Source organism: Harpia harpyja, chromosome 2, assembly GCF_026419915.1.
Source record: "Harpia harpyja isolate bHarHar1 chromosome 2, bHarHar1 primary haplotype, whole genome shotgun sequence".
NCBI classification, from domain to species: Eukaryota; Metazoa; Chordata; class Aves; order Accipitriformes; family Accipitridae; genus Harpia; species Harpia harpyja.
In genome coordinates this window covers 78,484,780-78,628,958 of record NC_068941.1, presented here as the reverse complement: position 1 = coordinate 78,628,958, position 144,179 = coordinate 78,484,780, and the positions used below count along the sequence as shown (strand labels likewise).

Sequence of the window (144,179 nt, the reverse complement as noted above, 5' to 3'; positions counted from 1 at the left end):
TGTGGCTCTCCAGTGCAGCTGGCATTTTTGGAAGCACATAGGTACATTAGAAGCAATAGTTTAATTGAAAACACTTTCCCTGGTGGCTTCTCAAACCATACAAATACTATTGAAGAGTCCACCCTCCAGAAAGATAGACTCAGTTCTTCAATTCAAGGACGTCTGGAAAGCCATCTGCTCAGCACAGACTTGCGCTATGTATAATCAGGCACCAAGATGCAGAAGCCTTTATGAAATCGCAGTTTCCCCACAGGGTGACTTGTTAAGCCCGTGCCAGGGCACACACGCCTTGGTGACACCACCAGCTGTTCCTCAGAAGATTGCTATGCCATGGTACAGAAGATACCCATAGTAAGCGATTCGATATGTGCTGTCATTACTATCGCTGCCTGGGGATTTTCTAACAAAACAGTTTTGGCTTGAAAGAAGCCTGCTTGTCAAAAGCCAAGCTCCCTACTGAAACATAAATGCCAATTTAAACAAGAATGGTGTTACCAAGAGACATTTCCTTTGCTCTGGCATGGCTCATGAACAGTCCTATGACGTGAACACCCATCTCAGGTCTGAACAGACAAACATTTTCCCTGCTCTTCTGAGGTTCTGCATTGATTCGCAGCACAGCCCTCACTGACAGGTGGTAGAAATGAGTTTTCTCCTACCTCCAGCGTTGCTGGATGGAGGTTCGTGCCTCGGAGTGCTCGGTGCTGCCCTGCCACTTGAGGAAGCTGCCTGCTCACCTCTGCCAGCCAAGCCGCTTGTGTGATGGGGTCACTCAAAACTAACTGCCATTCAAACAATGTTCTTCTTTTTCATTAAGGTTAAAAGGCAGCAAATATCCACAAATATCTTGGGCAAGAGACCTCAGACACCAGCAGCATGCAGCTGAAGGTTACGGGCAACAACCAAGACCTCCAACCCAGCGTGAAGCAGAGCTGCCACCTCCTGTGCTCATGGATGCAACGCCAGCCACCCGGCCACTCTGCATGGGTTTCTTCCCAAGCTTTCTTACACGAACTGTTTTACTTTATAGGTGCAGTCAGTCAACCCTTGTTCCCTCTCCTTCACTCCAACTGCAAGTTTTTTTCTATATGACAAAATACTTTTTCCGGCTAAATGAGTATTTAGTTACATACTGTTAAGCGAAGCAGCTCAAAACGTGGAAACAAAGGACCAGCACACCTAGAATTTAGTAATTATTATCACAATTGCAAGTTTTTCTAGGCCTTAGAAATCAATTTTTTACCCTTCTCAGGTTAAGGTATGATCTGCAGCCTCAGTCAATTACCTTGAGTTTCTGTAACCCAAGCAGGTACTAATTATGTAGGCAAATACACCATTTTATGGCTACCATCCATTAATCCATTTGACTGCTCCATCACTATTCCTCCTTGATGCTCATCTCCCCCTTTCCTTCCCCAAAGTCATATTCAACAGAGCTGATCTATAAAAGCCTTTCAGTTCTTATCTGTAGCAGGCAAAATCCTTTAAAAAGCTAATCTTAGGTTTTGTTTCATTTGACACTAACACATTAAGCCTCTGAGAACTCTATGTATTGTGCTGTCAGCTTACATTTCTCAGTGCTACATGACTGAAAAGATGAAAATTAAATGGCAAGCCAGGGCTCCCTCCATCAGCACAGTAGATAACTGGTTCAATCTCACCTCTTCAGTGCATTTTTGATGGCAGCTGAACAGGTTTTCTCCCTATATGTGCAAAATTTTCATTTTCTCTATAGCTGTAATACATCCCAGCTCTGAGATCCTGCCAGCACTGCATGTAACTTGCAGGAACTCCTCAGATTCTTCAATTCAGGCTGCGAGTATCAGTTCACATCAATAGCAGCCACATCCTTCCCATGCTGAGGGAAACAACAATTCTTAATGCTTCTGTCGGGCAGTGGTGGTGTTCGCTACCAGCCAGACAAGGCAGCTAGGCGTATTTGCTTTTGTCACTCATGACAACAGCCTGCAGCTGATAAAAGATGGCATTTTCAACTGGTTTTCTTCTGTTCAGACTGCTTTAAGAGCATGGATATGGTGTTCCTAGTTTCTGTCTGTATAGAGTGCTCCCTACTATGTGAGGCAGTAGGTGGTTCACACTGCCCGAGTACATTTTTGACCCCGATGGTTCATGGCCCGACATCACACACCAGTGAAACAGAGCAAACACGTGCCAAACCCTTCCGCTGCAGAAGAAAGAATTTTACAGCAACTTTGTGCTTGTGTCAACTGACTGTAAGAGGTGCAGAGCACAATATGTTTGAACTTTTTGTGTTTCATGTTGTTGTCTTGCCAGGGTGGGTGGGAGGGAAGAGAGGACTACTCTTTAATTTCAATATCCATATTGGTTTCTCCACGCCTTAGCAAAACCCTAAGAGGGTGAGGGGTTCCGTGTTCAGTGTGAGCAGCCTACTCACAAACCTCACAGCACCTGCAGCAGAACAGCCCCGCTGCTGAAATGCAAGAGCTTTCCAAATAGCTTTACTTCTGGTGCAGCAGATAATGGGCTTCTGTTAATAACTTGACTTTGTTCCTAGACAGCTATCATAGTCTAACGCTGGTCAATCCTTAGCCTGCTTAAAAAGACACCTGACCAGGCAACACAGCAAATACCTTGGCCTCTGCTTAGCACAAATAAAAAGCTGAGATCAGGTTCGTTTCATTTGGCTGCTCAAGATTTCCCCTTGAAAAGCTGCTTATAGAAACCTGGACCAGTATGCAAAAATATCACAAGCAGAGAAAACAGATAAATGTATTTAAATAGTGCACATTTGTTTAACACATATCTCTGTATACATAATATGCATACATCTGTATATATAATGCATACAGCAAATGCATTCAAATGGCATAGATCCTATAATCAGAATATAAATCAAGAATTTTTATGATGGATTGTGCTGTGATTGCTTGAAAGTCAGCCAGGTCGATACAGGGAAGTTAAGAATAACTCAATTACAGTGCATTTCTAAGTAAACTACCTATACCTACAGATATATATATATATTCACACACATATATATAAAATGCCAAGAAAACTATGCATTAGAAACAGTCTGTGTAACAAACTAACTTGTTTTCAGATTTTAATAGAAAAAAATCACATGGTGATAATAATAATCGGTAAGGGCATAATGCCTGTATTATATTCCTTTGAGACTTTTCTTTGTAGGATTTTCAGACTTTAAACACTGACTCCTTGATCAGGGAACCAGGAACAAAACCTTCTGCAAATATTTATGGTAGTGAAAAGAAAAAAAGAAGCACTTCTCTCAACTTGATAGTTCCTTAATGTATTGTGTGTTGCTTTAAGGAAAATGGACATTCAAAAAGCCATGCTTCCTGCTGCATGGAAAAATACAGATATCTCCTGAAAATGGATCCCAGTATTACCTCCTAGTCCAGAATGAATTCTGGTCTAGCCACAGATCACATTACTGGGTAGCTTCCTTTAACTTGCAAAAACTAGCAATCCTTTTTCTACACTGTCTCACAATGAAATGCTTACTCTGTGTAGGAATAAATGATGCACCAGTGGGTTTGAAACTGTATTTTAATGAAAACAGTGTCTGGATTCTAAAGCTGCTGTAACTTTTATAGCATCGACACCAAGAAACAAAACAGTGCTATGACTAATTTTTTTGTTAGACTCAGTCTTTTTCTTTGCACAGCTTAACCTGAATTGATGTACTCTAGATATTAGTGAGTTTGCAGAGGACACTCTACGGCAAGGCTTTGCAAGCATTTTCATTGCACGAGAACTTCACTCACTTTTGTCGTAAGTGATTTTTAGCTTCCTTTCCTATTCCTGAAGAGTACCTATGGGGAAGAAATATATATTAGTTGTTTCTCCAAAGAGACTGTAGAGACGGGGGCTGGTATCCCCTGTGATATGGACAGCTACACCTGAGCCACGCACCGTATGCTGCATTTAGCGTTACTGGAGAAAAACAAGCACTTCTGGCATGCGTTTCCCTTCATCCCGTAGCAGACAGCTAAATCATATTGCAGAACCCCCACTGTAAAGTGTTTACTGCTCCCCATTCATTACAGAAGGAATTTAGGTGAGCGAGCTCATATGTTAATCATTATAAACAACAATTAAACTTGGTGAATCCCTAGCACCGCTGTCCAGTTTAATGAACCCGGTTACCCATTTTCATTAGGTTCTTGTGAAGCAATAGAAAACTACTCTTAGCAACATACTCTAAGCTGCTATTCAGCATCTCAGTAGTGAGTAGGACCGAGAAGGAGCCAGCACCATCTGGGCAGCCAGCTCGCCACGGAGCTCTGCCACGTGCTCCACAGGACGCGCTTTGCGAGCCACTGTTACACAACACAGCATTAACAATATTTTCATTGCATTAGCGTCTGGGGAGGAATCCAGCAGAAAAGATGCACAAAAAGCCTTTTACAAGCACAGAGACAAGGGCTACTCTGGCAGACCTCAGCAAAACAGTTTGGATTAGTGTCTGAGGGGGGAGGAAAAAGCAAAGCAGCACTGAAAGCCACTAATCTCCAACAGCGAACAGACCTAAGGCTAGCTCCGGTTCATAACTGACCAACAAATTCTTTGCATAAAGGCATGTTTACTTCTAGGATACATTCAGTCATTAAAATCTCTTGATGTTGTGCTAAATATTTTGTCTCTGGTACAGCCAGGCCTCAAACTGCACAGAGGCCATTTATTGGTGTTCTTTAATGTTCCTTAATAAACGCCACATGCTTAATAGTGCCAGCGATTTCAAATATTATGACTACCTATCTGTGACATTTTCAAAGTGCTCCCCTGCTAGGAAAGACTGTCTGGGAGTAGTTAGAGAGCTGTCAATAGGTCGCATCCAGTCAAGCCAGCATGAGTCCAGGAGAAGGGGAATCAACTTGAACCTTTGTATTAGGATTGTAACAATATTTGGAAAGTAGGTTTGTCCTGACTTGAACTTCCTTCAAAACGTAGAGCTCCTGGCCCCATGTGAATTGGCTTTGACATTTAAGCAAATTCAATTTGCAGAAGAGTTTATATGCGACTTGAGTAGACAAATAAAAATATTTTTTTCTCCATACATCCTTATTCATGCTTGCCAAAAATTTATTTTATTTGGCTATGGAGCTGTATTTAACTTCACTGAAGTGTATCATGCAAAGAACTAGGACAGGAAGAGCACCTTCCCTTATTTTAGATATATGGCATCAGCTTGGACTGCAGGACTGCAGTTTTGTCTATGAGGGCAGAGATTTATGTGGCTGCATGAACTCAAGCATGTTCACTTTGCTGACTCTCTGTGGTACATGATAGGTTCCAGAGTGGATAGGCACAAGCTGTACCCTAGAGTTTAAGACTCCAAGTGCCGTACCATAGATAATTTCATTTTTTGTGGCCTCGGAATTGCCAATTTACACAACCTGCAATACACATTCCCTCTCAAGTTTTCTTTCCATCACACCTCAGCACTTGGGATACAAGGGTGCTCTGCTGTGCATGAGGTCACACTGGAGCACCTCAAAGCACGTGGCCATGGATAAGCCCATGACAGAGCAGGTGCTCCCCTAGAGGGACTGCAGCCATGGTTAAGGACATGTTGGAGCAGGTTTACTTCTGAAGGGACTGTGGTTGTGGATAAGGCCACGCTGGAACACGTGCACCTCAAAGCGATTGTGGCTGTGGGTAAGTCTATGCTACAGCAAGTATACCCCTGGAGAGACATGGGTAAGGTTCCACTTGGAGCAGGTACACCCCTAAGGGACTGCAGACTGTGGATAAGTCCAAGCTGGAGCAGGGGCAAGGGGAGGAGTTCACTGCAATTAAACCCTATGGTCTGGTCCAAAGGGACCAGGAGTGGAGATTGCAATGGAAATACCTTTAAATTGTTGTAACCCGGGATTTGAGTTGCATGTTACAGGAATTTCTATAACAGGAACTGCTTGAACCAATGGAGGACAAGCCTTACCAGAAGCAGTGCAAGTGCAGCAGTGACCCAACCTGAGCTGGTTTTGGTGCCCAATAATCCCCTGCAACACACCACCTCTCCTGTCCTGAGTGACCACCGTAACAGATGGAGCCCAAAGTCATGGAGTAAATGAACTCAGTGGACATTTTGTGGACATCTGTGGACAGTTATGGACACTTTACAGACATTTTACAGGGGCGGTCCACAGATAAAGGGAATGATATCTGTGTATTATATCAAAGGATGGGAAGGGTGCTGGTGGGTAATGAGAATGTATTCGATAGTGTGAGACCTGAGCATGATGTAAATGGTATGGAATAAGGGGTGGAGAATGTGCTGGTTTTGGCTGGGATAGAGTTAGTTTTCTTCATAGTAGCTAGTATGGGGCTATGTTTTGGATTTGTGCTGGAAACAGTGTTGATTGATAATACAGGGATGTTTTCATTATTGCTGAGAAGTGCTTATACAGAGTCAAGGACTTTGCTGCTCCTCACACCTCCCCACCAGCGAGCAGGCTGGGGGTGCACAAGAAGTTGGAAGGGGACACAGCTGGGACAGCTGACCCCAACTGACCAAAGGGATATTCCATAATATTCCATACCATATGATGTCATGCTTGGTAAATAAAGCTGGGGGAAGAAGGAGGAAGGGGGGGACGTTCAGAGTGATGGTGTTTGTCTTCCCAAGTCACCATTATGTGTGATGGAGCCCTGCTTTCCTGGAGATGGCTGAACACCGGCCTGCCCATGGGAAGTGGGGAATGAATTCCTTGTTTTGCTTTACCTATTAAACTGTCTTTATCTCAGCCCACGAGTTTTCTCACTTTTGCTCTTCTGCTTCTCTACCACATCCCACCAGGGAGAAGTGAGTGAGCGGCTGTGTAGGGCTTAGTTGCCAGCTGGGGTTAAATCACAACACGCAGGCCCAGAATAATCACTGTCATCACCATCTCATCACCACCGCAGACAGAAGTACGTATTGTGATAATGCTTCGCGCATCTGTCTGTAATGGGCAATATCCTAATTCACCCTGATCTGGGACGTGATTCAGCGAACCTCTTCCTAGCAGAAGGAAGCAGGAACACCTAAGCCAAAGCCATTCCCATCACTTCATCTGCATATCTAGTGAGGAAGGTGGCGGGTGCTGAGAGTGAAGCAAGAAAAGAAAATACAGTATCTTTCCTTGAAGGAAGAGAAATGGAAATGAAAACTGATGTTTTTTGCTTTAAATCCACATAAAGGGGTCTGTAATCTCCATAAGCTCCATATCCACTACAGTTAGTGAATACATCTATTAACTGTTAGAAATCCATGGCTTTGGGACAGATTAGGGTGTGTGCAAGGTGCAAGACAGAACAGGGAAATACCTTCTTTGTTTATTGCTCTCCTTCCCCAAGCATCCATTAGGACCACAGTCTGAGCTAGACAGTTCTTTAGTCTGATACCCAGTTTGTCCCTCTTAAATTCAAATCAAAATATCTACTTATTAACACTGTTATGTTCTCAGATTTACATCTTGGAAAGATCCTGGAAATCACCAATAAGCAAAGCTGAGCATTTTTTTCCCAAGTGAATCCCATCCTAACTGCAGCTGTGAGTGAAATGTTTTAAATATTGAAATATTTAGAGACTAGACTTTACGGCCTAATTTTCCAGGTATAGGCCCCTTTAAGTCTCATTTTAATTAACAAGAGGTGCTTGAATACACTGGTAAAAATAATTACTGCTTCTTCTTTATTCCACTGAAGCAAATAGATTTTCTGTAGGCTTAGAACCTAGCCCCATGATTCTTCTAGAGCTGAACAGAAGAATCTACAACAGACATAGGTCATGCTGACTACAGCCCTAAGAACAACACTATTTCTTATTGATTTCTTTTATCCTCTAAAAAAAATAAATTTAAGTCCTAGTCCACTAGCCAAATGTTTGATCTGGCCAGAATACTACTACTGTAGTTGAATAAATGACCTATAAATTTTTAGTAATTTACACTCGTTTTATGTTTAAAAGCCCTCATATAAAAATTCATTACCCCATAACTTTTCTGCAGTATGTGCATTAATGTAAGGAGAGCTCTAGCCAAGTAAAATACAGTTATGTGGTTTTTATTATTCCCCTTCAAATAACCAGGCACAACTTTCAGCCCTGATGTAAGAGGGCATATCTTAATCGCAGTCATTAGGGTCTGTCTTTAGCTCTTGATGTTGAAAGCTAGAAAGATGAAACCTGTTAGATGAAAGAGAATGTCAGTGTTTGATGTATAACCCTCCTTCTCACTCCCATTCCTTGACCATAAAGCTTACATCCACGGAAAATCGGAACATTTTTCTAGCACTATAATCAAGTTTTGATTCCCCAAGCTTTCACTTAAGAAATTATGAGGTTAATTTGTATTTACTCTTAATCAATATGTTAATTACTCTACAGTCTTTATGTGTCTAACAGAATTAATGAGAAAAAAAGAAAGTACATCTCTCAACTTCTTTATTTTCTGTACACTAAACATCTACAAAAGCTGTTTAAATGAAATCGAAGACAGAATCTTCTTAGAAGTGTTGGTTAATGTGCAGAGGCCTGAAGTGAGGTCAGAAAATCTATTCTGTGATTATTTATATATAATAACATATATATTTCTCTGGATGAGATTTTAGACAAACGTGCACAGTGACCCAGCAAAATAAAGTCTAAATCACAAGTCATCAGTATAAATGAGGACACAGCTTCAGTAATGGTTCCATTTACCGCATCCATTTCTATTGAAGAAGAGAAAAACATTCATGTTGACAATCAGTTACACAATCACCTAATTGTACGCTGTCAAATTCACATCTTTTAGGAACATACTTCAGCAGAAGGAGGAGCATAAATCAGCTTTATAATTGATTTGCTATGTATTGCAAATGACAACAAACATACACAGGATCAGTCATCGTGCCTCAGCTGCAGATCCAACTAAGTAGGCTCACCACTCTGTTTCCAAATACATGATGAACATATCTGACTGTTTTCTTATTCTCTCACCTTCTGTGGCTCAGTGGGTAACTGTTTAATACAAAGTAGAATAGCTCTAAAACATGACCTTCAGACAAAGAACTCTTCATCTCCTTCCTCCAAAGTGGAAGCAGATGTGGGTTCAAATCCTTCTTTTGAATCAGTCAGTCCAGGAAGAAGCTCGACCCAGGCTTACTATACTTCTGGGAAGTTCTCCAAGTGGAGGGTTAATAGCTATTCTAAGAGACCTTTACTTTTTACAGAAGGAAAACCAAGACTTAATCAGGAGAACTTAACCAGAACTTTGGCCAAGCTAAAATGTGAATGAATCTATTGGTTTCTGCCCGGTTGTCTTAAGTGCTTTTAAACAGCACTCCATCTGCTCTAAGTTAATTCAGTTGGTTTTGAGGCTACACCTATTATAATAAAATATAATTTAAAGACAGACCAAGGTTGCCATGATTGCCCATACTGCTAAATTGTTGGCTCCTCTAGTACAGCTTTGTCTTATGCTAACTACTGATCTCCCAGACAATGTCCAGGCTGGGAAATAGATGAGGCCACTGTGGGGAGGGGAAAAAGCCAGATGCAAACTGCCATGTCATTTGCCATCAAAGCCACAACCCAGGCCCTGGCACACTTGTTTACTAGAATAGGCATAGCCAGCCTGTCTTTCTTTGGGAATTTTACACTGTGCCACACCCTCTTTACCAGGCAACAGGCAATCTAGAAGTTCAGCGCTGCAAAAGATAAGTATCTGTGGCAAAACAGTCTTTACTTTCTCTGTGTCTTCCTTCACTCTGTGTACAATGGGATAAACTTCAATTCTTTTTCCCTTTATTCATATAAACAAGCAGACCGTACACTGTGACGCATACCCATCATCCGGCAATAGCCCAGTTATGCACAAAAACAGCTGAAAAATTCATCTCTGGAATCTTGGAACACATATTATCTTGAAGCCTTAAAAAGACAAGAGATGTGAACTACACTTACCATTTGCCCTAGATGCAAGGAAAAGTCCTTGATGAGTGACTATGCACAAGAACAAAGTGGTCAAATAACATGATGCTTTTATGTTGGCCTTTTGAAGGACTGCACATAAAAATATTTTTGATACATAAAACAAGTACTATTGATCATGACAGAAAAAGAAATGAGCCCTTTGCATCCAGGGACATTTGCTAGTGGTGTTACCTTGGTTTAGAAAAAAGAATATACGCATATGGGGAAGACAGGTTCACTGAGAACACGCCAACAAGATGAAATTAAAGCAGCAAAAGAGTAGGAAGCTTTCAACAAATCACAAAGTGAGAAAAGGCAGCACCTCCTCATCTGTGAGGTTGCCATCTGGGGAAATTTTTTATCCTGTTCCTTTGCCTTTTTTTAAAGCAACAAAAGATTTTGAAATACTGACTGAAAAAGTAAACAGACAATCACCCTCCTTGCAAAATGCAAGCAGTGCTCGCAGAAGCATTGTCCAGGACTCTCCCTCCTGAGGGAGGCTTCTGAAGGTGAGGGACCAGTTTCTGAGGAAGGCAGATATGCTACGGGGCAGCTCTGGGCTATTTCTAGGATAGTGCAATTTGTGCTCCTGAGCAGCGCTTGAGGGCACAAAGCTGCTCTTGTTTCACAAGTTGTTCTGCATATCACTGTGAGGCATTCCTTCCGAGAGTCTAGTCCTAAACCATGAGCTGAAGTTCAGCTCAATGCCCTTGTTCATCTAATGTAAACACTGCAGGGAAAGGGGAGGGAGGAAGGGAGGGCATGGCAGGCAGGTCAGGTGTAGTAGTAGTTCCTGTCCTCTGCAGTGACAAAATGGTCCCAGCAAGAAGATGAAAGTTGGAATGAAAATTAATGAGCAGTGGGGCGCCTTTTTTTTTTTTTTTTTTAAGTTTTAAACACTCTTTTGTGAGCCTTCTTACAAGTAGATCTAAAATAGAGCAAATCAAATTTAGTTTTTGTGGGGGAAAAAAGAACTGCAGATGATTTCCTTTCTAACTCCTCGGAGGTAAAACACAATGAAAAGTAACTGTACATTTTTAATACAAAGTAGAAAAACTCCAAGAAGACAACTGAGAGAAAGAATACCTGCAGAGAGATGACTCAGTCACCCCACTTCCTGAACAAAGCAGATTTCGGTTCAAGTTTCTGCTCGAAACTGGGCATACCAGGTCAGGTCACCCATGTACCCAAAAAGTGCTCTAGCCAGAAAGCCGGTGCCTCCCCCTTGGGTAAATGCCTTTTCCTGCTAACTATGCAGTGAAATCTTGGCTACCTCGAAGTCCATGGCAATCCTTTTACTGAAACCGAATAACGATAGTGATGCAGTGTTATTAGACATATATAAACTACCATTACATTAGGCTTATGAACAGATGTTGGGTGTTTAGCAATTTTGAAAACTGTACCTTTAATTTAGGTGCTAGGTATCACAAAATCTTAGCACAATTATTTTTCATCTCTTCTGCTAATTCCTGACTTTTTCCTTCAGTTACTGAAAAACAGTCTGCCTATTTCTGGTATTGTGATGTCCAGAATTGAAAACAGAATTTTTCTGGTCCCCAAAAGTCTTCTTACTCCAAGGTTAAATATCCTCATGTCTTACTACTGGACACATATAAAAAGATCTTTCTTCCTATAATTCACTGTCCACTCCATTTTTTTAGAGAGGCTGAACAGTTTTATGGTTAAAATTCATATCAGGACTAAAGTAACATGAATTCTTCTCCTGATGTGCTGGAGAGGACCTTCATGTGCTTCAGTCTGGAAGAAGTACCATGGCTTCACTTGATGAATGCCTCTTGGAACAGCTTGTCTGGTTTAAGCCAGAAAATTGCTTCTCTTGAGAATGCTCTGCTCTCTGAAGAATACATCTACATGTATGCCAGCTTCTCAACTATAAAATCTGTAAAATAATGCAATGGTGTTATAACACAATGTATTATGAGGATAAGTTCTCTACTGTTTTGGAGCTGCATGAGTACTGATATGAAAATCATTATAGAAATCTAATCACAAAATAACTAAATTTGTTACTTTGCCAATCAGTGTTTAGTGTAAAATTTCTCCCTACCACTGAGTTTTGCGTTGTTTGGACTATTTATTTTTCCTCTTGCATTCAGCCATATGGAATCAACTTTTGGCTATCTTCTGCAGGTACTCTGAATTGCTCTCATTTTCCTGTTTGACTTATTCCTCCGTCTCTTGCAAAACTCTTTCAAATTTCATGATATCTGCAAATATCACTAATGTGGCTGTGACAGAAAAGGACTTAACTGCAAGGTTCAAGCAAACGACTTATTTGAACTTCACTTACAGACTTAACACGCCACTATTGCAGGTTTTACAGATACAATGGAGGAATGCACTATTGCATTTTTTAAGGCAAGAGTAGTACATTATTACAACCACAAGCAATTCACAGACAACCACAAATGCATTTACAAACTTAAAGCATAAACAATATTCACTTACCCCTCCAGGTGAGGGCTCTCAATCCCAGGGAAGTTACCTTGACCGGCATCCCGATCAAGGGGGGGAAGGGTTTCCTTCATAAGCCAACTGCATAGTTAGAGAAGTGACTCCCCCCATTTCCAACCTGAATCTTAGAGTTTTTATCCCCTGACTTGTGGAATGGTGTGTATGACTATGTCTGAGTGGATTATGATATATGCCTAAATGGATTATGTATATCTGAGTGGAGTTTCCCCTTATCTTTCCTTTGTTGGTCTGTGATTGTTTGAATACACAAGGTTGTCATCTGAAACCGACGCTGAAACCCTCTGGTTTTGGGGTTTTTTTTACCTTGCTTCCTCAGCAACTGGATAGTGGTTGGATTGAGACTCAGGGCATACTATTTGTTAAGAGATTTCAAGGCTCAGTTCGGGTTTTGGTTCTTTGAATGGTGCAGCCACTGCCCTGTTTACTTTAGGGTTTATCAGCCAACCCAGGGCTAAGCTGTCTACACAGCTCCCTGTGAGTCGTCTCTGCAGAGAGACAGGGTCTCAAGGCAGCCCAAGGCTGGGTCACTTTTGTAACCCCCCATGAGTCGCCTGTGTGCACTAGACATGGTGAAACTTGTTTGTGAACTATGAGCCGGACAATCCACACAGTGGCAGATTTCCTTTTTATTTGTAAAAAATGCAGAAGAACACGTCTTTGAAGAGGAACACATAAAGTAATAGCTTTCAGTGAAAACAATGAATCTATTTGCAATATATCACTGACCAAAATTATTTGTGGCACTGCATAGAAATACTGGACATAAATTGTTGATAAGAACACCACAATCAGGTAGATTACACAGGCCCATTTCTTACCTGGCAAGATCTGATTCAGTGGGTTTAAGCCAAGGATAAACCTTATCTAGCACATCTTTGCTGACGTACACTGAAATTCTGGGGTCATACATTAACCATCTGTTGAAATGATTTCATGACATAAGAATATCCAAAGCTTCTAACGAGTAAAACATTAATTTTATCAGCACATATGTTCAAAGAATTTAAGGCCAGAAACTTTGTAAATATTGAAAGCACATATGAATCTCAGATGCCAAACTAAGCAGTGCAAATCTTTATTTTGAAGTGGACTTTGAAGGGCCTCTGTCTTGTATCATAAAATGGTAAGGCAAAACTAAGAGCACAAAACAAAACTAGTTTCAAAAGTCTGTATGAAACTTTACATGTGACCCCAAAATATTATTTTAGATTTCTGATTCATGAAGTTTTTTATTCATGTATAATTTGTGTTGTCATCTGACTTCATAATGCAAGTTGAAGACATAAGGAAACAAAATCAATTTTGTTTCAAAGTAAATTAGAGACAAAGATTATTTTACTTCTTTTCCATAGGCCTACCCTAGTTGCAGAAGTATATTTGCATAGTGCTGATTTTTCTCTCCTGTTGTTAACTGGGTAAACATAATATAGTAACTGGGCTCATTTTGTGATGAAATAGCCCAAAAATGTAAACTAGAATCTGTTCACAAAGCTGTACTGATCTTCGTGGATCGTGCATGTATTTGACCTTTTTAGATATTTGTGACATCCTATCATCTCCCTCTACACAATTAGCACTGAAGCAATTCAAGATGCAATATCATATGATGGCAATTAAATAAGATCAAACATTCAAAAAGTAATAGTGCACATGGATACCATGATAGCCCTTACAACATATTCAGTGCTACAGAGCAAGATTCTGAGAAAAAATAGCTTGTTCTGACTCTGATACTGCTGCTCATGTCCTCTGCTTGATGTCTTCTCTTTTTTTAAGTACTGGATTATCAATGCTTCAGGTTAAAAAAATGTTACTTTTAATTATTTTCACAGCTATTTCAATTATGATCAAACAGGATAGAAGTGAGTTTAATTGCTTTAATGCTTCAAGTTTTAGAAGATTAGCTCTGGAAGCATCTAAATGCACATCCTTCCCTGCTTTCTCCTTGTTCCCTGTGAAGAGGGAGTTATCTGCCAGCCTAGCCCAGCAATAAATTAAGGTACCCCCCTACTGCCACAACAGTTCTGAAGATTGCTTCCCTGCCACGCTGCTCCAGAAAGAGAGTAAGCAGGTGCATATATAACCTTCCATTAATTGTATTACAGAGCACCACCATCCTTAGGGATGATGTTCAGCAATCAGATAGCATGATTCCTCAGCTCAGACAGGACTGCCTATAGTCTTAGAGGGGCAAGGTTGTCCGAGAAGTGAGTTTACCCACCCTTAGGATTTTTTCTTCTTTTCCGCATTGGGCAGAAAGTTCAGAATTTACACATTTTCTCCAACTAATCACCTGACACCTCTTTTGAGACATTCAGAATATTTCATATTTGGTCTATCCAAAACACTATCATAAATATGTCCAGGGTGAAATGAATCATGCTTTTGATAAAAAGTAAAATAAATCAAGGAGCTGATTTTGGAAATCAAGTAAGTGAAACAGGATATTTTGATAAATCATGAAAAGGTGTATATTTTTTTCAAGTGGGAAAAGGTTGTTCTTGAAGAATTTCCCACAGTTTTGATGAACCGAGACTTTACAATGGGAGAGTAAGAAGTTCAAAGAACATTTTCTAGTATCCCCGGTAGAAGGATCTTATCCTATATTTCCCTGCACAAGCATACAATTTAGGTAACTCTCTACTTTTGATTCTTGTGCTCTATTTAAAACCAAACTTTGGTTGCCAAAACTTCTCCTATCACTTCTAAAGCAAAAGTTACATTAATTCTTAAATTCAGAACTGATGGAAGAATCTCTTTATCTAAAGTATAACTGGTAGCACAGTGTGGCAAGGGTCTCCATTTCATTTTGATTATGCGCCCCCAACTTCACGCTGTTTCTAAATAAAATGGCAATTCTCCAGAGAAGTGTCATAGCTTAATTGTCACTTTTCTCCTGAACTGTGATAAATATAAAGTAATGTAATTAATGCAGCAGCAAGAAAAGTGCTTCTCCTCCAGGAGAAAAATTCGTAAGTTCCCTTGTGTTGTCCTAGCAACTTTGCAGAGTTGACATAGATTCTTCTCTTTGAAGGTGGAGTAGGTACATGTCAGTTCTGAAACAGTGGTGTTATCTGTCATCAAATTACCTTGAGCACTGAATAGAATAAAATACTGTTTTTGCAATTTGACTTAAAAAAAAAAAAAGTCCTTCATGCTAAAATAGATAATGAAGCAGATGAACTTGGGCCCAATTCAAAGTTTGCTGAAGTAAATAGAAACAGGCTTATCCATGTCAACAAATTTTAGCTGAAAGAACAGATTTTTAAAGATATCTAGACAGCCAAATCCCTTCATAAGCCCCTCAATTTACAAGATAATTGTCAACATACTTCAAAAACTTTGGTCCTGCATCACTAATGAGAAAACAAACATAATTATTGGCATACAGAAATATGTCTGCCTGTTTCTGGAGATCATATAGCAACACAGAAGATAAAGTAAAACGTACAGTGGTATTGCATAGCACTGACTTTGACCATTCCTCTTTCTCTACTATGGGTTTTTCTTAGGGTGAGGCTGTTAAGAGTTGTCTGTCTTGGACACCACCATTTCCTGATGCAAGCATGACAGCTTCATACACGTGCCCATACCCTGGCATTCAAAGTACATAGCCCGCCACCATCAGAGCTTTCTCCTTGTTCTGGTGGACGCAGGTGACCTGCTCGCAGTTGGTCCTCTTCCTGCTGGGAAGCCTCCACCAAGAGTTTTAGCCAGATTAATTTTGTGTTAATGCCAATTGAAGCCTGTGGCTTCATATTCTACCCATAGTTTCATTTTCCCTTCCCAGATTTGCAAGAGCTCTGGGTTCATCTTGCCAATGCATGCTTCTGCCATGCTGTTCCTTTGTCTTTTCTAGTGTTTTGTTTATTTTAAGGATTTCCCTTTGGTCCTCTTTTTTCCTTGATAAGGCAGCAAATCTCTTGGCTTAAATAACTCCTCCTCCACCTGAGAGACAGCTGCAGCTCGAATCCAGTCGTCTCTGGGGACTGTCCATTCCCCCGCAGTTCCAGGCTGCCTCTAACCTGCCTCTGACAATGCCTCAGAAGGGCTCTGATTTGAATTTCTCCCTGCTGTCTCTTTAGTTTTGAGTTGTAAGCTGTTGATTTTCACTGTCCTTTTCTGGTTAAAGTAGATACAGTTTTATTTTCTGCCAATACAAAGACTGAGGTTGCCACTCTTACCAGATGCTCAGTCTATCCTTGAATCAAGGACAAATGCTCTAAATTTCAGTTATATGCAGGTTGATTTGACTTGGAAGGGGCACGAAAATATGGACAAAACCAATAATTACATCATCCTCTTGCTCCATGTTTTATCATCTTGCTTCTACCAGTCATTTGCTGTAAACTATATGTAATGTTGTTTATTTACACAAGACAAAGGATTTCATTTAGAGGAGGAGATGCTTTGGTTAAGCTGGTATTAAGCAACATGTTAACTATTAACTAATAGTAGTTCAGTTAATTTTTTTTCTTCCATTGAAAACAGTATTAAAATAAAAAAAGGTCTCATATGACAAAAATTTCTCTAGAATAGCCTTTTTCAATGATAAAATATTTTGAGTACATGTTCAAAATTTTTCTTACACGTCAATGACATGCTACACCCACCTGAGAAGATATCTGCCTCTGCCGTATATTTTTAACAAATTCAGAAGATCGCTAATTGGTGCACATACCTTCAAGAAAGGCAAGTAGGACAGTCAGCATGACTACAAGCCAATTACTCTAACATGGGCAAATTCTCAATTAAATCCTGTATCAGTTTATCAATTAAAAAATAAGTGCTGGAATATAATTACAGCCAGTGATGATGATTTAACAGAAAGCAGATCTTACTGACCAAATCTTATTTAATTATTTGATGAGGTCACAATTTTCTGTAAAAAAAGGTAACTGTGAGGATATATTTAGACTTTTATAAGGCATTTGACTTATGCATAAGCATATGAAAATCTGATCTAAAAATTAACACTATACATTATTAATAAAGCACACATTAAGTGAAATAAAAAATGGCCCATGAATCTCTAGAAACAGTCACGGAAGGGAAAATACCATGGAACCTGAGTAATTTCAATACAATTCCTCAGGGTTGGCACTGGATTTCAGAATATATAACATTTTCATACATGATTTTGAAATAAGGCTAATGCAATCTTAAAAAGAATTACAGCTGACAAAAACAGGAGGAATGACAAAGAGAAAAGATGAACAGTTTTATAGAATGTTCTGAAGTAATTCAGCATCTGAAACAATTGAGCCCACAAAATACTTCCATAAAATCACATTCACATTATACATCTAGACAGAAATGTGCAAATCATACTTACAGAATGGAGGGTGTATTGGCAAAGCGGTAACTTAAAATTAATCTAGAGTTAAAATGGACAAACATGATAAATGGGATTATTTCATCATTAGTCTCTCAGTGCTATGAAGACACAAGAAATGCTAATATTTTCCTTCAGTATATGAACCTGGAAAAGTAAGATTTGACTTCAGTGCATTTATGGATAGCACTGAAATGGAAATGCTGCTTCCAGTTCTGGCGTCTGAATTTGGCAAACAACGGCACAAAACTGAAGAGACACAAACATGAAAGAATTAAAAGCTTGTATTGCCTACCTTCTCAAGAAGAGACCTACAAGGATGCTGAGTCAGAGCAGGATCTGTAATCAAGCAGAGGCAAACCAAGAAGCAGTGGTAGACAGGTCAAATTGAACAAATTCAAACTGGTAACAAGACTAAGTTTCAACTGCAAGAGTGATTAAGCACCGAGACCTTCAAATCAAGACAGAATACATCTTTGGAAGAAAGTCACAGACCTTTTACAGCCTTTAGTTCTATCAATCTGTTATAGCTTAATGAGCAAGCAATCAAAAGTAATAGGGATCCAGCTTGAAGCTCATTGCCATCTGAAGACTTTTCCCATTGAGCTAAGGACCGCAAAAAGAAAAACTGTGACATTTACGAAGTTTTTAAACCTTTAAAGTAACACTTGAAATTGAAACAGAAGGTTCACTTTCTTCAGCTCAGCTCATTCTTTTGTCTGATTTGGGGCATTTATTTGCAAAGAGCGTTAAGCAAAGACAATAGTTAGACCACAGCATAAGTGACATACAGCCTGTACTCTGTGTACGCCAGAAATAGACATATCAGGCCAGGTCCTTTTGGCTCAGTCTCACAGGAAAAGATGCAATTCCCAAAATCAGGGTTTTGTCAGACACGATTTTCACACAACCTAGAAGCATGAACATATTCCTCAAATTGTTGCAAGAATTTTCAAAAAGGGTTTGTGATGCTGTTCAAGTGGCTTGGAAAAGGCTTTCCAGGTAAGTAGTGTGATAGAAGCTGTAAGAAGTTTTTAAATGTGCATAGGGTCTATTAATTCAACCAATTAATCCAACTCAGTTAACTGCTTCTTGCTTCCATAAGGCCCAGATTACATCAGAAACACCCCACATCTGATGTTTAACTTGCATGTTAAAAAGTGCAGGAGTAAAATCTCTTCTCAGCATCCCATTTTGGGCTATTCAATTGCTGCAGTAATCTGTTAATTCCACGGAAGGATCTAAGGAGGACCACCGTAAGGAGCCAGTAGGGGTGAAAATCCAGTCTCTCCCTTCAAAAGATAACATTTCCTAGACCTACCCAGTGTTAGGAGAAATCAACCAAAGCTCACATATCTTGTCACTAGAATATAGCTCCAACAGCGTTAGGCTATTAGAAATGAGTCACTGACAAATCCAAAGAGCAATACGTAGGCTTGGGGGAAGAAAAGAGCCACGAAAAATTAATCATGGTATTAAATCAGCTCAGCTGAGGAACCACACAAGAAGACTAGTGCAAAACCTTGCTAAGAAAGCCATCCATCATGAATGCAGGGTGGTGGTACGCAGTCTTGCTTCCCTGACTGTCATGAGTTTTGATAAATGACAGACAGCAGCCTCATAGTCACTGCACCAGCACCCTCAGGTGAATCCCAACCACCCCCACAGATTTTAAGAAAAGTAGCCTTTCTGAGTAGTCTCTAACCTGTTGCCCCCCCCCCCCTCGTTGGTTGCCATCTCCTTCCCAAACTGCAGCAGTACATGCAGAAGTCTGGGCGCAAGCTTGCCTATGAACAGTGAGGAAAAAAAGGTCTTGAGAATTTCAGTTTTCTCCCCATTGTCTATCACTAGGCTCTCGTTCACCGACACATTTTTTCCTAAACTTCCTTTGGTAGCTAGCACATTTTTGGAATCCATTCTTATCTTCAACGTTCCCTGCTAATTTTAGCTGCAGCTGGGCTTTGTCATTTATAATTTTGTCCCTAAGTACCCAAGCAATGCTTTTACATTCTTCCTTCATTGCTTTTCTTTATTGCTGTCACCTTTTCCGAGATCAACCCTTGGAGAAACCCTTCTTCATCCGACTGATCCAGCCTCTGATAAAAAATAAAAACATAGGTACATAAGGGATGTTGAAACAACATGGTGGTGAGGATAAATATGATAGAAATATGCAGACAGACATGAATACACAGACAAAAAACGAATCTTGCCTTTGCTGTTTTTCTAAATAGCCCTTTCAAGTCACCTTTACACATCACTAAGAGGTTAGCTGCAGGAGCACAGATTTTGCACAGAATTCAAATTGGGAAAAAGTATGATTGCCAGGCTCATTGAGAAGCTGTGTCCATCTGCTTCAGTATCCTCCATCTGACAAGGGGTAACGAGATGTTTCAAAGACAAGTGCATTAAGGGCAACTATAGGACAACATGCTCTTTGAGAAACCAGCTTCCTCCCTTCAGATATATAAAGGCTGTCTTATGTCCTGAAGCATGTAGCTTTTTGTCCTTTTTTTTTTACTAAAGACTTTTTTATTTTAATCTCCTCTAATATGTCAGAAGATTTTCTCGTTATCTGTTACCCTTTTTTGATCCTGTTAAGCTTCTGGCGGCAATGGTATCAAGAGGCAGGAGGGTTCAGAGGTTAATTGTGCCTTGTATTTAAAAGGTACTTCCTTTTTTTCCATTTTAACTGTGTTCATTTTTAAATAATGCTAAAATAGAAACTGAAAAAAATCTATAGCTCAGTTTAAAATAAAAATGAAAGAAAAGAGAGAGAGTTAAATTATGACACTCAAATAATTCTTTCCTGTAAGCCTTGGGGAAAACTTGATGGCACTGAGAAGTTAATGTAAATTGCCACTGTTAAGGTTAGATTAGAAAGAAAATTTAAAAAATAACTCTTTTAATCAGCTCCTCAGCTGGTGTGAATCAGCTTAGCTCTCTGGGAGTTATTGAGCCTGAACTGATTTATATCACCTGAAGATCATGCCCTTTGATCTTTAAATATCTAATAATTTTTATGGATCTCCTGCAGCCTTCTTTTAATGTATGCACATCTTTCTTAAGTCATGGTGTACAGAACCAGACCTACTTCACTTGTGGTCTCACCTCCTGCTTCCTATGCATCATCTTCCCATTCATAAATCCCAGAATTAGATTTATCCCTCTTTTGCAGAAAACACCATTGATCCCTATTCAGTTTGTGATCCATTACAATATCATCACCCAGTCAGTAACTCCCCATGTTGTATTAATAACGCCCCCTCCCTGCCTACAAACAAATATCTCTCCCCATGTATTTAGCACTTGAACTTACTGGATTTCATCTCACTGATTTCAAATCACTTATGCAATTAATCAAGATAATTTTGAATTATAATTGTGTCTCCAATTCTTCTTCCAGGAACTGCCTCCTGCCAGCCAGGGACTGTCCTTTCTAGCTACAAACTGAGTTCCGCATCAGAATAATTTCATTCAAGGAACGTAACAAGTAGCACAACACTGGCATATTGCTGGCTATACAGCCACCTTGAGACTCACTATACCAAAGCTCACAATCAAAGATTTTAAGATTTAGTTTTCTCTTTCATAATATACATACCACTGCATTGTGTATTATAAACCTACCTACATAATACATTTTAGTACTAAAAATGTATTAATCCTGCTTCTGACCTGAAGAATTCACACACACAGTAATTCTAACCATCTCATGAAAAAGTGCACATTTAACTGATCATTCACCCATTTTTGCTCGTCCCTACCTTAGCATAGTCTGAAAGTGTAATAAGCATAACCTTTATCCTATAAAAAATTACAGATAAGGATTCTAAAACTAGCACCTTGAGCATAAGGACTTTCAATGCATCCTTCAGGCTTAATGTGTCTCTAGAGGTTGTATTTCAACCAGCTAGGAACAAACTTCATGCTATTTTCATCTACATGGTCTTAATTCATTAGTCTAAGCATAAGTATCTTCTGCCATTTGAGACATCCTAGGACAGGTGATACATTCACACAAGATATGATAAAGGACCTAATGGAGGCCCTATATTCCCCTGAGCCAGAAGCTGGAGACCTGGTGAGATACCAGGAGATGAGATGAGACCACAGTATCTCAAATGGAACTTCAAATTTAGGCAACCGGTTGTTCTGTATATATTTCCCTGTCTTATTATAAACATGTAATGTGTCAGTGCTTGCTTATATATAAGCCTGGATTCATGTGAAGGATGCTTCCATATGGAGGAAGACTATATTGCAGCTATACTCTTCTTTTCTGAAAGAAAGTTTTATGCCTCCCATCTACATTTGCTTTTGACAGTTAATGAGTCAAAGGAGAATTTTTCAGAGCTGCTTGACTTATGCTAAAAAAAGTCTTAAAAAGAACTGAGCACACACAGATCTCATCTCTGCCTGCAAACCTTCCACTTGTTAGGGGAAAATGCTGAAATGGTTGACATATTCAGTAACAAAAAGTGCAACCTATTTTCAGTGTCAGCCAGCCAGCAACCAGAACTACTCCTGCGGACATACACTGTGCAATGCAGGCAGTAATTATTTCTTTCAGGAAGATCCAAGGAATACAAGTGCAATTCTGCTTTTCATCCTCTTTAAAAGCCTTTGGTTGTGCTCACCTACACACAAGAGATCTATTTTATCTCCCTTTCTCTTCAACATCCACTTGGAGGAGGAAACACAACCTATAGGTTTCTCTGCCAAGAACGTACAGCTGATTCCCCATTTTACTGTCCACAGATGTAGTCATTGCTATCTGTAAAATGTCACAATGTTTGGCAGAAATTAGTTCCTGTGCAAAGAGCAGCAAACTTACCCTGACCCTACCTGAAGGTTTAACAATGATCCACAGAGGAAAGTACTTCAGAGAACTAGCTGAGGCATAACCTGTTCATCAGAAACACGTCTCCTATTCATCAAAATGGTGTGAAGCTGCCAGACTGCTCCATCGCTGATTAAACATTGACAATCATCATTTCTGGAGGAAACACACATAAAAAGCCATTTACCATTAAGTGCACACATTTAAGAATAGTATTTCCAGCCAAAGCTGATTGCCTGTTGACAAAATTACAAAATATCTCTGGATTTTACAAAATTAAGCCCATAATCTACTGAAGTGCAGAGGTGGAGTGCTGTGATAGATAAGTAATGGCAGCAAAGGTGTTCAAAGGAATCCGAACCTACATCAAGGTTTGATCCTGTATTTCAAAGAAGTTAACAGAAAATAGCTCATTGCCTTTGTAGGGCCTTAATAAAGGGTCCCCTTCTGGATCCAGAGGAGAAAAGAGGTGATTCTCCCTTTTTCCATAACACTAGAATCTGTCTGTAAACAAATGAGGCATGGGAGCAGTGGGGCTTCCCATCCAGCTGCAGAGGTACCTCTGTCCTGTGGTCAAAGTGATGACCAAGGGGCAGATTCCAACCATGATGCACTGAAGTATGGCTGCATGAACCTGTCTCCAGGTTGACAGTGATGTGATAGATCAGCACTGGAACTTTTTTTCATGACCATCAAGTGCCATTTATACTGGCTTAGTACATTTCTTCTTATGTCTCTCAAGCCTTGACAGGCTTGAGAGGTGGGCCCACACAAACCTCATGAAGTTCACTGAGGCCAAGTGCAAGGTCCTACACATGGGTCAGGGCAATCCCAAGCACAAATACAGGCTGGGTGATGAGCGGATTGACAGCAGCCCTGCAGAGGACTTGGGGGTGTTGGTTGACGAGAAGCTCAACATGACCCAGCAATGTGCACTTGCAGCCCAGAAAGCCAACCATGTCCTGGGCTGCATCGAAAGTGCTACCAGCAGGTCAAGGGATGTGATTTTCCCCCTCTACTCTGCTCTCATGAGACCCCACCTGGAGTACTGCATTTAGCTCTGGGGCCCCCAGCAGAAGAATGACATGGACCTGTTGGAGCGAGTCCAGAGGAGGGCCACGAAGATGATCAGAGGGCTGGAGCACCTCTCCTATGAAGAGGCTGAGAGAGTTGGGGTTGTTCAGCCTCGAGAAAAGGCTCCAGGGAGACCTTGTAGCAGCCTTCCAGTACATAAAGGGGGCCTCCAAGAAAGCCAGAGAGGAACTTTTTTCGAGGGCATGTAGTGATAGGACAAGGGGTAATGGCTTTAAACTGAAAGAGGGTAAATTTAAATATAAGGAAGAAGTTCTTTACTCTGAGGGTGGTGAGGCACTAGAACTGGTTGCCCTGAGAGATTGTGGATGCCCCATCCCTGGAAGTATTCAAGGCCAGGTTGGATGGGGCTTTGAGCAATCTGGTCTAGTGGAAGGTGTCCCTGCCCATGGCAGGGGGGCTGGAACTAGGTGATCTTTAAGGTCCCTTCCAACCCTAACCATTCTATGATTATTATTAAAGTTAGAATCTCTCTACCCAGAAGTCACTCTTTTGCTGAATTGCTGTTCATGGAAGATCCTTCTCCAGTTGCCCAGGAGAGTGACTGCTACTGCTTGGTTGGCTGTTCTTATGGTAGCCAACATCAACATCACCCATTTTCTTTCACTCTCATCATGACATTAATGCTTCCTAATCTCTTTATGACCCTTTCCAAAGCCTTAGCAGCAATACAATATGACACACTATCATCAAAGAAAGAAACAAACCATGGTAGTACAAACTGAAGGAACTCCCTATATAAATCCAAAGAATAACTATTTTCTGAGGAGAGCATCAATGTTTAAACAGAGGGAGTGTTTCAGTGACTGAGACACCACACAAATCAGCTCTGCAAGCTCTGTGTCAGAACGCAAATTGATGTTAAATATCTGGTGGCAAAGAGCAAGAAAGATGACAAGGTCTCTTATGCAGTAAGTTGAGCTACCAGTAATTACATGCCTGAGACACACTTTAACAAGGTAACTTCGGCTGCGCTCAGCCAGCATCTTGCTCATCAGCCTTTCTTGCTGAACATCTGTAAGCAAACTGGCATGTCTATTATTTTTACTGAGACACTTGGGTTTAGTAGTTAGCTACTCATTTAGTTTTATACTACTCTTTTGAGGGCATAAAATATATTTAAACACCTTTTCCTATTGCAATGGTCATTTTATGTCCAAAAGCTGACTGAGCAAGAAAAAAAAAAAAGAAGGCATTTAACTGTACCATAAAGACACTTCTTCACATAAGGACTCCTAGGAGACACTAATTTGTACCACTGTGCAGCATTTTCCTGGTTTGTTGTTTTGGCCACTACAGGTACAGAGATTCCAAGAAGCCTTTGAAAAGGAAAGATTGTGACATCTATTTATCAGGAAGCATCAGGACAATTCAGGACCTTATAACCTATCAGAAGAGGAGAGTTGGTCAAAAACTGCCCTTCTTTTCCCATCCAATACAAGACCTAGACCACCACAGGCATTTTTAGAAAACAAAGCAACATTTCAGAGGAAAAAAACAAAAGGTGCAACATTACTTAAATAACCAGCTTCTTAATAATAATTTGCATTTCAGCTTGCCAAGAAATGACTTGAAATAATCTAGTCGCTTTCACCTAATCAGGGCAATTACCAAAATAACACCACTTACTTGTAATATACTTCAGTTACTTCACTTAGGCAGTTATATTTATACACAAGGAAGATCCTAGAGAGATGTAAATGCAGGTTATCTTTTCAAGGGAAAAATACAGGAATACCCTGGAAGAAGGATGCAAGAACCAATTGCCTACAATGTCTAATGAAATGCAAGGCATATGGAGAAGCAGCCCCAGGATACGCAGCTGCTGCTGGAGTTGCCTCTCTGCAGCTTTTTCACTTTCCCCACCTGCTGGCCATGCTGAAAAGCAGCACAGCACCAATATATTCTGTAATATGAAAACATCCCACTCAAGTGATTCTGCCCTCACACGGAGGTATTTCCGTAGGCCATTAATGAAGTTTCTCCACATTTTTTTACTGTTAAAAGTGAGATCAGCATCTATGATGAGACAACCCCGTAAAACACAATGAAAGGGCAAAAATACCTATCATTACAGCTTTTCAAAAAACAGAAGACTTGTCTCACTTGAAAGCATTCCCTATCTGTTTAGATTCCAAACACAAGAAAGAATATGACTGCTGGGCTAAACTCAATATTTATATTCACAGCACTATCAGATCATTGCCAACAGCTGATGTGTTCACTATAGGATTTAGTTTCTGAAACAATCTGACAAAACAAACACTAAATAAAACAGAAGACAAAAAAAAAAAAAAAAGACCGAAAGTATCATGGCTATGCTGTTCTAAAATATACAGAGATAAGGATAGCAATGCCTGTACTGGATGGATTTCCTCACAATGCACCAAAGGCCAGTGAAGATACCACAGTGCTGCAGAGTAAAAGCATTCCCCTGGGAAGGCTGCACATTCAAAGAGAACAAAAAAAGCATGATGTACTCACAAAAGACAGGCAACTTGAAAACTCTCTGTTCTCTCAGTATTTTGTACCTGAGAAAAGGGCAAACAATTTTTCCTTCCTCTCTGTTCCATGTTTATTCACTGGATTAAAAACTCCTAACACGAAGCCTACAATCCAAAGCAAAAAAGACTCATTTCACAGCTGTTGTATCTCTGCATACACCCTACTCATAATATCAATTAGCAGTGAGGACAATCTCCTTATTGCTACTACAGCAGATCAATTACCAAAGTATTCAAAATTCAGGGCAGGCTTTCCAGGAGAAGCTTGGTTTGATTTGGTACACAGTGTCTGGCTAGCTGTCAAGCAAGACTGACTGGCAGCTTGAACGAGGGTGTTTTCACAGCGCAGCAGGTGCGCTCAGCTTCAGCAGCCAACGCCTGCCCATGGAGCATGCACAGCACCACATACCTGGGAAGGGCTGGATACACAGCTTTGTGCGAAGCCACGGGGTGGCTCACCAAGAAACTAATGCAGATGGATCCACTGATCTCTAAACAAAAACTTGCCATGATGCTCCCGCCACAAAGGAATCCGAAGCTACACTCCCCCATCCAGAGCTGTTGAAACCTGTTATTATAATAAAATTGTAGAGGAAAGAGAGGAGCTGGGTTGCAATCACTAAGCAGATTTCATCTGGCAGCATTGTAGCACCCAGTTAGATGTGGCTTAAAGCAGTGCTTGTAAGAAGATGGTAAATGAGCACTGAAACAGTTACGTTTTTCTACTTGATAAATATGAACATTAAGTTATAATACAAACAAAACGCATAAACTCAGCAGGCCCAAATAAAGGTGTTCACTAAGAACTACTCACAACATGCAAAGCCCAGTCATGAAACCATTGCCACATAAATGCAGTGCTGCTGCAGCAGGCTTCTGCAAGAGGAAATGCGCCAACACCCTGGAGGAAAATCTTAAGATTCTACTCACAGGTCCAGCACGATACAATAGCAGAAAAGGTGACTGTGAAAAGTATTCCTTGCAGTAACATGTCGGCATTACACTCTGGGTGAATTCCCAATTAATTGCAATTTCTCTATGAAAATACTCTTTCAGTTACATAAACAGAAGTTACAGCCATAACAAAATGTAACATCTGACTTCAGTTGATGCCAAACGTTTAGACACTTTAGTGGACACCTGTCTCAATATTTGTTTTAGCTGTCACTTGGTAGGACTGTTGCAGATTTTATATTTCATCTCTGTTGATTCTGAAACATTTGCCACTACGATGCCCTAAGCAAAACTATTGACTGCTCACTCTTGCCTACTTTATATAGCTAAAGCTAGATTCTAGCTCATAAAAACATGCTAAGATCACCGAAGATAGTTAATTATCATTTAAAACTTCGAATCTGAACAAACAAGCCCCAGAACCCAGCCTAATTGTATTAGAAAGCATACCTAGAGGCCTATATTGCTGTCAGACAAGCTGTTAAGACTTCCTCTAGGAACTGCTCTAAATCTGGGCTAATAATTTATAACATGAAGTAGTAGCAGTAATACTGTAAACAGACAATCCAAATGATACATACACGAAAATTCCCCTGGATTGAAACGTGCCAGAAAATAAACTGTTCTGAAGCTATATAGAGATATTCCGCAAGTAAAAATATTTTATTGTAATTTTTTTTTTTCCAGTTTTAGGGATCTGATGAAAAGCTAAAATTCAGTCCTGTACTGATGTTAAAGGGAGAATGTAAACATAGATTTTTTTGTTTGTTTTTATTTTGGAGTATTTCTATAGATTTAATGAAACTGTAGCTCATTTACAGATGAAAATATAAATTCTCTAGATCCCAGCATTTCTGACTGCAATCTGATATCTAACTTCTCTTCATAGTCTCACTCTTGTGAGGTATCTACAACAGCAAGTATTTTCCCTCTATAAAATAGGCTTCAAATAAAGCCAAATTAACTAATGGGTAGTGATGCTAATAAATTAAGGAGTAAAATGACAGTGTTACCTGAATGATTGAGACTTTATGCTTGAATCCCTTGTGGAGCAAGAGCTTTTTTATCTATAGTGAAACTGATTCTTACTCTGCATAGTACTTCATCCACTGCCAAAGCTGAATATTGTATTAATGCCATTTTAAGATTGTGGATCACAGAGAAAGCAACAAGATACAGAATTTAGATAAAGTAGAGCTATTTTACGCCTTCAGCAGTTACCTTCACATTTAAATGCAGAATTATATAAGGCTGGCATTTGGATGCAAAAGTGTTCTCTTACCACTTCTCCAAACAACAGGGAAGTTTCTGTAATTACAGGAGATTTACTGGCTGGCTTGCCACCTGCAGTGATGCCAAACAGGAAGGAGAACAGCCATCATGCACCTGTGACAGATCTGCATGCTGGTGAGTTCAGAAACAAAGTCTATACAAAGGAGGCAGCATACTACAGTAATATAGTATACTATGCTTATTATCATAGCATTGCACAAACAATAAAAAAGGTAGTTTTAAAACCAATTCACTAGTCTTATTATGTGTATATTTGTGACTTCAATGAGTCAAGCAGGTATTTCATTCCACATTTATTAGAAAGAAGGAAAAAAAAAAATCAACCCAAAATACAACCAACCTTCTTCCAGCTTCTTAACCCTGACTTCCTGCAAGTCTGTCCGAGGGGCTCCACAGGTGAACTCTAACTCAGGAAATCACCTGTTTCAAGTCAAACCCATCCTACCCCAAGGTGAATCATTAGGGAAGACACCAGTGACTGGAAAAGAATTGAGCCCATTTTTGCTCTTTGCACTGTTGGAAGCAATCTCCACCTGGAGATAGCATGAACTTGATTTTACATCATCATCAAACGTATCAGTATGTTTACCACAGTAAATAAGCATCTTGGGGAACTCTTCCTACTCTGCATGTAGCCAAACAAAGGCTAATTAAGGCAACATCATCACTTGATTACATGCAAGTTTATAAAATTTCATGGCTTTTCTCAACTCTTGTCCCCTCAATAAGCTAAGTTCTGATATTCTTACAACAGTAACTACACTATCAACTGTGTTCCCTTACTGTGCTGCCCTGCTTCATAAGGAGTTGCAGTTTACCTGGCTTATACTATTCTTCCCTTAGTCTAATAACCTTAACTGAACTACATCCAAGTTGCCCCTTAGAATGTGATTCACCTGAAGGTAATTTCTTTTTAAAATGTGCAAGCTCTGTAATGACTGTAACACATCACTGATTAGTGCTAAATTCAGGACACAGTATACAACACTGCAGACCAGAGCCATGGGGGAAGGCTCAGAGCCCACCACAGGTCCTGTTAGAGGTAGGCCAGGTAGCTGTACCACACAGCATATTGGATAAGCAGAACATGGTTTAGTGGGCATGGATGATGGTTGGACTCGATGATCTTGAAGGTCTTTTCCAACCTAAATGATTCTATCATTCTATGATAATGTGGTACGTGATCCATAAGTTAAGGCCTTGCTGCAATTATCAGGGTTGTTATCTAGCAAAAGCTGCTTTTTCTAGGATCAGAAGAGAAATGTAAAAGGAGAAGGGGGAACATATAACACTTCAGTCAGTACTTTGCTTCCGCCCTGTCAGTAGATTTAGACCCTGTTTCTTCTGCATGCAATGGACTGCAACCTGTTAGCTTAAAGTCAGGGTGTGAGAAAAGGGGCTTTGGAACTGTTTTGAAAAGTGTTTCCAGTATCATCTTTCATTTTACCTCTGCTTTGTCTTCAATTATTTCCTTCCTTTGTACTTCAGGTTCACCGAGCTTTTAACAGAGTTCTCACACGGTTATTCACTCTTACCCCTAGACCTCTTTGTTCTGCAATCAGTTTCTATGTCATTGCTCTCATCACCACATTTCTTCTTTAGTAACTTTTTTTTAAAATCTTGCCCTTTCTTCAGTAGAGTTTGGAATCAACATCTTGTCTTAGTAGATCAGAGCAGGGTTTCCACACTATCAGTATACAAGCTAGGCCAGAAGCAACACAATCCCTTGTCTCAGAGCTTGTACAGCAGATATTGAACTTTACAAGCACTTAGCAGTTGACAGATATGAATGATGACACTAGTTCAATGACTGTCACTGAGTAATAATAAGGATTTCTGCTAAGTTCACAGAATCGTTTAGGTTGGAAAAGACCCTTAAGATTATTGAGTCCAACCATTAACATAACACTGCCAAGTCCACCACTAAACCATGTCCCTAAGTGCCACCTCTAAATGTCTTTTAAATACCTCCAGGGATGGTGACTCAACCACTTCCCTGGGCAGCCTGTTCCAATGCCTGGCAACCCTTTCAGTAAAGAATTTTTTTTCTAATATCCAATCTAAACCTCCCCTGGCGCAACTTGAGGCCATTTCCTCTCATCCTATCACTAGTTACTTGATAGAAGAGACCAGCACCCACCTCGCTACAACCTCCTTTCAGGTAGTTGTAGAGAGCGATAAGGTCTCCCCTCAGCCTCCTTTTCTCCAGACTAAACAACCCCAGTTACCTCAGCTGCTCCTCATAAGACTTGTGCTCTAGACCCTTCACCAGCTCCATTGCTCTTCTTTGGATGCACATTTAACTTTAAAAATTAAACCTTTTAAAGAAAATAAGAGTCTACCAAAGAAAATCATAACCCGGCTCAAGGTGCTAAGACATTCCTTTGTTATCTGATAAGCAGAAACCCTACCATTCCAATATTATTAAACACATTTTCTACTGTTACTCCTTACTTTAAAAAAAGAGGGAAAGGACAGCATGGTCTACAGAGCCCTACAAACCTACACAAACATGTGAAGACTTCCACAGTAATTTCCCAGAAAGTTATTCTTCAAACCAAAACTCATTTTGAATCAGTATGAAAAGGAAGGACAGGACAACTAGGGTCTGACCAAGAAAAGAAGGGTAATATATATTATTACTCCATAGTAATGGAGAGGAAGCTGTCAGGTCAGGAAAGAGCGAAATCTCTTCAATTTCTGACTCCCAAGAGCCACTGTGAGTCATAAGAAACTATATATCCTCCTAGAAAGTCTGGAACAAACCAGCTAATTTTCAGGGTTTGAAAATGCTGCATCATGTACATCATGAAAAGTGTCTTAGAAAATTAAGTTCTTAGACTTTTCTACTTATACAAATGCATGTTAGACAAGCCATGACAAAATCCAGAAGTATATACATACTTTACTATACCTTTTGCATGTTAATAACAAAATCAAAGAATTAAAAATACAGGAGAACTTGTAAACCAACTGGAAAATATGATGCATAGGAATGGGGAAAACCCCTCCATATTATTGTACAGATCTTCATGCACCAGGCAGTCCCGAAGTCAATCATAGATTCAGTTACGTACACAAGCTTAAACATAAGTGGCAGCCTTTTATTACTGTAGATGTTTTTTCTTTTTAATAACCTGAGACTGCCTTAGGTCCTCAGTCCCATGAGCATATGGGCAAGATTCAGAAGGCAAAGAACAACCATCAGGATGATGAATGAAAAACCAACAGAGCCGCGTTTTAAATGCTTCAGCTGAAAGGTGTCGCTTCACTTCAGGCTTAGTTTTCCTTGATGGTTTCTCTTTTCTCCAGTCACGAATATGAACTCTCCCATTTAGAACTAAGATTTAAAAACAAACAAAAATGCCGCTGTTAATAGACAGCCATGGGAATTATACTGGAAAAAATGCATAGGGCACTCTGTGAATAAAATATATATTCTACAAATGGATCACTTGGGCAAAACCAAATGTGCCATTTGTACAGAAACAGAAAGAAGTGTACAACAAACCAAGATAATATAGACACAGTCTAAAAAAGAATTGATTGATTTCCCTGTGAGAAGTTTTATTGTGATGCTGAATAGTTTCAGGCACCTTTGTATCATCTTTGTTGAGGCTGGTTGGTTTATTTTAAATACAGCAGTTAGGATCATTTAGACTGAAATCCTCTGAATTTAGATTGCAAGTCCAGACACAGAAGTTTCAACTTCAAGAACTGTAATCTTTCCCATGTTCAAAACTTCATTACTCCACATTTTAAATGTGATTACCAGCAAAAAATCTAGTAAGACTCTTCTACTACTGTTACTATGCAGAAATGCTCTTGCAAAGACAATGGTTCACTGACCCAAAAATACACTGCACTGAAGAGATGACAAGTCTAATCCTTCATATGAGTTATCATTGCTTAATAAAGATTTGGGGTTTTTTAAATTAATTTGCTGTGTTAGGACCATAAACTGCACACACACATTTGTGAACCTCTGTCAACTCCTTAAATGTGTAAACAAAACAGAATAAAAGGAAGTTAATAGAGAGAAAGAAAAAACATACATGAAAAACAACAGTGAAAATGAGGAGGGAAAAATCTGCCACTTCTAAGTTGCCATGCTCTATTTTCATATTCTGCTTCAATCATACCTTCTGTATCACAAACTTGTAGCTTGAAATAGTTAACGATACCATTCTGCACTCTGATAATTGCTACTCAAAAGGTAACAAGTCCAGTGAAAGCTTAACATCACACATTCAGGCCTGGATGAATTAATCCCTCCAAGTTTCGTTGTGATACACAAATAGATCTGAACTCATACAAAGCCAATCCAGAAGCAGGTTCCGCAGAGCTTTAAAATCTCTCTCAAAAGATGAAGAAAAATGAGCAGATACAGTGCTATTTATGATCAAACATATTTTTTTCTAGAAAATCAGTCCTGTATTGGACAAGATGTCTGATCAAAAGAAACTGCCACAGATCAGTTACGCTAAGTCCTTTCTTTTTTGTGTGCGTGCATCTGTTTTCCGTGTCTTTAAAAGAACAACACTTCAGTAAAGATGACAATAGCTGTAGCCATGTTCTTCTCTGTCCTCTTTGGCATGAGCAATGTCCTTCCAGACCACCTGCTGATAAAAGTCCCTTGTTATGGTGACATGCTACTGAAGGAACGAATCAAATGGTCTTTACTGAAGCCCCACACAGTTTCCATGTGACATAAATTACTGAGAAAGACCTGCCCTTAACCCTAGTCTTTCTTCAGAGGTAATGTGCAGACAGCATCCATGCCAAATTAAAATGCTCATTCCATGTAACAGGTTGTAAATCTATTCCACCTATCCCTAATGATAGGGAATCAAATTCAGACACATAATGCATGCAGTGTGACCAACTCTTTTCAATGGATGGTAATTCAAAAGGATTTCAGTACAGCTTCACATTTTGTAATGGCCAAGTGCACAGAAATCCTTAGTGGATGCTAAACTTGGCTAAATTAACCACTGGCAGCAATTAGGTTGCATACTTAGGATTATTTGCCATAGATTAGTTGATCAACATTTTACAGCTGATGTAGAACTGTTGGGACACAAGAAGTTAACACACTTCCAAACCTGAAGCAGCCTTAATACTGATAAAACCTTGAAGATCTTGTATTTCTGCAAAGCTAGATCTTAATTTTGCAAAACTCCACACTGACAAAAAAACCCAACCCAAAAACAACCACACAAAACACACCAACACTGCATTACAACAGGAAAAAAAAACAAAAACAAAACAAAAAACAGCTATCAACAAACCCAGCCAACCACAGAAACTTGCTACTGAGTTCTTTCTGCCATGCTACTACAGGCTATATAAATACAGCAAGCCTCAACAGTTACAGGTTCTTATGGAGATTTAGTTTTGTTTTGTGTCGGCACTTACACTATGGGGCTTGGTAAGGCCAGACTAAGTCTCAGTTAAATGGTTTAGTGAACTTGCTCTACGTTTCATGGCCCCAAAATCATTAATACTTTATAGGAAAAATAAAAATTCTCTAAGTCAAACAATAGCATCATATTAGCCACTTCAACTAAAGGGTTGTCTTTTCAGATACAGTCAGTCTAGAACAACACTTTGCTGATGGATGCCTTACCAATCTCATTCAAAAAGAATTTTACTAACATTATCTTGGAGCAATGGGCACATATTCAGTTTTCCACAAAGGTATTGTGATGGTTTTGGCTGGGATAGAGTTAATTTTCTTCACAGTAGCTAGTATGGGGCTATGTTTTGGATTTGTGCTGAAAACAGTGTTCATAATACAGGGATGTTTTTGTTACTGCTGAGCAGTCCTTACCAAGTCAAGGCCTTTTCTGCTCCTCACACCTCCCCACCAGCAAGTAGCCTGGGGGTGTGCAAGAAGTTGGGAGGAGACACGGCTGGGACAGCTGACCCGAACTGACCAGAGGGATATTCCAGACCATATGACATCACACTCAGCATGTAAAGCTGTGGGAAGAAGAAGGAATGGGGGACGTCCGGAGTTATGGCATTTGTCTTCCCAGGTGGCCATTGCACGTGATGGAGCCCTGCTTTCCTGGAGATGGCTGAATACCTGCCTGCCAATGGGAAGTGGTGAATGAATTCCTTGTTTTGCTTTGCTTGCATGCACAGCTTTTACTTTGCCTATTGAACTGTCTTTGTCTCAGCCCATGAGAGTTTTCTCAGTTTTGCCCTTCTGATTCTCTCCCCCATCCCACTGTGAGAGAGGTGAGTGAGCGGCTGCGTGGTGCTTGGCTGCCAGCTGTGGTTAAACCACGACAGGTATAGAAAGTGGTTAAAAAACAGCACTATAGTAATTCTTCAGTTGAGTTTAACTGCATATAGAGAAGATAAAACAGATGATTAGAGAAAAACAAAACAAAACCCCAAACCCCTACTTTACCTTCAAATACTTGATGATTGTTCTTGAGTAGTGTCTGCAGGCCTCCATATTCACTCTTTAGCCTTTTTAAAGTCTCTTTATTTAAATGTTCTGCTACTTCTTTCAAAGAAAGGCTTTCTGCAATAAATAATGGTGTAGCTATTAAAAATGTATACATTTTCTTAAGATTTTATAACTTCTACATAAGTTAATGATTATGAGCAAAATCTATGAATTATTTACCAGTACTGCAGCAACTTTGTACTCCCAATATCATGCATGATATATATTTTATATGTATACTGTCTGTAAAACAGCAGCTTTCATTCTACAGGACTAAAGTCAGAATTTCCACAGTAAGACGCATTTTTTTTCCCCTGCTTTTTTTACAGTAGCATATAACCCTCATTGCAATAAGCACTGTTTACATGCATCTAATTAGAGAGATGACAGAATGACTCAAAGGATCTCCTGTAACAGTAACATATGACAAACTACAGTAAGTAATAAAAATGGATGGAGGAAAATGGAAAGACTGTAGTAGTGAGAACTGAATGCTTATAAATTTAACATCAACTTCTATGCTTTCTTCCTAACACTAAATTAAAAATTCCTAACCATGCCGTAACCAAATGCCACTTCAAAGTACTTCTTACACAATTCTTACAGAATTTTAGCTAATTATTATGCAACTATCCAAAAAGAAACTTAATATTCTCCCCAAATAGATGTAGAGTGTTCTGTTTTGGTAAATGGGGAGGAGTTCTGGGTTTGGTTTGGGTTTTTTAATAAAAATCAATTCTGTCCTAGTATTTAAGTGTAGAGGGGAAAAAACCCCACACCAAATTCAAAATATTCTTATATGCCTTATCTGCATCTTAGTGTGCAATAAAACATAGTGGGGGGAAAAAAAGCCTTTGATTGCTACTGTACTGTTCTTGGTATTTCCTAAAATCTATTTCACTTACTAAATTCACAAACACATAAATTCATTGGAAAAAGCATCCTCTACCAGCAAAAGCAAAAGATAATGTAAAAGAAAGACAATCTCACCTCCTTGATTCCAGATATTTGTATTTCCACCATGCATATTAGAACATGATTTTGGGGGGGTTGCATTTAACAGCAAGTTTGCCACATTGAGAACCACATCATCTACAAAATCTTGAGGGAGGGAAGCACAATTTCTGATTTGTACTACTTTTTCTCTGGGTTGAAATCCAGGCATCCAAGTTGTACCAGCAGTCTCAGTCTCATTTTTGGGAAGTTCTGAGCCTGCTTCTTTGCATAAACCATCAGAGTGATCCTTATGATTAAATCCAACTCTTCTGTCACACATGACCACAGCACAGGTCTGACGATTATTAATGTACTGTGTTATCTGCTGGTCAATCAGAGCACATTCTGCAGGTGGATAGATCCTGTTTTTTCCAATAAGGCTTACCTATTGTAATAGAAATAGATAAACCGCTATTTCCACAGAGTCCCATACTTACACACAGCCCCCCAACCCGCACGCGTCTTATGCAGGCTTCTAAATCTACCTGCAGGAGATATCCATTCAAACTCAATGCTCGTTAACATCTGAGGGGTTTTTAATTTTAGTTTTCAAATATTGGTGCCACAGAAGAAATCAAGTAATCAAACCATAATCCATCATGCCATACAAGCACACAGCAAAAAGATTGTTCCTGACCCTCAGATTATTTACAAAATTAAAGCTGGACAACTCTTCCTACTCTGAGAACACTTCACTTTGAATTTCACGGGACATGAAAAATTAAGTACAAAAAGAAAGTACCAAAGAAAAATTAAGTACAAATAAGCAATATAGGCAGCTGGAAAAATTAAGGAAAAAATGAGTTTTGTAAGTTTTCCATCCTATAGGGTGGCATAAGAAATAACCATAAAATCTTCCATTCTTTCTTGTCTTTAGGATTGTACCTATGACGTTAAGAGCAGAATACCCAAGAAAACAATGAGTGGTTTTGGTCCCTCTTCAGAGCATATTGTCTCAAGTAATGCAGCTGACTATAGCCTGATCTTACAACAATAATAATGAACAAACAATAATAAAGAACAAAACGTCCTGTCGTGGTTTAACCCCAGCCAGCAACTAAACACCACGCAGCCGCTCACTCACTCCCCCCCACCCAGTGGGATGGGGGAGAAAATCGGGAAAAGAAGCAAAACCCGTGGGTTGAGATAAGAACGGTTTAATGGAACAGAAAAGAAGAAACTAATAATGATAATGATAACACTAATAAAATGACAACAGCAATAATGAAAGGATTGGAATGTACAAATGATGCGCAGTGCAATTGCTCACCACCCGCCGACCGACACCCCCGCCAGTCCCCGAGCGGCGAATCCCTGTCCCCCACTTCCCCGTTCCTATACTAGATGGGACGTCACATGGTATGGAATACCCCGTTGGCCAGTTTGGGTCAGGTGCCCTGGCTGTGTTCTGTGCCAACTTCTTGTGCCCCTCCAGCTTTCTCACTGGCTGGGCATGAGAAGCTGAAAAATCCTTGACATTAGTCTAAACACTACTGAGCAACAACTGAAAACATCAGTGTTATCAACATTCTTCACATACTGAACTCAAAATATAGCACTGTACCAGCTACTAGGAAGACAGTTAACTCTATCCCAGCTGAAACCAGGACACGTCCATATGCTTCAGACAGCTAGCAGCTTTAAAAAAAGAAAGACAAAAGCCCTACACAAAATTACCCTTTTTGTTGATGGAATTCTAAGGCAATCTTCTTCCACGTGAAAGCCGCATACAGATCCCACTTCGGCAACAAAATCAAGATACTCTCTGTACTGAGTTTTCTTGCTTTGTCTTCGGCTGTATTTTCCATGGAAATCAAAGAAGCAACATGGCAGCACAAAGTAGCAGCATGAATAGGAAGACCTACAAGAAGGATAACAAACTGCTGAATGCAAAGTTATTTCAGAGAACACACAAAATTAACAAATAACCCATCAGATACAAGCAACAATGGAAGTTTTCATTAAGTGACAGAGCTTCATGAAGTAATATTTATATGTTCCTCTTTCAGTAGATTAGCATAATCAAAAATACTGTTTCACAAAGTATTTGCTATAGCAAATTACTGTGCCAACTTGGTTTGCTGGACTAAATCTCTAGATATTAAACTATTGCAGCTGGTTGTGAAGAGCACAATGGTTCAAGGAAAAGCAGAACCAACAGCAATTTTATTTAAAAAAACAACAACAAAAACAACAGATTCATATCTAAAGAATAGAAATCAGTTCTGGTTTTTGAACTTCAAAAGCAATATCCTGTACTGACTTCTATGAGAAAGTAAATACTACACCTGTGCTTCTCCGCAGGAATAGAAACATTTTGTAAAAATAATCAATTGGCATCAAAAGCAGCAAGTCCTGCAAGGACAGCAGGTGTGGCTTGCAAGAGTGACAAGTTTTCACCAAGCCCACATAGGTAATTATGTTTTGAGGTGGTTGGTTTGTTTGTTTTTGGTTTTAGTTTTTTTAATTCCTTCCCTCCCACTCCCCTCCCTTCACAAATACCTAGCTGCAATTACAGGTATCCATGGTGTTAATTCATCTGAATGGTTTCCTATGAGCCAGTCAGTATCTGGAAAGAGATGACTGTCACCTGGCACGATTGTAGACTCCTAAAAAAACAAACAATACATTAACTGAATTTTATTACAGGTTTCTTTAAATGCATTTTATTTGTTAATAAAGCACTAAGCAGCAGTATAAAATTACACGAGCTAACAAATACAAAGTGAATAAGAACCACAGACACCAACAAAGTTTTCCTCAGTCTGCACTTTTACCAGGTAGTAATTTTTATAGCTACAAAGATATAATTTAGCAATAGCTACCCACAAAATATTGGTCAAAAAGGGGAATACCAATTCTGATTAAGATATCTGGCACCCTAAGTATTTGTAAACAAATATCATACATCAGATTATGATTTCTTGCCATTATCCTTCTATCACCTGTATGTCTGGACTCAATTTTTCAGAAAGCCACTTAATTTGCTATGTCTTACAGTCCTAGGACTCACACAGCAATTAATCAGAACACAGCTTCACTACCATCTTCTCTTCTTTCACAGACTCTTCCCAAATCAAATCCTAATATACAGAACACCACTCTTCACACCCTATCATTCACCTATAATAAACCTAACATTTACCCTCTATGTTGCCATTCCATCCCCTTCCAAGTTGTGTCAAAGACTACCTTATGACACATGCAAAATCAGGAGCAAAAATAGGAAACAATAGGTTAGAGAAAGAAGGCTTCTTTGGTGGCCTTTAGAATAGTATTTTGCCTCATGGAAATTCAATATATATGGATTGAGGAGACATCAGCACAGAAGTCTTCCCACCACAATATTGACTCACAGAATAGTAATTAGTCTCAAGAATACCCTATCCTGGTATTCTTTAAAAACAAAGAAAACCCCCAAATAAACAAACAAACAAAACCCCACAAAAAACCAAAACCAACCACCAAACAGGATGAATTCTTCATACAGGTTAAATTTTAAAAGTTCTAGAGTGCCTTTAATGTTTATCTCTCACACAGACTTTTTTTTACCTTGAACTAAGTTCAGTAAATAAAGTACTTAAAGCTGTTGATACTATGGAAGGAAGTACACACTCTTCTCTAAAAAAATGTAAGAATCTCAAAGTAATTATTGGGCAGATTTGAAAAATTTTTAAATTTGAATCTCCACAGACCTTTAGGAAAAGCCCTGAAAATGATGCCCACACTCTCTTTTTATATACAAAATCCATGTTAGCTCAAAATTGACATGTATATGCAAAGTATTATCTGTATAGGAATTTAAAAAACCAAACCCACTTATTAAGGAATTTCAGAAATCTCAGACTACCTCTGTTACATCCCAATTCCCCTCTTCAGAAAGCACTGTCTTAGGTGTTCTTATTATCAGTATGGTGTATTATTGTTCACTTTAAATACTACATCTCTGACCATTTTTAGTTATGTATATACATTTCTAGATAATATAGGTAACAAATTTCTTTTTTGCAGGATAGTAGATGTTAAACCAAGTGTTTGGTAAGTGTTTTCTTATGGTTGATTAAATAAGTTACTCCTATGTTACCTTTCAGTTTTGATCATTCAATTTAGCCATAGTGTGAATTACCAGTGCCACACTCCACTTTTCAACAGTCATCCATAATCAAATTTATATTTGCCACGTCTGACAGCAGTTTGGCAATGCAGAATGCCACCTGTTACATTCATTTTTATTGTTAATATTGGCACTGAATGTCACAGATGGCAATATTCATCCTGCAACTCACGCTTTAAGTAAAGATCAAAACAAAATTAGCTTTGAGGGTAACAAAAGGCTGTGAGCAGGTGCTTTCTCCTTCTGTGGCTCCTGGGGCTACGGCAGCCTTGTAAAATCATTTCACCCTTCCTATTCGTTATATAACTCCTTCCCACATAAATCAGTGCTTTCCTTACATACATATTTTAGATATTTTTATTGTTTCTGTCTGGCTTTTTCAAGTGTTCTCTGTGGTTTTTTTCCCCTCTTGTTTTTTAAAAGACAAAAACCATCCTTTTCTATTTTGTTCCCTCATGCTGCAGAGAGGGACCGCTGATGCTCAGAAGTTTCCCTATGAGTCAAGAAATCTGAGAAACTGTAAACAGCCAGACCTTAATATGAAACGAATGCAGAGAATTCAAAGATTTCCACAATACAGAAACATGGGCAGAAAAAGGAATTTATAACATGAAGGAAAAGAGAAGATGCTGTTTGGTATGATCAGAAGTGACTTAATATAGTACAACAGGAACAAAAGAGCACCACAGCTTGATGTTTTGGATTGTTTCCTGAAGCCTTTCAGTAAGATCTCGTTGCAGACTGCAGCAAAGGAATCTGGCAGTTTTGGCAATCTGTACCCAAAATGGCAGGGTAGCAGAGAAGGCTGCACAAGACTGTGAAAGCCCCACATCCCATCTGTGAAAACTGCTGCTCTTTTTTTGATTTAATGTGAGTTGTTAGCATTCAAAGATATGTTGAATTAACTTTTAAACAAAACTACTAGATAGTAACTACAGGTGGAAAATTATTTTAATATGTTGGAAGCTGACAATTTTTGAGAGAAGAGAGTGAGAAATTTTAGGAGACTAGAGAACAAGAAACCAGAAACACCTCACCTCCAAAGGGCAACTGTTCATCAGTACCGCACTTTAACGAGTATCAGACCAAGAACAGCTGGAGTTAAAGTGAATATTCCTGTGCTTGAATTGTTCCTTTTCTCATAAAAATGCTAATCTGGAACTTGAAATATGATCCTTCTTTCAGACTCATTTTCCTGTTCATTTTTTTGAAGGCTATTATTGCAATTATTTACCACAAGGTCAGTTCAGCAGAGGACTGGCTCCTCTGAGGTTCAACAACAATTTTGGCCCCAAACCAGCACACAGCACTAGAAGGTCAGAATCACTTTCAAGAATAAACTACTCACAACTTTGGATACTAATATTTTTTATGAGGTACAGTGGTGCAAACAAAGCTGCTCTATATTGATCTTGCAGTAAAATCAAAGATTGTTTCATGGTGTGCATGTCTGTACATGCAGTAGGAAGTCACACAAGTCTTCTCAGCTAAAAAATCAGTAAGTTGCAAATATGCAAGGGCATGATACAGCATTGCTCTCATAATTCCCATTACAACTTACTTTACAGTCCCACAAGACCTATGGGTGGCATCATACCAAACCAATAGATCACTTCAGACAACTGTCTGTAACCTGGTACGTTTGATTACATTTGCAACAACACAACCTGAAGCAATGAACAAATTAATAAAGTTACACATCAATAAGATTGACATACATTTGCATAATACCTCTAAATGAGTTTCTGGTCCATACATGTCCCATATTTTTCTTCTCCTCACATCAATTCCTCTACCTGAATGCTGAAATATTTGAACAAAAAGTATCATTTTTAAGTACTACTTTTAGCAGAAACTGTCAAACAGGCTCACTAAATGTATGTATTAACACTGATTATTTCATTCATACTAAAATTTAGACACATAATGAAACACAGCTTCACCATTTCAGGCAGAAGCTGAATACTTTTAATCCCTTCTTTCCCTTCTAAACTTGAATGGAAAGACTAGGAAACATTAAGAATATATCCGGCTTGCAATTTTACCTGGGCATACCTATTGAGACTGCTCTTGAAAATCTGGATCTCTACAAAAGTAAAAGAAGAGGTATTGTTTTTTGTTTGTTTTTAAAATATCAAAACCTTTCATAAGGCAAGTAATACTGTAGCACCCACAGCGCTCAGAGAAAAGTGCTATTCTAAGCAGTTCTTGCTGGAGAACCACCTTTCAACTAAGTCAGTTAGGCTGCTGGAGTCCAAGCACGCTTTTCCCTGTATGAACTGATGAGAAAAGGAAATAAGACTGGAAACTAAGGCAAGAAACAAAGAATTCATAAGTAACAGTATTTGAACTTCAAGAAGCGTGTGCAGAACTAGCCAAAATCAATTACTAAAAAAGTCTCATGAAACTCACACACATCATTTTTTGACAGTCAACAATGTTTGTCAGTGCTACAGCAGTGATGACCTAATGATGTACAAAAATAAATATCTACAGGGAAAACAGCATCTTGTATTAGATCAATTTTTCTGGCCACAGAAGGATAGAGAGCTTGTGTTATGAGAACTTGGGACTTCCCCCCACCAGTGACATCCACTGATCTCATAGGAGATACTCATTTCCTCTACAAATTTTACCATGTTGCTCCAAAAGTGGAAAATACAATTTTCTAAAACAGACAGACCCAAGTTCACTGTGTTTTGTTCAATCTCACTGACCTTTTCTTGTTGTTGTTTCAGAAACTATGCCTTAAGAAACTGAATTTTGCTGTTGCCACATTTTCACTCCGGAAAGCACAGTATGTTGTTAGGCATTTTCACAACTAACAAATCCCAGGATTGTTTTTAAAGATATTGAAAAACATTTTCAGGACATGACAAGCAGAACTCAATTTCTATAAAATTAAGCTTATGAAAAACATCTTGTGAGAGAGAATCTCTGTGTTAAGATTCCCCATTCCTTTTTGGTTCATCTATAGCATAACTAAATTACATCATTACTTTTTCTTTTCCCTCTGAGTTTCTTACCTCAGAAAAATAGCCTTGAATTGAAATGAATTGCGCTAATAAAAATAGATAAATAAGTGAAAGGTTTCTTGTGGTGAATGGGATTAAATCCAGTTGGTGGCGGGTCACAAGTGGTGTTCCTCAGGGCTCGGTGTTGGGCCCTGTTCTGTTTAATATCTTTATTGATGATTTGGATGAGGGGATTGAGTGCACCCTCAGCAAGTTTGCAGACGACACCAAGTTGGGAGGCAGGGTCGATCTGCTTGAGGGTAGGGAGGCTCTACAGAGAGATCTGGACAGGCTGGATTGATGGGCTGAGGCCAATTGTATGTTCAACAAGGCCAAGTGCCGGGTCCTGCACTTCGGTCACGGCAACCCCATGCAGCGCTACAGGCGTGGGGAAGAGTGGCTGGAAAGCTGCCCGGCAGAGAAAGACCTGGGGGTGCTGGTCGACAGCCGGCTGAATATGAGCCAGCAGTGTGCCCAGGTGGCCAAGAAGGCCAACGGCATCCTGGCCTGTATCAGAAATAGTGTGGCCAGCAGGAACAGGGAGGTGATTGTTCCCCTGTACTGGGCACTGGTGAGACCGCACCTCGAGTACTGTGTTCAGTTTTGGGCCCCTCACTACAGGAAAGACATCGAGGTGCTGGAGTGTGTTCAGAGAAGGGCAACGAAGCTGGTGAGGGGCCTGGAGCACAAGTCTTATGAGGAGCGGCTGAGGGAACTGGGGTTGTTTAGTCTGGAGAAAAGGAGGCTGAGGGGAGACCTTATCGCTCTCTACAACTACCTGACAGGAGGTTGTGGTGAGGTGGGTGCTGGTCTCTTCTGTCAGGTGGCTGGAGATAGGACAAGAGGAAATGGCCTCAAGTCGCGGCAAGGGAGGTTTAGGTTGGATATTAGGAAAAAATTCTTTACTGAAAGGGTTGTCAAACATTGGAATGGGCTGCCCAGGGAAGTGGTTGATTCACCATCCCTGGAGGTATTCAAAAAGCAAGTAGACAGGGTACTTCAGGACATGGTTTAGTGGGCATGGTTGATGGTTGGACTCGATGATCTTGAAGGTCTTTTCCAACCGAAATGATTCTATGATTCTATAGCTCTGCTAAGATTTTATCCTGGTAACTAGAGTGACCAAATCCTATTTCAGCTACATGAATTAACTGAATTTTGGCTATCTGCATGCCACATAAAAGAAAAGCATAATAAGAATATTGACTTTCTGGTTTTTAATTATTATTTTAAAAAAGCACTCTATTTACCCCTTCATTGTTTAGAATATGAACCAGCAGACCATTTCCACATCCAAGATCTACAAATGACTGTTTCTTGGTCAACCCTTTTTCCTTTCTCTCTTCTTCCCAAAGAATCTAAGACAAGAAAAGAAAATATTTTAGACTTCTGCTCTCAAGTTTCCCTGTAAGAAAGCAGCAAAGATTATTGGAAATTAAAGGAGAAAGCTGGGAGAGAATGCAGATGTGACAGAAGACATTCACTGTACTCACAGAGAAAATAACTTGAGAGGAAAAAAAAAAACTCAAAAGCCACTAAAACTGTTTATGGAGAGGGGCAGGAATTATGTTGCAAAATATCAGTCATTTTGCTAAGTGCTAAGCACATCCTCTGCTCCCTTCTGAGTCACTGGAAGTTGAAATTAATCAAGGCAATACAACCCTGGGCTAGACTGAGCACAAATGTAAAATAAGCTGCTAAAACAAAGGGTGCAAGAGATGAACAGAGGATGCAAGGGAAGTAGCAAGTAAACTTCAACAGTGTCTCTGCAAGTAACAACACAGAAGCATTCATATCCACTGCATTAACGAAAGAATTGGTGGCAGAGCTGAAAATAAAAACCAAAATGTTCTTTGTAATCAGTTGGCTATATATTGGTACATGTAGCATCTCTTTCTACGAACAAAGTGTAACTTACCTAGCAACAGTCAGCTACCCCAAATTCTACATCAGCTAAAGGGACCCCAAAGCTTTTAGCCCAATTCTAGTCCGTGCCCTGTACATAAGTAGTTACTTTTACATAGTTATGTAATTCATAATTAGATAATAATCGGATGTTTGTCTGCAGGGCATGGATTAGTCTCTATCACTGTCAAACTCTTTTTCCTTCAATGAGAAGCTACAGAGCACCCATTCATCAACCCTGCACACATTTTTTACTATGACTAACAAAAATCCTCAAGAGTATTTAATCACAAAAATTAGTATTTGTAACGTTGCTACCTGTTAATTTGTCAGTTTTGCTAGAGGGAAGGAAACTGCAGATAATCTATGATATTATCAGGCTATGTTTACATTTTTAGATGTACCAATCATTGCACTTTTTGCACTCTAGGCTGTATCCCAGAAATCCCTAATCACCTCCTACACAGATCACACCTACCCTCCATCCCCTGCTGAGCTTCTCACGATGCAAACTGCATAGCTACTTCTTTGGGCATGTGCCTAGACAGTAGGTGACCTTAATATGACTGCAGAGTAAAATGAGGTCAGATGTAGATGCCGTAAATACACAAAAATTTAACACTGGACCTACCTTCTCTTAACTACCTGTTTAACGTACTTCTAAATAATGAGTTATTATATACCATCACATAGATACCTGAAATTTTTGCAAGGAGGCTACGTTATTAAAACCATACTTTAAGCTTTCATTTATATAAGCCAGTTATTGGATGACTATAATAACTTTTTGAAAACTACTGCTACATCAGCTAAAACACATTATCAGTGTAAACTAGCACTCGTGCATAAAAATTCTGTCATTACAGAATCTTCTTGTGGCTACAACTAATTTTCAACACCTAATATTATCACGGTAGTAAAAATGGTAAAAGATAAATCTACTATATAGCTCTTTCCACAAGCCAGTATCATAGATTAAAATAGTTCAGTTGGAAGGGACCTACAACGCTCATCTAGTCGAACTGTCTGACCACTTCATCATGATCTGATGTAAGAAGTTCTGTCACACCAACGTGACAATCAAGATTTTGAGAGGAGCATAGGTCAGTCAGGCTTCCTCAGACAATTTTAAAAATCTTCATGGGAAAAGAAACTGGGTTTCTAAGTTTAAACAGTCAATTATCAAAATAAATTAGTCCTCAACGAGTTCTGTAAATGGGCTAACTTACTTATAAATACTGATTTAGAGAAGATGCAAGAGGTATCTACATTATGACTTATTATACGTAATTCCGTGAAATGCTGTTGAGAGTACTACCAAAGATCAGAATACAAACACAACTTGAATAGTTATAGACATGAATTCCACTTTAAGTTATGCTTGAAAACATTGTGATAAGAGCTTTGTCTCTCTCTTAAATGAGAGCAAAAGAAAAAAAACAAACAAAACCACCAAAAACAAGCAAAAAAAAAAACCCCAACCCCCAGAAAACCCACATCCTTTCTCCTACCCTTTCCTTTTGCATTGTATGCCTGTAATAACTTCAGGTCATTCTATTTTTAAAAATGCAACAACTATAAAATGAAAATACTGATTTTCTTTAGACAGGTTCTATTATTAGGAAATAGAACCTTATAGAATATTATTAGGGAAAGCAGTTCCCTACCAGCAAGTAAGTGGCAATGGCAACATCTTCATAAACAAATTTCTCAGGGTCTGTCACTTCAGGCCACACCTTCAGAAAAAAAATAGAGAAAAATTATTTTCTGCACTATCTGAAATTACTTCAGGAAGTGCTCAGTTAAAGCAATCTGGATACTCATCCACTTCAATAGGTTTCTGCACTTCACGAATTTTGCATTTTAACCTCATTAAAAATACACACAAAGAATATAAATAAAGACTGTTTGATTTTGTGAGTCACAAAAAGAATCATAGCATAAAGGATGTCTGCTGTCATCCAATCAATAAAGTTTCCAAGAACATTATGGCTCCATATGTGCAGGTCACAACAAGGAAACTGCTGCATGCATCCTTTTGCTTAACTCTCTCAGAAGACAAATGCTCATATTATTCCTGTTATGTGCAACACTGATAACATGAACATTTGTAAATTTATTTTCACAACATAACAGGCATAGAATTATCCTGGCACAACAGAACATGAAGAGTCAAAATCTGAAGTAGGAAGACAGAAAGTGGAAGTATTATCCACATTGTGTAAATGAGGAATTGAAACAAAGATTAAAATGCTCAACACTACATTGTCTACTGCAGAGCTAATGACTCAACAATTACCTTACCCACAAGTCCAATTTTCCTCTCATCTATATCTTTCTATTAGTACAGAAATATCAACCGTAGAACCTTTCAACATTTTCACAATATGTTTTATAAAAGCATTTACCAATTTTTTTGCTTGTAGCTAGAGTCTGGTATATAAGAATATAGGCATTACTTCACACAGCACTTAAGATGATCACTGTTTATTGGGATCCCCAGGATAAAACAATAATACAAAATTGCTCCTCTAACTCAAACACATATTAATATAGCATCCAAATTTAAAAAGAGTAATAGGAAATTTAACCTACTTGCTAACCAGTGCTGTTTCCAGACTCTTTCAGGTTTTGGAGAAGGAGGTGCTTTATTTATGCCTTCTAGTGTGGATGATTTAATATTTACAACCACTGACCTACCGCTTACTTCTTATCAGAAGGGATACATTCTGGAAAATACCTAACTCCTCCAGATATTTAGTGTGAATTTGGCTCCAAATCTTGCTTTTCCAGTTCAGTTCTTCCAAATAGTAAATTGTTAGTACGCAGACACAGAACAAAAGCCCAAAACACAAGACCGTTAAAACATACATTTCAATTAAATTGCTTCTTTTATTAAAAAAAAGAATTTAGCAAAAGAAACAGTTTCACTAAACAAACAACAAAAAAAATATAGGAAAGCATATTATTACTGCATTTATTGCTAAACTTACCTTTACCATCTCTTTGTATTTTTCTTTAAGATTTTGATAAACCTTGCTGTATTTTGCTACAGAAATGAGCGAGAGTGTACTTTTAAACTCACTAGGCTTTTGCTCTACAGACCATTTAGCCAGTTTGGACAAAAGTTCATTTCCAAGCCATGCTAGTTTGGGGTATGCAATTCCATCTGAAAACCAATCTTCTGGAAATGGAGCTACAATAGACAGAGACCTTTAAAAATAAAAATTTTATATAAATACAGTGTATTTCATTACTTCAGCCACCTCAAATAGAGAGAAAACAATGACTAAGTGGAAAAAATCAGCAGATCAAACAGAGATATAAAAGTAGACTGGAGAATAAGGGAATATGTAATACACAAAACCAAAAGGAAAAATAAAAACAGTGAGGTTACTGAATAATGGAACAGTCTCCCCTGAATTTTGTTAGACAGCTCATTACCTGCCAATTCAAACACTGCAGATGAGAGTCCATGCTGCATTTAACACAGTGACTGAGGACTCACATATGATGAGCAACCTGACTTAGCAAGAGATTCAAACACTAACTAGTAAAAGTGAATTCATGAAATTCATGAAAACAACAGGAAAATTTAGAAGGAAAATTATATCAGCCAGCACATTTCAATATTTCATCATCTCGAATTTTATTCAGATTTCATTACAGCTATGCCCTCAGATGCTCAGGACCAAGCTGCAATGGTCTACGTTTCAATGACTGAAGCTCAGTAGGTTCACAGCAATTCCAATTTGACTCTCAACCTTACTAACACCCACAGAACTTGATCTCTCTCACGGGCATAGCTAGCTCCTCGTGGTCAGAATATGCATACTTTTTCTAGACCACACACATGTACAGTCAATGTATACATTCAAAGTTGAAACAGATTTGGTTTGTGTTGTTTTGGGTATTGTAGATGTTTCTTTTAACTGAACACTATGCACTAAGATCACACCACTATTGTCATTTATTAATCAAGCAGGAAACTAAACAAACCAAATTGCCTAGATACTAATACTAAAACATGATGTGATCCTTGCAGTATCTCATGGTTTGCTTCCTCCCTCACTCCCAGCACTTACCATTCCTCATCTTTTACGTGTGTAAGTTGAATCTGATAAATATTGCACTTTTTAATCTGGTATTTTCCTTTACTGTTTTCCTCCAAAGGCAGAAAAGTCACAGTTCCATTGTAAACATCTGAAAAGATAGGTAAACAGTCATATATTATTCTATGGTGCAAACCATTCTGGTTAACACTGCTGCATGAGGTTTCCAAAACATCAAAGGCTGACCAGTAAGACTATTCATTTTCTTTAAACCTAACTATTTTAATAAAGTAAAAGCTAGACAATGAGATTTTTCTAGCACAAAACTGCTGCTTTCCCCTACCCCATAGTAAATCCAGAGTCCTGGAAGCACATTCCAAACAAACAGACTTACATGTCACCCCAGTATTAGATAAACAGTCAGTGCAATATTAAAAAATAATAATATTATTAGTATCTATCAATTTTGCTGTGTTCAAACACAGGATCTACTGTGTGATTAAAATTAATTATAGCTAGGCTTCCCTTCTAGCATCATGCAGCTTCCCCAATTCCTGGACTAAACACTGTGAAAAAACGCATTATCTATCCCTAAATTAGTATCTCATAACTCTGAAGGGAGACTACCAGAGAAGACCTGGTTTTAGGTGAAGGCACATGTACTATGTTAATATATTAAGTTATGTTCAGCAACTACACTACTGATCTTAATGGTTCTATCACCTGTGGAATAAAATATTTATGTCCAGTAACAGATTCCAAACACTAGAGATTTTGGAAGAGTTGAGCTGGGCTGACAAACAGCTGGCAATGCACTTGAGTGCCTCTTCTGTATTTCAAGAAGATACTCTGCAATTTTTGTCACATTTCATTCTCTAACATCAATCATGCATGTAGGATAATTAACTCCTACACAAGTAAAAACAGCAAGGGAGGGTGTGTCCTTTTGAAGTAACTTACAAATAAAAAGAAAGCTGACTGGAGTGAAATATGAATGGGACGATAAAGCCTAGTATTCACATGCTACTGATTTTTTTAAAATCTTAATATCTTAATTTATTCCCTATATCCTCCTATAAAGTGACTCTAAAAGCATTTACTATATTCCTTATAGCTTATGATATACATCATTACTTTATAAACCAGTTACAAAAATCTTTTTAGCTATTGTTTATACAAGGCGATTTCTTCAGAATAGCTTATTAAGTTCTCATTTTTTAAAATGCTTTTTCAATTACCATCAAAACAGATGTTCCAACAACTACAAATCTTCAAACTAAGAATGCTATATTGGCTAAGTAATCAAATTTCAATGGATTCCAAAATTTTCTGAGAGAGACAGGAAAGAATAATTAGCAATAGAGCAAACATCAAGTCTTGCTATCTCATCCCATCCTTAGCCGATCCCCTAACATTTATTTACTTTAAACATATTAATTAAAAAAATTATTTTCCTAGGCTGTTTCTTACAGATAGGCTCTCTAGATGTAGCTCAGGAACATATTCTCTTAACATCAAAAGAAAAAATAAATCAAAACTGCAACATATGCTTTTTTTTTAAGGCATCAGGATAAGAATCATAGGCCACAAGAGCATCCAAAGTCGGCTGTACCTCGTAAATGACAATAGTTCTTTCTGAATTGTAAATTTGTTTCCAGAATTCTGATTCTTTTCAAAACATTACTATTAGAATTTAATCCACATCAACACTTTTCCCAAAATTTCTTAAAGGTGTCAACCTCTACCCTGTTTGTTTCTTCATATTAGTAGGATTTACTGCAGCATATTACCATCACATAATGTAAAAAAAAAAAAAATACAAACCATGAAGTTAAGCTTCATTTTTAAGCAATACTAAACAATACGAAAGTCGACATAAATAGTTCAACTTGGCCAGGCAGGTGCCACAGCTGCCTACTTTTTTTTCATTAACTCTGCGTTTTCAGAGGCTACCATCACAAGCCCGTAATTAGATTTGCACTACAAGCGGCGGTTTTGTGCGGGCAGCTTACTCACGACAGGAGCTGGCACGATGACAGTCCTTCTTGCCTCTTAAGACAAAAAGATGAGCCACTTTCTATACGTCTTCTTCGGGAACGGGGTGCCTGGCTTCCCTAAGTGCTTTTCCTGTCTCAGCAGTACCTTACACCTACCTAGCGCATTAGCTCTTCCCCTACTGCGATTTCCTAAGATTGAAGCTGGAGTTGTTTAAACCAGAGTCCTACCGGTGTTTGATCTCTGTAATTTGTATTTCAACTGCTGACACTTCCTAACACAAGAACAACAACAACAAAAAAGATAAAGTCCAATCACGCGAAAAGGACAAAAATCCATCTGCACTCCCACAAGTAGGGAAAAAGGGCTATTTATCTCATTCGCGAGGCAGCCGCGGAGGGGACAGGTCTGCAACAGAGGCAGCGGCCCGCAAACGCTGCGCTCCGGCACCGGCGGGCGCTCCCCGTCCCGCCCCCCCTCACCGCCTCGGAGCCGGCCTCCCGCTCACCTTGGACCGCCAGCTCCTTCGTCGGCGGGGCGGGCGGGCCGCCGGGCCGCCCCCGGGGCAGCAGCGTCCTCAGCACGGCGCGGAGCTCGGAGCGGCGGCCCGGCCCGCCCCAGGCCGTGAGGGGCGGCGGCAAGTGCCCGTGCCCCGCCGGCAGCTGGCCGCGCACCTCCCGCCAGAGCCGGCCCAGCTCCGCAGCCCCGGCAGCCGCCGCTCGCACCTCCCGCCCCCCGCCGCTCCCGCCTCCCCGCACGGCGGCGAGGGGGGGAGACGCTTCCCCGCCCTCCCCGAGCGGCACCGTCCCCTCCGCCTCGATGGCGGCGCCGCACAGCCGCCTGTTGGCCACCTGCGGCTTCTCCAGCCAGACGCGCACCGCCGCCCAGAAGCCGTGAGGCAGCGCGGCGCCGCCATCCCGCACAGCCGCCGCCCCCAGCAACCCCATGGCCGCCCCGCCAGTCCTGCCGCCGCGCAGGGGGAAGAGGCGGAGCGCGTCGCAGGCTGCTCCCGTCAGTTCCCGAGGCGGGGACGGCGGCGGCCGCAGGTAGGTACCGCGTCCCTTCGGCCCGGGCCGGGGCTCGGAAGCCCCAAGCGAGGCGGCCGCGGGCTGCCGCCTCACGGCGCAACGGCCGCGGCCAGGGCGGGCGGGGGGCGGCTCCTGTCAGCCCTCCCCGGGGAGCCGCGCCTGCCGCCGCGTGGGGCGCGGCGAGAAACTGCTGCGGTGCCGTCCTGCCGCTGAAAAATACGGGGGTACCGACCGCTCCCAGAAGCAAACGTAGGCTGGAGGATTTTTACCGAATTTATAGCTTCTGTTTGAGGAAGGTCTGTATCGTTGTGACAGCGGCTACGGTACCTCAGCGTGGAAACGCCTTCCTGAAAGCGGACTCGAAACTGGGAACGCTGACAGACCTGACAGGCACCCAGCGGCCCGACTCTTCAAGGAAACAAATCTCGGTACATTTTTCGTAGTGAAAAACAGTACATTACGTAGTCTTTTTTTTTCCCCGCCGAGCAGAAACGAGGCCCCGCCCTGAATTTAGACAGTTCAAATAGAGGTTGCGCCATGAAACCTCGAAGGACTCTTAAAGAAGCGGTTTACTTCCCTGCCTTCGAGCTCCCCAGTGTTGTCCTTCTCTGGGCAACTGCCATCACCAGTTTTTTATTTTATTTTATTTTCTAGTGGCTCCGCATTTGCGTGTAATGGTATTTCTGACAGAATAAGGGTACAATATCGTTATTATTGATGGTTACCAAGTGTCTGAGCTGTGTTATTGTTATGCAAGATTGATGATAATACACTGCAAACTGAAATATTCTCTTGTGATTTGCGTACCGTTGTTGTCCAGTCATGAATTTGAATTGCTAGCAGGAGCACCTTCCACATAAAAAGGTTTTCAACTCAGCATTTCTCAGTGAAATTGCAGCAGTTCTCAGCAAGTTGAAAGTAACATGCGTTATTTTTTATTGCCACATCCACACACAGATTTCAAAATGTCAGCGCAAGGCTGAAATTAACACGGAGGTTATTCTTTAGGGTAATCCTTTATTACTTCCCTATTGTTACTGTCTGTTTTGCTTTCCTAATTAGTTTTGAAACTGTTTGCTTGGAACCAAACTATATTAAAACATTGTGCGAAGACCAAGAGAGAAATTGTAATTTTTTTGAAGTACAGGATCCTTTTTTATGAATGCTTAAGTTTTCTCATTTGAGCAATCTCATTGATTTGCAATGTAAATAGATGCAACAACTGCAATATTTTGATGTAAATTTTTCTCTGTTCTGAGCCAGAAGCCTTGAACTTCTGCCTGATTCACCTGTTTTCCAGTTAGAAGAGTAATGTCTGTTTATTTGGCTTCAGGTTGAAATGCTCTTTCTCGATGCCTTTTTTCCCCCCTCTCTTTTCTTTCCAAACCTGTTGCTCAATACTGGAACTGCACCTTCCTGGAACCAATTTGGAAGTCATGTGCAGAAATACTATCCTGCAGTCCTCTTCTACTATGTCTGTACTGTCCAGAACTAGAAAATGACCTCCATAAGAGGATTAGGTTGAAAGAAAAGAAATGCAGCAAGGACATATATCAAGATGATGAGGAAGAAAATGTGATGGAAAAAGTAGAATACCAAACTAGTAGTTTCTGTACTTTTATCATGTTCATAGTCCATACTGAGCCCTTGGCCAACCCTGGGCCTGGACGTTCTCCCACTACCTTTGAGAATTGCTTCTTCCAGCCTGTCCCCTTGTTAATGTGGCCAGCTTCTGTTCCCCTGCCCGATCATTTTTGCATCTTGCAACCATAACACAGATCTCTGCCATCTGCATGAAGTGACAGAAATTGCTGGGTGTGATACAAGCAGGTAGCAGCAGATATACACCACAAAATGCCAGCAGACTACATGGGGCCTTACTGCTTTTGATCACGTACACAAAAGTCTGAGGCCAACTCGGCACAGAAAAAATAAGTGTATTCAGAAAAAAATGTTTAGTGGCAAGACAGACTAAGAATGTTGTAAGCCACCAAATAACACAAATGCAAATTTAAACTTAGGGAAGAATGAAGTGTGGTTGCGAAGTTCATACTTTGTATTATTTAAAATTTATTCTGGAGTATGGCAATATGACACTTAAGTGCATACCTGTGCGCTTACAATTTTCCAGAACTGCATCTTCCGTGTAGAAGAAATGCCCTGTAGTTTTATGTGTTTTGTAGAAGTCACTACTGTGATAGTTTTATTTTACTTCATTTATGCAGGTTTAATCTGTACCTTTTACAGACCCATTGCATACAGGGCCTCCTGCTTGTCCCATTTGCCTGTTCTATTCAAGTCAATGTTAGTGACGGACAGCATGTTGATATTGCTCTGCTTTAACAATTCTAAATGTTCACCATATCAAAGCAAGGGAATAGTATACAGGGCTGGAGGTGTTTATGTTTCCCCTGTGTAAAGCCACCCGTTTGTTTCTGAGCCACACTCCTAAAGGTCTGGGCAGATACACCTTGGTAGCATAGTGCTCACATAGCCAAGTAGATCTGTGGGAGCTAGCCCAGTTCTGGACAAGATTAAATCAGGCAAAGGAGATGCAAATATGCAGAATTTTACAGAAGTTTGTTTCTTGCAATTGCAGTACATGAAATAAAGGTTTTATTACCCACTTACTCTTTCATATATTCAACCAGTGGAAGATAAGAGCAGAGTTCCTGTTGTTTCCCTGATGTCTTCTGCCTTGTTTTTACGCATGAACAGTGGCTCATCAATTATATAAAAACAGACCTTAACATATAAGCGACATGTCATTTAGTTAAAAGTTGTTTGAATGTGAACTAGTAATGTGGAGATAAAATAGGCATCTCCTGCATTTGGACAAGGCTTTGTATGCATGTTTGGGTGCTTTCATATTTTACTATTTTGCATTTAAGTTAGAAGCGAGTTAACAATTATTCACAATATGTTATTTAAGACATGTTATTTTTTTGCCTGGATCTTTTATCTCATCAACGCCCTTTTCTTATTATGGAATATTAACCAATGGTGTCCCTCTTTCATATTTTGCTTATTTCAAAAGGTTTAGCTCATATTTTAATAACAAAGACCATGTTATTCATTTACATTTGATCAAAGGCAATTTTCTTCTTATCTTGTACCAAGCCAATTGAATTAGACAAATGGAAGGGCAAGGTTTTAATTGGCTCTGCACTGCTGTACTCATACATTCGAACAAGTCTATGGATTTAATTAACAACCCTTTTGATTTCTTTTTATTATTAAAAATTAGACATCTGCGGTGCTTCAGTTTGTGGTATATCTTTTCTTGTTTGATGCAGTTTAGCTAACAATGGCACCTACACTGAATCTGAAAGAACCCACTGGCAACCAAAGTTCATGGGAAACTTTGCTACCAGATTTCCCTAAAGGACCACTTTGCAAATATCGTAAAAAAGCTTCCTTTAACTGGAAGGAGATGGCAGTATTACTAGATGGTGAAGATATCATCCAGCTTAAGGTAATCTTTGCAAGAATTGTAAGCATGTGTTAATTTTGGAGATATCAGTAGAAGCAAGTATGTGATTTTCAAATAATACTCTGTAGATATGCAGCGTGAAGAAATTGGTTTTGCACATCCAATTTTCAGAGCAGAACTGAACTTTTAAGCAACCTACTTTGCTGTCTCATAAGGCTCATGTTATTACTGAACATCAGTACAGAGGAGACCAGCAGGTGCTATATTACAGCATTCATTTCAAACAGAAAGAACTATATTCTACCGTGTTTCTTTACTGTACTGTTTGCATTAAATCATATATCCCGTGGTTTTACAGTGCACTTAAGCTGAGCTAAGTTCATGCCACTGTCAAACACAGTATATCTGTCGTCTTTTCACTGACATAATTTCCTGCAATCTTCTGTGCTTGCGTTAATGCTTCTGTGGTATTGCAGTTGGACAGATTAGCATGCCTACCTTGCTGAAAGCTAACCCTACCAAAAAAAAAAGAGGTTAATTGCAGCACAAGAGATGGTGTGGGTATGCATGACTTGGAGATGTAGGAGGAGACAGAACTGACCTTTTTGAAGGTGGTGTAGATTTACATGGATTTAAGCTAATCTTGAACATTCACCATAATTATTAAAATCTTAGAAGGTGGATCAGAGAAATCAGAAATGCATTCTTCTGCATCTGACTGATACGCTTAAGAGCATAGAAAAACCACAAGTGCCCTGTGTCTGAGGGAGTTTCAAAGCTGTGTGAGCAAGTAGTATTGTTCATACTGAGAAAGGTGTATTGGGTCTGTCTGAGACGGAGTTAATTTTCCCCATAGCAGCCCTCATAGTGTTGTGGTCTGTATTGGTAGCTAGAAAGATGTTGGTAACACACCAGTGTTTTGGCTACTGCTGAGCAGTGCTTGCACAGCAGCGTACCCCCTATCTTACCAGTAGGCTGGAGGTGGGCAAGATCTTGGGAGGGGACATAGCCAGGACAGCTAACCCAAACTAACCAAAGGGATATTCCAGACCGTATGACATCTGCTCAGCAGTAAAGGCTAAGTAAAAAGAGGAGGAAGGGGGGGCATTTGTTCTTTATGTTTCTCTTCTGGAGTAACTGATACCTGTACAGAAGCTCTGCTTTCTGGGAAGTGGCCGGACATCGCCTGCTGATGGGAAGTAGAGAATAAAATCTTTTGTTTTCCTTTACTTTTGCACGAGACCTTTGCTTTTGCTTTATTAAACCGTCCTTATCTCGACCCATGAGCCTTTCATTACATTTTCTCTCCCCTGTCCAGCTGAGGAGGGGAGTGATAGAGCAGCTTTGGTGGGCACCTGGCATCCAGCCAGGGTCAACCACCATAAGAGGGAATTACCCTACCTTTCAAAGAAAAGCACAGGAATGCTGGTTTTCTTCCTACTTATTGTGTCATTCTCTTCAGAGAGGAGGAAAGGACTTTAAAAACCTTTTATAAAGATTTTGCCTAAGGCACTGCACTTTTTTTTCTAAATTACATGAAAAACAATTAAGAAGATGTGGATATCTTGAAGACACAGAGATCTGAAGTAAAAAAATGCCATAGTATATCATCTAACAAATTAAATAAAAAGATCCAAATTAAAACATTAAAAGATGCACATCCCCATATTGAATGGCTGCATATGATGGTTCCATTAAATGGAGTATGCTTTTGCTCTCATCTGGGAACAGAGCAGTTGTGGTAGCTTAATGGCTTTACCATTATAGCATATTTCTAACTGAATGTAACCCCTGGAGTTTTACCTTTATTCTCAGATTGAGGGCCATTGCCCTTTAGATCCTGCCGGCAGCTTCACGTAGTGAAATTATGAAGCTGCTTGTAAAAAGCAAGTAAGTTTTACCATACTGTTGTCTTACATTCAGAGTGAATCAGTCGCACACTTATTGCTTCATGTCAAAGGAGCTTTCATAAAATTTAGCTGCATGAACTGTATATATAATGACAGACCATTTAAATATATATTTTTAATTTTCTGGAGTTTTGGCTTTATAAATTTACATCTTCCTATCAAATGATGTAATTTGAGGCCTAGTATTATCCTAGAAGAACTATAACTTTTTTCATTAATGCTCTTACATCAACATTCTCATGTCAGTTTTTTCACCCTAAAGAACAGAATCTTCTCTGCTCTGGAAAGTGATCCTCTCTTTGCACATCGTCCTGGAGAAGATTTGTGCCGTGAGAAATATCAGGAGCTGACATTCCTGCGCTGTAAAAGGCTCTTTGAGTATGATTTTCTTACTCAGCAAGAGATCATAGAGAACCCATTAAAGATATTTAATATGGTCATCTGTATAGGAATGTACGATTGGTCTCCATGTCTCCAGTATTTCTTACATTGCGGTGTAAGTACAGTTCGAAAGGTATAGTGGTATATATTTGAATGTAAGTGTCTCATCATAGCGTAATTCCATTGCTTTCTGCCTGTTTTATTAAAGCTATATCTTTTCCCAGTCCTTTGTTTTCAAAAATGAAGTTAAAATTAACTATTTAGAAGAATCAGATTGCTGTGGGATGAAGGTACTAGATCTTTGTCATTAAGACCTGTCTCCACTGGAATCCCACCTGGAAAGTAAAGGTGGAGCAGTATAGACAGAGCTACAGAAAGATATTTTGATGCCTACAGTTCCACCTTCTTTTGTCCCCTCCTCTGCTTCCTCTCTAGGGCAGTAGCAGCCGAAGAACTCAGTTGTTGGGTCCTATTTGGTGGCTATGTCTTTGCTGTAGATACAGGTATCAGAAACTCCCTTGCCTCACCCTCAGTGTGTTGATTCAGGGCAGAATCCAGAAGGAACAGAAACCAGTGTAAAGTTTCTCACTGACATCAGTGGCTGGGATTCTGTTCGTCAGTTGCTTCCTAGATGAGTCTCTCAGAAAGAATGCTTGACATAGCTGGGCAAATAATATTGGTTGAATTAATTCATTATTACTATTCACATGGCAGGGGAGGGTCTAGGAGTTCTAATTTTGTTATGTGAATATCCATCTAGAAAAACTGAAGGTAGCTTTAAAAACAGTGTTCTTGTCTGATCTTGAAGCAGCTATCTTCAGTTCCTAATCCCTTTGCAATAAAACAAACTAGAATCATCTTAAAGTTTTACTTTACTCAGGGGGATATCAGTAAGAACAAGTGGAAAGTGAGCTTATTAAGCATTTTTAAGAGTTTGCAATGAAGGCTTGAATAGGTTAGAGCTGTGAAAATTTCAGTCCTCTGTAAAGAGGCCTTGACAAGATTAAATCCTGACTTACCTCCTCCAGCTATAGTCTTAAGCAGTTGTTTACTGTGCAGCCTACTTTCCCTGGTCTCTTTAATGGAAATCACTATTACAAATTATTATGTACGTGCAACTCCCATCATGGGGTCACTGATTTCATTCATAATTCTCTTTTTACAGGTATTTGCAGGTACAATTTTGAGTGCTTCTAAGAGGTTTGCAGACTTCGTGAAACAGGTTTATAGCATGGAGGTAATTTTTTTTTTCTTATAACTTGTGAGAACGGGGCACCATCAGACCCATGGCACTACCTGCATGCTTGTGTTATTTCTGATCTCTTTACATACCTAGGTACTTCTAAATAGTGAAAGAAAAGACCAAGGAGCGGATGCAAGCACTGAGCCCTGACTATCCTCACTGCTAGCTATTATGCCACTGTCTGCATCTGGTTTACACTGTCCAAGTTAACATATAGACAAAGTTAGTGGACTTCTCCCAAAAGGCAATATAGATGACACTACACCAGTTTTGTCTCTGTCCACAGTTTTTTGAGAGTATATCCTAGCAAGTTTTGCATGCTCAGACACTCCACTTCCCACACCTACATCATACACTGTGTAACACATATCCTTGCCATGATGGTATAAATATTCCATTTCTGATGCTATAAAATGGAAAATAATAATGTCATAATGCCACAGAAGCACCACAGGGAGCCCAGTGAACTCCAAGACCAAGTGCCCTGCAGAATAAGTGTAGCCTATCTGATATAGAAAGCCAATCCTAAACAGTTTCTCCTGTCTATGCCATGTGGGCAACATTCACTGTCTGGCCTGACCTTCTGATTTTGCAAGATATACGTGCTGACCACACCCAAACTGAGCTTCATGCTTCTTTTGTTATTCTTCATCACTTCTTGTCTTTTTTTTTTTTTTGCCAATCATTCACCTTCCTTGCTTATTAAATTTTCTGAAATTCTGTATTATCTGTATGCTCATAGACAGCAATATACTGCTACATAGTTCTGATTTGATACCCCATGTTAAAGATCAGGATGAATTCTTTCAGTGACTCTCAGTCTACACAAAAGCTTGAGGATACATATTTGTCAGAATAATTTTGCCTGAGGCTTCATGTTTGTTTATTATTTTTTTTTATTCTCACTTGCTTTTCAAAGGTTTGCTACTGAAGAGTATGTACTACAGGCCAAACCCATCTAGGGTAAAGGATTCCAGTATGCACATTTCAGTGTGGCTTCAACTAGGCAGCGTTCCCAAATGCTGCTGAGAACCAAGAGTATGCATACGTTGATCTGATATAAATTCATCCCCTTCAATAATGTAGGCTATTCGCAATTTTGAAAATAAACAGCCTTATTCTGTTTTTCTCCTAACTTTGGGAGTTCCCAGAACTGCTTGTAATGCAAGCAGAGTGGACAATTTTCACCACGCAACAGTTCTTTCAACCTAGACAGCTGAAAACTTTGTCAGTGGATGTAATAATCTGTACCTGCCTGAGTGAGTCAGCCATCAGCAAAGGAAAAAAGTACCTGTTACCCTACTGCAGGCATGATGTCCTAGCCTTAAGGTTACATTTGATTGGTTTCTTGCAATTGGAAGTTACTTTCCAATAGCTGTATTTGCAATCATTTGAAAATCTTACCATTTTAATTGCTGTAATAAAGTAGTCTTGAACTGTGCCTTGTATCTCCTTATTTAGATTTTTGGATGTTTTGCTCTGACAGAACTCAGCCATGGAACTAATACCAAAGGCATACGGACTACTGCCACATTTGATCATAACACTCAGGTTAGTCCTTAATGCACAGGAATGATGTTTGACACTGTTAGATGCTGTTATTTGCTAACGGGACAGAATGATTCAAGGATTTCTTTGATTAACAAGAAAGAATCAAGTTCAACTCCAAATGTAAAAAAAAAAAAAGTCAAATACATTGGAGGGAAGAGTGTTTTGGGGGAGCCCTTGTTCAAGAAAACCAAGAGAGACAAGCATATCATACTTCAGGTGCTGTGGGTGCCTCAGTTCAGAGACATCTCTCTCTCCCCTTCATTTATTTCTAAGAGAAAAAAACGGATTCCTGCAAAGAATACAGTTAAGGGTGGATGTGGGGATTTCAACAGATAAGCATGTTCCCACACAACTTTCCAGTGTTTTCAAAACAAAAGTCTTCTACATTAATATTTTTGACTACTGTAAAGCAGTGCATTTAATACCTGGAATACTTGAAAAAAAGAGGAAAGTGATTCCATTCCAGCAGAACAAAATACAAGAAAGTGAAATGGTTGTCTATCATATATCAATATTTATAATAAATCCAGAAATTTCTGTTTTCTTGAACAAATAGTTAATTTAGCTTCTGGTTGTGATATAAAATAAGGATAGCCTTCACCTTTGTTGTGTCTCTTAAGGAATAGTGGGACGTGCAGATTAAATTGTCTTTTGTTGTTAAATATGAAGGCTTTATATAATTATGACAATTAGGATTATTTCCTGAGGATCAGAAAAAGAAATATGAAAAAGAGATAACAAGACTATTGAAGAGACCAAAAGAACAAAGCAATAAACTGCTCTTTCCATTAGGATACTGCTTACTATTCATAATTTGTTTTCTGAAATCAACACTGCTGCAGAAATAAATTCATTGTCCTAACTTTTTTTTTGGTAAATGAATAAAACTCATTGTAGTTTTACATTAAGGGAGAAGAAAATAGAAGTTAAGAGAGGAGGCTGATAGACTTTCTCTCTTTGTCATGTACATGCTTGGTTCATGCCAAGTTGAATTTAAAATGTGTTATTTAATGTCCCAAGAAGGTATGCTCATCATCTCCCCCAAAGAATGTGGCATTTTATTGCACTGTAATGTACAGAACTGGGTGCTATTACTGTCAACAATGTCACTCATATCTGTACATCATGAAGTGGCTTCAAAAGAATGAGAAATGAGAATATTAGATTTGAAACATAAGATTTTATATTCTTTAGTAGGACAACATCCCAGTCTGCATTTTTTCATATACAAGCAATTTAGTGATCATTTATGCAATATGGACAATCGGATCCCTTTCCAGAAAAAAAAAAACCCACAACTTTTTGAGTTTGGCAGCATGAAAAGTTCCATTTAAATAAATTGAGTTTTATGCTGGTGATGAGTGCACTGCAGTAAAAGTGACAGAAATGACTAAATCTTTGTTAACATCATGGAGCTCTGAGTTCAGATTTCCTTTACATCCAGAAAGCACACTATTTGGAATCTAAAAATCTGAATGCCGAAGCTACGTCTAAATTTCAGGATACATGTATTTTTCAGAATTCCCACTACTCCTGGTCCCCCAGTTGTCCAAACTCGGAAGTGCACTGCCTTTCACACTGTCAGCCAGGCTTCCTTTCCACACAAAACTGTGTAAGAAGGAGGTGGTCCCTGCATAGAATTCAGCCCTCACAGCTGAAACAGCCCTCACAGTCCCTCGTGTGGACTCACAGCTCAGCTTAACCTAAGATCTAGGAAATGCTTCTGAGTCCATCACTTTGCTTTACTTTTTTTAACTGCTTAAATGAGCAATTAAAAGGCTGAATTTCAGGCTTTACAGTGAAGTAATGAACTTTTTCAGCTCTAAATTTTTCCCAGCTACATGTATTCTCTCCAAAGTTGAACACAATAAGAGAGATCTCAGCTGTTGGAGTGGAGTATAGAATGAAACCCTGGCAGTTAATGTTTTCAAAACATTACCATGGTCATGAAAAAAAACCAAAATAGCCGTGTGTTCGTTTTTATGATTTATATAATTTGCTCCTTTCTTTTCCTGAATACAGGAATTTATCATCAATACTCCTGACTTTGAAGCTGCAAAGTTCTGGGTTGGTAATATGGGGAAACATGCCACTCATGCAGTTGTGTATGCCCAGCTCTATACTCCTGACGGACAGTGCCAAGGATTACATTCCTTTATTGTACAGGTAGAGTGGAAATACCACTTATCTTTTTTTTCTTTTTGGGGAGAGTGGGTTCAAATTAAAGACTTACTGTTATGCTGTTGAGTATATCTGACCAGCAGATTCTTTAATTAATGCTTTCCACATTTATTGCAATTGTAACAAGTGTACTGTTTTTAAATGTTCACGGATTTCGTGATGGTTGTACAGCCATTTTTATACTGTCAGTTTTCTGCAAAAAATTCTGAAAAATACCAAAGAGCTGAAAAGCCTCCAGGTTATCACGCTACCTATATAGTTAGAACTAACCTATGCTATATGAAGTCCTGAAAGTTTTGGTTGAGGTTTAAGATGATTTATGTCTGCCAATGCTGCAGGCTGATCTGCATGAAATCTTCAAGCTCCTACCACAGAGATCAGTTTAAGATTAAAGGCATCAGAAAATACGGCAATGCAGTAGAGAAGTTATACATAGTAAAATGAACTAGTTGCAGACTGAACAGAGTTTATTACAAAATTGGGGAATATCTCAAAGCCGATTGTTACATAAAAATTCCACTGATTCCTACTATGTCTGTGTACACCTGAAGAAGGTTTCAATGCTAGTCATCATTGTTAATGCATATTTAACACAGTGATGTAATTAGTGTCATATTGCCAAAGTAATTTTCATTAAGGGATCTATGTCCTGAATGAGAGGATACGAAGGTACAAGTTAGATCCGGGATTATGTTGTTGAAAAAAACAAAGAGCTTTCTTTAGCATTGTCCTGGTTTCAGCTGGGATAGGGTTAATTTTCTTTCTAGTAGCTGGTATAGTGTTATGTTTTGGATTCAATATGACAATAATGTTGATAACACACTGATGTTTTCAGTGGTTGCTAAGTAGTGTTTAGACTAAGCCAAGGATTTTTCAGCTTCTCATGCCCAGGCAACAGGAAGGCTGGAGGGGCACAAGAGTTTGGGAGGGAACACAACCAGGACAGCTGACCCAAACTGGCCAAAGGGGTATTCCATACCATGTGATGTCATCCCCAGTGTATAAACTGGGGGGGAGTCGGCCTGGGGGGGATCACTAACCGGGCATCGGTCAGCGAGTGGTGAGCAATTGCATTGTGCATCACTTGTTTTGTATATTCCAATCCTTTCATTATTTTTGTCATTTTATTATTGTTATTATCATTGTTAGTTTCTTCCTTTCTGTTCTATTAAACTGTTTTTATCTCAACCCACAAGTTTTACCTTTTTCCTTCAGATTCTCTTCCCCCATCCAACTGGGTGGGGGGGAGTGAGTGAGCGGCTGCGTGGTGCTTAGTTGCTGGCTGGGGTTAAACCACGACAAGCATTAATAACAGAATACAGAATATTTTGGGAATGTTTTCACTGTTTGAAAAGTTCAGTCAATAACTTTCATTGTTCCACAACTGAAATAATGTTTCGTTCCAATTCTGTGCAGATTCGAGATACAAAAACTCTCCTGCCAGTGCCAGGTGTGATGGTAGGTGACATAGGAAAGAAACTTGGGCAGAATGGGTTGGATAATGGGTAAGTCAATCCATTTAAAGGAGGAAACATTCTAGATTATATCACACTGTAGTGGTGCAAATATCCTTATGTGTCAGTTCTGTCTTTACTTCTGAGGTATTCACTAGTAGTTTTAAGTTGTTGGTATTTCTAAAAAAAAAAAAACAGATTGAAAAATCTTGAATTTCAGTATTTTCTATCTGAAGAACTGTAGTCTTTCTGCTTCTCTCACTTTTTAGAATATGAAGTGCCACTAATACTCTCTGAGTATCCCCAAGCTTTCCTGCAGTCATAGGCTCTGCAACAATAATAATGAAAAAAACCCCAACATCCATTAAGTTCTGAGTAAAGAACTTAATCAGCCTCTCCACCCATCTGGGTGTAAGCCCTTAATTATTTTGTCTATCAATTTCCAGCCCACAAGGTTTATTGTTAGTAAAGATGTAAGATTAATGAGACCCAGCAGAGAAACTAGGTATCCATCTTATTTAAACCATGGGATTTCTGGACTAATCCTGTTCACTGCAGGAGAAAAGGAGGTTAGTTATTTTTTCTGTATTCTCTGTGTACAGTTGAAATAAAAAAGTACCTGGGCTCCATTGCTGAGTTACAGACTTCAGTGGCCTTACTGTGTCTCCACTTTACTAACCAAAGGCATCTGATGTCAAGGAGAAACAGTGAGGAAATTGAGGTAGATTTCTGCGTTAAAACAGCCATTATGTAAAATAATTATTTAAACCTCTGTGTTAGTTACATTAGTTACATTATTATATCTGTGTAAAGACAGAGACCTAAAGCAGTAAAGGGGGAGTGTGTTGGGGTCACTTCTTTATGCCTCAAATTTACCTCTTTCTGTTGATTCAGTTCGTTACAGATGTATGTGTTGTCCTTCATAACATGCCATTGCAGTAGACAAAGTAGCATCCTAAGATATCCTGCTTTGAAACGTAGTGGCTTTGACTGGCTTTCCAGAAGGTCATAGGTCTTCTGTAGTTTGTTTTCTGTACCAGGCTTCTCCTGATATCCCAAATAATCTGTAGTGGCGAAAACAGCACTGGCGTTTATGTAGCTCATTCTCATTGATTCTCTGTTGCCTGAAGACACAGATGAAATAAAAAAAAAAAAAAAAAAACCATATAGAAAATTAAGTTTTACAGAGGAAAAATGTGAGAAAAGGCCTGGAAAAGAAGGGGGTTGGGGTTTTGGTATTTTTGCCTGCATCTGCATTATGGACTAATAGCCACCAGATGGCACAGCAACATGGGCCTGAGTAATCCAAATGTAATTCAGCTTCATATTCCTGTAGAAATGTTCAAATTCTGCTGTTTGTTCTTAATTTGCAGCACAGTTTCATGTGCAACACGAAGAAGGAGAAGAGTGTGCTTGTCACATAACATAAAAATGCATGTAATTTTAAAATCTATTTAACCGTTGATCTGTGGGGAAAAAATAGAGCATTTCTTAAAATATCAGTAATAACTGAATAATCTGAAATGATAATTCACATAATACACTGTAAATAGGAGATACCGATGACTTCCTATCTTAATGCCAGGTGGAGTCCCTTATCTTAGTTACATCACGTGTCATTTAAAGCAATCATAGGGCATTCTGATCTTTCTGTTTATTTTGTGTATGCTGCTTTAAAAAAATATTATTATTTTCTGCTAACAGCGGTGCCTGAGGAGTCCCAGTCAAGTATCTAGATCTCTTAAGTATCGACTAAGACAGTCCGTTTAAGACAGCAACTGCAGATTAAGATAGAGGGATGAGGGAGCCCAAGGTTACCAATAGATACCCTTCATTCAGCTGAAAACTCTAGGAGCCTGTGTTCCTGATCTACCTCAGCTATTTTCTTTGGAGAGGTCTGAGGCTAGATACCAACATGGTTCAAAAGAACTAGAGAACTAGTTTTCATTTTGCAACCTTCCTGCTCACACTGAGCTGTCAAAAATGTCAGGACTTGTACACGTTGCTTCTCAGAGGTGCACAAAGGCCTGGATGGGGACTGGAGAGGTAGTAGCTTCATAGCTCTGCATTTGTTTGCAGAGATGAAAAGCTGTGCCACTCTAGAAAATGCACTGCTGGTTGCATGGTCTGCAAAATGCCAAGATTCACAGGGAGACATTTCACTGGACACTGCCTTGTCAAGGTGTTCTCCTAAGCGGTTTAGTAATCTTATATCCTAGCTTATCCCAGAGGAAGCACAGCCTGCAGTATAGAAGCCTGTTGTATGTAGTGATGAGAAAATATTCCATTGTGCTGTGACTACAAGTGTTAGTCTCTGCTGCATGCTTTGCAAGTTTTTTGAATGTATGTGTGAATTTTGGTTCAACTACCATACACATTTAGTAAATCAGGTATATTTCCATGTAGTTACACTCAGGGTAAATAGTCAGAGTGAAGATCAGAGTGTGACATCTCTGGCAGAGATACCAGATTTTGTTCCTGTACTTCAAGAAGTTTATGTTACTAATTTGCAATATGGGTACAGAGAGTTAAGCTCCTGAACGCTTTTGAGGGACATGGGAAAGAAATTCCAGACCTTCCTTGGAAAATGCCATTGATTTATGCTATGTAAGAGAACAGAGTAGGTGATTGTAGTTGTCCCTTCTGGCTTTGGAAAACAATAAATCTCTTGGGTCATTTGGCTGAAGGCTGGTTTCCTGCTAATGCAGAGTGTAATGTTTTCAGTAACAGAAAGAATTTCAGAAGTAATGTGGGAATTTTTGCAGTGTAAATCCAATTGACTAGCCTGCTCCTGTCTTTCCAAATAATTCTCATAGCTTCATAATTGGAATGTCCAAAAATCACATGGATTTTGCAAGTCTTTGTAACTTCACCTACCCTGACAAAAAGAGACAAAATTACTTTAAAATATTTTCAAATATTTTTCTTTCTCTGCCATTTACAACAGTTTGTGTAATCAATAGTTAAATGGTTAAAAATAGAACTCCAATTTTTCTTATGGAGAGTTTAGACTGGTTTTGTGTTTTGTTACCAAAAAATAAATCAGACTGCCACCAGGGGATGCAAGTGCTTCAGTCCTTATTTTTATAATATAAAAATGTCCACCTGTTGCTAGTGCTCTGGCAGTCTTTGAAATATGCTGTTCACTGAGGTCCCAAAATGGAAGTAGCTGAGGAAAAAAACGATGACTGAAAAAGCTCTGGGTATTTGGGGTCCAGGGGCTTTTCAATAAAAATCATGGCAGGCATAAGAGGAGGGACATAAAGCGAGAGCTTGGGTAAGTGCTGATGTGCATTTCTGTTTCTTCCCTTTGTTGTTTGGGTTTTTTTTTTCCTACCCTGGCCAATGTAACATTACCAAAATTACCCATTACTGCAGTGCACGTCAGTAAATGATTGCCGCTGAATCAGTGATGAACCAGTTTCGTGTTGAGTTGTAACTAGCAGCAAATTGCTGCTTTCCCCACTCAGAAATAGAAATGATGCCCAAATGAATCTGCATGGGGAAGAGTTTGAAAATCAGTTATAATTGTGTTTCTGAAGTGGTGCTTAACACACCTGTCTTTGTAAACATGTTCTGAGCTCATTCAGCTGTATCCACTGATAACGTGTATACAGTTTGTTGAGCAGACAAAACCTATGATAAGGAAAGAACTAGTGAAATGAAGCTATCAAAGATACAGCAAACCACTGCCAGACAGAAAGCTATTTATTTTAACTGAATTCTTTGCAGGGGGGAAAAGGGTCTTTCTGGGAAAAGAAGAATTGTTAACTGTATCTAATTATAATGATGGACTTTGGAAAACTGAAGTTTTTTATTAGCTGTTTAACAACCTTTCATGTACAATTAAAATGTGATCAATCTCTCCACACATACAACATGCTAAGACATTCAGCATGTTCTCTAGCAATCACTGAGGCCAGATTCAGTTTTCTGGATACTGAAAACAAAACAAAACACCCAAGAGGAAATGGGTAAAGGGGATTTATTGGGCAGAAAAGCAATAAATGGTATAAAAGAATCCCTCCTGGAAAGAGATTGCAGGTTCTGAAAGCCCTCAGTACAATTCCTTGTGTATTGGTGAAGATGGCATCCATCACCCAACATGCAAGCCTTTACAGATGACTTTTAAATGGTTAATTCATATTTTTTTTCTTTGTTACTCTTTGAGTATCAGTGCCAGTAATACATTAAGATTCTGCTACTGCTAATTTAAGGGCAGACAAATGAAAGTCTAGTCCTTCAAAGTGTTTTTGTCTCCTAGTTTATCCTCTTAACTCTTACTTAGATTTTGTGATGGTTGCAGTTATTTCACTAGGAAGGTAGGAGCTGTAATACATGGTAGAAACCTAAATAGTCTTTGGAGCTTCATCTTACAATCTGAAGCAGTAGTTTGGTGAAGATAATTTCCATACTCGGCTTCTTTTGTTGTTTGCTTCTACTCCCACACTGTCTTTTTCTTTGTACTGGGACAAACATTTATGGAGATGTGTAGGGGACTCAGCTAGGGAACTGGAACTGCCTGAAAACTAATCCAACAAAAAAATTTGGCTGTCTTCAACCAGATCATTTGTCAGGTCTGGTTCACTGCAAGGCCACAGAAGAGACTGTTCCGGTACAGGGAAAGGGGCAGTACAGGGATGTGAATAAGAAAGCCAAGTGTAGAAATCAGTCCTGCTTCTCAACTAAACAAGCTTATGCTTGTTTAATGCTTTTATTGTCTTGCAGCCTCTGACCAGAGTCACAAACAATTGCAATAGTAATGAAGCAGCTGTAAAATAAAAATAAATGTTAAAAATGCCTGTACCTGTACTTACATTATCTGAATACAGTACCATCAATACTTCAAGCCTTGTGAACAGTGCCACTTTCACAGTTAAACCAAATATTTTGCAAGACACATCTTGCATATTTGCAATTTAAGTCAAAACAGTGATTTTTGCAGTGGAATCATTGGTATTTCCCTGTTTTGCCCTCTCCACTTAGTTTCTACAGTCAAGGTTAGACACTACATGGGTATGTACAGTGCTGTGCACCTTGCTAAGATGTAGTCATATTGCTGAAGAGTGCTGTCTTATCCCCTCATTTTTGTCACTCACATGTATGTCAAAACTGTAGCCATAGCCAGTTCACACTGACAGGGACTTGATGGTGCTAACGGGGAAAGGTAGATTCGGATCTGGTCACGCATTTGTTTTATCACCAACAGAAATATAGCCTCGCATGCATCTGCAGTGAACTTCAAACAACATTTATTCTTCCTTAGCAGAGTTCTGTCAGCTCTCAAGAGTTGCAGGAGTCTGCACATCCAGAACTCCTTGCAAGACTGGCACTTAGACTATGAGAACTTTAGGGTGAGTGGGTCTTTGTGTGTCCATGAAGTCCATTAAGATAGGATTAGGAGGCCTATAAAATGCTATGTTATTTTATCATTGCTATTGAGCATTACTGTTACAGAGCTGCATTCTTAGATTAGAGCCTTGATTGTAGAAACTAGAGCTAAAATATTGCCTTGCAGTTTTCCCCAGCTTCTCTGTAACTCAACTCTATCCTCAACTCCAACCTTTCTGTGAGTTTCAGTCTGGAATATGTGGCTGTTTTCTTTCCTTCTGCAAGTTTTTCACAAAACTTCTGAAGTGTTATTCTTCCCAAGGTTTACTGTATCCCATAAACAACCGTGAGATCACTTGACTTCCAATACCATTCACCTGCTTTCTGTTTCTGGCTGGAAGAATTGAAGGAACTGTCACTGCACCATCTCTAACATAGTCAATAACAAAAGCTGGCAGGAAAGGCATTTTAGTGAGTCTGAAATTCACCAAAGCATGTTTGAGCTATTTGTACTATAGGTAACAGCTTATTAATTTAGTACTGGCAAAAGGAGCTCATAGCTTTTCCAGCTGCTCCTTTTTTATCAGCATTACTGCACACCAGATGAATTACTATTGCATGATTTAAAGTCAGTAAGATTAACTTTGCTTGAATTGTTCCCTAAACTACTGGCCAAAGAACCCAAACAAGAATGCTACTATTGGAATAAAGCTTCACTCTGCTCAGCTAATCTAGGTAGAAATCTATGTGATACAGTTTTTTTTTTACCTGTGGGCTACATAAGGCAAAATTGCACATTGCTATAGATACATATTTAAAGTGACAGCTATCTGTCTGTCTTGCTCGGAGGTCTTAATCTCAGTCACAGTATTTGCTATGCAGAAGAGGCCCTAGTAGGGTGGCTTTCAAACCTATGGTCTTGTCATCACCATGTGAAATTTAGCCATTTTCCAAACTTGCTGGTACATGATATCCCCATGACTCTGTATACAGTTCCATTATTCTAAGATATTTTTCAATTCTTTAAGATTTTTCCCCTAAATGCGTTGACAGATGTGGTCCATGTCTATTCACTATGCTTTCTAGGCTAGTAACCATTAGAAATGCGATCATTGACTTCATTAAATCTTACTATTTATTTTTAATATGTTCCAATCTCAAGTTCAAATTGGCCAGTCTAACATTTTCAAATAGCAAAGTTCTTGGAGAAGGAGCATAACAGCAGTTGGCAATGATCTTACAAGGTCGCCTAACTCCCAGGTCCTGTAAGGTTCTGCTTTTATTTTCAACACTGGTGCTTATAGGCAATATATCTTATTTCTTTACACATGGGAATTTTCTGTGTGATTTTTTAATTGCTAGTTCTGTCTCTCTGTTTTACTTCTTAAAGTTTTTGCCATCTTATAGGTGTCTATTTTGATAGCAGCTTACAGAAAAAGAAGGAAATCGTGTACTGTAATGGACAATATCAAGGAAAAAATCTAAACTTTCAAAAACTGTTATTTGAACTTTTTCATTTTAAGAAAATAGGTTGTTATATAATGATTGGAAATATAGCATTCTGGTTCACTAGCTGTGAAAAAAGTTATAAGAAGGGTATATATGTGGGTTTTAATCAAAATAATTCTAAGTAATCTCTTATGTGGTACAGAATTAGCTACATTATATTTATTTCGGACAGATTATAATAAAACTTTCTATATGAGTTTTTGCTCTTTCCAACAACAGAATTCCTCTAGATTTAACTATTTGGGATGGTATCACAATAGGTGAAAGTGGGTAAAACTGTTTAGATCGTTCTGGGAGCTGTTTTGCTTGGCACACATCTGTCACGTTCAATATTAGTAGGCTTGAATTTCCTAAAAGTAGGTTATTAGTATATAGATTTATATATTAGTAGATTTGAATTTGCTTTTTATGAACTCTAGACTTTCAAGCATCTATCAATATAAATAATTTTCTACAACTGCACAGCTTTGCGAATGAATTGAACTAATCACTACAGTGTAAAACACAAAAGGACAATTTGCCATCTTGTTCGTCGTCATTACTACCACGAATCTTGCTGTTCATCACACCCAAGACTAAACATGCCTCAAATATGTATTTGCAAAGAGAAGACCCAAGAGCTGGAGCGCTTTGAAATTTCTTCCTAATCTGTGCCCCAAAGATTGTGTCATCTCTCTGTTACATCAGCTCTTCCTTTAGTCTGGTTTATGATTCCAGTTTTTATCACCCATTCAATAGCTTTTTAAAATAATATTTCATTACTTTCTTCCGTGCATCTTTTCCTACTTGGGAGGGATCCTTTATAAATACCCATGAAGCTCCCTTTGCCTTCATCACTCAGATTCCTCCTTAAAATTCTCACTTGCTCTAACAGCTTCTAAAAAAATGCCAATGCTTAGCTGCCAGTGTGCTGTGACTGGCAGGTATCATATCAAGAAAGTATTCTTCAGTAGTTAGTGTCTGCCTCACCATTTGTTTGAACACATTTGTAGCTTCTTGCCTTATGCTTGGATTGTAAGCTCCTAGGAGGAAGCAACTTGTAGTTCTATGGATGTACCATAACTAAGAAAAGAGAGTGCTGAACCAGGGACCTAAACCTTGCCACACACTCCCCTGTAATTAAAGTAATGAGCAATAATAATTAAACAGCTCGAGTTCTGTCTAACATGCATGCTATTGCTTAAAGATATTGGAGTTGCTATACAGTTTTAGTTGTGATGGATTTTATTTGGGATATAGGGAGCAGAGAATGTGAATTTAACCAAAAGATCTTTTTCAAATGAAAATTTTATTTTCAGTGGTGCGAAAAAAATACTAACGAAGATGGAAATCAGATTTTTGGAAATTCTGAATTTGCTTCTCTTGCAAAGTAGCATTGTCTCACTGAAACTGGCACTTAATAAAGCACTTTTTAGCATCGTTAAAGCCAGTAAGCAGCTGGTTCTTGGTCAGAATAGCATGCTGTTCTCTGTGGCTAAGTCCGAAAATACTGTGTATCTCTAAGGCTGAATAAATTCAGTATGCAGATATGTTTCCCTGGAAACAACTCGTAATTTTAAAGCACATGCAGCAATGCAGCCCGTATGTAATTTATTAATGTGAAAGACCTGGCTCTCATGAGCCTTATTAAATAGATCAGCCAGTATTGGCAGGAAAAAGGAATTTGCTTTGATTACAAATACAGCTTTTCAAGTGCTATTAGATACTGAGATATTCGTGAGTGGAGCTGATATTACTGCTATTTTGCCAAGTTGTATTGCCCATTTGGGTGAAACAGTTCATACACTTTCTTCCTGAAGAATATGAATACTTAAGGATATTCTGCCTATTCTAACAACTTCCTTCTTTATTGCTGCTAGGGCACCACAATTCAGGTTGTGGTTATCTTGCTCTTCCTTTTTAAGATGCCACATTCCAGGGAACAGAAATCCTAGTCTGAGTTTAAACAAAGAAAATTTCTCCATTCAGTTCCTTCTCAGGGCACTATTTCAGCTATGTCCTCATTTGTATTGCAATAACATGAATAATCCTCACAGATCTATATTTTAGACTCATAAAAATATACGGTGTCTCTATTCCAAAGCAGTCTCCAGACTGGACTGAACAACACCTCAGTAAAGCACATGGTTCAGCAGAATTGTTTGTGGCAGGGAATTACTAGGAGTCAGAATGGCCCAGTCAGGTTCTAAGCAGGAGATGGAACTTGTTCATCTTCGCAAGCTTTTCAGTAGCTGAGATACCAAGCTAAGTAACTTAACTAAACTCATGCAGACTGAAAATTCAGTTCAGGTTTCTGGGTTGTTGGTGAAAGTGTCTGTCAAACTGCCTCTGTATAAGGTCTCTAACAAGTAAGTCCCTCCTCTCAAACAGAATACATTGCTAATCCTTCTATTAGTTGTTTACCTCTCTACTTATGAAGCTGCTGAAATGGTCTCTTAGAGTCAATGAGGTGTTTGTTTTGTTTTTGTAAGCATCATCTTTTTTTTAAAAAAAAACCAAACTCAAGAGTTATAACAAATAATTTCCCATCTTGAATTTCCTCTGCTGCTCTGAATCTGAAAGCCTTTGTTCTCCCAGGCATACTCTCCTAAAATTACCTACCTGGCTTGATGGGCACTGTTTTCAGTTCACTGATACACCTGAGATCATTGTGTAATCGTGTCTTTGTTGTGATCTTTCTTCTGTAACGTAGACACATCAGACTGTGTCAGGGTAGATTTTACATTGCTTGTGTGTTTGTTTAAACAGATTTGCCACATTCCACAATGTCAGGATACCTAAAGAAAACATACTGAATATAGCTGGAGATGTCACAGCTGAGGGGAAGTACTCAAGTTCAATCAAGGTATGAATCAAGGTTTTGTTTCATTAATACAGTTCATTAAATATACAAACGTATAAGCAGGTTAAGAGATAGAGCATGTGCCTCTCATGTTGGGAAGTACTAGATACCTGGACTTAAATAAGGCTATTGACGATTTCACATGAGATAGTCAGAATGCTGGTTTTTTAATTGCCTTTCAGAGATGTCTCAACTCACCTTACTGATTTTACTGACTTCTTGCTCTTTGTGCTACCCCACTGATCCCAAAGTAGTTTACAGAAACTACTTTGAGTCTTGCCTGAACTCCTTATCTGAATGTGTCAAGAAACAAAATTGGCCAATCCTCTGGGCTTCTGATCATCCTACCAGAGTGGTATCTTTACAGGGGATGTAAAGGAAATATTAGCCTCACCATTCAGTCTGTGCCTTTTATTCATTCAGGATGTTAAAGAGCGTTTTAGTGCAGCTCTGGGATCCTTGTCCACTGGTAGAATTCTGATCACGGCACTTTCCACGACCAATTTAAAGCTTGCCTTATCAATAGCCATTCGCTTCTCAGCAGCTCGCCGTCAGTTTGGACCAACTGATGATGAAGAAATACCTGTTCTTGAGTACCAAACACAGGTAAATACTTTGGAATTCACATCTACAGACTTTTATGTAATGAAACGCAGATTCGGAGCTACCACAGATCAAAATAGCAACACTGAAGTTAGGGAAATTAAAGTTGTCTATGTCATCTGAAGTGTCATTCTAGTGCAGCTGGGGGGGTTCATTCCAACTCAAGACCTTCTCCTGGCATGATCAGGCTTTTGACATAAGTTCTTGGAATAGCAAAACCCAAAATACTCCTGCTTCTCTGAAGTACTTAGAAACGTTTGTCTTCTAAAATGGTAAACTTTTCAGAGAAAGACTGTCTTCTATACACATGTGAAAGTACTGCAGATGTAGAAACTAGTATTTGTTTAAAAATGTCAGTAGCTCTTTTGCTGCTGTGTTAATTTTCCTTTTTTTAGCCTTTATACTTTAAAAGATAGAAATCAATGACATTCATTGTGATGAAGTCTCGAGCTAGCACTAATTTCAAGAGGAATATAACCAATGTTTTTCTGCAGATTATGCAGGTGAAAAACACCTTTTGCTCTGAAAAAATAGAACAAGAGTATGTAGGGTAGCTGGGAAATAGAGAAAACTCAGATCTGCTGAGTGAGAAAGGTTAGTGTATAAGAAGTGCTGAATGAGAAATGTTAGTGTATAAGAAGTGCTGAAAACAAACCTGCCCAGTTTGTCCTTGCAAAGTGGCTAGTTTTTTCCAGGTTTGCACTTAGTCTTGCAACTTTGGAAGATTTCATGGGTTTCTACAAACTGGCAAATGCTGCCTTCTTTCCACCTCTTCTGAATGAGCCAGGGTCTGCTTCCCACTATTCAAGTCTCTCTATTTTTTCTCAGTTTTGACTTGTTCTGTGGGCTCTGCTTGCTGAACCTCTCATTCCCTTCTTGCTGTACCACAAAAGCTTCATCAAGCACTTTCTCTTTTCCTTCATGGGCTCCAAGTTGCATGGAGCAGGAAAGATGCTTTTTTCTCTGCTTCCTAGCCCTGGGTTTTTTTTCCACAGGATACAACCAGCACTACGGTACATTCAGCAATGAACGAGCAAGTGAAATAGTTACAGCCTCTGTCATGTTGGTACTGAAGAAACACATGAATCATGACTGGCCCCAGCATGGCAGACATTGTGTAAACACAGGGCAAAAATAGGTTGTTAGTCCCCAAAGCTTCAGTGAACTTTAGCACTGGTTTAACAGAATGTTTAATACAAATTCATAAAATGCATGAACTAGAATAACGTAACTGTAACTTGTGTGTAGTTGCACTTAATTATGTTTATAGATGGTTATTGTTAAGTTCTTGTCTCCATAAAACAGTTTTCCAATTTGAACAAAGTAAAAACGTATGGGTTGGTTCAGTATTATAAGATAGTTGCATATATATAGCTATAAAAAATATGTATCAATTTGCAATCAAATCTATTTAATTTTTATTCTAGCAATGGCGTCTCCTTCCTTATCTGGCTGCCGCATATGCCTTAGATTATTTCTCCAAATCCCTGTTTGAGAACTTTGTAGAATTTTATGCAGGCTTATTGACAAAGCAAAGGAGCCAGAGACAGGTGAGATATTTACACATTACTTCTTTGCTGAGTTCTTACTATAATAAACTGGAAATTGTTAAATGAAGGACCTACTTAGAAGTCTTAGTATCTTACAATCAAGAATGCTAGGGCAATGTCTCAGAAATATGGGACATACAAAGTAATGATTAAAGTAGCATTCAGAAAAGCATCCAAATTTGTTTTGATGGATTGGTTAATGTTTTATTGATTTCTGTTGGATTTAAGGTTACATTCCCTTGCAGAATTGTTTATCATAAATATGTGATGATAATGCAAATTCAGCTTATAACTGTTGTAAATGATACTGCAGGGGGCATATATCAAAGACTTTCTGAAATGATACTATTCTTAATTCCTGCACAGACTCTGTGAGTCTGGCTTGAGTTTGCAAATCATATTCATGCATTAGGATAAATATTTTTGGAGAAAAAAGTTAAGACTTTTGAGTCTTAATGCTGAATTTCTCATCCACAGTCAGACCATTGCAAGTCACTCCTTTACAGAGGAAATAGTCTGATCCGTCAGTTTCTGTGCAAGGACTGATTCTCAACCAAAATAACTGCAGTATGGTTTTTCTATAGCATATAAATTTTATTTATTTTTAAAATTTTTGACAATATTAATTGTTAGGGCCTACACACTGGCTGTGTATTGCTCAGATCTCACTTAAACACTCAGGCTTTTTTCAGCTAAAATAAAGCTCATAAAAGATTTGTGTACTAATGTCTGGGTATTCTAATTTCTCCTCTTTGCACAAACAACAGAAGAATCTGTTTGACTTTTTTAATCTGATATTTTGTCTCTGGAGGTCTCCAGTGCAGTTGCTAATCTTAGGCAAAATGGTGGCTATCAGAAAAAAAAATTGTGATAGAAAAAAATCTGGTAGTTGACAGTGTTAAGAATGTAATCCTTATGAATTCCTTTTGTTCTACAGAAGATCTAAAGAAAAAAAAAAAAAAAAAAACCAACCAGGGAGTTACTCTTAAACAAGCTTTGGTAGTATCAATGTACTATCTCCAGACACTGGAATTCCAAACACGTTTTCAAAGGAGGGCCAACAGAGTTAGTGTAAATGCAGGCTACTGTGGTTCTGTGGAAATTGAGGGGCTACATTTGAGTTTTCCTACTCTTTGCAAAGTTGATGCTTGAAAGATCAGTGAAAACCGTGTAAGGAAGTAAATGTTATAAATATCCCCCTGCTGACTGGGGAGATAGGGATTGCTTATGTCACAGAGGGGATAGAAGCTTTCTCTGGACATGCCACCTTCAACCACCTGTGTCTCCATCTTTGGGAGGAAAAGGTTGGCAAGCAGTGGACTATCCCATGCAATGCCATCTCAGCTGGCACATCTGAGTTAAGATGTACCCATGTGTCCATTACCTGGCACAAATTGTTGCTGTCCCATATAAGAAATTTAGTGCTGAAGGTTTTTCAGTTGTGGCAGGGCTTTTTGTGGTAGCAAAAAATATGCTCTGCCCTTACACAGATCTCAGAAAATTTTATGTGTGTATTGCTAGTTACTCTTCATTATAAAGCAGTACATGTAGCTATGGCTTTGACTGGTCACAAACTTACTTTGTGTAAAAGTTATTACTCACTTGTAACTTGTTTCTCACAAAGGCTGATTTGGGACGTGAGATTCATGCCTTATCTGCTGCCAGCAAACCACTGTCTTCTTGGACTGCTCAGCAGGCAGCCCAGGAGTGCCGAGAAGCTTGTGGAGGACATGGTTACCTTGCCAGTAAGTTACAGACTGCTGCATACACTGATCAGAAAGAGAACAGTTATGTTGGTGTATTCTTTGACTGTTGTTGTGTCATGGTGTCTGAATTTTAGCAATGTATTTAGAAAGGGTTTTTTCCTCATATCCGTATTTTTAAAGTTCATTTCATACCTGATACCAAAAAAAAAACTTAAACCCATGCGGCATCTGCACCAGCATTTGGACAGACTGTACAATGTGATTCAGTCTCAGTTCCAAAAATAAAGATGCAGACTTTATAGATTAAAATTGCCCTTGTAAGATGAATGCCACACTTTTCTAAAGTCTTTCCAGTATATTCATTTTCACAAGCTAAACAGTGAACTTTCAAGCTCGTCTGTTGGTGACAGTAGCTATACATACGGGAACAGACAATTCTCGTGCATTTTGTCACACAATAATTATTTAATCTCTCTTAGCTTCCATTAATACATTGCAATATATTAAATTGTGCACTTGTTCTTATTAAGTGAATCGTCTGGGTGAAATCCGAAATGACAATGATCCAAACTGCACATATGAGGGAGATAACAATGTCCTGCTTCAGCAAACCAGCAGCTACCTAATGAGCTGGATGAATTGCATAAAAGGTAAGTTTTCATTGTGGAATCCTGTGCTAGACCCAACAGTGTGTAGCTAATGGAATTAGGGGGTAATTTCATACTGAAAGCAATTGACAGTCATCTAATCATTTTGTAGAGCATAAATAATGTCCTACAGGCTCCATCACATGATACATTCACAATACACAGATATTTGCTGCAAGAAATATTCTTCCCCTTAAGTCTTGCAGAAGCTAGCTAGATGTTTTGCCATCCCTAATGAGGTTACATAGTACCTTGCTCCCTGAGAAGTGCAGTTTAGTTCAGTGGAACTACTCCTAAAGTTATTGTAAGTCTGGGTACCCTCTGCTCATTGTACTTAAAACAGTTCATATCGCCTAACTTGGTAGCAATATCCATCAGTACATTTTGTAGTTCTCTAGATTTTGTTTCAGTTTTCTAGCAGTGAGTTTCACCAGCATCTTACAGAGCTGGAAAACTCAGCAATAGGAGTTGAATCTTATGGGGCTTATAGGCAGTGATGTCAGGTTTTTCAGCATTTATTCACCAGTCCTCATTCAGCTAGACTAGGCCATAATAAAATAAATATTTTGGCCTAATTGCATCTGGCCTATCACATGTATACATGGCTTTGTAATAGGCTTTTAGTTCCAAAGAGTCTGATTTCTTTCCTTAGAAATAATTTTTTATTTTCTTTGGTATTTCAGATAAAGCTCCTTTTGAATCCCCTTTTGGAACAATAAACGTTTTGCAAGACTACCATCATATCCTTGGCTGGAAATTCACAGCCATTAGTGTTGAAGATTGCATGGACTCCTCAGGTAGCCTTCTGCTGTTGTTAAAGTGATTCTAGAATCTTAAATCCCTTTCCAGAGGAAAGGATCCAGAGATTTGAGATTCAACCTCTGCTGCTTATTAGATATTTCTCATATTACTATTTGCTGATTTTCTTTGTATTATATGCATTTCAATTTACTAAGAACATAGTTTGCATTTCAAAATATATTGTATTGTCCCTAGCCTCAATTCTGGAATGGAGGGTAGCATCAGATATTTTTCTTCCATTTTTGTTCCTCTAAAATAGCATTTGTAATCTAGTTATTTTGCCACTGTATTGTTGTTTTCAAGTGAAACTGTTGTAAGGGGCATTGATTGCCACTACCTTATATCACTAAAATATCTTCTTTTAGAAAACCATACAAGTGATTTAGAAATATATTGAAAAGGCTTTAAGTGTGTCTGCTTTTGACAGTTGCTTTTGGTTACATAGAGAGAAATGAGTAATTGTGAAAGAAAATTCCCTGCAGTTTTCCTGGCTTGCTCTGCTATAATCAAATCAAGTATGACATTAGATGCCATTCCCACTTTTCTATCACTGTGAGCCCAGGTTGGCCCTCGGAGGCAAGAATTAACAAAGAAATGAGCACATAATGAGATAGTGACAGGGTGTTGAGCAAAAGTGAATCTGTGAAACTGAGAACATACTGGAGGAAGAAACTCCAGTCTTAATATATAAGGGGGAGTCGAGTTAATTCCTAGAATTCAGTAACCACTTTGGTGCTCAAATAATTGCAAAAAAGCTGAACTTCAGATAGTGATGCACAGTACCAAGTGAGATAGTATCATAATAGCTATGGGGTAAAATCTGAATAACTTCAAAATACAAGGCTTATAAGAAAAAGACTAGTTCAAAACAACTGCTTGCTTGCTTTGTTCTATGTCTCCAACTTGTGAAATCCAGCAGAGCACAAACTGATACCTAAGCACATGTTCTCTCCTCTCTTGTAATATCTACTGAAGCAGACTATAGTTTTAAAAATATCTGAATCTGTTTATTGTTCCATTCTGTTAGAAACTGGACTGTTAATTTAGGTGTCTAAATTTAGGCAGCATGTGAACACTCACAATTTTTTTCCTTAATAGTTCCAGGCTGCTCTAAAAACATAATGCACTGATCTACAAAGCAGGTCATTCAAATGCGTTTACATTCAGCCGCCTTTGCAATGTTAGAAGTCATGTGCTTCCATGAAATGTGGACTGTCTTCTGTTCTTGTATTCTGAGAAGAGACTGAGTATCTTGCAGACCTAAGTCTTAATATGGGAAGAAAATAAGCTAAAAAAAATTGATCCAAGTCAGAAGTCTAAATTGAGCTGCGGATATACCTTGTCTTTTAGCTTGGGGTCAGTTCGAACTAGTGTATGGTCAGGCATGGTATGTCTTCACTGTACAGCTACAATAATCCTACTATCTTGCTCAGATGTTATTTATTGCGTCTACAGTAATGGGCAAAGTGTCATGTTAATGCATTGATTAATTAACACTTTCACTTTTCATCTCGGGTAACAAAAACTGTGACTGCAGTAGAATCTGCATGTGACTTCTTGCATCATAAATGTGAATGTTAAGAATTTTGGTTTTCTCTTTTTCACAGTTCCTTTAGCAGCATATAAATGGCTGGTTTGCTACCTGCTCCGAGAAAGTGACCTAAAGCTGAGCAAGGAGAAGCAGTCTGGGCGAAGTGATTTTGAGGCAAAAAACAACTGTCAGGTAATACTTATTCAGCTCTCTTCTTTTATTTACTTATTTTCATCCAAGTTTGTCAGATCCTGTTAGTTTTATCTTCTTGTGTCATGAAGTACAATTTCCTCAAGCATAAAGCAGCAAGTCAAATAACTAATAAAATGTAATACCTGTCCATGTGCATTGTATTGAACATGGTAGCAGGAGGTCAGTTACCATCAGCAGAAGTTTTCCAGGATATATTTCCCTTCAGAAAAGTTGCAGGCACGTGCTGGGTGATGTCTGTAATTTTGATAGCACAACTTCTGAGACTAAATCTACTACTATTAAATCTACTGCAGCATCTGATTATTACATCTCCATCTGCGCATGTGGCCAAATACATACTGTAGGAAAGAATCTTGCTCTGGCAGGTAGGTAAACTAGATGACCTAATAGGTCTTTTCCATCTCTAATTTCTATAGTGCGAAGTACTCATGAAAGATACCAGACTGACAGCATTGGAACCTGAAAAGGAAACATTGACAGTCTACATATAGCAGAGCCACTCTCTCACCAGAGAGCTTTAACAGCTAGGGATGGCTTAACTCCAAATTTCAGTGTATATCCCCAAGCTCCCCAAATTCTTCTGTTACCTCCATGAGGAAAACTGGCTCGCATCCAAGGAAAGAACACTTGTCATTTGTCACTGAAGAGAGGGATCTGTTCCCTGAAGATGACCAGTGTCATTCATTTTATCTGCAAAGCTCATTAAAAAACATGCGGAAGGAATATACAACTCTGCACCTAGAAAGAGCCAACATAGCTTCACCGGGGGATGGTCTGTGTGAAACCACTGGTAGAGTGGAGGAAATCTTTCCTGGTTTTACCCTAGAAGCAGCTTATTAGAGAAGTTCTTCAGAAACAATTTCAGAATGGGAATTGTCAGAAATTAAAGTCTGATTGCCTGTCAGTTGCCCAGCTCTTGGGAGGCTGGTGCTGTGGTCAGTGTGTTAGAATGGTTTGCTCAGAAATGTGAAGGTTCTCTTCTCTTTTGTGTTCAAATGTGCTAAAATTTAAAGATACTTCAGCACACAACTGCTTTTGAGATAGGCATTGATGTACCTTAAGTCATTAGGTTTTCTTTTCTCCCTACAATGCATCTTCAGGACAGCGGGATTTTTTATTTTAAATGGCATGCCTCAAAAACATCTGAAAATGATTTACAAGCTGTGCTTTAAAGATGTGTACATATTTGATTTAAAAGTCTGGGCATGAAGAAGCGCTTTTCTGTTAGCCCAGTGGCTGACCAATATATAATACTTGTTCTTGCTATGGGAGATCTGGAAGAGATTCCTAACTCATCCCTAGGTTATTTTGGTTTGGGGATAGCTTGATAGAAGTAATACAGAAGTGCAAGCGAAGGCAAAGAAGGAAATAGAATTATAGGAGAGAAGAATAGGGAATTAATTCTTAACGCTTCATTTGCAATGTTAAGACTTATTTCATTCTGACTAGGGAATTGACATTCGTATCTAAAAAAGTCCATCTAGTAAGGGGGAAGTCCTCCCTAAACCTGCAGAGAATAGATGTGTATTTTGCAGTTCTTACTTATATCTGAGCTTGGACATAAGTATACCACTGAACAGCTATCAAGAGAGAAACAGTAATCTTTGGAATATGCATTTTTTAAATGCCACAGTGGATTTAAATGCAAGGATGAAGCAAATATTTAAAGGAAAAAAGAAAAACTAATCAACTAATTCTAAATGAAAAAAAAAACCAACTGAACAAATGGGCTAAAAACAAACACCAGTTTACAGCATTGCAACAAATCAGCCACAACAGCAATGGTTTCATATTCCCCTTCTGTTCACCAATTAGAATGTTCTCATTCAGTAGTCTATTTCATGGTATGACATATGCCATGATACAGCAAAGGTGAACTATGTAAAAGTAGACAAGTGTTCCTATGTAAATACAATCACTTAGGGTTTTATACTCCATATTAACAGTAACTGGTTACTTGCCTTTCTGATTGGATAGTTGGCAAGGATTAGTTGGATAGTTCTTTCAAAACATGTTGCAATCTATTGCAATCCATAAACAGAATCCACTCATGCTAACATGATCAGATTTTTTATTTTTTATTTGAAGGGACTGTAATAAGTTTTCAATAGGTTACTGAACCACTTTGAAGATCTTATCCTTTTTATAAAACTCTGTATAATATTAAATAAATGTAAACCTACCTTTCTCTTCTTAGAGTTATATGGGTTTATTAATGATCCTAAAGTCAGCAAACCTGATTTTGCATGGTCTTCTCTCTGATGTAGCTACTTGATCCTGTAAAGTCTGGGTGCAACTGCCTAATTACACTGGTAGGCATCCAATCTGCGCTACCTTTGGATTGGTATAAGAAAGTACGTAAACACACTGGAACACAGTGGAAAACTAGGATCTTATTTCTAAAAGGCATTTCATGAGGCATTTCATGACTAACCTTTGCAAAGACATTGAAGAAAGAGTTTTCTCCTAGAGTTTCTTCTTAGACTTTCTTTAATCTCAAACTAGATCAGCAGATCTAAATCAACAAATCTCCACTAACTTCACCAGGCCAATGCCATCTTGCACCAGCTAAGCATTGGTTCCTTGTATTTTGTTACTCAGTGTCCTTCTTTTCTGTTTCCTAAGGTGTACTACTGTCGATCATTAGCCATTGCTTTTATTGAACAAACAGTCTTACAAAGATATCATGCCTACACTCATGATCCCAACATACCATCTACTCTGCAGCCAGTGCTTAAGAATCTCAGTGCTCTGTATGGACTCTGGTCTTTAAGTAAACATCTAGCTGTGCTCTACCAAGGTGAGATCAGCTCCCTGAATATACTGTGCATGTCACTTTTTTATAAAGTCCTAACTTGGCAGTGGGAGGGAATCCCAATTAGGGTTTAGATTAGAGCATTTTCTTATTGCTTGTGTAATATAAAACAATCATTCTGGACAAAATTTTCCTGAGCAGGAATCTGGAGCGACAAATGAACCCAAAAGACTCTTAGCTCAGAGATAATGGAGGGCTCACAAGTTTTGCTGTGGTCCAGTGCTTGGGGGAGAGGATGGGGGATAGGCAGCAAGATGATCTTGAAGGTCTTTTCCAACTGAAATGATTCTATGATTCTATGATTCTATGTGTAGTGTAGCTTGTTAATGCGAAAGGTTCCAAATGTCTTAAATTAACGGTTTTACATTCAAATCATTAATGAAAGACAGTCAGTCCAATTACACAGGGGCATCTATTTAGTCTCTTGAATACTGAGCTGATAAACTCCTTTGTAAAAGGATTGTATCAGTACAGTCTTAACTGGTATAGGCTTCTTTGTGAATGTATTTGCAGGGGGCTATGCTTCGGGTGAACAAGCTGGTAGATTTATTCAGGATGCTATTCTGGAGCTCTGCTACAGGGTAAGCCTTCAATATTGTTTGTTGTGATTAAATAATAATATAGTATACAAATACTAAAAAAGAGATATATCAGTTATTCTGTACATCAAGGGGTAAATTAGCAAGATATTACATCAATAGTTTCTGAATAACTTTCTATAATGTTTGGTAACTCATTGACCTTGCATCTAGTCCTAATTTATTTATGAAAAAATGAAAAACAATCAATCTTGCAAAATAACACTCAATCATTTGTGGCCTTGCAGTCTTCATTGGAAAGCCAGTGAAATACCGCAGTCCAGTTCTATTTATTTCATTATTGTGTTAGCTCATGAATTTTTTTTCTCAACACAAAAGCTTTTCGGACTGGATTATATTCTAAGCACGTAAGCAAAATTTCAAAGAAGAATCTGGACGTTATGTTTTTAAAGTTCAAAAATACGTGGTTTTACATGTGTGAACAGTACCATCTTGGTTAAAATGTGTTTTAAAACCCATAAGCAAAGGAAGAAAACATTTAAAATACAGCCTCTTTAGACAATTACCCTGCAAGGAAAAAAAGCAAAATAAATTGAGACTCCTTATTGTGGATTTCTCTTAAGTAACCAATAGCTGGTACTTTATGAAAGTAATCTTCATGCTGCTCTGTAGTTCACAGATAGCCATAGACAACTACAGAAGTTGCCAAATATGTGTCTTGTTTTTACACAGTTGAAAGATGATGCAGTTGCCCTGGTTGATGTCTTTGCTCCTCCTGACTTCATTCTCAACTCTCCCATTGGTAAAGCTAGTGGAGAGGTAAGAAAACCCATTTTAAAATTTGTAAGTTTAATCATTAAGAAGGGTATTGCCTGTAAATAGCCATAACATATTCAAGACACTTCACAGCTATAAGAGAAATGGAAGATGCTTTTTCAGTGGAGAGTACCAGAGTTAAACTGATGCCACGACATTTTGCATTTATGGGAGATAGGCTTCAATGGGAAACTCGTACAGTATTGCTCTCGTTTGCTCTTGCGGGCATCTGTGCTGCTGAACAAAAAAAAAAAAAAAGTTATACCATCTCCTAAGATTCCTTAAGGAGTAATATGTCTTTAGTATATCAGTTAATACCTTGGAGAGGTAGTAAGGTCTATTTCTTCTCTGCCTAGGACTTTTGCTGCCTTTATTGGTATTCATTTTACACTCAGTTTGTGTGATGTGCATATAAATGGTGTAGAAATTATTTATTTCTTTTAATTCTTCATAAAATTATTATTTTACTAAGAGAAATGAAAATTTAAAACTTGTTCCAGTTAAAAATTATATCAGAAATTGTACAATTCTTTGAGAATTCTGTTTATCTAGTGGGAATTCTAGGATATGACAGAGTATCTTGTATTAACCAGTGCAAGGTACAGCATTACCCAAGGGATCTCAGTAATCCTAATACAGTCTTGAAGGATGCTGTTTTGTTGGCACCATCCTTGTTAAGGCTGAGAGAGATTTTTTGGTATAGTTTAAATTACACAAAGCAAGCCTTGAATCAAGAGCATAAGATTGGCCATACCGCATCCAGTTCACAGAATGCTCTGTAACTGACAGTGGCCAAGGAGAACACTGTATGAAACACATGAAATATCCAAGTGTTCTTTCCCTGGTGTCTCAACTGTTGGCACTTGCTGGTTTAAGAGATACCTCATGCCGTAGCTTGTATTTGTATCGTTCGGTTTAATAGCCACACATATATCTATCCTCCATTCATTTTTCCTATCCACTCTCAAATTCAGCTGTATTTTGGCTTCCATGACACTGTAATTTCCATAATTTAATTATGACTATTGTGAAAAAATACTTCTCAATCACAGTTCATATACATTTACTATCTGTGGGGGCCTTTGCTTTTCTCTGACAGGCCTTGTTTTCCTTCTCTGTATCTTTTCTGATTCTGCCATATCCTTTCTGAGGTGTTATAACCAGACCTACAAGGAGGATTCAGGATGTAGGTGCACCATGGATTTGGCTATACTAGGTCGTGGTCCCTCTCTGCTTTTTTTTTTCCTTGACATATTTAAAGAGCTGTATGTCATTCCAAAGTCTCAGCAAACTAAAATTCTTGCTTACTGGCCAACCCTACTCAGCAGGGCCAAGCTGTGGGATAACTATTATGTAGAGACTAGTGTCACAGTATGGTAGTTTGGTTTGGTGTGGATAGACCCTGTAGAGAATCACTAGAGCCCCGGGGAAACTGCCAGGAAGTTTGACAGGATTGCTGAGTCAAGTGTACTCAATGCTTTTCAATATTCTCTGTCTGTGTCTTCATGTCTAAAGCTGTCCATCGTTCCCATGGTGATCAAGCAATACAGAAGGCAGCCCAGATGTTTCTAACCAGACGCTGACCTAACAGAATGATTACTTTGGTAACACAGTCTCTACAAATAAAGGAGGAAGGGCTAGTTCTACATATCTAGCCATTTCAACAAGAGGACTATAATCATCACTGGAAACTTTGTTTCCATGTCTGTAGATTTTTGAGGATTAAATTAATGAAAGAGGTCATGGGAGGGAAGCTCCAAAGGTAACTCTAAGACAAGGAACATCATCTGTAAGAATGTTAAGACTATCTGTATTGGCCAAAAGCCCATTTTCACCCATTATTCTGTCTCTAAGAGAAGCTATGAGCAGATGCTATAGGCAGGAATATAAAATACAGTGCAAGTACACAGTGATACGTTCCTAGAATACTACCCTCTTTCTAGCAGTCAGCTGGAGATTTCTTATCAGCAGCTGTTAAAACTATCATGTAATGGATTTGGCTAGATCCTCTTTGGCTAGCTCTTAGCTCACACAAATACAGAATCCACAGAGGCTTATTAATATTAGAGATTAATATTAGGAATATAATATGTGAGACATGCAGATAGGACTCTAAACACTACTGACTTCCTCGTGTACTAAATATTTGGTAAGGTTTTGGTAAATTCATTGATTCATATTGAGAAAATCATTTCAAGCAGTGATATCCAACCCACGTTTTGCAGAATTCAGGAAGGTTTTTTGAACTGCCTCTAAGTCTGTGGTTTTCAACTTGTGTAAATATTTTCAACTGAAATTTGAAAAAGGCTGCCAATCCCTCATTCAAAGAAAATACTTAAAAAAGCTCCTTGTCTCCTGGCTGTCTATATTTAATTCTGTATTCATTGCTATCTTTGCAACTTCTGAAAACCAATGCAAACATTTTAGTAAAAATTACAGCATGGTAAAGAATTGATTATCCAAGCATAACAAGAAAATGAATTTAATTCAGGATAACCTATGTTGTACTGCAGTGGAGTGCTTTGTGCCATGAGCCACAGATCATAATTGGAGCAGAAGAAAAGTTTCCAAATTTGTTATGGGCAGCTTTAAGCACCAAGTAAGAATTCAGACTCTCTTCAAAAGAAACTTTGATGGTGTGGGCATCATTTCCCCATAGAAGCTTTGACAATGTCAATGTCAGCTTAAGTATGGAAGTTATTGCCACATTTATTTCAAGATTAATTAAAAATCGTTAGACAATATTAAATCAAACTTGGAATGGAATAAATACTTAACACCAGCCCACATAATCAAGGGAAAAATATATTTAATATTAAATATATTATATTTCAGTATTTATTTAAATCATCACAAATACATAGGGCCAAGCCATCTTTTCATGTAGAAGAAAGGCTTTTCACTTTACATCACTGACTGCTTTTATACCACATTCATATTGTATTATACTGTACTCCAACTTACTGCTGAAAATACGGCCTTCCTTTCCTCATATTTCTATAATGTTATTTAAAGTTTTAAGCTTCAGTTAATTATGAACTGCCAAATATTGCTAAAATTATACTTTCACAGAATTTACTTCCCATGTACTTTTTTTAACTGTTCCACATAAAATTGCAAATTGATGAAGATGGTGAACTAACAATCTGCTTATGAGAGAGGAATTTCTTATGCTCAGATTGAAGAGTTCACATCTGGGAGAGAAGTTATGTTACTTTCCAGAAATGTGTTGAAATAAAGGTAAAAACAGACATGCACGAGTGCTTTCAGACACAGTCTTCAGCTTTGGACATAACAAAGATTAGCTTAATATAACCATGTTTCCAAATTTCTACCTTTGATAATACAACTCATTTTAAGTTGAAAACAAGAAATTATAAAGGTTACTGGTTTCCTGCTCTTATGCCAAGGATGGTCTAAATGATTTACACAGATATCTGATGTTTACAGTACTTTGAAATTTTGTGCTTTATCTTTGTGTTTATTCTTGCCTGTACATAATTATTCACATTTGTTATCTAGAAATTCGATCACAATCTCATTTCAACCAGTAAGTTAGATAATTTATCTTGCAGAAGTTTTCTTTATTTTCTGTATGAATTAATCCTTTTTTGTTATTATTTTGCAGTTATATAAAAATATGTGGGCAGAGATCCTTCAAGGCAGCAAAGCTCTGAACAGACCTTCATGGTGGGCAGAATTTTGTATTAATAAACCTGTTATAGGCAGGCTGAGGTCAAGATTGTAAACCAAACAACTTGTAAGAGGCTGGATGGGCCTGAGATGGATACCGTATTTCAAACATCAGGAGGAAATGAGACCATATGTCAAACACTGAAAATGAAAGAGATTTTCATAGAGAAGTTCCAAGTTTTAAAATAACTTTGAAATCAAGTCCAACTTGGTCTCAGGGATTGTTAACATAATAATGACAGGAGCAAGAGCAACACATCTGCACACTATTCATATTTACTCAATTAAATAAAAAAAAAATGAAGATTCATCATGATCACAGCTTTGCAAAGTTTCTATGAAAGAAATGTTCCAGTCTCTTGACTTTACTGTCATATTACAGAAGTTAAATAATTAAAAAACATTTCCCACCAGGGATTATGAATAAGCTGAACAAAAGCAAAATAAAAGAGAATTTGAAGAAAAAAAGAAAAAAGACATCAAGAACACCAACAGTGATAAACCTGTATTAAGGGATGGGAATCATTTCCGACAGCCCCTTTGAAGTCTGTGAAGCTACTCTGATTTACTTCATATGCCTCTGTGTTAAACTACTTGATTGCTCTTTCAGTGCAGGAGAGGATTAGGATTTTAGATAATTTGTCTTTAAATTGTGTATAACTCTGTAGATAAAATTAATTGAAAACAACTTGTTTATACATCTTTTTTAAATAAATGTATGGTAATGCAAACTTGTAAGTCTTATATACGTTCTTGGTTATAACGTTTTCATTACTGCAAAACCAGTATACATTGACACGCATAGAAACTACATCTATGTTTTAGGTCAGAATATATTCAAATTATTATAAATACGGTCTTACAAGAATATACAACAGTGGTAGGCATTATTGAACATATTAGGATATTTCTCCTTCAGCTATATTAACTATCAAATATTTTTATTCACAAATGGAAAAGACACCAACAGAGCTTGAAAATTCAGAATATTTTATGTTTTAAATATGCTGTGAAAAACAAATTCATTTTTTCCTTTATTGTATCTATGAACTGAAGTACTATTAAAACCTAATTCCTGTTTCCCTTACTGTTGTGAGCAATTCTATCAAGCCAAAGAGATTATTTTTGTAAGTTAAAAATTTGAGTATTATTTATGGCTAATCAGGGATGGATTATGGTTTGGGCTATTAAATAAATGCGATTTCAATACTTGAGTGTTGAATTCTACTTGAGCAGAATCAGATCCTTGTCCTTGGGGGGTTTCATGTTTTCATCTGTTGTTGCAGTGTCAATATATGAAAGTTTTCAAGTCTTTACAGACTGCCACAATGTTACCAAGTGGTTCTGTAGAGGCTCTTTGATTCCATCTAAATCTGGCAGAGCTCGGGAAACATTTCATGGCTGGAGAATGTATTGAAAGGCCAGTGTTAAAAAGATTTCTCAGAGTACCTCAAGGTACATTTATTTACTAAACAGATGTTTTATTGAAGTTTCTGTTTGTATTTTTAAGAGCAGTTTATCAGAGAATCTGAGGACTCCCAAGTGCGTCATAATGAAAGTACAATTTAGGACAGGCCAGAAAGAAGCTTTATTAACTATGATCATAGTGAGAGAACATTTGGAGAGCGTCGCCCCTTCTGCTTCCCTGTTCTCAGCCAACTGATTGCAGAGACCCAACCACATATCCGTTTCAGAAAAAAGGAGGAAAGAGGTGAGGAAAAGCAATCATTTCAATGTTGACAAAGCCAAGTATCCATCCCTGGAGGCATGGACTCCTTAGGTAGCTTGCTAACTGCCAAAATTCTGAGGCATCAAACAGTAAATAACAATATGAAGAGATGGCTCTTGGTGGAGCCAGTGTTAGTGGCACACCCCATGTGATCTTAGCGCAGAAGTGGGAAGTTGGAAACAATCACAGACTGTTTTTTAGTCAAAAGGAATGTTCTTTTAGGAAAGATAACTTCTTAGCCAGACCTCTTGATCTTAAACATTAATAATTTTACCACCACAAGTTCAAGGTCAATTAAAGATGATCACCCTCAACACACTTCAGTAAAAAAAAAAAAATAAACCCAAAACAAGAAAACAAACAAAAACACCCAAATGCTGAAACTGTTGTTTATAGTCCCATTGGGGAAAAAAACCCCAGTATAAATTATTTATTTTTTTTGAACTGTTTTGCCTCTTTAATAATGCCCAATAGGTGCCATCATCCCATGGAAAAAGAACAGATCAATACAGCTAAATACCTATCATTAGATATTATGAACTCATGGGGTCTCATGATTATCTTCATCTATTTTCTGTAGCAATCCAGCAAGTGCCTCCTGCTTGCATTTGTGCAGACCTGAAGAAGTAGGCAGAGCACATTATGCCCAATATTCAGTGTGAACACCAGGATCTCTGACACTGAAAAAGGCAAACGGGGAAGAGATGCCCTGCTACATAAAATGCAGACAAGTAGCATTGATCTGTCACTCCACATTCTGTACTATCAGTTGATCAGCAGCATTATTTCACTGTCTTAACACGTGCAATTTCACCATCACCTCTGAGCTCTTCGTAAGTGATAGGGTCTTTTCCTGCCTCCTTCCTCACAGCTGGGAAACAGCTGTATATAAATCTTGCATATAGACTATAAGTCTATTTATGAGGCCTTTGTAGCCCAGAAGAAAGAAACAAGTGTTTATTTGGCATGTAACTTAAGCCACCTTCATCCAAAAAACCCCCCCTGAGCAATCAGCTGTGTCACAGTAGAACAGAACTGAAGATGCAGCGAGCCCCAAAGATACCCACCAAACACATGATAGGATAAACAGACACCTCTGTAGAAATATATCCCTAAGCGTTCCTGCTAATCTTATTTATTATGACTATTTAGTCAACATCCAAACTCCCTGATAAAAGCTGAGCCCCTCTGTGCTGATAAGGACTGTACAAACTGGCAGGAAAGTGTGCTGTTTGTTCTGAAAAGCTGCTAACTTTGACTAGAGCGAGCACTGTAGAGAGTGCATCAGCAAGAACATGATTATGGGCAGGCAAAATGGGATACTCTGTAAAATGTCACGATTATGGACACTAATATGAACTGTCACACAGCTTGCACTAAGGTTAGAGCTTCATGAGATCCTTGGATACCCACACAGTTAACAGCAGGATTTACGAGACCTGCACACCAAAGCTGAAATAATAAGTAAAAGCAGAGCAGGGGTACCATGAGGCCTTGGGGATTGACTCTTTCTAACACTACACATCTCCGTACCCCCAGCCGTGGGGGGGTGGTGGCTGCTCGCCAAGACTGTTCGCAAGCTCAGTGCAGGCGTTCAGCAGCTGTTGGGCTTCATATGCTGCCAGCAAAGGCTCTCTCCGTTGACTCTCACACCCAGCGCAAAGCCGTGGCTCAGCAAAGGCAGGCTCATTCTATGGGCCAGAGCCACTCTGCACTCAATATTATCAAAACTCTAGTATTTTCTGTATGAATATCTGGATAGCCATTCCTTAATCAGTTATGACTATGAATTTCTGGCCTGTATGTTAAGCCAGACCTGTGTAATCAAATGACCAAAATACAATACCCTTTTCCTCTGAAGTCAACAATAAGCCAAAGGTTCTAGAGGTCTTCCACATCCAGCTTGTCAGAGCAGCAGAAATTGTGTGAACTTGCAGAGCTGCAGCATGGAGGGAGAAAGATGTCATGAAATTTGGCATCCAATTATCTACCAAATCACAGGGCAATAATTCAACAACTACCACAAGATGTCATTATTATATGCAGTTTGTTCCTCTTTATAGGACATTAAATAAGAGAGGCCTCTGGCAGAGCAGAAAAGTCATTTCCCTCCTGGTTCAGATGCCAAATAAAGTTGGATGCGTCATTTTAACTTGGTTGGGGAGCTGGGTCAAAGGCTGTCAAATAGCTTCAGTCCAAAACAATTTGGCCATGGGAATCTGTCCTTTGAAGCTGCCACATGAAGGCAGCTAAATCTGTCACCAGAAAGTTGAAGCCAAGTAGGCCTGAAAGAGCCCTAACCTACTGCTTCCCCTGTGCCCATGATGGCTTGTCTCCTGGATAGTGGCATTTTCTTTCTTTCTGTCTTGGTCAAACCATCAACCTGCCAAGGGTATTTCAAACTCGTTTCCTCTGTGATGTGATATTTCTGCTGATGTGACTCAGTTAAAGCAAAAAATCTCTTTTCTATCAGAACAAAACCAAATTGTTCTTGTGCATTAGGACACTGAATGCACACACCTCCCTTGCTGATGAGGCAAGATAAATACATGAATATTTCACATTACCTTTTATAGGAGCGATGGTGTCAGGAGAAAGGCTTAGGGAGCCAGATGGAAGCCCTACCATCTTTACAGCTGCAGTTCTGTGGATACGGGTTTCCCAGCAGTACTTGTTTTCTGCGGAGATAAGTAGACTCATACGCTGCCATTTCTGTCTGAAAGCCTCTTTCCCACTGTAATAAATGATTTATCATGCATCCTGCAGGGTAGCAAGTTTCTCCTCTGTTTGCCTTTATGCATGTATTTTCTTTACTGACTTAATGTGTTTTCAAACCTGAGTGGTGATTTAATACCAGCACATGCTATCAGCCTGACCGGTCTCTCTCTCAGATGCAACCATATGGACATCACAGAGGCCTGTGTTTCCTCTTGTAGCACTGTACCTCCACGGGCCTTAGCAATGTTTTGTTATTCCCAGTTCTCATTAGCCTGAGATCAGAGTAAGGTTCCAGATCATTTTAGCTCGGTTCACTGGCCTAAGGAGCACCATAAGCAAAGGGGAGCTCGCTGCGTGAGACATCCATGTGATAGTATAATCTGAGACAGACAGATCCAGCCAAGGGAAGGTCAGATGTGATCACAGCAGGCTGCCCACAACACTGTCAGTGGGAACAGAAGCGGAAAGCTTCGCTCTTCTCCAAGCAAGTCAAGTCTCAGGTTTATCAAATACAAGCAGAATATTTCACATCCTTTCCTTTCAGAGGCAGAAAGAGAGGTGAATGCAGCTTTTGCTGAGAGCAAAATTTCTTTCCCAAATTTTTGCAGTCTGGTTGCATTTGTTCAGCATTCCCACAGCATGACTCTCTCTTGAATAAATGCAGTTTCCATCACGATTTTCTTCACCGTGTTTGTCAAAGAATAGACCAGCAAGTGTGTGGCTAGAACAATTCCCAGTGGATTTCCTGAAGCAAATTTACACACTTTTTTTCATTTTTATTTGGGAACTATGGTCAACTGAGATTTGCAGAAGACTCCAAAGGCCCAGTGTCAGGGTGAATAGCCCCCTTCACCTGCCCGTGTTCTTCCATCCTCCTGCAGAGTGCCCTCCCCAACTCATTTCACCAGCTTGTCATCTTCTCCCTACTCATAGCTTTGCCAAAAACTCATTTTTGCCGAATCATAAAATATCCATTGTTATTCCTCTTTTTATGCAAAGAATATTTTTAAATTCTTTGATAGAGAATATGCCTCAATTCATAATGACAATTTCATTTAGAAGGGCAATTGCTTGCTATGTATGTGCCACGGAGAGATAACTGGGAGTTGGAAAACAGCCCGTGGAAGGACCAACATAGTTTGGTCAGACCTGGGACTGTGATAGAGATATGCCTTATGCTTTCAACAGGTGATCTGTGGGCCAGGACACCTTCTAAAGCATCCAGAGAAAAGCAACTCTCCTGCCAGTATGCCATACAGCATATACTGCTAGATATGGCCCTAACACCTCCATGAAGTCTTTTGGGGCAGCCAGTACATAAGCAATGGACAACTATTGCCTGAGAACAAAACCTCTTTTAACAGTGTAATACGTTATTTTTGTAAAATGTGAGAATCAAAACAAGAATCTATAGACAGACATAATTGCCTATAGCAAAAATATGAGCTGTGATGATAAAATTGTTTATAATGCGGCAAAATAAATACTCAACAAGTAGTTCTGCACTGTATTTACGTACTTTTGTCACCAGGATGTGACGAAATACTTTCCAGTCCCTCAGTAACCCAGGAGGATGTTAAGCAACACGTGCTATGGTGAACGCTTTAAAATCAGCAGACACATATAACTGGCAAGATGATTGTGAAGGTTTGACTAGGAAGAGCTGACTGGCCTATTCATACTCCTTTCTGTTATATGTTAGAGTATCAAAGAAATTCCACCAGAATAGAGTTTGCTGGATATTATAGCAAAATTTTAGAAGGACGGAGAATTGGTGAACATGATTCTATCATCACAAGCAAAATAATGGAAAATCTGAAGGAGGGTTCAACTAATAAAGTAATTAGCATATAGTAATACAATAAGTAGCAATCAGAAATTTTATAGAAAATAGACTTTGTCAGACAAACCTGATTTCATTCTTGGAGGAGTTCCCAGGTATTCTCAAACTCAAATATGTCACAAAATTGTGTGATACACAATGTACACATTTACCTCTAAGACACCATAGTGAGTGTTACATGACACTGTGAGTAAAAAATAAGCATTCGATCTATCAGTAAAACATGCTTTAATGGGATTAGGAACTTCCTGACTGACAAGATCTCGGAAAGCTGTCAGTGGAGAAATCATTGTGTGTGCTTTAGGGATGTTGTTAAGGATAATCCTAGAAATGCCACTGCTTATTATTTTCCTTGGCAAGCTTGAAGTTATATTAAAATGTGCAGAATCAGTGGACTGGTAAATAAAGGTGAAAACAGACTTGACATACAGCATAGTCTGAAATGCTTAATAAGTTTAAACCAGCCTGGTTTTGCTGACCCAAGTATGCAACAGCTTCTTCAAAAATACAGGGATAAAGAGAGATTTTGTCATTCTAGGTCAGACAGAGCTGAGACAAGGTGAATGCTTTCATCTCCGCACTGGCTGATTGCTCTCATCAACAACTGACCTGCATTGATGTATTTGGGAGAGAATGATGTGGTGTACAATTTTTTTAAAAGGTTACAGGAGTGTCACAGGAGGAGTAAGAAAACGTGTGATCCTTACAACCTTGACATGATCACAGAATGGTTTCTTTTCCGGCCCTACTTGTGAAAAAGCCACATCCAAGGTTAGACCCATAAAAAGGCAGGCCTGCCTGGAAAATGGAAACTGTGTTGTGGAGGGTGAAAATTTCTACAATTCTGTCTCTGTGCTCTCAGAAACTGGGTGCCAGACTACAGCTTCCTCAGGGCACAAACCAGCAAAGGATCCAAAACAGAGCAACAGTATTGACTTCAAAGCTGGAAAAAAAGTGTGGTAAAACAGGAAACTGGACAAATTCAATGTTCAGCATGTCAAAGAGGAGCTTAAAATACGATGCGATTACAGTATTATCGGCTTGTCCAAAGGTGGAAGAAAAAAGTCGAATGTCAAAACAAATCTAATTTGTGTCCAATCACTAGGGAGAGATTTAAGGAAATGGTTTACTTTGAAGAAAAGTGTGTGCATGTACACACATTATTTGGGATGACTAAACAATGGTCTATGGTTTTGTTAAATGCTGTACCAAGATCCTTTAAATCTCCTTTTCAGAACAGCTGGTGCCATTTGAACTGCCCTCCAAAAAAGTACTTCTTTGAGTGTCATTAAATAATGATTTTTTTTTTAAGCCCACACAAACACTTGGCTTCTTCCATCTAGTTTATCAATGATGAATATTTGCGAAGTCCAGAACGGAGCACTGGCTGTGTTTCACTGGTGTGATGGAGAAGCCAGGAAAAACATATCTCCTGGGGAGTATTCCCAGTTGTAAATTTATTTTTGACACATATAGGGTGGAATTGGGTTTCTGTGCTTGTTTTGATCTCTTTACAAATTCTTATTAAAAGAATGTCTTCCAGCTCCACAGAAACTGCATATCCTGTTCCAGTCCTAAAGCTGTGGATAAGTCCCACAGCTAGAAGCGTGGGGCAGTGGGAGCACAATTTTCACAAACTGTTTCTGTAGAAAAACTACCTTTCTCACCTGAGGAAGGGTACCACCATCCACCATCCGATCTTTGACAAGATCATAAAAAGGAAGAAACACACAAGTGCCTAAGACACTGAGCAACCGGCAGCCCCGTTCTTCACTCAACACACGAATATTCATGCGGCTGAGCTATGCTCTACGGCAGATGAAAACCATATAATTTTTTTTCACAGCGGTCAGTTGCGCTGAGCGTTGTTCATCCAAGGCACAGCCCATCGGCACGGATCCAGCCAGAGCCACTCTTTGGTCTCACTGGTGCGCTCTGTTCCAGGGTGGCCCCACCAGAGTCACCAGGTACTTTGGGGGTGGTGCAGCGCTGCCCTGCTGGACTCGACTTGGGAGGGAGACATCCACTCTTAGCCTGCGTAGTCCATCGTGGTTATAGCGAGAGCGTGCGTTCAGGGAATTTCCCTCTATGTTTTTGGCTCACTTTTTGTTTTGGATTTCATTTGGGGTTTTTTGATGGGGAGGGTGAATGAAAGACAATTTTACCTTTCTATCTACCAGGTTGTCTGTTTTGACAAGCAAGGAAATAGGCACAGCATTACTTAGCCATGTTACGGTCTCTCCTCCTCAGTGACAGTTTTTCTGGTGTCTCCTCATTATACTTCAGCTGTGAGGCCAGTTCCACAGCAAAAGTTGGAGCATTTGCAGTTTTATTTCTGTTGCCAGGCTCCCTTTTCATTGTGGGAGGATTCCATGTGCAACCAGAGGATGATTTTCCTCTGTGTTAAGAAATTGTCCTGGCACTAAACTGTTTGAGTCATCTTTCTGTTTGCTTGACTTCTCCCATAATAATATTATCCAAAACTTGATTCACCAGCTAATCTCACAAAACAGGATTTTAGATGTTTAAAGACAAAAAAAATCTTTTCTTGTTTTTTTCATTTTGACCTAAGAAAGCTCAGAGTTGAAAGAGTCATGCTGTATTTTGCTTCAGTTGAGGCTAGTGAGCAAAGACTTCTACAGAAAGATACATTCCTTAGATGTTCAATTATTTGCAACATGATTGATTATGGTTTGTCTTATTTGGAAGCAACATGGTAGCATCATCATTAGTAGTGAGGTGTGTCTTACCACTTCTCGGAACCATCATGTTAGCTCTGAATAACCAGAATAATTCTCTCATATGTATTAAAATTCCCATTCAGGGATGCAACAGTAGTTCAAGAAAAACAATTAAAAGGTCCCATACAGACTCATTCATAGATGTTCCTGCATCATAAGAGTTGAGGTGACTCAAGATGTCATCCGGTCAAATGCTGTTCTTCAAGAAATGATTAACTATATCTGTGTTAGTCCTTAAATCTGACATTTTCTTGAATATAGATTCAATGTTAAATTGTAATTAACGTACTGGAACAGGCAGGCATGGCTGTTATTCTAGAAATCTAGTATTTTTTCATCATGTTTTTGTAGATTCTTGGTAGAGAGAGGAGGAGGGCTTACTGTAATGCATGAGAGGTGAAATCACAGACCAGGATCCCACCACCCTAAGCGCTGTACAAAGCTCTCACAAATATATCTCCAAAACCTTGCAATTCAAATAGAAGACAAGAAATAATGTACTATGAACAAATTAATATGTCAGTACTGGATAGCACTATGTGCAGCAATCTCAATGTTCCAGTTGCCATTTTTAGCCAAATTTTTTATAAACATGGTGTCAGGGGAGCTTAAGGGTGAGATGTAAAAGAATCAAATGGAAAACTTACCTGGAAATCTTCTGAGAGCTTCTTAATTTGGAAAGGAAGCTTATGAGAAAATAGGTAGCCAGCGCTTGGCATCAAGGATGGCATCATGGAGGCTGGAATAAATATCCTATCAGTGAATGAAAGATTTCAAAATTAGGATTAGGCTATGATGAGTCTTGGGAGTAAAGACCAAGAACTTACACTTAATCTAATATAGAAGACAGTGGAAAGACACAGAAAGCAAGGGACAGTGCCAAGGTCCTGTGCTAAGAGAAAGTACAAATAATCTCTTGTATTTGGCATGGAAATGATAAGGACAGAGGTGCATTTGCCAAGGACAGAGAAAAGGAAATAATGGGTACATACTTTTATGAGTAAGTTTTACTGTATGAGAGAGAGGGAAGTCAATAGTTTTTGCAGAAAACTCGAAGGAGTTTTAAAATTTAGAGATAGCTTGGACATAAGGACCAGACTGACTGACAGTAAGTTTTCATCCACAGTGGAAGTCTCTCCTTAAACCGCTACTTTAAGTAATTACATCTGTTGCAATTTTTGTTCAGTTATTTTTTGCCTCCATATGTATCTAGGCAACACCTGGAATAATATTATTCTCTAACAACTTCTAAAATCCAGTGGTTCATTACAACATGTTGCAAAATTTTCATTTTAAAGATACAGATTTCATACACACACACACAGAAGCACAGACACATACTTATTTACAAAACTCAATCCATGCATGTATGTACAAATAAACAAAATAATATGTGTGCAAAAATAAAAAATTTTTAAGCAGGCTTAGTCAAATAGTTTTCCTTCTAGTTGTTACTTCTTTTCATCAGAATTCAGCCAGAAATTAATGTGTAAAGCTAGGGATGTATGTATAGTTTTTTAACTTGGAGTCTTAACACTACCGCAGTAATCAACTCCTTATGAAAGCATTATGAATGGCAAAGAGATAATAAGGAACTATTTGTGATATGGCATATTAATTAGAATTATAATGAAAGTTAATAGGATCATTATCTCAAGGGTTACACTGTAAAATGCGGGAGAGGGAATTCTCTTATTACATTCAAGAACTGCAGCAGAACTGTAAGCATATTTTACATTTTAAGTTTATGAAAAAAATTTGGATAATCTCATTTGTTTAATGAAGTTGCAGTTATATTTTTGAGTAATAAAGTCACGTAGGGGAATTACTATTACTTTACCAAATGCATCCTACAGAAGATATTATCATTTTAATTACCTCAAGATGTTTAGAGCTATATCCTTTTAATTAAAAATCAGAGGACCTAATAGCAGTGGTATGCCTAAATAGCCCAGGGAAATCGTTTGTTGATTTGTGGTTGCTATGAGAATATTCAGAACTATAGATTGTATGTGGATTAACATACAGCTATGTAAACCACAAATGCTTTGAAAAGCTTGAAGGTTCAATGCAAACTACATTTCGATGCATACACCCTCTCTAATTACTTAAGCAATGTGTTTTAAATGATTACATTGTACTATTTCCACACTTCAAAAGCAAACTCTGTCTAAAGCCCTTCCTTATGAATTTCCATACACAGTGCACCTATACAAACTCTGCCATGTCTCATGCAGGTTACAGGGCATGTGTATGGCAGAGCAAGCCAGTCAACGTTTAAGCCACACAAAAAAACCCCCACCACTGAGTAGTCTATAGTAAGCAGCGGCCCCTGAGCCAAAGGTTTTCAGCTTATGGAGGGACCAGGGACTTTAAGAAGAAGCGAGCAGCCCCCCGGGCGTAGGAACCTGCCTGCCCAGCACCAGGGGTGTGCACTGGCCCACCCTGCGCGCGTGGGAACCCGGGGCCAGAAGACCCAGGACAACAGCTCTGTAAAAGCAGTACTTTGTTATCCTCTAGCTGAGCCGTAGGGTACGGACAGGCCACATTCGCGCGTCATCTGCTGGTCTAACAGTCCGGGAAATGTCTTGTTTCTTTGTCCTCAAACTTCATGAAGTATGTGAGTGATGGGGTGTAAAACTGGTTAAATCTGGCAAAGATCACAGGTATGGGTTAAATCTGAGCAGCAACGGTGTGCATTTTGGAAAGGTCACAAGGGGAACCCTAAGAAGACAAGCTGTGGTTTTCCTCCTAGCAGCAAGTGTAAAGCAAAAGGCACGGCCTGAACCCAGCGCCTCTGGCCATGTGGTTTGACAGCACCCGCCCAGCCCCAGCCGTCCGGACAAGAAGAGGATCTGTGGAGGCTCGGGCTGGAACATCTGCACATCACTCCATAAACATAGCTTACCAGATGTTACCAAATTACCAAAGCAGCCTGTGATTCAAGAGGAGGACTTCCGACGAAAGCAGAAGCAGAGTGTATGCGAAAAACCTTTTTATCTGTGCTACAGTGTGATCAGAAGCAGATTTATAATTGCATTAAATTGTTTACAGAGCAAAGTAACAACTGACACAGCAGTCTTCTCCTTCCACTTGTCAAATTCGATTTTATTTTTGGCTATTTCAACATTTTGGTTATTTTGATAAAATACATTTTACCACATTGCTTTACTGCCTTCCCTGATTTGCCTCATGATTTAAAGATACTATGAAATGATTAAAGCCCAAAATAAGGATAATTTGGCATGGGTACCATTACATCTTCCTCAACAGTGAAAGAAACAGGCATTTATAGACAGAGTTTACCCCTTTCGGGGGGGTCTGCTAAACACAGGAAGAAAGCTCTGTTTAGAGCTGCCACTTTGCAAAACTAAGTAATGCCCTCCAAGGATATTACACCAGTGGCTCTTTATGATGAAGCAAAGTTCTGCCTTGCCTATCACCTCTCCTAAAAATATTCCTATCTCCAGGAAACAACATCTCAGAAACCACCATCCATCTGTTGCCATTTTTGTCTCAGTAGAAGAGCCAGAAGACAGCCACGAAGGCTGAAAAGCAAGATTTCTGATTTGTGTGCAATTTTGGTCTAATTTGAACAATTACTGTGGGTTTGTTTCTTTTTTAATTTCCCACAAACAACTCCTCAGAAAATCAGTGGCAGAAACACTGCTACATGGTCTTCCAGAAACTACGTTCCAGAATCCTCCTACTCCTTTGACACTGGCCTACTCTTGTGTCATAAGATCTCAAAAGCTTTACCTCTGGGTAAAATGCGGACATGAAAGAATGTTGTTCAGCCCTTCTCTTTTCTCTTCCCTACATCATTTGTATACCCCCACCTTTCTATAAGCTTACCTTCCTGTCCTACAGCAATGTAGAGGACAGAGTTGCAACCATCATTGCTGTCAGTGGACCATACAGGTGGGCCACCAGCTCATGCAACTTGGCTCTAGCCTTTCTTTCAGCCAGGTTTCTTCTGCAGTAACCTTAGTCCACCCTGTCACACCCCCCTCCAACCCTTTAAATTCCCAGCACAAGGCATCTGTATACAAAGTCATGTAACGAGGTGGCCCTGTGGGAACCTTATGCCTCAGATCAGGTGCCAGATACACATCTATGAGCCTGCCTGCCTGGTCACAGGAGGCCAAGACGTACTGGCTCACGCGATGGTGAAAGGAATGCATGGGGGTCGTAGATTTGCAGTGCTGCACCGAGGGTGTCTGAGATGCACGTACCAGGATGGGGGGCTCTCTGAGCTAGTGTGTCACCCTGGTTTCCTGTACTTGACTTGTATTCTGTCTCAGGAGTTCTCACATCTGACCTATATGAAAAGGAAAAGCAAGAAATTCAGTCACTGTAGGGTTAACCGAGCTACACAAATGCCACAAAACCACTGGGATGCAGGGACCCATGGCTCTTCAGCTACCAGCAGAGTCTTGAGCATGTGACAGCAAGTACAAGCCAGTCAATGTCTTGCCTTGCTTTATTTCCCATCAAAACAAGTCCTCTCTTCAACCTGATATGACCGTCTCAACCTCTCCCTCTCTGCCACTAAGCCAAGCCCAGGATGCCCACAGCTCCCCTCTCGTCCCACAACACTCTACCCATTTCCCCTATTCCCCCCTACTCCACTATGTCATAATTCTCCTCCCCATAAACATTCATGTACGGCATTCACTCTATTCTTGTGCCACTATATCTGAGTGCCACTATAGTTTTTGACACAGTCAGATTAGCATACTGGAAATCCTCCTTTGACTCAAGTGCATTTATAGCCAGAGGCTCCTTTTCTTTCTTTCCTGGCTCTGGGGTTTTGCCAGTGGAACAACATACATTGACGCAGGCGTGGCATTGGTAGGACTTCTGCTCATGTCCCCTAAAGCCAGCAGGTATGAAGTGCCTCATGATCTTCTCAACTATTCAGCATGTTAGCATTAAGCTGTCTGTAGCTTAACTCTTTGCTGGGAACTGTGTTTGATATAGCTTCCCCAAAGAGCCAGAGAGAAGAGTAGCATCATCCTGTACACATAAGTAAATAATAAAAGGCAATCCATGAAGAAGCTATTGCCATTTTTCTTTCTCCTTCCACCCACTGCAAGTAGCTAACCAAGGAAGCATCTCCTAAATGTCCCTCTGTGAGTACTGAGCAACCCTTATCATATTGCAGATCTTCCTCATATTAGGAGCTCTACACACACATTGAGCTGAAATTATGTACTCACGTTTGAAAAATTTAACCACTTGCAAGTCAGACATCTGTACTGAATGGCAATAGAAGCATAACCATCACAAGACGGTTTTTTCAGCATCTTAAAGGAGCTGATGACTTGGGCTAAGAGTATATAAATTGATAGTTTCTATGGCAAGAAGCTTTTTTGTCCAAGATAAAGGTCAAGCACATCTGGAAGACATAATAGCTGCGTCCTATAGAGACTACATCAACTATCTTGCTGCCAAAATCTACTATAAACAGGCACAAAGGGCCAATCTGCTGATTTTCCCAGCTGTCACTGGTTTATTTAAGGGGCTAAGTCAGTTTTCAATTATTGTTCTGTTAAGAAAAAATGAAATCTATTGTGTAAGCTCTGTGCCAAATTACAATTGCCACATGCTACATTTCCTTGAATTTTGAAAAGCTTCATTTTCTGCTGTCCTATTTATCTCTTTGGACTGTACATACTTATTAAATGGTCTCTAAAATCTTTTAGCCATTTCACACACGACAAACATAATTCCTTGAAATAGTTACAGCAAGAAATCTGCTTTAAGTGCGACAACCATTTGCTGTCCCAATCTAAACTGTCCAATATACCTTTTAAAAATGCCAATATTCATTCTGACTTTATTTTTAGAGTGCTAAACTAACTCACTCTAATCACATTACTCAAAACTGCATGGCACAGCTATGGGTGAAAAGGGTATCATATGCAAGAACACAAACATAAGAAGTTGTATGTATTATGAACAGGAGAGGTGCAGGACTTGCTAATAGGAGGCACCCTGCAGACAAATGCATCCAAACCCCTGCTCCTCTGCAGCTACAGAGCCTAAATCAGGATGGTGATTGACACCCAGGACACTGCAGAGCCCACAGCCCTCCTCTATGGGCAAGGCTGGATCTTTAAAATGACGCTGCCAGCAAGGAGGTGGCACTCTCCTTTGAAGTACTGACTCAGGGAAGGGGAGGACAACATCCAGCTCCTCATCTTGAGTTGTCTGAAATGCACTTTCCCAAGGAAGTGTCTTTACTACTTGCTTCTGAATGGCTTTGGAGTTCCTCCTGTTGAAACTAGGCCTACATGCATCCCAAGGTGCAGAAGCAGAACTACAGCTCAACAGTAGAAGTTTACACTTGGTCCATGGCTCCCAGCTCCTTCTGTGCTCAGCAAAGCCCCCAGCACATAACCTGCCTCGATTTGCTTGGCTGAAGCTGAGCAGGAGGAGAGTGGTCAACTGTATAATTGCATCACATCTTCAGTGAGGCTACGCTGCTGACCAGGGTCTTCACCAGTTACTGCAGTTCAAAGTGCTATCAGTTTATATTCACCAGAGTAGATTCTTTTTGTGTTTAAAAGTTAGAATAGCCTCAGTCTGATATTGGTTAGTGCATTTCATTAATCACCTGTAAAGTAATCCATTGCTTGAGAGCTTAAAAATTAGCAAAGGAGTATTAAATGCAGAGAAGCATTAAAATGGGTGGACTTGCAGCAGCTGGTTTGAATGGACAGGCAGGAGGTGAAGGACAGCATCAGGCATTGGTTTGTCTTTATGCTGAGAATCAGAACAGGTGAGAAGCTGCCATTGCAGTTGCTTCTTTTGTACCAGCAATTTTATTCTTTGGAGAAGTAAAGTAAGGAAATAGACATTAAGAAGATGAGAAAACAAGAGTTGAATTAACTTTTACTTGTAATTTATTCCACTAATTAAATGAAGAGATAACATCTGGTGAAAAAGCTACACACAGAGAATTTGTTAAGGATTTACAGTACTCTCCTGTGCAGTAGCTGCCTTCATATTTACTTGCTTATGGCCTCAACTAAATTTTAGACTGCTGTGTCCTTAAGATAGCCCTTAGTGAACTTTTCTTTGCCCCCAAACTTAACTGCTTGACTAGCAATGTAGATACATAGAATGCATGAACACACTGATACATAAAAGGAACAAATTTTCTTCCACCTACTGATCAGCAACTCTCTAGTCTTTGGCTACACTTTGCTAAAGCAGGACAAACTGGCCACGTACAGTATATTTATAAAAATCTTTTTCTAATCTTATTCTTTTTTACAGACTAGGTAGAGTTAAGCATTTGTGAAAATGATGATTCAGCTCCTTTGTTTACACAGAACTTCTGTAGATCACCAGAGGTGGAGGACTCTTAAATGCCTGCCTTATGAGGTGATTCAAGAAGGGTGATTTGTTTTCCTGGGAACCCTGTGTTATTAGAGATGATAGGGTCTGGACTCAGTTCCAGGAGAAAGGGGAAGACAGCACCAGCACGCAATGGGAGAGGCTCTGATGAATCAGCACATCTGAGACAAGAGCAGACCCAGACCACAACCAGTATGTTGACTGGGACCTGTTTGAGCAGCAGGTGCACATTAGTCAGCATCAACCAGGAACATTCACAAATGCAATCTCCAGTGTGCTTCACTGGGCACAACCCCAGCTCCCAAAAAACTGCCAAAACTGCCAATTCTGTGACATGAACAAGTAGATCTTCTTCAAGTACAAGTCAGGCAGGGTGGGAGGAAAACTTGGGCTCGGTCTGCAAGCTGGACATTGGCCAAAGGGCCTTGAATACATTGGGGTGTGGAGGAACATGTAGGAGAAACAGAAGATTTAATCTCAGATTTTTACTCTGTGGATAGTACCCGAGTGAGGAAATCAGTTACGATCTGTGATATTTCATCAAGCTACAAGCTGAGCAACCCTCCATCTAGATCTACATTTAGCACAGGGGGTTGGTGTCTGAACCAGCCTTTTCTGGACTTAGATATCAACTGGATGGCACAGCTAAGGTGATCATCTTGAATCCCGTTATAATCACTGAATAGAAACAGGCATTTACAGGGTACGGTTCATAACAGCTGTTTCAGAGGTCCACAGCAGGATGAGACGAGCAGCATTCTATGTTGACACTAACAAAGGTATTAATTTCCAGACTGGAATATTTGTTAGGGGAGATACCGGTAAGTCTACATTTACATGTCTCCAGATCTACTGTACTTGCATCCAACCAGCTCTGGTGAGATCCAGAAACAAGCCTGTGAGTATCCACCTACAGCCTCTGCCCTTTTCAGCCATCATGGGGGAAAGGAATAGTATCCCACTGATGGAGTGCTGGTCCCTCTGCTCCTGAAGCACTGTTACTGAGAAAAAATATGACCGTGAGCCAGAGAGAGAGAAAGAAAATGAGAGCAATAACAACACTTCAGATTAGTCTCAAGAAATGAAACTTTAGTCAACATCTAATATTGTCTGGACAGAGGCGGTATTTATTTACTTAAGTGCTATATTGGATATTGGACACATCAGTTGTTAAACTGCAAATTCTGTAGGAAACAACCTGTTTATCCGGAGTCTAACACAAGAGGGATGAATCAATACCATTCTTCTTTAAGCAGTGTTATAGACAAAAATGAAAAAGGAACCCAACCACTACCTGCTAGTGAAATGTACCTCTGCAGACTCCGAGGTTAAGCCTCTGCTGGTAAATTAAGCAAGTTCACAAAGGCTGCCAGGCACTCAAGCCAGCTGGCACAGAGCAAGCCCTGCTTGTTAGCGAGCTCGCCTCTCCTTCGAGACAGGGCAGCTGCATGAGGCCACCACCCTTGGGGAATGGCCCTGGGAACTGCTGGGAGAGCTGGTTGTCCCTGGCCACCCCAGCCCAGCCACTGCTCCGGCAGCTCAACACCACAAACAGCCATCTCGGCTCCAACGGCCAGGAGCAGTGCCTGGCATCGCCTAATTATTTGTAGGAATGTAACCGGTAGGTGAAAGTAGGCACTTAGGAAGGAAGAAATAAAAATAAAAATCATACTTTCACCTTTTCCTCAGACTGCAAAAAACAGATTTAAGCAGGAATTTTCAAAAATGAAGCAACGCATGGCATATTGGCTTATTCTTTGAAAGCGGTGAAAAATAAGGAAAATCCCTAATCTATAGAAGCACTCTTAAATTCACTGGGACCATCGGAGATGGCAGAAGGTAAAGATGACTGTCTTTAATAGTGTGGAAACGTGCCTCGGTTTCAGAGCTGGAAAAATATCCAGTACTCCAGATGGAGAGAAAATTGAAAAACATTCTTTGTTTATATTTATTTATTCAATCTCATGGTGTCCTTGGTTGCCCAGAGGAGCTACTGAGAGTAGTTTCTACTGTGCTGGTGGTTAGAGTTAGGTTACACACACTTTTAGAAATTCAGCTGTCTGCCACTAATGAATTGTTCAGCGTAGCTTGAGGGTAATGACGCAATTAGCAAAAGTAGGCCAAATCCGTCCCAGGTGAAACTCTACTGATGTCAATGGTTTTATTCTCGATGATGTGCTTGTTCCAGTGTGCACAGAGACAATATGTAGAAAGAAGAGTCTTGCAAAAGGACGCACATGGATTTAATTTGTCTTTTCTGATACTAATCCTGCATTATAATGAATAAAATGTAAAATTGCAACATTTGCATTGACAGCAACAGTGCATTTCTGTGAACCGACTCACAGGTTCAACACATTAATAATTATTTTATATTTTTAACAGTGTCCTTTACAACTCTACCCACAAGCATATAAAATTAATAGTTGTTTCATCCTTGACTACATGCTACTTTTTTGAATTTACAAAAGTAGAAAATATAAATTCTGAAAGTCTTTGTTATCCCTGGCTGTTTTAGGAATGGCTTTGCTTCAAAGAAGCCCACAGCTAGAGCATGGCAGGCAAAAAGAAGGGTGAGTTTTGCCTTCACTTCTCTCCTGAATAGGGCACTGTATAAAACAAAGCAAGAGGCTTTCCCTGCCCAAAAGGCTTTTAAAGTCTGTTCCATCAATTATTTAAAGCTATATTGTATTGCAGTGAAGTTATCAGGGCTTCATGACTGGTACCCTAATAGATAACAAAGAAAGTACAGGTCAAAACTGAAAGCACAAACCAGCCATTTCACCCAGGTCATGCAAGAAGGCTGTGTCAGAGCTCCCAAACAATTCTGGTTCAGGGTTACTCAATTATTTTTTCCGGACTTAGCTGGAAAATTGTATCACTGTCCCCCTGGTAGAAAGCAAAGCCTTGATAGAGATCTTCCCAGCCAGAAAGGCTCTCCAAGCTGCATGGTGCATTTGCCTGCACTAACATGGGAGACATCAACATCTGAGACTGTGACAAAATCCAAGCAAATTGTGTTCCTGCTCAAGATTTTGTCCAGAAACCACCAGCCCTGGTTTGGTGTCTTAAATAAAGAGCCATCCTTCCTCTTATTGCTTTCTAAACAATGACAGTAATGAGGGCAAATTTATGACTAGCGGGGTAGTCCGGTTGGTACTAATCCAAAGAGTACAACCTACGGTCCTCAGTTTTATTATCCCTGAAAAAAACCCATGCTTTTGTAATGGATCTGCTTAAGTGTGACCTCTTAAATTATCTCTGCTAGTGGGTTGTAGCAACAGTTCCCCAGCTGTGCTGTTATTCATCAGTAACCATAGAAATTAAAGTGCTGCCAAGTATGTGCTCTTTGTTTTTTTCGAAGGGCTGAAAGATGATGCAGTGATGTCTTTGCCCCTCCTGACTTAATTCTGAACTCACCCACTGGCAGACCTGATGGAGAGGTGAAGACGAAACTTGCTGTCATTGGAAAGCTCCGTCACCAGCGAGCTCAGTCAACAACGCCGCTTCTGCGACTGGGCTGCTGGTGCATTTTTAAAAAAGCCTGCAGCTAGAAATAGGATGTGGTGGAAAGTCATATCCTGTTATTCAGTAATTGCAGTCTTTAATGAAAAACTTTTTTTGTTTGTTTGTGTATTTCTGTTGAGATTGAACTGAAGCAGCACGGGTATTTTTAGCCAAATGATTTGTTTTGGAAAGGAAAAAGTTGTATAAAATCTCTCCTAAAGGGATGCCTTCAAGTTAATTATTGGCCCACGTTGGTCTTTGAGTTTTTGTGGGTAATTTTGTTATTAGGATAGGATTCTTTGACTCTGAACTGACATCTGGGCTTTTTCAGTAGTCAGTAGAGCGGCACACTTCCAATGGGTAGCACTAACCCTGTGTTAAGATGGGATGAATCCTCTTTCTCACCAATCATAGAGGGAGACAATTAGCTGAGACCAGACTCCTAACTTTTAGGCAGCTACAGTTAGGTGAGAGAACTACTCATGGTGGCTTACTGCCCATTTACTGGGCAATTTAAGGATTTAGAAACCTTGGTATTTTGCTTTGTATTCCACTGGTTGCTTTTCTGCCACACGTCGTATTGCCCAGTAATAGCCAGCTATCCATGGGCAATGCCTCACCTGACATGATTTTGCTTTTTGTTGGATATGCAACATCTGTTCTACAGGAAAGGAGACTGCTTCCATTTGCCCAGGAGAACTTAGAGAACATCTACAATGTGCAGGGAAGTGTGGTGCAGAGATTTCTGCGGGAGCTTTTCAAGAGGGGAATCACAGAAGAGGACTTTGTAGCTTTGCTTGGCAGCAATAAATAGTGCATACCAGACTCAGGTGCCTCTGAGCACTTCTGGCTTGGGGTGAGCGTGGGAAGGAGTAACTTGTGTATCTCTACAACCCAAGTGAAATTAACACTGCCCTGGACTTGTTCATCAAAGTTAAACAAAAAGAATAAATTTTGCAAAAATGTATACTTTCCCTCCGTCACCCTTTGAGGGTTCACTAATGCCCAGTTTGACGTATTCTTCACGGGAATTTTGTCTAGGGGAAAAAAAAAACTGATTTTAAATTTTGACTCATAATTATCAGATATTCCATGCTGGTGTGTACCAAAAATGTTGGATCACTGAAATGCTTGGAGTTTGAAAAAAAAAAAAGCACTTCATACTGGTTCAAATAAGGAAATCAGTACAAATACCATAAGGACAAAACTGCCAACTCCAGATTCCAAATGAATTTAAAAGTCTATATTTAGCTCCTACTGTTTCTGTTTCAATTATAAAACATTTCTTGTTAAATACACACCATCATCTCAAATGCTCCACTTGACATAGTTGCTTGGAGCCCCATATTTCATCTCTATTTTTAGTTTGCTCACAGATAAGGGAATGGCAAAGGACAGCAAGTAAATGATTCAGGCTAGTATTTTTACAGGACCTTCACAGTTGTTGCTCTAGGAATTGCTCTGGAAGCAATCCAAACCTGGCCCAACTCCCGTCAAACAATTTCTCTTACAAAAAGGTAAGTGTCAGATCTTAAGCAACCCTTTCGCTGCTTTTGGAAAAGGTAGAAGAAAAGGGTGCATGAATCCTTGGTAGAGCAGAAGCAGCAGATTTTCTCAGTAGGTATCTGACATGAAATGCTGCTTTGTAGCCATGAAGGGGAGAGTGAAGAGGGTCACACCTTGAAAGACAGAGATGTTTAATTTAAATGCCAGGCCTGGATGTTACAAGGGGTATTAGGCTGTTGGAATTTTTTATCCCAACTATTTGGATTTTCATGAAAGATTTGCAATTCCCTAATTGCACATTAGAAACAAAAGTGTTTCCATCTTCTAATAAACTCTAAACTTCTTTCCAGAATCCCTTCACATGCTCAGCATATGTTGCATGTGGCCTGCAGACTGCCACAGAGGATTTCAAATCTACCTGTAGCCTGGACTCTGGAAGTGAAACAGGGAGGGGAAACACAGAAACAAGATTGACTCCCAGTTGTGGTAAACAGCAGTGGGCTGAAAAACTTTTATTTTATTTTGTTTTATTTTTACCTCTGTAAGTAGAAAACTAATTTTTTAGCAGCTTGTACAAAGAGAAATCAAATTGATGGAAAATCTGGATGGACAGTGGAGATGTGGGCCCAGGCTGTCAGCTTTCACTCAGGCTTATGCCAAGGTGTGAAGGTGTTCAGGTTTCAGGAACCCCGTTCAACACTGTTCGGGGAAAATCTTTACTTTACCACTCTATCACATGCATGGTGCTTCTCCAAGCTCAAGGGAAGTTAGACTCATCAAACTTGAACTTAGCCAGCGTCAATTTGGCTGAACCAGATTTGGCTTAGGTGCCTGGTATAATAAGATGGGCTCTCATAGGATGAAGTTAGGAAAAAGGAAAATTTAAACTGGAATACAATTTCTACCACTAAAACGAAGTGCAATGTGAAGCAGTCCCATAAGGAAAGAGGCTGATTCTTGTGTCCAAAGTCTTTCAAAGCTGGACCACACAAAATCCTAAGTACTTCTCCCAGGAGCAATCATCCACTGGTGGGAAGACGGAAGGGATGAGGTAATATAAGATAGACATCAAACCCCTCTTTGTGGTACAAGGAGGGAGGTATATATCCCCAGTACAGAGAAGAACGCAGGCAGAGACGTTAAAGGCTAGCTCCAAAAAAGTCAGCTATAATTGACTAATAATCTAAATTCATAAGTGTGATGTGGAAAACTCTCATTCAGCTGCTGTTAATCCTGGACACAGCTAAATTTTACTGGTAGCTCATTTTCTCTGTAAAGTCTCCCACATGCACATCCATGCTTGCCTCACCAAAATGGCCCGAGGCAAAGCCCAGCCAGGAGCCCTCTTAGGCTGCAGAAATAGTTGGACACCCTCAAACAAATTAAAAAAAAAGAGAAAATCAGCCCACTTTTCTCATTGCCTAGCCCAATTTGTAGTGATTAGGATATGGCCTAAAAGGTTAGCGTTGGCTCAACCTTCTCTACCTCCAGCTATTCTTTAAAAGTCATCTCTGAATTGAGTCTTTGAAAGAGTGAGTGCCTGTGGTCAAGACAGAAGTCCAGACGATGCATCCTAACGGGATGACAGCACATCCCGGTGGCCCCGGTGCGGCTCCCAGGAAAGGCCGCGTGCGAGGGCCCTGGTGCTCGGCGGTTGCCGGTGCCCGGCTGCAGCGCTGGGCACATTTCACCCACCCCAAGCCCCAGTTCGTGGTGCCAGCCCAACGCACGCCATCTCCAGCCCTGTCCTGGACACAAAGTGTTTAACTAAAATGGCGATGCCTGCACGGGCGGGATGCCTGGGGTTGGGCCCCCAGCCCCTAAGAGACAGGCAATGCCACGCTTCTCTCTGCTATGGCCAAAGTTTGATAAATTCATTAGGAAGTCTGCAATTTAAGCCTTAATTTAGCTGCTCTATTAAATATGGGCTTAAATCTCCTATTAGAGCTACAGACAGGAGCAGACACAGCATTGTCATATATCCAAACTCAGTCCTAAACATTAAACTACTTAACTGTACTGGAGCGTGTATATACAAGCTGTGTAGGAGGTAGAAGATAAATATTAATGTCTTCATGTTTATATGAGAGGAACAGCAGTTTCTTCATGCATGTAAGAATAGTTTGAAACTTAGAATGCAGCATAAAAATTATCACAAGTGTGATTTTTTTTATTAAATATTTATATCAGAAGTTTATCCAATTTGATTAGAAGGATTTTAGAAAGTAGAATTGGCTTGAAATAGCTGCACATCAAACAGCTACTCTCTCAAACAAAATTAATGATTAAAATATAACACACTATATACCACTATGTCACATACAGGCCGTATTAATGAAAATGGTTCAGTGCTTCTATGCTAGACAATATTTAAATATAGAAATGTTTTTAAAACAAATTGAAAATGAAGAGAAGTTTGACACTGTAGGAGATCATTTTGCACAACAGTATTTTTGCAGCAGCATACCTCTTAAAAATAGCAAGAAAATGAGAAGAGTCTTCCAGGAATAATCAAAGACCTTTTTAATAAAAGCAACTAACAAGAAAAAAAAAAGGACGGGGGAAAACAAAACTGACAACTTCCTCGTGACCACAAGATTTGACTGAATGCTGAATTAGCACTTGCAAAGACATTTGTTTTGCAAAGTATAAAATTTACTCCAGCCTGTTCTGAACTCCCTGTGCTTAGCACATTTGTTTTATTACTGTTCAAATAGCATCTGATGTTGCTGATCCCTTGGAAGATATTTGTTTTGTAGAGCTCGTCCAAGTCCACACACCCAGTGATGTCTAGTAGGCTCCTTCTCCTCCTAGGACAGACTGATTTTTCATTTGTTGCAGCAAATTCCTGAAAACATACAGTGAACTGGAAATGATCCTAACTCAACTGCTTCTTCTCAGAATGACACGTACTGACTGGCTACATCAAGAAGGACTGAAAATACATAACCTCATTTTATGATAGGTTGTCCCAAATGGGTTTGGAACAATTCTCTAATGATTTTTATTCTCCTCAAACTGATATCATGCATTCATTCCATCTCAGTGTGAAATCTGAGCTATATCATGAATCATGGAAGCCCAGGCATAGCACATACAGACTTACTAAGAGGCTGGAGAAAAGACCATGAAAAACAACAGAGAAGCATCCACAGACTTCAATGAACTTTGGGTCAGACCTTGAAAAGTACTGCCTTTTTTCTTCTCCAATGACCCACAAATTTAAAAGCAATTAGCTGGGTTTACATCTAACTTATGTTTACTTCTGAGCACAAAAGTAAGATCATTTGCTGTATTAAGAGTAAAATTCCCCCTGCTTTAGAAGATGTGTTTCTTCACCAATAAACGCATTCATAGTCAACTTCCCTTAACTATTAGTGGATCATCTGAGTTGCAAATAATGCCATGGATAGACAGGCAACGAGCACGATCAACACAAATTCTTCTGAGATGTCTCTGTGCCACATCTCTCCACTGTGTATCTTTACTAGTTCGGACACGAAACTGTTGCTTCTGGTCCTAAATTAACTCCATGTATTAATACAGAAATACTACTGGATTTATAACACTGTGTCACAGCATTGTACACACCAGCAGTCCAAGTGTGAGCTAGCCAGTCCGCATCCAGGCTGGTTTGTTTTTTTTTTACCTGAATGTCCTAGGCTTTCATTGCCCTGCAGCTGGATATCTGGCTGCAACTGAAATAGAACAGAAGTTTCTTGGCTGAAGTTTTATGTTGTCACCTTTCCCCTGAAGAACTAAAACATCAAGGATTCATCAAAGCATGGCAATGCTTGTGTTATCCAAAATCAGATCACAAACAACACGTTTCTAAGTGCTTGTGTCAGACTATCAACATCAAACACCTGGCATGCTTGATACAACTAGCTTTTGAAAGACACCGCAAAAATATTGAATGTTTCCAATGCCTCTACTGGAAGCACGACATCTCTCCAAATACGTTCACTTAAGGAGTATTCCTCAAATGCAGAGGAGAGTAAAGTGATTTGTAATTTGTTCACAAAAACTAGTCAAATCTTTAAACATTAGGGTTGGTGCCATTTTGGTGTATTCTGAAGAGATGAAGGACTTGGGCTTGCCTAGACAAAAGGCTACCCTGCTTCAACTGCACCTGATAATGGCATAAACAGAGTTGCACTTACATATATATGCTTACATTTGCATAGCTGATTTTGGCCAGGGAAGGAATTATACTGGTAAAAAACTTGTTATTAATATACATTCATAACTGTGTCCAAACCAGCATTATGCCAGCTTGTATACACTGGAAAAATAATAACATTCTTAAGCAATCCCAGCTACATGATTATAAGCACCACCTGTCACCTCAAGCATCTTTTGATCCCTCTTCTGAACACTTTAAGGATGAAACATATGAAAGTGGATTGCACTCTAACTTTCCTGCAGAAAACAACATAGCATATGTCCATTAAATGTCTTGAAATAACATTAAGTGAACCAAAAAACCTAAAAGTTGGATTTGGCATGTGATATGTTTGTAAATCAGCTTTCCATTGCATCAAATCCTCCATTATTTTTAATAATGAAATTGATGTTGCAGCCTTTACCTAAGCAAAACATTCACTTAATATCACTGAATATTTCATATGAGTATTCAAGGCAGGAGCTGGTCTGTTATGCTATATATGTTGTGCTTAGAAGCTGAGGAAAGTCTCAATCAAATGTTAAGTCAGTAAGAGCCTTCCCAGAGGACTTTGGATGTGTCGGCAGCTATTCTGCAGGGCAGGTGCCATCAGGTGTATGCGCCCAGGAGTGTTCCCATGGGCAGAGCAGTCGGAAAGATCCTTCTCACTCTTCCTTGCTTGCTCCATCCTCAGAAGTACCTTCATGTATGAAGATGATTCCATAATTATTTTTTACTGGTTGCAAGAACTATTTAAAATTGTAAAAAAATCAACTATATGCGCACATATAGTTTAAACCTTCAGTTACCATTGTTTGGAGTTATTTTCTAAGGGCTTTTGGCAAATTAGGAAATTCCTGCCACAGCTGTGAGTACTTCTATTTGAACATCTGAAATTCCACAGCTATCAGCACATTAGCTCAAGCCTTGGTGACTCGTAAATCTTTCTCAGCATCTTATTTCATGAGGTCTAGTTCAAGCATTAGATGGAAATTACATTTTGCAGAGACCATATTTGAACAGCATTACTTGAAGAGAAGCAAATGGATTTTTACTTTAGCAGTAGTCCAGGTAGATATTAGCGAGTGTTCAGAAAAGCAAAGATCTGGTTTGAGCTAGACAGCAGGTCTTTAATAGAAAAAAAAGACAGAGACATTTTTATCATTACCAATGACATGAAACATCAGGGATAGCTGAATATCTGAGACGAGAACGCATTGTCTAAAAATGCAAACTCGAAGGCAGGCACAGCCCTGACATAGCACCTACCTTGCCAATAGCTGGTGACAAGCAGATCCACCCTCCCAAAGAATGCTGTTTCAATTCCCACTCCTTCAGCCTCACTTTCAACACACCCCGCAGACAGTGGAAGGGCTGCTCGCAGCATTTTGAAGCTATCAGGTGCTATCTAAGCCTGCATAAGAGCTTTCTAAACATCTGTCCTGGGCTGACCTATGATACAGGTAATGGTATACCTAGTTAAGAAACAAGAAAACTGTTTCTATGATGTTCCTGATGGTTTTCATGCAATTGCCACCCAGACATTCATTTTCCCTGATCATTAAAAGCCATGGCCTGCTTGTGCCTTCTCAGAGACTCAATTTTTTTCTGCGTTACAACCTATTGCGTGGGTGCTTTAACTCTGTTTAGCATAACCCCTAGTCTGGTGGTTAGGGACTTCTGCTCAGTCCCATGCATCAGAAACTTCCCAAACTTTAGAGAACCTAGATCAGATCTTCTGCTTTCTATTCCACCATTGGCCTATGGATTGTTTGCCATGTTCCTGAAAATGTAAGGGTTTGATCCCCTTTCTTAGGACACAGGTTAACTTTTGCCTAGAATTAGGCCCCAGCTTAGCCCACCACTTTTCTTGCAAAGCACCTTAAAAGAAGATGCAGATCCCTCTCAGTGCCAAATATCCACACGATCAGGGCACTCATCTAGGTAGGGGAGCTAGGTTTGTGTTGCCTACACACTGGGCACAGTGCCTTACCAATGATAACACAGAGACTTTCCACCACTTTCCTCCACAACCCAGTGATTATTCAACAGCTTATGCACAGTGAAATAATCCATCAAGAAACCTCAAGAGCACCCAAGTCAGTCTGTCCACCAAGAGCCCGATGGTTTGAATCCTCTCCTGACAGACTCGTGGGCACTTAGACATGCACTTGCTCTTCTATAGGTGTTCACCAAAGACTGAGGGGAGCTACAGATGGGAGAGGCTTTGTTGACCTACGTTAGAATATACAGATCTCAGCAAAAAACCTCTGGGCCAGAGTAGACATTGGAAGAATTTTCATCCATGGAGTGTCTTAATGACTGCTCTGTCAAAGATTAAAGAGACATTTCACCTCCTCCTCCAAGCTTTGCTGTGGATAGAACTGGAACATGTCCTGAGAGCATGCCCCAGAGGACAGGGATGTCATGAGGAAGACTGACAAAACATGTGGAGCCTAGGAACCCTGCAAGGACTTAGATACTGATCTGCTATCAGAATTTTGAAAGAAATCTCTATTTCTAACACCAGAAATGTAGACATCTAGAAATCTGCACTGACAGGAATTCAGTTTCTTTGAAAGGTATGAAAAAGTTCCAAGCATCTATGTTTGGGATTTAAGTACCTTAAGCTCCTTTGCAGACCTTGGCCTTTCCTTTTTATCTCTGACACTGATGTTATTCATGGCTTGTGTATTTTTACAGGGCAAGTGACGTAATAGTCTACTACATCCAGTCAATAAAAATCCAAATGGAGCTGCAAAAAGCAAAAGCCTTTTTTTTTAAACCCTAAACAGGGTTTCTGTGTTGTTTAATGGACTACCTGTAGTGCAGGGAATTGCTTTGGGGCAGGTGGAAACAGGGTCCAGAACTCCTGAATATCTTCAAAGCAAAGTGTTTCCAGACAATGACAAGATTTTCAGGATTAATAACACAGGTGATGTAGTGCAAGTAGGTAGCCTTCAGAGATACCAATCCTCCACTCCTGCTTCTTGAAAGTCAGCTCTGGAGCTTTTATTGATTGTGTGACTACTCCTTCCAGTGAATTTCCAGGCAGATGCTGCTGTCAGCACATTATGTTTTTCACAATCAGCAATCTAAAGTCAGATGTGTGACACAGGCTGCTTAACTGCAAAATGGTGGCCCTTTGATGTCTCCATTTACACCAGTACCTTATGTACCCAGTCAACACCAGCCACATATGCTCTTGCATTGACAATACAGAAAAGTCCAGCACATCAGTTACATGAGAAGACAATTAATATCCTTCTAACTCTCTTATATATTAAAGATTTTTACAGCATGTCTACTGAGCAAGGTTCTTCATAGAAACACCAGCAAAGGTTCTGGTGGTTCTTCTGTTGGTTTGTCAGCCTGTGAATCGCCTATTTCCAATTGTTTTCTTAGCCTAAGGAATATCAAATACACGTGTCCCAGGAATGGGATCTAAACATTGGACTGTTGGAGGATGACTTCATACACCCTTCTAGACAGCCAGCTTTCCCTGGAGTTATAAAAGATTCACTAGGCGAAGAGATAATCCTTCTTTTTTTGGTTTAAAGAATTCCTTTGCGAGAGTCGACTTGGGTTCCAGTCCTTGTTGTAAGACCTGTTTAAATATCTTGTCCAGTTACTATGGATACTGTAGAAATAGGATGCACAGTTCCTAAATGCAGTAAAATTGGAAGAGTGTGTTCATATCTTTCAGGGAAAGGACCCAACCACTAGATCAGAGTGTTGATTTCATTACTTCTTCTGTCTCATTCATTTTTCCTTGGGCAAGCCTTAAGAGTGTGATCAAAACTTACTACAGTATCATTGATAGGCACTCTTTTCTTCTGTCTTTAGAGGGCCACATTCATATTTCACTTCACTTCTAATTTGCCCATGCCATAATTAGCATAAAAACACACTACACAGCATGTTCTCATTGTTTTATAAAACTAGTTAAAAATAATGAAACTGACAATAAAAAAAGCACAACTATCATGTTATTGGGCTTCCATCTTCTTTCTTGCAAAATATTTCAGAGTCTGGAGAAATTTAGTATTAAGCAATAATTTTAATATTAAGCTTATAGTTACACTGAGTTCATCCTCCTTACTCATGCCCCTTGGGCTATCACTCCCCTTGCTGTTTTCATCTTTAAATAAATACTTTTAGCAGGTTTTCTTTTCCCTCTTAGTCATCATTTGGCCAAACTTGATTCTTTTTTTTTTTTTTGAACTTTCAATATATGATTTGTTGAACTAACCCTTTGACTTCTCATTCAATACTGTTACTCTTCAAATTCAACATACATTTCTTTATTATTGTTGCAATTAAATTATTTAATACCTATCTGAGCTTTACATATGAAGCACTAAACACTTCACTCTGGAACTATTTAACGTTAAAAGCTGATTTTTACTTCTTGATCTCTGTTAAAACTTCTTTATTGACACTATGATTTCAAAACATCTTTCTCCAGCTGTATATCTCAGTCCAAAGCAAATCCAGTGGGGAACATAATTCAACCTTTTTCCAGATTTAATCGTATTTATTCATTTTGAAAGTACTTCAGTCATCTAACTACTACACTCATCTGGGCTTTCTCCAAATCTATAGAAACGTGCTTCTAGATAGTACATCCTTCATCTTAGCCTTGTCACTTCTTTCTGAGGTACCTTTTTCTCTTCATTTTTTTCAGGAGAATTTAGAAAACTAAAATGTTCTATGCAAGTAGTAGTCAGATAGCTGAAGCTAGGCAAGATGTCTTCTCCATCTTCCGTAGATTTTGGCAACTGCTTTGACTTCAGTGTTCTTTAGTTTCCATTAACATAATAAATAATGACTTTTAGTAAAGCTGGGCCTAGCACCAATTCTTGCAATACTCCTTATGTTCATCTTCCCTTCCAAATTGGTACATTGCCATTATCATTAACCTTGATTTATGGTCCCTTGTCTGCTTGCCAGCCTACTTGAAAGTGTAGTTATCCAAGTCATTTTTAATTCATTTCTGAAATGAGACTCCATGCCATGCTATTATAAAGTCCAGATTCAGCAAATATTCTGAATTCCTATTGTATATTAATCCTGCCACTCCATTTTACCGGAGATGTCATTTTAAGGAGAACACAAAGCCTAAGGAGTGTTAAGAACCAGCATTCCCAGCACAGCAAGAATAGGGGAAATAGGTCTGACAGGTTGAAGAGATGACTCTAGATTTCAGGAATACTCATATGTCTTTTATGTACAGCAGTACAGACCTTCTATTTTATTATTATGCCAAGGAGCCAGCATGAAATTGCCTTTATTCATTTTCCTCAAGAATTCATAAGCCTGGGCTCCATTCATCTGCATTATTAGAAACATAGTTCATTTCCATCGGTATTTGTCTTCTAAATATCTTCAGGAAAGTTGGCATTCTGAGGGGCAATTAGTTTAGTATGATTATCTTTGATTTATTCAATACAGTCCCATTGTACTCTAAGGACTAAATCCTCCTTTTTTTCAAAAGTTTCTTTTAAAATAGTGTTTGTTCTCAGAAGGCTTACTCTGTAATAATCAGTAAGAGAGGTGGTTAAGCTTCTCCACACTGAAAATTCATCTCTGCTTGATTTCTTTCCACCTTCATCTTTCCTGATAAGAGGAGTGGAGGCAATTGAAAAGTGCAGGAAGTCTGAATCTAGATAAGGAAAAGCCTCCTCTCTGCAGTGGGGCAAACAACCCATCCCCCCACAGAAGAGCATCTAAAGTGCAATGCAGTGGCAGAAATTATTTCCATCAAATCAATGGGACAAGGTAGCTACAGAGAAGTGCTTTTTCCCTTAACCAGTAAGAAGGGGGAATTTTTCTCCAACTTTTAGGAAGGAAAAGGAACCAGTGTCTGCTTTTGTGTTCCACTGATATGAAGAAATAGAATCAGAGTCCCGAATACATTAACATGATCTTGGTGATGTGCAGCATTACAGTAAAAGCTCAAACAGCAACCTGCTAGTCCACTAGCAACAACTGCAATTAGAAATTTCTTGTAATTTCTTAAAGATAATAAAGAATATAAATAAGGATAAGAATAAATTATCAAGCAGAGCTTTCTACTTAATGGTACTCTTCATTACTTCTTCCCTCAGTTCCTGTGAGCATTGTTGCACAGGGTAAGCACACTGATAGCCTTTTAGATAGTGTTAAATACAGTAATCAGCTTCTTCAGGGAGGAAAATAGTTATCAACAAGGGTTGGGGCTGGAGAGTTCTTGCATTTTCTAACTCTGATTCTACAGAATAAACCCAGCCCAGTGGCAAGAGGTAAAGAAGAGCAACTGTCTCAGTTGGTAACCGTTAGCTGTCATCTCACTCCAGGGCATCTCGAGCACAAAATCTCATCAGCCACACTTTGATCCAACAAACTGATACTTCTGCTGTGACCTTATAGCTGGTGCTTATAGCTGTCTCTGTGCAATAAGATAACAGAAGTAGCATAGGAGCCTTAGGCAGGCAAAATAAATTCTTTTAAAGCAACCAAAAATATTATGCAAAGAGATAAGGTGGAAAGGGAAAAGGTACATGAGGGAAGAAAAGACATTAGGAATTCAAAAGAGGGTTGGGCATTAGCTGAAGTTGGTAGAAGAAACAACTTTATATGGCTCCTTTAGGCCTGGGGCAATGAGAGGTGGGAGGGTATCTTGGTTGATCATGAAGTATCAGAGGAAGTTGTGGTAGCTATGAGAGCTGGGTTACAATATGGGCATTTCAAGATATTTAATTCCCTTTGTTCCACCTCTTCTTTTTGAGAATTCTTGATTTTAAGAAAGAGGGAGACACAAGGAAAGAGAGGGAAGAGAGAAGGAGAGGAGGGAGAAACAGAGAGAGAGGAGCCCATCCTTTCATAAGTTCATCCACCAGCTTTATCTGCCAACAAAACCCCATTTTGATCCCTGACTTTTCATTCCATTCTCCATTTGTTGGCCCACCACAGTTTCAACATAAACTTTAGGAAACATTAGTGGACCTATTTGTCTGAAACAACTGTGCTCTTTCTTCTTTGTTTTCATCCCTTTAACAGCTGCTTTCCAGCAGCTGAGAAAGAATTTAGGTCTGCTAGATGTTAATTATTACACTGCTCTCTTACTCCCACCTCCATATGTACACCCTGATCCTGCTCTTCCTTATCATAAACACATCACAGAAACTACGCTACACAGATAGAGTTACAGTAAAAATGTTTCTACACACAGAGGTCCTTATTCAGTTATTGCTCAATACTGTCTTGGGGAAACTTGATTTCAGTGGGAGTTGGTCCATATAATGACTGAGCGGAGACTGCAGGGCATGAACTGCAGAGCACAGGAACTCCCACAGAAATTTTATTTAGCGGATCAATGTAGTGAAGCTTTGCCAATACGCTGTTGTGGGAATACTGACACCGCAACTGAAAAGTGTTGACTTCTGCCTCCGCTTAGGATATATTTCAAGATCAGAACTTACATTTATATATCAGCTCCAGGCTGTAAAGCTTTTTATGACATTTCAGGTTTGTTAAAAACATGTTTGTTATTGTTTTAGTATTACTTTTAGCATGATCTAATTTATAGACCTAATAGTAGATTTAAGATATCCTATAGGTGGAGTTGGTAGCACGGCTTACTATTAAACTTTCCTAACACTTCCACTTATAAGATTCTGTATTCAACAGCTTACAGTTTTGCCAGACCTGAACCATTTGGGCTGAAATTTTAGATGTTGCTCAGAAAATTTAGCCTTAGGCTGAATTTTACTGGCAAGTATCAGCCAAAATTGTGCAACTGTTCAGCTTTCTCCAAGAAGAAAACTGGGAAAATTTAACAGGTTTTGCAATGTTAAAAGTATACAGACATCTTCTTGGAGAAGCTAGAAGCCTACGCTACAACACGTATTAGAAACACAGTGAAAATAATGCTTTCTTACACGGAGCATGCTTTCACTGTTTTCCACCAAATCTAGACAAAGTTTTACAAGATCAGCTTCTATGAATTCACAGATTAAATGGCCTGAGCAGAAACAGCTTCTGTTTTAAAAGCTAAACAGCACCAATCCTGTCCTCAATGAACAGTATTAAGCTTCTCACACCTCCTGTAGTTTGGGGTTTCAGAATGAGAAATAGGGTATCTGTCTCTTCCAGATTCCCCCCTTTTTGGGGCACAGACATTTCAGTACAGAAGACTAGGTGATGCAAATGAAACATGAACTTGTGTGTGAGGAAGCAGAGAGGAGAAATGGTGTACTAAGATTGGGAGAGGGGACAAAGACAGATCAGCGAAGGGAATGACGCTCTGAAAATGAGTGAACAAAGATTTAAACCTTTGCTGGAGGATGGGAACTGGGGCTGGCCAAATTACAAGTATTAAGAAGCCCAGGAAAATCAGTGCAGTCATAGAAACATGTTGGAGAAGGTGAGACACAAAGTGACAAGCTGGGAGTCATAACATACTTTTTTTAGCCTGTAACGGATACCCAGCTTCCTAAGTCTCGTCATTTGCTGTTGCCAGATAGTAGCTGTGAAACCCATTGGTGATCTATGCGCATTTTTCTCCTTCACAGCTGGTCTCTATAAATTATGTCAATTTACTTCTGCTCTAAATTATTTAACTGCTTGACAGCACCCTGTTGAATTCAGCAATGACATATGACGAAATACCTCTATTTCTTTTACAAGACAAGAAATAAGAAATCAGGCCTAGTCAGAAATGGGTACAGTAGTTTAAGATGGCACTGCCCTTTATGCCAAAAACTTGATTATTGTTCCTCTGGTGGATTTAACTGTCCCGATGGCTGTATCATCACCAGATGAAGTACATAGAAATGTCTCCTCCATATCAGTTTGAATTCTGGTGACTTTTTGCTGAAAGATGCTCAGACCTGACTGATGTTACACCGAAGCAGACAAAGACCATTCACAGAATCTGGTCACCTAACTCATAACGACAGTAAGCTTCAGCCAGGACATGGCCTAAACCACAATGAATAAAGAAAGAATTTGAATAGTACATAGTCCAAAACTCAGAAGTCAGTAGAAAAATAATAAATAGGCCTTTGTTAATGCATTTGGTACCATGATGATGTAGTGGGCCTGTGGAAAATGCTGCATGATATGAATGGAAGAAAAATGCTTGTGCTCAAAGAATTATTTTCTAAGATTTCAGTGGCCTAATTTTGGTCTCTAAATTTACCTGTGACATTTTAAAAGACTCTGAATGTGCTGACACATGTTATTCCCTAAAATATGAATTGTTCCTTGTGCATTATTTTTTTCATCACACCAGATTTCCTATCACTCTTCCTGGAATAAGAAATTCTTCTGGCTACCAGATTTTATGCTGCCCAGAGTTCATTTCAGTGTTCAGTTATTTATTTGTGAAGCCAAAGTAGAGAATTACAAACCATTCTGGATAATTTTTCTAAGATATGTATACTAAACCAAAAACCCCAGAGATTTCTGACTTTTTGGTTGGAAAAACCTAAGGTGCTATTTCACCTACAGCTGAGCTTAAGAAGAGTCAGTCACTGTTTTTTCCACTGTTTGGCTTGGCCTCTAACTTTGTACAGTTTTACTTGTGTCCACCAGTGCCAGCAAAGCTTTCCTTTTCATTCAGCATCAAACACAGAAAACTCAGCTCCATGGAATTAAAGTCTTCCTCTTGTCTACAGCAGAAAGGTAAAAGCTTATCTTGAACTAAAGCAGCTTGTATTTTGCCTTTGCTCTCCAAAGCTTCATACTGCAAGGCTCAACAGAAAGGTTTCAATGACTTCCTAGGATTCTGATCAAGCACAGTTGGTTTGGGGTTTTCTTAGAAAAGCCTTTTCACCTTCCTGAAACAGAGGAAATCTGAGAACAACTACCAGAGGAGGAAATGGTCCACAAACTTAAGAGCCCACAGGCTGCTTCTTAAAGCAGTACTATGCATTTGAGGAGCAGTGGCTTTTAGTAGGGCTGTAGACTAGACTGAGGTGGTCTGGATTCAGTCCTTGGTTTTAAACAGTGTAGATTTAAGCAAGTAAGTCACTGAGAGCTACAGCCGGTGAGGAACTTAGGGCATGAAGAGAGGATTTGGGTGGAATAAAGGTACTGATGCCCAAATGTCTTGGGCTAGATGCTGTCTGCCCTGTGCCCATCTGGGATACAGGAACAAACCATTCCTCCAGCTGTGCCCAAAGAGGTCCATGCAGCTAATATAGAGAGATTCCCAATCTCAAGAAAAAGACAGAATAGTATTTGTTTATGTAGTACAAGTTTTCTTCCTATATTTTGTTCAAAGAATTTTCAGTGCAAATTTTAGCTGTGCTAGAACAGACCCAAACCCAAAACTGCCCCACTCCACACCAGCCACAAGTTGTGTACCCCTTCTGGCTTTGTCCCCTGCTGGAACTTGGATCCCTTTTGGCACAGTGGAGAGGGAGAGCTCCAGTTCTCTGCAGCATAGCCCAGGAGGCCAGGGCACTGATATCCAGTAGGAACAATAGGGTTGAATGCCCTACATGCAGTGTCTGTCTGGACCGGCTCTTTCCCTGGTAAGTGCTTGAAGCATAAGATCATTATATAAAACAAGAGTACCGCTTTCGCCTTCAGGAGTCCTATTTTTAAAGAAAAGCATGAGCGTTATTCTTTCAAAAACCAGATGTAAATGTCTAGCCACACAAGACCCTAGGCTCTAAAATGGATGGATACACCATTCTGTAGGCTTGAATCCAGAGTCTATGCTCTGGAGGGGGATAGTATTCATAACGTATAAAAACCCCATTCTTAGTTTTTCCTATTGGTTAGCATTAATCTTCTCCTTGCTTAATACATGTGTTATGTATTTTCCAAGATGTCTAATTTTCCCTGTGCTATTCAAAGGGAGCCTATGTACTTCATACACACTTATTCTTTGCACTCAGTGGGTCAATGAACTAAAAATGTTGGTGTCTAAAGACATCAAAGTTCTCTTAGGAAACCAAGTCGGAGACCTATGGGATAGTTCATATCATCAAATTTCTTATCTGTATGTGAAACAAAATTTGATATCTCAGTTTACTTGGCCTATCCGAAACATCCACAGCCCACAGACTTACCCTCAAAACAGAAAAACAATTTATCAGTGTGACAAACAGAATATTTACAAAGCATATTACAGAATCTAAACATGGATTTTTTTGGACACAGAAGTGGAGTCATAAAGGCCCTCTGTAGCAGAGTCACAACAAACCACTGGCTGGAGCGTTGCCACTTTGCTATTCCGATTAAACACTTTTCCATCCAACCACTGAAGCCATCCAGCATATTCTGCTGAAATCTGTGCAACTGATTTGCTAATACAAGTGGATGAACTAGCTCAATCTATAATGACTTCTCCTTAATGTGAATGGGACTACAGAGACAAATACTATTACACTGGATTCATCCACAATTTCCAATTACTGTTCTGAGTGTTACAAATGCCTCACCACAAAAAATTTCTATATTTCAGATTCCCTCAACCACATCAGTTATCACAGAATCATAGACATGTCAACTGGAAAGGACCTCTGGAGGTCATCTTGTGCAGCCTCCCACTGAAAGCAGGATGGTCACCAATGCTGGATCAAGCCACCTGTAATTTTGTCCAGCGTGGTCTTGAAAACCTCCAAGAATGAAGACTCTACAACTGTGCCACCATGAGTCAATCTAACCACAGAAGCCAAGCAATTTAAGGCTGAATGAAAGGCACCATCCCAAAGGGAGAGCCAGCTCTCGTTGTGTAATCTAGCATTTTGTCTTTGAGAATACTCTGCAGATGCTTAGGGGGAATGTATTAAAACAGGGACTATGTAGACTGATCCTCTTATAGCAACCAGATAAATTAATGAAAGGAAAGTCTTTTTAGGAATATTATTGCATACAAAAGTGCAGATACAACCTGAAGCTCAAATTCCCCAAGTCACAGGGGAATATTTAGCTGGGAAAATAATACAAGGACCATGTATCACTGGTCATTTGCCCTGTTCTTACTGTCTGTCTTTATAAGATGCTACGGGCTACGCAAAAATGCAGGATACTTGGCTAAAAAGACCTTTGTTCTTTCTGTACCCTCTAAAGTTCATCATCTGGGTTCGTGTTCTAAAAACCAACAGATTAACAACCACCCCCACTTGGATCACAACCTTTAATCTTATACTATCAAGAAAGCTAAATGTTTTAAGGTATGCAATCTTAATCATATAGTTCAAGACAGAAAAAGATGCTTAGACATTTAAGGGGGCTTCATATTTTCTGGCTGTCATCAGCTTCAAGCTACTTCATTGTTGGTTGTTCTGGGTTGTCTTTAAATCTCTCTGTGCCTCTGCTTCACAACTTCAGTAATAACACTGCTTAGACATGTTTCAAGAATAAATACCTAATATATAGTTAAAACACTCATTTGTCATGCTAATAGATGTCATTGCTAAGTATCCAGGTCAAAAATTAGAATTGCTTCATCACAGATTTGAGGGATACACAGTAAAAACAATTGCCCAGATCACTTTACACAATAAAGAATTATAGAACAAAAACAAGACACCTAATTTAACAATATCTTTAAAAGGTGAAACAATAATTATTTCACCTCCAAGACTTTGAGAGGCAAATAGCACCACTTTGATACTGAATATACTGAGTGTTCATGTAAAATTATGAAGACAACAAATTTCGGCAGATTCTCTTGCATAATTTTCATCTTTCTGTGCTTGTATTCTTTATACACCCTTTGGTTTCTCTGTCCCTGACTCAGACGTGCATCATCTCTATTTCTGGGAAAATTTTATTGACATTTTGTCCTTGGGTGTCTGTCACTGGTGGGGGACAGGGTGAGACTATCTAATGCATGGAATGTAGGTCATGAAAAGCTGAGGGCACTCAAGATGTTTTTGAACCAGAAAACAGGCTTTACTGGAATGGGAAAATAAGAAATTAGACAGCTTCATGTGATTTAATTTTAGATGCTTCACTGAAACACCACAGCTGCTCTGCTGGTAACGTCTTTTCTGGAGACAATGAGCTGAGTGTTCTTACAATGGCTTAGAGCTGGTAGGGAAACTGGGAAAAAATAAACAGAACTTCTTTTTTTCTCTGCAGAAATATGGGGCACTCATCTTTCCTCTCCTCCAGTTCGGTTTGCGCATGCGCAAAAGCTGCTAGGTACATGCTAAAGCTTAGACGCTACCTCACTACCTCCAGCCCCATCCAAGGCAATCGGTAAAGAGCACTTCGCATTACTGACAAAGGAATTTGGGACAGTTGGAAAGTGCTGCACAAGTTTTTTCCATTCCAGTTCTTCTTTCTGGGCGGTCCTTACCAGAGCCTGCTCTGGGCTTTGGCTTTTCTCTACCCAAAGCTGGCCAGAATAAATTCAGTTATATAACATTTGCCAGACACTCCTCTATTCTTCAGACTGTTTCTTTTCACCACATTACCCCAGATTTCCAATTTGCCTAATAGCATTTCCTCCCCTACCTACTTTATCAAATATGCTCCTTGGCTGTCATTATCTCTGTGGGAATCTCCACATAAGATTTAAAATTATTTCACATCCCTAACTCCTACTTCTGGACTCCAAAGTTAAAGCATAATGCAGCTTTCTCCCTGACCACACTCAAATGGGTACCCAACAACAAGTCACAAAGGGAGATATTCCTATCATCTCAGCCGTTGGCACCTATCTTAAGAAGCTCTCATTTTCCATAGAGTCAGTGCAGAATAATGCTTTTTCTAACTTAGTTACAGGTACTAGGCTTAGTGAATATCCTTAAACAATCCGAAATATGTGACAACGAGGCCTTAGAAGCATTCATGTAGGAAACACAATTTCCTTCTAGGAAAGCAGAAACCTCTCTTTTGTGGTTCTGTATTCCAGCTAAATTTTTAAGGAGCTAAAAGGAGTGATGACTTGCAAGGTATAAATATACTGCTGTTGATCCTTGGTATTGGTCCTTTTGATGTTCTGCTTCCCTCCCTCTGCCCTTATCAAGCGATGTGTGAAGCCCATCCTTTTGGCTGCCAGCTGTCACGCCAGCTCAGGTGTTAGTCATAGCCTGGGCACGATCCTGAACCCACTTCTCCCAAGTGGTCACTCATGTCCTGAAGTTAGGCTTTACGTCTAATTTCTAATGGTAGCCAGGTGGTTACTGAGGATTTCGAAGGCTAGCGAACCTAGTGATTTCAAAACCAATGTTTATAAAAATGAGAGGCACAGGATGTTTAACGTCTGTCTGCTACACTTCAAGTGCAGTTACCAGAAACCATGCAATCCTCTATCAATATTTAATAGCTCATTTGAGAATAACAGGGTGATTCCCTTTTCAACAGTTGTGGCCCAGAAAACACAAGATTACATAACTTCAATCACCTATTGACAGCTTGCAAGAGAATAAGTTAAAAAGGTCTTTGGGGGTCTGGAAGTTTCTGATTGCAGAAGCCTAATCTTAAATGAAGCAGTATAAAACATTATCAGGAAATAAGAGACATTCTTTCAGAGTTACAGACAAATGCATATTGCAGGTAATTTCTCAGTACAAATGCCTACTAGGAATCATCAAGTTTGTCTGCAAATGTAATAATGTCCAGGAGAGGAAGCAATGTCATAGATAAATGACGCAGAAGGATCTCTGCACTGGCAATGAGAAAAATGATACCATTTAGTCATTTGAAGATATGTGATGTTACTCCACCTGATTTTTAACAATAAGGGGAAAGAATTAAGAAGAATAAATTTTAAAGTGCCAATTCAGATGTACGTATGTTGTAGTAGATCTAATTAGCCCTTAGAAGGACTCAGAGGGAACTGCTGCAAAGAGTAGATCAGATTAGAATGTTATTACAAAGGACAAAATAAAATATAAAAATCCCACCTGAAAATAGCATATCCATGGCCTAAACATTTCAGATTTTCCTGTAATATCCAAAGTATAAGGCAAGAGAATGTACTAAACTGACATTCAGCCCGAGGGAAAAAATTGGAATGGATGCACTGGTTGAACATAATGTAACTCCAGATATGAGTGAGGCTGTCAGGATAAGTTTTCCTGGGTAATTACTCCACAGAGAAGGAAGGTTCAAAGGTAAAGCAATTAGGAATGACTGCACCAAACTGGAGAAACAAGTTAAATCAGATGTTTCAGTTACTCACATGGCTGTACTTCATGTGCGCTTTATCGCTCGGTTTACTATCAGTAAAGAATCTAGTAAATGAAACAATTAAGACCAATACAGGAATGCAGGATAAACCTTGATTAAAAAAAAACCTTTTAAATCCAATTCAGCTAAGGCATAACACTTAAAACTCTCAGACTGTTAACTTCTATCCAAGTTGTTCAGTTAGAGCCTGAACTGTAACCTTTGAAAATTAACAGACTCCCACAGGAATGCAGAATTTCAAAATATAGTGCTGTTGCATGTCTTTTTCCACTCATCTACCTAATATAAAACTAGTAGATTAAAGTCAGATTGCATAGGAGTTTGAATTTTTAAAATCTGGATATGTTATTAAATGCAGACAATAAGCAGTAGCAAGCACATAGGGAAAATTCTACACTTCAAGCCATGATGATCTTTTCAATGATATTTTTGCAGCTCTACTCTTTATACAGACTGAGGCTCCTCAAGTTCAGTCTGTCCCCGCTTTAATTCTCTGGTGATACGGTCTGCAAACATGCTAAGTACCAAAGCCCTCAAATATACGTACCAGTACTTCAAACCCTTTGAAAACCAAGCCTCTTTTAGCTTTTCCCTTGACAAGAGCTAGTGTGACAGACACACCAGCCACTCAGACCTGAATAAGGGCTTTTTGAAGCAAAACCCATGAGCACAGCAACCATTCAAAATAAGACTGTAGCAGATACATACTGCCTGAAAATTAGGGATAAGTCAGAGCTGTGACATCTATAGCGGTATTTGTATTATATAGGCAATATTACTAATTGGCAGCATGTTGGTTTAAACAACAAATCAGCTATCTCTTTGACTTGGCTCACTATCAGGTCACCTAGTTAAAGAAAATAAGTGCCTGCAAGACTGAAAAGTTCTCAAAGTGATAAGAAGTTTACAAGTAAAACATTTCATGCCAGATTTTGCCACACTGAAATGCTTGCAGTAGATGATAACTTGCACATCTGCTAATGGCATATGTCATTCCATGACTGTTTCAGTTTATAGTACACTCTCCTCTGAAGAAAACAATCACAGCTTTTTAAAGCTTTATCTCTAGAAACTTTCCCTTTTCCAATGGCTTCATTTCTGATGAAAACAGAAATCTGCTTTCCACTAGAGCGGAAGGCAGGTGGGATGTCAGTATATGTCTGTGCCTTTAGAAAACACAGGTAACAGTCCCTGAAAGGTCTTGCCTGGTCAGTATTGTAGTTGCTCTCCATTTTTACGTGTTTCCTCCATAATAAGGCTGAGAGGCACTAAGAAGATTTCTCCCTGGCTGCTTGCTGTATCTCTGCTATGGAATGAATACAACCACTAGAGCAGTGAGATTGGCCACGGCTCTCATGCTGATACTAATGAGGTTCCTGGTATAATTTCCATACCCCCTCTAAGCTGATGCTATAAATAACAATCAATGCAGCCTTACATGGCTAAGTCTTGATAAAGTTTCTGATGGTGCCAAAATATCCTATTTCTCTGCGTGCCAGATGCTTTTAATAAAGCGACTTCCATCTTATGGAACTGTGTTTGCACTGCCCTTGTCCCCCTGAGCTGCTTGCAGTGATGCTTACAGTTGGGTCAACTTTTTTCCCCTGTCTTGCCCTTTTGCCTTTGTATAAGAAATAGGATCATTATTCTCTGGAGACACCCACAAAGAAGAAAGGATGTGTATGGACAATCTCTTTCCGAGAGCATTTCACATTGATTTAAGACTTTGTTCCACTCGGGGCTCACTTCCACGGCTTTTAGAGAAAGCTCTCTAAAAATGGCCAATAACTAAGCACAAATAAAAAAAAAATATATCAGGTGAAAGGAAAAGAACTCTAAAGCTGACAATAACACAGGGATTTTGCGTCCAGGTGACCTGCTGTGCAGTACGTGCTCCCAGAGCCAAGTCCAGAACTCTGTGCTAGGTCCCTAGCACATGAGGAGCATCCAATTAAAACTGTCCTTGGATAAAATTCATTAAGACCCAAGGACCAAGCCTAGATCACTCTGCTAACTAAGCTAAGGTCATGCTTGTTGCTATGCCCTTTTCAGAAATGACAATTCTTAAATCCTTTTTCTCACAGAAGCACAGTTTTTTGCCATTTTCCCCAACAGCGACTTAGTTAAGCCAATTTAGTAGGAGATGAGAGATGGTAGTTTGAACTCCCTTAACCAATGAATGGAATCAAAGCCCGATTCCACATTTCCTGGGCAAGTGGCAGAGTCACAAGTATACTCTATTGAAAGGGTATGTTCCCTCCCAAACATGCTTATGTTGTTTGGGTTTTTTTTAAAGAAAGAGGAAACCACCACAAGGAGCCAGAGAATACCATAGCATAAGCACCCCTTCAAGAACACCTACAAAAGCAAGCTGTGGAGCAGACACTTCGACATCCTACATAGATTTTGGTTTAACTTAGTCTCATCACAACTGCATTGACATAGGATAGATGCAGATACAGCTGTAGGTGTGCACACCTTTGGAATTTAGATGTTTCTCAGCATTGGTGGCACTTGAGAAGAGACGTTTCAATATTGCAATACTGGACCTCAGTACCTAATCTCAGTTAAGACTTATTTGAGATAGCTTCTCAGACCCTAGTCCTCATAATCTAATCCAATCAGGTCTTTGTTTTTCCCCTTGGGACAGGAATCACACAGCATTCACAGGACACTGAGTAAGAAATTCCAGTTTTTTCCCATTCTTGCTTCCAGTGCAATTAGCTAACGTACTTATTGTAATTCATGAAAAGGAATCTATTGAGAGCTTAAAGGTCAGCTGGTCTGAATGGAACTAAATCCATCTCCTTTGTGGAAAGGAAGAAATAAAAGACATGGAAAAAACCAACCAACCAAAAAAACCTAAACCTTTCCATAATGTTCTTGTTCCAGTAAGTACAAAAATGAAGCAATTGCTGTTCCTTCTTGCTCTTAATGAGTAAGCACATTATTGACTGAAGCACATCTGCTGTATGGGGCGGACTAACAGCTACTGTGTTAGCCCACACTGGGATAAGGTCTTCAACAGAAGATGAAGGAAGCTGAGGAGGAGATAAGGGTCTACATGCAAGCCTTAGGACTGATCCCAGAAGTGCTCAGTCCATGGCTGCTTAACGTTCACTGACTTCTACCTCTGTGGCTCCACTGTTGCACTCTGGTCTATGTTAGAAAATTTCACAGATGAGGTCTTTTACTATTGATGAGGGAGAAGTAGAAAAAAAAAGCATATTCCCACACTCTTGCTTGTGCGTTAAGCCATATGCCAGGCACACAAAAAATCTCAGACTAAATTCTCAAAGCTTTTGGGAAATCTATCAAACCACAAACCCAGGCTAAGTCAGAGTGAGTGTGTGAGTCAATGCACTTATTTAGAGTTCAGTAGTAGCTGGGCTCTGACTGTAAGCTTCAGGCTGCACACGCACAGAGTGAAGTCAGTTGTTGCTTTGAAGAGGTTCCAGTCCGCAGCAGGAAAGGAGACCCAATTCACTGCAGTACATGCAGCAGTTATATGCCTGGTTTTCAAAAGGGGAATTTGAATTGATTTATGCCCCAGAAAGGAAAATCCTAATAATAGTCTTATCAGAACTATATCATCTACTTTATTTAGAACTGGAAAGTCGGGTTGTAAAGGTTATTTTCTGAGATCTGATAACTCTTTACCAAAGGATAGGATTTTATTACACGCTATTGAGGATCGGATTAAAGCTATTCTATGGGAGTCTTCTTAACCTTCCATTATTGGTCACATTACCTTCTGCATCACCATAAATGGATTTAGAAATGTAACTGGAAAAAGAGCTGATCTAATTGCAGAAGTAAGTACAGCCTCAAGATTCAAGGCAACAATAAGATGCTAAGGGTTGTTTTTTCAGTTTTCAGCCAAAGATGTAAGAAACCTCATTTAAAAAAGCATTCTTACAAAAGGCCACCACTAATTGGGAGATTCTCCCAGAGGAACAAAACATCTGTTGTAAAGAAACAGTTGCCACAATTTGTAGAGTTAAAAAGATATGTCTATTTCATATTCAAATCCTGTTTGAACAATAAGATACTGTTGCAAGAGATGTCACAAGAATAATTTCATTGTGTACTAAAAATTGTGTCTCCAGGCTAGAAGAGACTAAGGGCAATCACTGAAGTTGAATCTATCAGTATATTCAGTGCCACAACAAACATTGTGAAACTGGCTTTAGCGTTGATTCAAATTTTATCTTGCTTCAGCATCAGTATCAAAAATACAATTTTGTTAGTTCTGTATTTATACATCTGGGGTACACTGACAAACTCTCACAGTATTAGAGACTAGGACTAGATTTGCTATTGCATCTTATTCAGATTATACATTGGAACTGGTATTTTGAACAGAAAGGTAATGATTGTGATTATTGAGATGATACCCCTTCATTAGCCTAGGAAAAAAGTAAGAAGATGACACCTGGGCTATTTCTGTGGAACCGTGTGTTCTGTTTCTCTTTCATGTAATCACAGTTACTTGTGCCTTTGTATTTCTCACTGCAACAGCAGCAATGGCTATCTATTTAGTCTAAAAGCCTTCATCATTTAGGAAATGTTAGTGCAAAATACTGTAGCCCATCTCTTCAGTGACAACTTGGGTACAACTCTGACTCATCACATACTTTAACAAAGCTCAGGACCCCAATCCCTTTACTCCAAAATGGTCAATATCTGAGCTAAGTATATTTAAAATTCAGGATACATCTAAGCTGTTCTAGAATTCGTCCTGATCAGGATAAAACTCCTCTGATTTGAGGGCAACATTTTCTTAGAGGTTAAACTTACTCTGTTTTATTTAGCTAAAAAACTACAGACCATTACATAATCATATTTTACCAACTGTATGCACTCCTTGAGAAGAGTATCAGAGAGTAACACCTTGGGACTGCTTAGTCACATTTTTTTTTATTATCACATTAAGGGCAGGACAGGACAGGACAAGACATAAAAAAGAATAGGATGGGATAGGATAGGATAGGATAGGATAGGATAGGATAGGATAGGATAGGACAGGACTAGACTGTCCTCCATTTGGTTTGATGTATCTGCAGTTTGATTCTTGCAATGTTTCAAAGGGATCTGAACACTTTTAGCTTTGTTTCTTTAGAAGGAGTCAACATAGTAATTTATACAGATCCTAAAACTGGCTGTGTATTTTCCAGCTGGCCACTTGGCTCAAATCCAGGTCACTCCTTCACATAAATTTATAGCTGTTTCATGACAAATGCAAAAGGACTTTGTTGCTCTTAGTCCAGTTCTCAGCAGCTTGTAATTGTAGTCACAAAGACTAGTACCTTGTCTGTATTTGCAACAAAGATGGAAGTGATTGACTGGTGTCTGGGTTTACTCTTTGCTGCCTTCATACTGCTTCTCAGTGTCACCACTGAAAATAGAGTTCATCAATATTTATCAGATAATGGGGTTTTTTCCACAAAAATAAAAGTTTATTTTCAGGAAATTACTATTTTCCATGCTATAATGAAGATTTTTTATTTAGCTTCATTTCATGATAAGCTAATGAATAGATCTTGCCTCACTACATCTCCCCCTCTGATTTACATTATTGTATATAGGTAATAACAATGTAGGAACTCTTGTTAAAAAGTTAGAATTTCTCAGATTTTTCTGTTCGTAAATCCTCCCTTTCTTTGCCTGATGTTTTCCCAAGCTTGTCTGCTGCAACTATTTGGTAAAGACAGTTTGGCAAAAAGCAATGGGTGGGAGTAGGAAGACAAGGATCACGAAGCTAGAGGTTATTTAATTTGACAACCTAACCTAAGTGGTGAAGCACGTAACATACAGCTCTAGTATGATCCCTAATGGGTCTTCTGAATGCTTTAGAAGCAGAAAGGCTGGATGCTTTCTTGCATCTTGAGGAATCAAAGAAAATGGAATAAATCTTGTCTTCTATTTTCCTCCTCAAAACCGGCTTGCTCAGAAGTCTTGCCAGTATCAAAATAGCTGCCTGATGAGTTTATACTGTATGATGTGCACAAATCACTTGCCTTATATTAAAGTCACCTGCTGCTATATTATCCATGCATAAAAACCGAGAATACTAGCCAGTCTATGCATATTCTGCTTTCTAACAGATTTACGAGGAGGCTGACAGGTGACTTGTAGTTAGGCACTTCTAGCGCATCTTAAAACCCTGAGGCGGTTTTCACAGCGCAAACACTCCAACAGCTCCCAGATGTTTCAGAATCAAACACATTGTTAACATGCAAAGATGTTTATGGGGATTTTTCCTGTTCCTGGTTGTTCAAATGTTGAGTTACTTTGCAGCTGTCTGATAATGAAAGCTGTTTCCAAAAAAACCGACCTTTTCAGACAAATGTCTGCTGTCGTTGTGCAGATAAGATCTGTCAACACAGGAACAATTTTTGCACAATAACGCATTACTCCACAGCTGAGTCAGGCCAGACAGCTACTGACCACGGGCTGACTTCTACCTGGCTGAACACAACTGGGGAGATACATCACCTTTCAAGTACTGGATGCAGTTTACAGACATGAGTAACACCATGGACTTCAAGAAACTGCCCTTAGTTGCTACCTTTTTTTTTAAATCTTGGATGATAACAGATCAAATTAATAAGCCTGTATGTCTAAGATTAATGCAAATATCTTTCATAAGTTACTTCAAGTTTTTTGTGTCATATAATTAAGAAAGCAGCAGGTCACATTTAACAAAGTGTTTCCCATTGAAAGCAAGCTTCATTTGGGACTTTTTTTCCTCCAAACCCTGTAAAAAATGGAGAAGATCCTTGCCCTTTGACTTCTCCCAGTTTTGACTCAAGCACTGGCCATTTCATCTCAAAAAGTTACAAGAAAGTGGAAGATCTTCTGGCGAGGCTGAATTTATCTTGTTTGACATACTAGCTTTGAGTTTTTCCTATGATACAAAGTATGGCATTAGTTTACAAAGGTTAAAAAGAAATGTTCTAAGGGATACTTTAATTTTATTATTACTATTCTGTCTTTAAATTATAAGAACCTTAATATCCCACGAGAATTTTCTAGTTGAGACTTGACACACAAAGAAAACATACATAAAAGAAGAAAGAAACCAAAAAAAAACCCCACCAAAATTGATTCTTTCTGATAAAGGGGAAATATAGAGTATGAATTTGAGCCAGGAAAACAAAACATGTTGGAGAATGGATGGTGACTTATCAGGATTAAAAAAAAATATAATAAAATCACTGAAATTTAAACTTTCAGCTGAAAGCCAGTCCAAATTAAACATTAGGATGCTTAGAGACATCACCGTGAGTAATTGGGCACGTTGCCTTTACCCTGCTGAGACACTGAATTCAGACATCTATAAAAGCATATATTCACAGTTATGAACTAAGGTTTCAGTGAAGAAACTGAACATCAGAGAGGAGGCAATGTCTGTTCAGACATCTGTCTTCTTGCAGACCACACGGGCTCATTGAGTCTCATTTTTTTTAATCACATGGAGACAGCATTTGCAATTGGATAGTATAATCTTATTTGTCTGAGATTTCAGAGTACTTCAGGTTAGGCATTGCTACCAGTTCCATCTAATGGATGCAGGAACTGAAGCGGAGGAGGAGTTGAACAACTAGTCCAGCATCAATCACAGTCTGGAACAGATTTGAACTGCAAAGCCCCTACTTTTCAGATAAGTTGCAGAAAACATTTTATCTGTATTAAAGTCAGAGCTTATTTACCACAGTCACCTCCTCCCTCACCCTCTTACTGCCATGTGGCTCTCATTCCTGTGGTTTGTGCAAAACACAATCAAAATCATCCTTTTTTTCCAGACATTTATCATTCCCAATTTCAGTTCATTTTACAAGCTGCAAAGTTATTAGTCTAACTTAAAAATCCCATCAAAATCTACCCTTTGATGCTTATTTATATGTTCATCAATTAGAAGCCCTTAAAAATGTCAGAGATCTCCCAGTCTCACTGGGAGCTATTCATGGAGCGTTACCACAGTTCTAAGGTTTACAGAAAGTTAACATGAACTATTAGAGAGCTTAGACAGTTTTTAAAACAGCTACAAGTTATCTGAACCTGAGGATAAAATAAGAAAAAAAACCCCAACAAACTAAAACAAAAAAGCCTAGCTCTAGATACAGCTGTCTAACTTCATCCTGAGCTACTGTTAAATTGAGAAGTATTTCATCATTATCATATGAATTGACTGTCATATTTGGTATTATCTCATTTGATAATACCTCTGTACTAATGACAGAAGGAATTATTTGTTAGACAATGTTTTCTGCATTATTGCCAATACTTCCACCAGTGGTTTTAACTGATCAAGGGTAAGGACAGCTCTTTTAGTTTCCAGGGTCAGATTTTCTAATGTCTGCTAGCCACAGAATTCATCTTTCATCTTTGCATTTCCCCGGTGAATACGAATTTTATATTCTTATTTATATTAATTTCCCCTTTTCGCATGTTATATTTGTATAGACTGCAGAGGTGCATGCAAAATGAATACATGTGAATACATCACCTGTGTTTTATAGTATATGTAACCTGGAGTTAATTAGGTGTGTGTGTTATGTCTTCGTCACTCATAAGATCAGGGCTACCACGGACTTGCTACCAATGGCAGATGAAGTACGTGTTGGACTGGCAAGTTGTGATCACTCACTCGCAGAGATTTGGAGGGATGTTTTAATATTCGCATCATGAGAATTCCAGCACGGGCCAGATTTCAATGTTCACCAATGTATTAATCATGTGCTTAACTTCAAGCATATGTTTTCCTTCATAGATTTTAGTATGATCAGGCCCTAGGTTTCTATGGTGTATTTGTGCTGGACTCACGGACAGTTTATTTTTTAAGCAGATCCAGCTCCGGTGACTGGAACTCTAAGGAGTAGATGAGTATTAATTTGATGAATAACTAATCTACCTGTTTTCTTTTTCAGTTTTTTGGTTGGATTACATTGTCAATCATTCTCCTGTTTCGAATGAGCCAACGTGGTATTTACCAAGGCTCTTGAGACTTAGCATGGAAAATGAGCAGAGTTATTTTGATTCATTGTTGTAACAGATTGTAAACCTCTCCTCTGTTTTTAGAAACATTTACCATAGCAGCTGAAAAATGATTTTTCAAAATACTATTGCTACAGCCATGGGACTAGATCTTGGGTTTAACCCAAACACCCTCTATGCTGCTAAGACCCCCTTTTCTAATCCTCCTAATCTCTGTGCACACACACAAAAAAGAAAGTTAATTAGCACACTGACTGGGTATTTCTTGTCTGTTTTTAGGGGAGAATTTCAATCTAAACCAAACCTACACTGTGTAGTACATTACAATCAATATGAGTTTCTATTTGTTAATGTTGGCACAAATAGAGGTGGGGAATTATCAGTGGGAATGAGCTGAAGTATTTTTGGTACTAACAGCAGAAAGACTTCTGCTACACATCGTTAAGCAGTAAGATTCAATTTCATGCAGCTCTTTCCTATTTTGTATAAACTTAAAAACTGGACATGAAGCAGATTCTCAAAATGGTGTGATTTTAGCTTAAGACACTTACTACAGAGTGAAACCGCATTTTTCTTCCTTATTATAAATATATATCTGCCATTAAAAATTTGACAAATTGTGTACAAAATAAGCTTGTGATGGTTGTCTTTTGCTTGCCAGGTATTGGTAAGGTTTCTTTACCTACAACTCATATAGAGTGTGGATGCGGATATATCATCTACTTAATAACAAATTTCTGTGCTGTATAATGTGTGAAATAAAAATGTCACCTCTCACCCTACCTTCTATCCAGATTCTCTGTGTGCTCTGTGATGTAAGTTATTTTCTTTCTGGCTGAGGTGCTGCTGTGTTTTTAGGGAGATAAATGAATATCAAAATGTGTCACTGTGATTGGAAGCGTCGAGATGAGCTTGCGGAAAATCTTTGCTCCAAGAAAGATGTTTACGTTCTGACTTCTTCTCCCCTAAATCAGGACACAAACCAGTGCTGTGGTGTCAGATATTGCCACATGCATATAAATTTTGTCTTATGGTCAGTCTCTAGGAAATATAGTACCCATGAGCCACACACAGCGAATCATGTACTCTGTAAGGTATTCATGGCGTACCACCTACATCTTCTGGAGAATCTGGACCTCAAATGCCATGGGAATGGGACTGTATAAAGACATAGATACTTAAATAAACCTCTGCATCATCCAACCACTCCTAAGTCCAGGAAGAGCTAGCTGACGCTTCAAGCCATGATTGCCTTTCTCTTCTCCTACTTCTTCCTCCATGCTAATAGAGAAAGCAGGATGGTGCGTAGCTCATTTTTCGCTCTTTGACCTCTTCCTTTCTTTTTTTTTTCTGTAAAAAAATGGACCACAAAGGCTTGATTTCACAGAGGGTGCATCTGTGACTATAAACCTATGCTGCACATGCAAAATGAAAGTGTGTCAAGAGTTCCTTTTGTTCAAAATCTAGGGTTTTTTTAACTGCACCACTCCTTGCTACCTCACTGACCTTCTGAAGCTTAAACATCTCTTTACACTTACCCCTCAAACTTCATTGACCTGAACAGGATGATAACTGTAGCAAATTTTTACATGTTAGAAGAGGAATGTAGGTGGCATTAAACAGGAATCAGAGTTCTCTGGAGAAAAGGAAACTCTGTATTTTATGCTGATTTATCATCTGCAGAAGCGTGTTCTCAAACCTGGTCAGATGAGGTGGATAAGGAAGGTCTTTGCTATCAGCAAGCTGGGGGAGATAACTTCTGCCCAGCTGTTGTAATTAATAGCAGTTGCTGCAAACTCTCACAACCTTCACAGTTACATATAGAAGCAAATGTATGCCTGACCTGCAGCAGTCAGCAGAATTAAAGAAATCTACCCAAAGTCCATGGAAGGGCTTTGCTACCTGACAAGCTAACTTTCAGGTAACTTTTATAGAACCTCTACGCCTTAGTCTTTCATTTCAGAATCTGGCTCCATGCCACTAGGGTTGACAGCATTAGCAATTGACTCTGTTCAAATTTCCTCAGTAGTATACAAAATAAATGTTCTGTTTTCAGAAATGAAAATACTGCCCATTTAAAAAATTATCTTAGACAAGGTTCACATTTCTCTTAAGAAAATACTGATTTTATTTAATTACCTACCATGTTTTGGAGTAAAACAGTTTGAAAAATAAGTTTTTCAAATACTGTTCTAAGTTAAGGCAAATCTGTAGGTAGGCACTGCCTACCAGTCCAAAACGTGTAAAGATTACTGTTTTTCTTTTCAACGCAAATATTAAATTGCTTTGGTGGTATAACTAAGCTGTAGAAAAGCTTGCTTTATTCTAAAGCGTGGTGGTGATTTACAGAAGTTTGCCAGGCTGCTTTCAGAGGCTGCTCTTTTTCAATTTGCCAGGATTTACTCATGTGTCTGTCTTTTTCTGCAGCTGCCGTTACAGATGTGAAGCAAAAAAAGAAAAAAAAAACCAAAGCAGCTCCCTCAGCTTTCATACCACGCTCAATTTCTGTTTGTGGTTGTTTAGCCTCATACTAATAACACTGAAGATATCAATCAGCAAGAAATCAGATAACTTTTCCTTAAAAAATCTCAGAAGCACTCAGAAAATTTACTGCAACAAAACCAGCAAAAACATAGACCATATGTACAGACCTTTCAGGGAAAAAAAGTGTGAAACAATGGTATATATTTGTCATTGCACCTCTCATCACTTCCTCAGATTCTGCCCACTGATTTCTCCTCTTCATATAACATCTGACATCACAAACCACTGCGAAGCTGTAAAGGGCTTTTCAAAACATCAGAATTCCCTTAACCTGCCGCAAAGTTTTCTCTGCTTTTCCCTAAATGGGGGATTTCATTGTAAGATTTATGGGCCAGAAAGGCAATATTTTAGTACACCAGAATGGCAATATTTAATCCCAGAGGAGTAACATATTTCAGATGCTGAAGTCTTTCTGTAGAGACACAACTGGCAGCTTTATGCCCCTAATGCAAGCAATAGCTAGTTTTCCAGTGGGATATGCAGCTTGCAGGAGGTGACCTGCATAACTTGCAGTGGGAAGCAGAGTACTGGTGTCTAACCACAGACTACCAAGATGATGGACTTTCAAGCTCAGGTATTTTTATGTACATAAAAAAGGTATTTGGGAGCATTTTTGGTGGTTTAGGTGTATTTTCCTATGTTCCTTGCATCTGGATTTACAGATGGGAAAGAAACAGCTTTAGAAGTAAAACGGCTAGAAAGGCAGGTGTAATTAATCCATTTCAAACTCTGATCAGATAACTTTTGGTAGGTGGCTGTGGTAGGCACCTCATGGTGTAGTGAGCCTGACACCTGAGTGAGGCAGGTTCCATCATTTTGCTACCTGCAATTGAAAAACCTACCCCATGCTCTTGTACATAAGCCTAGACAATATCATGAAATATCACATATTACTACAGAAAGAGTTCATTTCTCCCATTGCCCCAGAACTTTATGGATTACTTCTGCTGGACATGAGACAAAATTGAGATTTTTTTCACTCATTCAGAATTAGGATTGAAATTTAACTAGTAACCAAAGGCAAAACCTTCATTATCCTGAAATCGGCTTAAGATTGTAGAGTTGAAAGTCATCTCACCTAACTTGGGATTTGTACAGCACAGATGTATACATTAGTTCTGGTCATCCGAGGCTCTCTTTACAGGAAGGCGGCTTCATAGTAAATATTTTTAGGATACAACTTTTTGGACCTGTTTTGAACCTCTACTTTCTGAGAAGAGGAAAGCTACTGTTTCTTTCCCTTGATGCTAAGGGACATCTAGCCAGGTAGCTGAGAAGAAACGACCAGCAGTCTATGTGACACCAACCCTGCGATGGACTTCCTCCCACAGAAGGACAGACCACTTGGCACTACTGCTGTAGCACTGCACACCTTCTTGACCCACCGAGATGTTAGAAAGTCATCTTCAAAAGCATTAGCACTATACTCTCTAGCTTCACTGTCTCTCTTTGACATTTATGATCTTACTGAGAAGACAGTTGAAGGCTTCTTGTTTTCTTGTTAGTTGATAGGGTTCGGGTTTGGTATTTTTCCCAAGCCGCTTCTGGGATTTCAAGCAGCAAATCATCGTGCCCAGCTATTTATAGTTACAGAGGTAGAAGATCATTTCATAGTGGAACACAACTTCAGATGGAGGCAATTGAGAAGTCATTGAACTTAGCAGCTGTGCAGCTGCGTCACCAAACCCCTCATGATGCCCAATTATTTTCCTTGGCAACTCCTTCCTCTAAGAACTTGTTTTTTCCTGACTATGCCTCAGTTGACTGTTTGTGAAGGCCTGGCCAGTGTTTGTTGAAGAAAGAAAGAGCGAGCAGTTGCTTCTGTTATTCTCCAGAGATCTTTATAGGGGAAATGCTGTTTAATATTGACATATTCTCACAGTCTCCGGGGGAACCTTTAGACAGAAAGGGAGGGGAAGAGGAAGGGAGGATAGGGGGAGACCTGCTCTGTCTGACCTTTCTCCCCGGAGGATAAAAATCAAAAGAGAACAAAAAAATATATTGTTCTTCTTTTTTTGTTTGTGACTGCTGCAGCCTGAAGCTCCACTCCTGTATCCATCCTCCGTGCTCCCCAAACATTATTAGTTCACTGCTAGTGAATATACTGTTGTGCATTTTCTAGTAGAAAAATGCAATATCATATTGCCTCACATGTTTGCCAGAAGACAGAGAATTGGACTGGCCAGCAAGGTCTTCTGAGCAGCTCTGCCTTAACTGCTGGTGGTCCTTTCTGCCTCGATTTACAGCCTGTGGCATAACCTGGAAAGTTCTTCTACAGCAAAGCCCCACCACATTGTGTCTGCTGACACAAGCACTGGGAAGGTCTGGATAAAAGACCAAATCTACTATTTGCAGAACACCAAAGTTGCAAAAATAAGTTGCTACTGTGGGAAGAGGGATGGGAACAAACACAGACCTGGATGCTTTCCCCACGCACATCCAGTTAAATGAAGATTACAGAAACCCAAGTAAGGGGAATAAAATAAAATAAACATGCTACACCCCCTTTCCCTTCCCTTTTTAATTCTTCCTCCTACTTCAAAGAAATCCTCAGACTTTAGTCCTATATGTGGGTACAGAAAGCATACCCTTGCTATCCATACACACCCCCTCTGGGGTAAGCTCTCAACCTTGCATGTCTTTGAACACCAGCTCCTGGCTGGTGGTGCCTAAAGAGGCAGCATCACTTTCTAAACCCTGCAGTGTCTTGTGGTTAAATAAACTTTTCATCAACCCACTGCCCTAGTATTATGCTATGGACTTGAAGTGCTCAGCACAGCACTGCAGACTTCAGAGCTTGGGAAAAAAAAAATAAAATTCCTCTTTCTTCCGGATTTCTGCTAAACCAACAAAGCCTCAAGCAAGAAACAAGCAGTCAAAACAAAACTAAAAGAGTGTGAGACTGCTGTCTGGGATATATGGTGGTACAGAATAGCTGGTGCAAAACCAATGGAGAAGAGCAAACAGACCAGCTTCTGCGGAGGGCAAAATGCAGAAGTGTGAAACAGCCCTTGTGGAAGAAGCCGTGCAGAAGAGCTTGGCACAGAATAGCTGGTGTAGCGGCAGTCACAAGACATGGATAGAAAGGAGGCACTGCTGGTTGGTATGTTGTCGTGCAGAGTAGCTCATGCAGAA

The 144,179-nt window shown here is 39.2% G+C and overlaps 2 protein-coding genes across 8 annotated transcripts; one reads left to right on the top strand and one right to left on the bottom strand.

The window, feature by feature from the left end:
- Positions 1–31,348: 31,348 nt before the first annotated feature.
- TRMT44 (tRNA methyltransferase 44 homolog) lies at positions 31,349–51,964 on the bottom strand. Of its 2 annotated transcripts, XM_052780582.1 has the most exons (11): positions 51,511–51,964; positions 49,041–49,158; positions 47,949–48,168; positions 46,623–46,691; positions 44,301–44,408; positions 41,768–41,839; positions 38,425–38,531; positions 37,600–37,783; positions 35,917–36,307; positions 34,885–35,001; positions 31,349–31,803 (listed from the first exon to the last, which is right to left on the bottom strand). In XM_052780582.1, the coding sequence occupies exons 1-11, from the start codon at positions 51,947–51,949 to the stop codon at positions 31,571–31,573; spliced, it is 2,058 nt and encodes a 685-aa protein (XP_052636542.1). In that variant the 5' UTR covers positions 51,950–51,964; the 3' UTR covers positions 31,349–31,570. The 2 variants fall into 2 exon arrangements, with proteins under 2 accessions (XP_052636542.1, XP_052636543.1); XM_052780583.1 differs by lacking the exon at positions 41,768–41,839.
- On the top strand, positions 51,921–89,988 carry ACOX3 (acyl-CoA oxidase 3, pristanoyl). Of its 6 annotated transcripts, XM_052780576.1 has the most exons (19): positions 51,941–52,048; positions 52,346–52,458; positions 55,327–55,505; positions 57,636–57,869; positions 58,920–58,991; positions 60,459–60,548; positions 62,571–62,714; positions 64,146–64,234; positions 73,772–73,868; positions 74,289–74,471; positions 75,896–76,018; positions 77,643–77,763; positions 78,255–78,374; positions 79,055–79,168; positions 80,780–80,895; positions 83,542–83,716; positions 84,245–84,312; positions 85,003–85,089; positions 88,715–89,988. In XM_052780576.1, exons 3-19 carry the CDS (start codon positions 55,338–55,340, stop codon positions 88,832–88,834), a joined length of 2,121 nt encoding a protein of 706 aa, XP_052636536.1. In that variant the 5' UTR covers positions 51,941–52,048; positions 52,346–52,458; positions 55,327–55,337; the 3' UTR covers positions 88,835–89,988. The 6 variants fall into 6 exon arrangements, with proteins under 6 accessions (XP_052636539.1, XP_052636536.1, XP_052636541.1 ...); XM_052780579.1 differs by lacking the exon at positions 52,346–52,458 and having other exon boundaries at positions 51,921–52,048; XM_052780581.1 differs by lacking the exons at positions 51,941–52,048; positions 88,715–89,988 and adding an exon at positions 86,602–88,708 and having other exon boundaries at positions 52,082–52,458.
- Positions 89,989–144,179: the final 54,191 nt, after the last annotated feature.

Excerpts from the sequence above, each read along its gene's own strand:
- TRMT44 (XM_052780582.1), bottom strand. The coding sequence starts at position 51,949 with ATGGGGTTGCTGGGGGCGGCGGCTGTGCGGGATGGCGGCGCCGCGCTG. Across the intron at positions 37,784-38,424 it reads ATACCTGTAATTGCAGCTAG|GTCTTCCTATTCATGCTGCT; the intron begins GTATTTGTGAAG and ends TCCTTCTTGTAG. Across the intron at positions 36,308-37,599 it reads GAATTCCATCAACAAAAAGG|GTAAGCCTTATTGGAAAAAA; the intron begins GTAATTTTGTGT and ends CTATTACAATAG.
- ACOX3 (XM_052780579.1), top strand. The coding sequence starts at position 55,338 with ATGGCACCTACACTGAATCTGAAAGAACCCACTGGCAACCAAAGTTCA. Across the intron at positions 76,019-77,642 it reads AGCAAAGGAGCCAGAGACAG|GCTGATTTGGGACGTGAGAT; the intron begins GTGAGATATTTA and ends TTTCTCACAAAG. Across the intron at positions 84,313-85,002 it reads TTCTGGAGCTCTGCTACAGG|TTGAAAGATGATGCAGTTGC; the intron begins GTAAGCCTTCAA and ends GTTTTTACACAG.